Source organism: Peromyscus leucopus, chromosome 13 (assembly GCF_004664715.2).
Source record: "Peromyscus leucopus breed LL Stock chromosome 13, UCI_PerLeu_2.1, whole genome shotgun sequence".
Classification (NCBI taxonomy): Eukaryota; Metazoa; Chordata; class Mammalia; order Rodentia; family Cricetidae; genus Peromyscus; species Peromyscus leucopus.
In genome coordinates this window covers 48,977,419-49,115,698 of record NC_051074.1, presented here as the reverse complement: position 1 = coordinate 49,115,698, position 138,280 = coordinate 48,977,419, and the positions used below count along the sequence as shown (strand labels likewise).

At 44.5% G+C, this 138,280-nt stretch overlaps 3 protein-coding genes, 1 long non-coding RNA gene and 2 other non-coding genes across 7 annotated transcripts; 3 read left to right on the top strand and 3 right to left on the bottom strand.

Moving 5' to 3' along the window:
- Positions 1 to 13,620: 13,620 nt before the first annotated feature.
- LOC119088912 lies at positions 13,621 to 14,681 on the bottom strand. Its single transcript, XR_005092668.1, has 2 exons — positions 14,251 to 14,681; positions 13,621 to 13,822 (listed from the first exon to the last, which is right to left on the bottom strand). It is a non-coding gene; the product is annotated as an uncharacterized LOC119088912 (long non-coding RNA).
- Positions 14,682 to 17,851: 3,170 nt separating this feature from the next.
- Ndufs1 (NADH:ubiquinone oxidoreductase core subunit S1) lies at positions 17,852 to 51,626 on the bottom strand. Of its 2 annotated transcripts, none has more exons than XM_028891305.2 (19): positions 51,510 to 51,626; positions 46,806 to 46,871; positions 46,130 to 46,221; positions 45,427 to 45,534; positions 41,822 to 41,898; positions 39,272 to 39,353; positions 39,052 to 39,182; positions 38,419 to 38,604; positions 35,384 to 35,518; positions 34,106 to 34,220; positions 31,683 to 31,828; positions 30,751 to 30,879; positions 28,566 to 28,695; positions 27,086 to 27,246; positions 24,803 to 24,957; positions 22,479 to 22,654; positions 20,598 to 20,732; positions 20,436 to 20,508; positions 17,852 to 18,178 (listed from the first exon to the last, which is right to left on the bottom strand). In XM_028891305.2, the coding sequence occupies exons 2-19, from the start codon at positions 46,864 to 46,866 to the stop codon at positions 18,087 to 18,089; spliced, it is 2,184 nt and encodes a 727-aa protein (XP_028747138.1). In that variant the 5' UTR covers positions 46,867 to 46,871; positions 51,510 to 51,626; the 3' UTR covers positions 17,852 to 18,086. The 2 variants fall into 2 exon arrangements, with proteins under 2 accessions (XP_028747138.1, XP_037066243.1); XM_037210348.1 differs by lacking the exon at positions 51,510 to 51,626 and adding an exon at positions 47,277 to 47,297.
- Positions 51,627 to 51,856: 230 nt separating this feature from the next.
- Eef1b2 (eukaryotic translation elongation factor 1 beta 2) lies at positions 51,857 to 54,774 on the top strand. The gene is made up of 6 exons (XM_028891307.2): positions 51,857 to 52,267; positions 52,778 to 52,900; positions 53,484 to 53,610; positions 53,886 to 53,952; positions 54,349 to 54,474; positions 54,576 to 54,774. The coding sequence occupies exons 1-6, from the start codon at positions 52,188 to 52,190 to the stop codon at positions 54,728 to 54,730; spliced, it is 678 nt and encodes a 225-aa protein (XP_028747140.1). The 5' UTR covers positions 51,857 to 52,187; the 3' UTR covers positions 54,731 to 54,774.
- LOC114708220 lies at positions 53,722 to 53,800 on the top strand. The gene has a single exon (XR_003736762.1). It is a non-coding gene; the product is annotated as a small nucleolar RNA SNORD51 (small nucleolar RNA).
- Positions 54,099 to 54,228, top strand: LOC114708221. Its single transcript, XR_003736763.1, has one exon. It is a non-coding gene; the product is annotated as a small nucleolar RNA SNORA41 (small nucleolar RNA).
- A 3,257-nt stretch (positions 54,775 to 58,031) lies between the features above and the next one.
- Gpr1 (G protein-coupled receptor 1) lies at positions 58,032 to 96,666 on the bottom strand. The gene is made up of 2 exons (XM_028891306.2): positions 96,335 to 96,666; positions 58,032 to 59,214 (listed from the first exon to the last, which is right to left on the bottom strand). The coding sequence occupies exon 2, from the start codon at positions 59,182 to 59,184 to the stop codon at positions 58,117 to 58,119; it is 1,068 nt and encodes a 355-aa protein (XP_028747139.1). The 5' UTR covers positions 59,185 to 59,214; positions 96,335 to 96,666; the 3' UTR covers positions 58,032 to 58,116.
- Positions 96,667 to 138,280: the final 41,614 nt, after the last annotated feature.

Sequence of the window (138,280 nt, the reverse complement as noted above, 5' to 3'; positions counted from 1 at the left end):
TAGGCCCCCCTGGAGATACAGGGTCATCTCCCCATACAGAATCTTTTATTTATTTATTTGTTTGTTTATTTAAGACAGGTTTTCTCTGTGTAGTTTTGGTGCCTGTCCTGGATCTCGCTCTGTAGACCAGGCTGGCCTTGAACTCACAGAGATCCGCCTGGCTCTGCCTCCCGAGTGCTGGGATTAAAGGCATGCACCACCATGGCCCAACCAGAATCTTGTGCAAGCCTGTTCACAGGTCCAGGGAATCAAGACATGATGCCCTTAGGAGCCACTACTCTGCTTCCCACAAGAACGTATTTGGACTAGTGAGATAATTGACCCCTCCAACATAGAACTGTTTGGTTTTGTTTCAACTGCGGAGCCATCTCTCTTCCCCTCTGGTTTTGTTTTAAGATGGGATCCCTGCTATGTAACCCAGGCTTGCAAATGATTTTGTTGGTATGGTAGCCTGAACCAGGGATTCGCAGATGCTAAGCGAGGATTATACCACTGAGAATCAACTCCATGCCCTTTTGTTTGCTTCTTAAATAGGGTCTCTAGCCTATCTCAGATTCCTTGTGTAGGGATGACCTTGAGTTTCTGATCCAGTTTCCACTTCCCAAGTGCCAGGATCCCAGGCATGTGCCACCACACCCCATTTATGTGGTGCTGGGTGTCAGAACCTGGGCTTCGTGCCTTCACGGCAAACACTCTGCCGAGCAACTCTACCTTGTTTGTTGTGTTTTGTTCTGAGACAAGTTCTCACTCTAGTCCAGGCTAGCCTGGAACTCACGGTGGCCTCAGATTCACAGGAACTCTCCTGCCCCAGGCAACCAAGTCCTGAGATTACAGGCAGTAGCCATGACCATGTCTGGCACTTTGAAGAAATTGTATTCTTACATTAGTCTAAATTTTTAATAAAAGTAAATGTCATTAATTCCCCACTGCCAGGACACTGATTTTAATTTTGTTCTCCAGCAGCAGTGAAAAACTGTCGGTCCATCTGTCTGCTCTTCTCCTTCATATTTGTACCAAGAGGACAGATTTTCCCCCAGCTGTAAAAGCAAGGATTCTAATCCACCCTGCTGTGTTCCTCTGCTGTATAAAGCGAGCAATTTATAAAGCCCAGACACATCCCTGGGTGGGAATTACATCCTCAGAGCCAAATGAACGAGTTCAATGCTCTAAGCCAGGCACGGTCATATGCATGCAGGTGGCTGCAGTGCCCGGGAAGCAAGCACAGGAGGTTGACTTCAGCTGCAGAATTTGAAGTCAGACTAGGCCACATATTAAGAACCTATCTCAAAGGAAAAATGTTTTCAAATACATGTTCTCATCACACTCTTGGCTACAATGCCGTTTTATTTTTATTTTTTATTCACTTCTTCAATAAGTAAAGGTTTACTGAATATCTACTTTGAAAAGCACTGTAGTAAATATTGATGACAAACAGTAACATGTAATCAATCATAATTTAAAATACAGAAAAGCTGCTTCTAGTAGCTTAATCTCAGAAATAAGTCAAGTGTGAGCAGGTCTTTTGGTTTTTTTATTTTGTTTTATTTATTTATTTATTTATTTATTTATTTATTTATTTATTTATTTATGCAGGGTCTCTCTTGGAGCCTTTCCTGGAACTTGCTCTGTAGCCCAGGCTGGCCTCGAACTCACAGAGAGAGATCCGCCTGGCTCTGCCTCCCGAGTGCTGGGATTAAAGGTGTGCGCCACCACCGTCCGGCTCAATGGGCAGTTTTGAAAGTGAAGTTTCCCCCTTATTATTTCAACTGACTAGAAATAAGGTTCTTGATGGAAAGCATTATGTGCAGCCAAGTGTGCTGGTGGACACAGAGGCAAGAGGCCCAGGAGGACTCAAAGCCAGTTTGGAGTACATGAGACCCTGTCTCAGGAGATGTATGGGCAGGTAAAGGGGCTTGTTGTTCAGACCTGGATACCTGAGTTCAATATGCAGAAGCCCACAAATGTAGGAGAGAAAATAAATCTTTTGAAAGAGTTCAAGAGAGATGGGGAGAAGGCTCAGAGGTTAAGAGCACTGGCTGTTCTTCCAGAGGTCCTGAGTTCAATTCCCAGTGACCACATGGTGACTCACAACCATCTGTAATGAGATCTAGTGCCCTTTTCTGTTTTGCAGACATCCATGCAAGCAGAACACTGTATATATAATAAATAAATAAATCTTAAAAAAAAAAGAAAGAGTTCAAGAATAGACTGGACTGTATAGTGGGAACTCCCTTCCCCAACACACACACACACACACACACACACACACACACACACACACACACACAAGTTATTAATGCTTTCTGTTTGAGTACTGAACTGTACATGGTTTGGGCAGTGATGGTGCACACCTTTAAACCCAGCACTCGGGAGTCAGAGGCAGGTGGATCTTGAGTTCGAGGCCAGCCTGGTCTAGAATGAGTGCCAGGACAGCCAGGGCTACAGAGAAACCCTGCTTAAAGGAAAGGGTAAAAGGGAAAGAGACAGAGACAGAGGAAGGCAAAACAAATCATGCTGGGACTGGAGAGGTGGCTCAGCACTTGCTGTTGTTGCAGAGAACCCAGGTTCAATTCCCAGCACCCACATGGCAGCTCACAAAGGTTCCATTACTCCAGTTCTAGGAACCGGCACCCTCATCTGGCCTCTGAGGCACTAGGCGTGAATGCAGTGCACATACCTACATGCAGGCAAAACACTCCGACACATAAAATAAAATAAACCTTTTTTTAAAAAATCCACAGGATTCTCAGTATCCACTTCCATTCTTTGAAACTTGTTTTAAATCATACATCTATAGGTATTTCGCCCGAATGTCCTTGGAGGCTCCGAAAAAGGTGTCAAATCCCCCAGAACGAAGTTACAGACCATTGTGAGCCCCCTGGTACGGGTACTGGCAACTGATGCCGAGTCCTGCCAGAGCAGCAAGTGCTCTTAACTGCTGCGCAGCTTCCATTCCTTTTTAAAGATTAGACTCTTGGGGGTGAGTCTGCGGTTCCGTTCTGTAATCCGAGGTCCTCAGGAAATGAGGCAAGAGGGTGCTAAATGCCAGACGTGGCTCCGTGAGATCCTGTTAGAGGAGAATATTTTCAGAGGGCTGGAGATACAGCGAGGTGGTAGAACACATGCCTAGTCTGGGTAGGGCCCAGAAGTACCCCAAGAGTACCAAAGAAGAAGGAAACTAAAGAGAAATCCAAATTCCTACAGCCATCCCTGGTGCCCTCAGGAGGCTGGGGAAGAAGCATCACAAGTTCAAGGAAAGCCTGGATTCCATAGAGAGGCCATCTCAAAGTCAGCAATTTCATAAATGTGGAACTCCTCCAACTGCTTAATGCTTAACAGGACACTAGCAGCCACACTTGGTGGGGTGTGCTGTCGTGGACTCTTACTTTATGTGAAGGTGTGTTACATTTGTTTCTGCTGCCTTTGTTGACATGGAAAGACTTGTTACTTTTGTTTGTGCTGTATTTGTTTAACGATGTAAAGATGTGTTGCATTTGTTTCACCTTGTCTGCCGAAGGCACCTGATTGGCCTAATGAAAAGCTGAATGGCCAATAGCTGGGCAGCAGAGGGATAGGCGGGGCTGGCGGGCAGAGAGAACAAGTAGGAGGAGGAATCTAGGCTTTGGAGAGAAGAATGAGAGGAGAGAAAGAGGGAGAAAGAGAGGGAGGCCCCCAGGGCCAGCCAGGCTGCCAGGCTGCTGGGTGGAGTAGGACACACAGAAGGAAAGAAAGTTAAGAAGCCCTGAGGCAAGATGTAGATGAAGAGAAACAGGTTAAGTTATAAGAGCCAGCAAGAGACGAGTTAAGCTAGGCCAAGCATTCATAACTAACATTAAGTCTCCATGTCGTGATTGGGGAGCTGGTTGGTGGCCCCAAAGAAAGCCTGCTACAGCACGCCTATAATCCCAGTATTTCAAAGCCTGAGGCAGCAGGATTGCTTGGAGTTCTCTTGGATACACAGGGAGTTTCAGGCCAGCCTGGGATAGTGTCTCAAAAATAAGAAAAGGAGCAATAACTAATAAATGTGTAAGTGTTACTACCAGCACCTCACACATAATAGTAATGGATTACCATGACAATTAACTTTCTTTTAAAGACAGGCTCTCATGTATCCCAGACTGGACTTGAACTTGCTATGAAGCCAAAGATGACCATGAACTTAAAAAAGTTTTATTTATTTTATTTTATTTTATTTATATGAGTGTTTTGCCTGCATGTATGTCTGTCCTAGTTTGGGTTTCTATTGCTGTGAAGAGACACCATGACCATGGCAACTCTTTTTTTGGGGGGTAGGGGAGGGCAGTTTCGAGAAAGGATTTCTCTGTGTAGCTTTGCGCCTTTCCTGGAACTTGCTTTGGAGACCAGGCTGGCCTCGAACTCACAGAGATCCACCTGCCTCTGCCTTCTGAATGCTGGGATTAAAGGTGTGAGCCACCACCACCCGGCAACCATGGCAACTTTTTTTAAAATTAATTAATTTATTTTTCTATTATCAGCTTGGTACAGTATAAATTCTTATCCTAATAGTAAAATGTTTCATTGCGTCTTGCCCAGTAATTGAGTAAAACCAAAACTTACTATAAAACCATAACTTATTATAGGGTCCCCCCCTGCCATATAGCCTTCCTGGTTCTATGGGTTGCAGTCTGATTGTTCTTTGCTTTATATCTAGAATCCACTTATGAGATAATACATACCATGTTTGTCTTTCTGAGTTTGGGTTACCTCACTCAGGATGATATTTTCTAGTTCCATCCATTTGCCTGCAGATTTCATGATGTCATTGTTTTTCTCTGCTGAGTAGTACTCCATTGTATATATGTGCCACATTTTCTTAATCCATTCTTCAGTTGACAGGCATCTAGGTTGTTTCCAGGTTCTGGCTATTACAAATAGTGCTGCTATGAACATAGTTGAGCATGTATCTTTGTGGTATGAATCAGCATTCCTTTGGTATATGCCCAAGAGTAGTATGGCTGGGTCTTGAAGTAGATCGATTCCCAATTTTCTGAGAAACCGCCATACTGATTTCCACAGTGGTTGTACAAGTTTACATTCCCACCAACAGTGGAGGAGTGTTCCCTTTGCTCCACATCCTCTACAACATTGAGTGTTATTAGTGTTTTTGATCATAGCCATTCTGACAGGTGTAAGGTGGTATTGCAGAGTCGTTTTGATTTGCATTTCTTTGATGATTAAGGATGTTGAGCATTTCTTTAAATGTCTTTCAGCCATTTGTGATTCTTACTTTGTGAATTCTCTGTTTATCTCTTTAGCCCATTTTTTTAATTGGATTGTTCAGTATTTTGATGTATAGTTTCTTGAGTTCTTTATATACCTTGGAGATCAGTCCTCTGTCAGATGTGGGGTTGGTGAAAGTCTTTTCCCATTCTCTAGGCTGTCTTTTTGTCTTATTGACCATGTCTTTTGCATGGCAACTCTTATAAAGGAAAACATTTAACTGGGTCTGGCTTACAGTGTTGTGGAATATTAATTGAAGATGTGTCATATTTGTTTATGCTGTGGAATATTTGTTTAATGATACAAAGATGTGTTGCATTTAATCCAAGCACTTGGGAGGCAGAGGCAGAGGCAGAGGCAGGTGGATCTCTGTGGGTTTGAGGCTAGCCTGGTCTACAAAGTGAGTTCCAGGATAGCCAGGGCTGTTATGCAGAGAAACTCTGTTTTGAAAAAACAAAAACAAAAAGCAAAACAAAACAAAAAAAGAAACAAGCCAAGCTAAGGCTGAGCATTTAGAAGTAAGAATAAGCCTCAGTGTGTTTATTGGGAGCTGGGTAGTAGGCCCTCAAAGAGCAAAGAGTAACAAAAACAAACAAACAAACAAACAAAAAACTATATTACAGCTTTAGAGGTTTAGTCCATTATCATCATGGCAGGAAGCATGGCGGCATGCAGGCAGACATGGTGCTGGAGAAGGATCCACGAGTTCTACATGTGAATCTGAAGGCAGCAGGAAGAGAGAGACACACTGGGCCTGGCTTGAGCATCTGAAACCTCAAAGCCCACCCCAGTGATACACTTCCTCCAACAAGGCCGCACCTCCTAAGAGTGTCACTTCATAATGACCACGCATTCAAGTACATGAGCCTATGGGGACCAATCTTATTCAAAGCACCACACTGTCTGTAGACTATGTGCATGCCTAGTGCCCATGGAGGTCAGAAAAGGGCACTGGATTCCTGGGATTGGAGTTACAGATGATTGTGAGCTGCCATAGGGTGCTGGGAATCAGCAACCAGTGCTCTTAACTGCTGGACCATCTCTCTAGCTGGACCATGAATTTTGATCCTCCTGTGGCCACCTCTGAAGAGCTGAAATTACAGGCTGTGGTAGTTTGAATGTAATTGACCCCCATAATCTCATAGGGAGTAGCACTATTAGGAGGTGTGGCTTTGGTGGAGTGGGTGTGGCCATGTTGGAGGAAATGTGTCACTTTGGGGACGGGCTTTGAGGTTTCCTATGCTCAGAATACTACCCAATGTCTCAGTCGACTTCCTGTTCCCTACAAACCAAGTTATAGCTAGCACCACATCTGCCTGCACACTACCATGCTTCCCACCATGATAATGGACTGAATCACTGAACCTGTAAGTAAGGCACCCCAATTAAATGTTTTCTTTATAAGAGTTGCTATGGTCTGGGCTGGAGAGATGGCTCAGAGGTTAAGAGCACTGAGTGCTCTTCCAGAGGTCCTGAGTTCAATTCCCAGCACCCACATGGTGGCTCACAACCATCTGAGATCTGGTGCCCTCTTCTGGCCTGCAGGCATACATGTAGACAGAACATTGTATACATAATAAATAAATTTAAAAAACAAAAACAAAGTGTTACTGTTGTCACAGTGTCTCTTCACAGCAATAGAACCCAACTAAGACACAGGAGCTGTGCTACCATGCCCGGTTGATGCTTATGAGGTGCTACAGATGGAACCCAAGCCTTGTGCATGCTCATTAAACACTCTACCATCCCCTATGACTGTTAGTCAGCTGGGTTAGATGGAGAAGTGCTTAGATTTGTGAAGCACGCTGTGTGAGGACACTTCCAGAGCACTGGCTAAGGTATGTGTGATGGGGGAGCCCTTCCTTGAATGTGGATGACACCACTCAATGTCTGTGGGCCAGAGGAATAAATAAAGGGAAGGAGTGAAGAAGCCCGCCATTTCTCCATCTGTTTCCTGGTGATCCTGAAGGGGCAGCGCCCACATCTTCCCAGATACTATAGACTGCAAACAAAACCAAAACAAAACTTTCCCCTTCAGTTGTTTCTCAGTTGTGGTTACAATAATGAAAAGCGTCTAACATGGTGATAGTAGCTTATCAATGACAGAGCTAGAGTCATACTTGAGAACTGATCCTACAGCTGTCTCTCTTAATAAATGGATGATGGATCTCTCACAGTGCTGCCCGCCACCAGTAAGTAGTGCTAGATGTCGTGGTTGCTTCAAATTCTGTTCACAGCTTAACAATGTCTCCCAACTTCGTCACAGTTGAAAAACTGTCATTTCAACAGACAGAAAATATACAAGGTGGAAATCTCAGAAGTAAACTAAATGCTTTACAGATACAGACTTAGATTTACATCAAAATCCTGCTTATATATGAAGGGTTCTTTTGAGGTCCTAGGTAGGCCCCAAGCTTGCTGTGTGGTCGAGGAAGATATTGGCTTTGATCCCGACTCCACCCCCTGAGAGTCGGGATTATAGCTAAGTGCCAGCATGTCAACTTTTGTGCACTGCTGGGATCTGAGCCCAGGGCTCTCTGTACACGCTAGCCAAGCACTCTACCTTTCTAACCCAGAACAGGTCTCACATTTGCTTTTGCATGTGACAGCCTAAGTGTTTCATTCATGGGAATGTGTTTTCCTACTTAAGACCTCTAGTGTATGTTTTCATTTCTTTCCTTTTTTTTTTCTCCCTTTGAGATGGGGTTTCTCTGTGTAGCCCTGGATATCCTGGAACTTGCTTTGTGGCCTGAGACTCAGGAGATCCTTCTACCCTCAAAGTGCTGAGACTGAAGGTGTGAGCCACCACACCTGGCTCTTTTCATGTTCTTGAAGCAAGTTTCCCAGTCCTACATCATGTAGTTTTTTTTCTTTTCATGGGTTTGTATTTGGTGCACATGTGTGTGTCCACATGTTTGCAGGGGTGTGTGTGTGTGTGTGTGTGTGTATTGGCATGTTTCCAGGTGTGAGGGTGTGCATGTATGTTTAAGCATGCATGTGGAGGCCTGCAGCGGATGTCAAGGCTTTTCACCCCTTCACCTGATTCAGCAGGGTTTCTCTGGGAACCCCAGAGCTGGTGGTCTAGTCTTACTAGTCCGCTTGCCCTGGGGAACCTGTCTCTAACCTTCCAAGGCGGCTATTACAGGTGGCTACCACACCCATCCACACCCAGCATCTGTGGGGACTCTGGGGATCTGAACTCAGGTCCTCATCTTTTTGTGGAAGTCTTTGAATCAATTAGCCATCTCTCCCTGGCCCACACCTACATTTTCAAAGAAACTGTATTAAGTGGTGTGGAGGTAATTGTCTGTAATCTGAGTATGCAGGGGCTGAGGCAGGAGAATTGCTAAGAACTCAAGGCCAGCTTGATAGAGCTGAGTTTTATGACAGAGCTATATAACGTGACCCTTCTTCAAAAATATTACAAGTGAAAAAAAGCAGAAATAAAGAAGGAAAGAGAGAGAGAAAGGAGGGAAGGATGGAGGGGAAAGAGGAGAGAGAGAGAGAGAGAGAGAGAGAGAGAGAGAGAGAGAGAGAGAGAGAGAGACCTAAGCGAGGTGTGGTGTGACATGCCTGTAACCCCAGTACATGCAAGATGGAGGCAATAGAATCAGGAGTTTAAAGTTGTCTTTGACTACATAGCAAATTCAAGGCCGGTCTGGGCTACACGAGACCCTTTCTCAGAAAGACAGGCCAGGAGAGATTTTGCATGTCTTTAATCCCAGCACTCAAGGCAAAGGCAAGCAAGTCTCTTATGAGTTTAAAGCCAGCCTGGTCTACATAGTGAGTTCCAGGCTGATCTACATAGTGAGTTCCAGGCCAGCCTGAGCTACAAAGTGAGACCGTATATCAAACAAACATGCATACATATATAACATAACAAAATAACAACAAAATCCCACCTCATGTGGAAAGGAAAAAATTTTTTTTTCATTTTTCAAGACAAGATTTCTCTATGTAACAGTCCTGGCTGTCCTGGAACTTACTTTATAGACCAGGCTGGCCTCAAACTCAAGAGATTTGCTTGCCTCTGCCTCCCAAGATCAAAGGTGTGCGCCACCGCCACCCGGCTGTTTTTCATTCATACTTGTAGAAGTCTTTGAAATTTGGATATTGTCAGTAAAAATGAATATTATTCAAGATAATTGAAAGTTTTATAAAAAAAAATATGACTGCAAGAAATATGACTTAGGGGGTTGGGGATTTAGCTCAGTGGTAGAGCACTTGCCTAGTAAGCACAAGGCCCTGGGTTTGGTCCTCAGCTCTGGGGAAAAAAAGAAAAAAAAAAAAAAAAAAGAAGAAATATGACTTAGAAGTTAAACAAAAAGCCGGGTGGTGGTGGTGCAGGCCTTTAATCCCAGCACTTGGGAGGCAAAGACAGGCAGATCTCTAGAGGTGAGCCTGATCTACAGAGACCCAGGACAGGTACCAAAACTACAACAGAGAAACTGTCTCGAAGGAAAAAAAATCAAACAAAATATACATAAGCTAAAGATACATTTAGAAACTGTGTGTGTGGTATATGGAGGGTATACTCATCCACGCACACTTAAGGCTTGAGGAGAATGTTGGATGTCTTCTTTCACTCCTGCGTTAGGGCAAAGGACTAACTGTGGGCCTGAGACAATGGTAGGAAAGGGATGTGTGGCATCCTTTTGGCCTGCAGTGTGTACATAAACTACCCTGCACTAGAGACTAACAGAAAAAACTTCACTGTGTATACATGCTGAATCAGAAAGCATGAAGGAAGTGCTCTCAAGGAGAGAGGCATGGCCTCTTCCTGGACAGACGAGCCTATTTAATAAACTTTCTTGCCCTGCGTTTGAATGCCTAAGCAAAATTACTTTATTTCGGGGGTAAGCATTTGGCTTGTTCTATTCAGCACTGGCACCAGGCATGAAGAGTAGAGTTAACATCAGTGTTCACATAAGAGCACACTGGATACTGCCCAGACCATAACACGGGGTAGGCACAGTCTTTACTTAGCAGTAACAGCTGTTGCATTAGAAGCAGTCAAAGCTCCTAGGGATCTCTTTCTACCCCATTGCGGGTTGTACTTCATTTTCTCATAGAACTGCTTCTTTTACACATGTCCTTACAGGGTTAAACCAGAAATGTAACCGGAAGAACCAACTCCAGTCAGAAAGTGTGGTGACATTATGTTCCCCAATATATTGTGCACTCTAATAAACTTATCTGGGGGTCAGAGAACAGAACAGCCACTAGATATAGAGGCCAGAAAATGGTGGCACACATACCTTTAATCTTAGCATTCCAAAGGCAGAGATTCATTCGGATCTCTGTGAGTTCAATGTCATACTGTCAAACAGCCAGGCATGGTGACACATGCCTTTAATCCCAGGAAGTGATGGCAGGAAGCGGAAAGGTATATAAGGCGTGAAAACCAGGAACTAGAGCTGGTTAAGCTTTCAGGCTTTTAGCAGCACAGTTCAGCTGAGAGCCATTCTGGATGAGGACACAGAGGCTTCCAGTCTGAGGAAACAGGATCAGCAGAGGAATTGGCGTGGTGAGGTGGCGGTGGCTTGTTCTGCTTCTCTGATCTTCCAGCGTTCACCCCAACTCAGGTTTGTTTTTATTAATAAGACCTTCTAACAGCTCGTGATACAAGAAAGTTTACGGTGACCTGTTCTTGAGACAGCTTCACTCTACATCCCAGGCTAGTCTTGAACTCATTATGCAGTTCCTGAGAGGCTCCGACTCCTACACTCCAACTTCCTGTCCTAACCTCCTGAGTGTTGCCATTACTGGAGTGTACCCCTATTTACCTGGCACCAAATATATTAGGAATTAGAGGGCTCTAGAGATGGCTCAGGTTCAGTTCTCAACATCCACATGGCGGTTCACAAGCACCTGTCACTCTAGTCCCAAGGGACCTGAGGCCCTCTTCTGGCCTCCTTGGGCACTGCATGCACATGGCACACATACATACACACAGGCAAAACACTCATAGACGTAATAAAATCTAGAATTAAAAAAACTAAGGCCGGCGTTGGTGGTGCACGCCTTTAATCCCAGCACTCGGGAGGCAGAGGCAGGCGGATCTCTGTGAGTTCGAGGCCAGCCTGGTCTACCAAGTGAGTTCCAGGAAAGGCGCAAAGCTACACAGAGAAACCCTGTCTTGAAAAACCAAAAAAAAAAAAAAAAAAAAAAAATTAGTCCATTGAGTGCCATCTCTTTTGGCACTCAATGGACTTTACACAGGATATCAGATATTTCTAAAATCATACTGTTTGTCCTACTATCCCATTTTTCAACAGGAATTATCCCATTTTTACCAAAGAGTAATATATTTTGTAAGCCAAGTATAAATAGAGCACATAATGCAGAAATTTTGGATAGGTGTTTCACCTTTTTTTTTTTTTTTGAGGCAGGGGCTCATGTAGCTCCGATTGACTTTAAACTCTACGTAGCTGAGGATAACCTGCCGGCCTGTTCCTCCTGCCTCCGTCTCTCGAGTGTGATTACAGGTGTGTGCCGTCACTCCTGGCCTTGGTCACTTATATAATACCCGAGGTGGTACCGTGAGTGGACAACCTGAGGGAAGCACATTAGAGGGAAGCCAGCAGACACAGCTGGTGGGCACAGTAACAGGCCTCCCCCATCCTCAGGGAACAAAGGTTTGAAAGGGGATGGACCAAATATAGTAAGTACACAAACGTGGCTGATAATGAAGGGGGGAGATCATAGAGGATGCACACTAGTGACTGAGAAATCAACCCAATTCCCAAGGGAATCATGCTGTCCAGGGATACTTATCCCCGACTGACCATTCCCTCAGGTCTGCACTTGAAAACAAGACACACCCATGAAGAGGTGTGGCTGTGTGGTTCTAGCTAAGCAAACAAGAAATGTCCACTTTCTGCTTTAAGGGCATGGCAGCTTGGGAAACTACAGGAAGAGAGTTACTTTATTATTATTTAGCTTTATCTATGCAATGACACACCTTAGATAAACAGTAACTTTCTCCCAGCATTGAAAGAAAGAAAAGGCTTTAAAAAAAAATCTATTACAAGCTGGGCATGGTGGTGCACACCTTTAACCCCAGCACTGGGTGACAGACAGGCAGATCTATTATTTCAAAGGCCAGCCTGATCTCCATAATGAGTTCCAGAACAGCCAGGGCTATGAGTGGTCTGTTTCAAAAACCCCAATCCAAAACAAAATAAAATCCACTTCTTTGTGTACGTGTGCGCAGGTGGCATGGTCTGCAGGTGGAGGTCAGGACAACTTTCAGGAGTCAGTTCTTTCCTTCCACCACGAGGAGTCCCAGGGTGCAAACTCAGGTCGGTGGCCAATGCCTTCACCTGCTCAGCCACCTCACTAGTTTATTTATTTTTAAAACGATGTCAGCCAAGCTTGGAACTTGCGATGCTTCTGATTCTGAGTGAAAAAATCACTCACATACACGCACATGCACACGCTCAGGCAAACGGGATATGTGTGTATGTGTGCTTTTCTCTTTGGTAAGTAGATTCATTAAAGTAAGCCATACCTGTTCCTTTTATATTTCTTTCTCTTTTTTTTGTTTTTTTCAAGACAGGGTTTCTCTGTGTAACAGCTCTGGCTGTCCTGGAACTCACAGGCTGGCCTCAAACTCACAGAGATCTGCCTGCCTCTGCCTCCAGAGAACTGGGGTTAAAGGCGTGCGCCACCACTGCCCGGCTTCCTTTTATATTTCAACACTATCCCAGAACTTAGGAAGCAAACAGATGCTTCTGCTGGTTAGCAGTGAGGCCAGTTCACCCTACCTCAGAGCACAGGGTAGTTCTAAAGTCTTAGAAAAGCTTCCATAGGCTCAGTGGTCCTGATTTGTCCCCAGGCATCCTGCTTCCTTTCTATTGTTCACAGAGTAATTCTCATCTCAGTATTAAGGTGACATTCCATCTTCTGGCAGGAAGCTTACTTATTTTGCTAAATAATACAGGAGAGGCTAGGGAGAGCTCAGCTGGTTAAGTTCTTGCCTTGCAAGCTGGTGGTGGTTCTCCCTCTCTCTCCGCTTCCTCTCTCTCTCTGTATGTAGTTAAGCCCAATAAAATGGTAATGGAACAGAAGGGACTATAACCACAGTTTGGGGTTTGGAGTTTGATCTTGCATACAAACTACAGTGCTAAAAATTCTCTTCGAGGATTAGTACTACATTTGAAACCCATGCTTACCTGTAGTAGTCCAGGCTACACAACCATCGGCAACCTACCAGAGAATCATCTCCTGAAACGCCTGACTTGAGTCAGGTGTGGTGGTGGTGCAGGCCTGTGATTCCAGCAATCTGGAGGCAACATCAGAAAGATTGGAAGTTTGAGCTCAGCCTGGGCTACGAAGCAAGCCTTTGCTTGAAGAAAATAAAAACAAACACAATTATAGGTTCTAAGCCAAGTTTCTTTGGTCTATTTAAAAGATTAAGGCTGGAGAGATGGCTTGGTGGTTAACAGTACTTGCTGTACAACCGTGGGGCCCTGAATGCCCAGAAGCCTGTGCTGTGGAGGTGGAGTCGGAAGGACTGATGAGGCTTGCTGGATACCGCCTAGATGAAAACCATGGGCTTCTGGTCTGGGGAGAGACCCTGCCTCAAAGGAACAAGGAAGAGTATTACTAGAAGACACCTGATGCCTTCCTCTGGCCTCTTTGAACACTTAGGTGTGTGCACTAGCATAATATGTACATACACCCCGACTCCCAAGCACTGAAATCATAGGGTTGTGAGCTGCTATGTGGGTACTGGTAACCAAACCCAGGTCCTCTGGAAGAGCAGAGGTGCTCTTAATCACCCAGCCACTTCTCCAGGTCCGCACCCCTCTCCCTTCCCACTCCCACATTCACATTAAAAACAAACACACACTAGTGCTTTGCTTGTTAAACTTGCTCCAGTTTTGCACTGATAGCTTGACCAGTGGTGAATGCTCCTGTCTGTAACAGGCTGACGATTTATCATCGAATGCTGGCCTTGACACAAATACACACACACTCAGCGGTCCAACTCTCCCTCAGTACCTAGTGTGGCTTTCTTCTTCTGAGGGCACTGTTCAGTCCGGCTCTCAGAAGCTCCTCAGAAACCAAGCATGGTGGTGCCCCAGCTGTAACCCCAGTCCTCAGGAGACAGAGGAAGGAGACTCGCGAGGTAAGGCTCCCCTTGGCCACACAGTGACTTTGAAGCCAGTCTAGGATACATGAGATCTTGTCACAAAACAAACCAAACAGGAAAAAACACATGCACAACACCCAGTAAATTAGGGTTCAACTGTTAAAAATTCTATCAAAATAAATACAGAATGTCTACGGAATAAGTTAGTTTTCATGGTCTGTGGTGGTAGCATTGTTGACTGGGTTACCTCTGGAGAATTCGTTAAATTTCTCAGAATCTGGGAGAGGAAGGCATTTTATTATTATTATTATTATTATTTTTTCAAGACAGGGTTTCTCTGTGTAGCTTTGCACCTTTCCAGATCTCACTCTGTAGACCAGGCTGGCCTCGAACTCACAGAGATCTGCCTGCCTCTGCCTCCCGAGTGATGGGATTAAAGGCATGCGCCACCACCGCCCGGCTTTGTTTATTTATTTATTTATTTTTAGGAAAATATAAACTGGAGGTTATAGAAAGCATGGTTATCCCTCAGTCTCAGTCTAGGAACTAAATTCCCTGATACACTTAGATGGTGACTTTCAATTTAGGATCAAGGACTCAGCAACAGGCTTTCCCTGCAGTCTCCTGAAGCTGCCAGTAACATCCTGAGTCTGCATTTTCAACGGGGTCCTCAGGTACTGAGTGGGTTGAACGCTGTGTCAGGAACTGGCCAAAGGTTTTATAAACTTTGTGATTTAACTAAGGGGTTGAAGGTGGTAGTTATCATTTTCATCCTCAGCTTACAAATAAAATTCCCACTCATGGACTGGAGAGATGGCTCAGAGGTTAAGAGCACTGGCTGCTCTTCCAGAGGACCTGGGTTCAGTTCCCAGCAACCACATGGTGGCTCACAACCATCTATAATGAGATTTGGTGTCCTATCCCGATGTGCAAGCATACATGCAGGCAGAACATTGTATACATAATTAATAAATAAATATTAAAAAAAAAAAATTCAACTCTTCCAAAGTTAGACGAAATTGGTTTGACCTGGCAAAGAAATGCTTTAATAAGTTAGCAGCAATCAGTGGTGGCAGTCATGTAGTCTGAGCTACACAGGAAGCTGAAGCAGGAGAATTATATGAGTTCAAGTTTATGTTTATATTACCCAATGATACACGGTGGCAAAAGAAGCCATTTGCCACCGCACAAGCCTTTTATCCCAGCACTCGGGAGGCAGAGGCAGGCTGATCTCTGAGTTCAATGCCAACCTGGTCCAAAGAGTGAGTTCCTGGACTATACACAAAGAAACCCTGTCTCAAAAAACTGAAGGGAAAGAAAAAGGGACTCCACCTGTCCTCATGTGTACACTTGAGCAGCTTTGACCTTCCTCAGAGTCCTCTCTATCACGGCCATGCAGTTTTCCTCTGCTGATCCAAGTTTTATTTTACTCTTAGAAGCAAAACTCAGTAAATCTGACTCAGTCTGGGCAGCATAGCAAGACCCTTCACTTAAAGAACCCACGCTTGCTGTGAGTATCTAAGGTATTCTTGGTACCCAGAGAGTGGTCCAAGGATGCTGGATCCACATGGCTGTATCCTTTCCACTGGAGCATCCACTTCACTGGCGGGCACTGTGTGAAACACAAGCCTGGAGTTTGTCCCTTTCGAGACCAGCAGTGGTGAGTGGTAAAGCATATTGGGAGGCACAGGAAATCTGTATTGTATTAACTTAGAATTTATACTTTCAAGGCAACTAGGGAGTTTTAGACAAAGTACTTTTGTGTGTGCTTGGTGAGAACCTAGGTCCACATACGTGCTCTAACACTGAGCTACACCCTTGGCCCCACGTCAAGTACACAACTTCAAGACCTATCACCCAGGTCAAGTATTTCTGGGAAAAGCTGTCAAGTTGACAAACTGTACAGTTATTTTGTTCAGGGCAGTGGAGCTGGGGCCTCGCACACACGAAGCCTAGTGTCAGCACTCAGCCCCATGCAGCTCGGAAAGTATGGATGGCACACTACACTACTCTAGAGCCATACTGTTTCTTAGGCCAGGAAAATTGCATCCTACACTTGGGTTTTTGGTGAAAGGAGAAAGAAATGAGGATTACAAAAGAAAAGAATTTTGAAAAATTAAAACAAAAAACCAGTAGTGAGGCTGTACTGCTACAGGAGAACCCTTGCCCAGCCTGCTAGAGGCCTGGGTTCAATCCTCGTGACTACAGATAAAACCAAATATCAGAGAATTCCTTTACCTACTTTTGAATCACATCTCCTAAGTTAATTATAAGATGCTTACTTTCTTCTTTAATTAATTTTATTTTTTTCTGAGACAGGGTTTCTCTTACAGCCCTGGCTGTACTGGAACTCACTCTGGAGATCAGGCTGGCTGGCCTCGAACTCACAGAGATCCTCCTGTGTCTGCCTCCTGGGCACTGGGATTAAAGGTGTGTGCCACCACCACCCAGCCAATTACTTTTTGTTTTAGTTCATGCATATGGGTATTCTGCCTACATGTGGGTTATGCACCACTTGCATGCCTGGTGCCCTCAGAAGCCAGAAGAGGAAATAGATCCCCTGGAACTACTAAAGTAACAGGCATTTGTGAGTCACTCTGTGGGTGCTGGGACTCAAATCCAGGCCCTCTGGAAGAACGGCTAATGCTCTTAATAGCTGAGCCATCTCTCCAGTCCCATATTTCTATTAATTCATTTTAACAAAAAAATTAAAAAAATTTTTTTTTGAGATTTCTTTTTTCAAGACAGGATTTCCCTGTGTAGCCCTGACTGTTCTGAAACTCACTTTGGAGACCAGGCTGGCCTCGAACTTATGGTGGTATTTTATTTGTACTGAAATGTGATTTTCATTGTATGTTAATAAAGTTGCCTGGGGGTCAGAGCTATTAGAGCCATAGCAAGAGCGTGGTGGTGGTGGTGGTGGTGGTGGTGGTGGTGGTGGTGGTAGCGCACGCCTTTAATCCCAGCACTTGGTAGAAGAGCTAGGTAGATCTATGTGTGTTCAGGGATACAGCCAGTATTGGAGACATACGCCTTTAAGACCTGGAGGGCGGTACTTACAGTCAGTGACGAGGCAGTCACGTGTTTGGGTTTACAACCAATGAGAAGGCAGAACAGAAAGACTATTTAAATACAGACACACAGGAAGTAGGTCTCTTTCGGGAAGCTAGGAGCACTGAAGGAGGTAAGATTTTAGCTCTGAGCTCTGACCTCTCGGCTTTCTCTTTTACATTGGTTCTGTGTTTTTTATTTTAATAAGACGATTGGTTACATCTACACGAACTCACAGAGATCCGCCTGGCTCTGCCTCCCGAGGGCTGGGATAAAGGCGTGCGCCACCACCGCCCGGCTCTCTGTTGTTTTCTCACACTTCGGGGCCTTGGTCTTTAGCCTCACACATGCTTGGCAACCACTCTACCAATGAGCTATGTCCCTAGCCCTGAAAGGCCTCTCATTTCATCCATTTGAAACAAAAACATCTATGAAAATAAACAAAATTCACGTTAAGGATCAGTGTTTTTAACACAAAAGAACAAATGACAGTTTTATTAAACTACTTAATGCGTGCACATAATACATAATTTAAACTGCCAAGACTTTTGGTAAGTGCAATACCATTTTCAAATAAGCATAGTATAATTTTAAATATTACATCATCAGAATCACGTTGGAAAACATAAACTTGTAAGGGATTACACCAATGTCCATGTACTGTCTATACAAGCTTGGGTCCCTGGTGGACGTCTCAGCATATGGATGGTTCCTCGACCGCCTGAGCACCCTCTGTGACAGCTTTGACACACTTGGCCATTGTCTGTGAAGCTCTGCTAATCGAGTCTGAAAGACATTAAGAACATGCAGTTTGTTAATACAACTTCCTTTGTTGTTCTGGAAACAGTGTCTCAGATTTCAGGCCAGACAAGAACTCAATAGTATACCAAGTTAGCCTCAAACTCAGGGTGAGCCTCCTTGCTCAGATTCCCGAGTGCTGAGATTACACTGAAAATTTCATGTTGCACATATTCAACAACAAAAAATGGTGAGGCTGTAATGCAACTGTAAGTAAGCAATACATTTTGCACACAAGCTCTTTACTGGCCGAGATTTTTTAAGCAAGAGTTTTATGTATCTTGGGCTGTTTATGAAGCCAAGGATGACCTCCTTAAAGTATGATCCTCTTGTCTCTACTTCCTGTTTACCACTACAGCTTTCTGGCTAACTGCTTTTAATATCTAGCAATAATTAAATAATCACATAAGAGCTAGGTAATATACCAGTATAAAAAAATAAATGATAGGAAATTCTTAAAAATCTAAGAAAAAAAAGATACAACTGTTTATCAGCTAGATATGGTAGCTTATGCTCATAGTCATCTAGCAACAGGCTGATACAGGAGGATTGCTATGAGTCTAAGGTCAACCTGGGCTACACAGAATTAAAAACAAAACAAAAACACCCAGGGGCTGGAAAAGGCCTGATGAGCTGAGCTTGAACTCTATCGAAATGTAAAAGCTTGACATACAGGCACTCATCAGTAATCCCAAACTCCTATGGCAAGATGGGCACTGGAGACTAAGAAAATCACCTGGTAGCTTGGCCTGAAATACAAAGTATGGCAGAAAAAGCAAGAGAATCTCAGCCTCGACATGATGGAAAGAGGGCACTCACTCTATTTGGAAAGTTGTCCTTTGATCTCCACAAGTATGACATGCCATGTACAGACTTGCACGCACCCACACACACTCACTCACCCTCTCTCTCTCTCTCTCTCTCTCTCTCTCTCTCTCTCTCTCTGGTTTTAATAAATTAAAAGCTGGGTGGAGATGGCACGTCTTTAATCCCAGCACTTGGGAGGCAGAGGCAGGTGGATGATCTCTGTGAGTTCAAGGCCAGCCTGGTCTACAGAGTGAGTTCCAGGAAAGGCGCAAAGCTACACAGAGAAACCCTGTCTTGAAAAACCAAAAAACAAAATAAAACAAAACAAAAACCAAACAAACAAAAATGCTGAATGGCCAACAGCTAGGCAGCAGAGGGACAGGCAGGGCTGGCAGGCAGAGAATAAGTAGGAGGAGGAATCTAGGCTCAAGAGAGGAAAGAGGAGAGAAGAGGATGAGGGAGATGCCCACCAGACAGACATGGAGTAAGACACACAGAATGAAAAAAAGTAAAAAGCCCTGAGGCAAAACACAGATGACGGGAAACAGGTTAAATTAAATTGTAAGAGCTAGTGGGACAAGCCCAAGATAAGATCGAGCATTCGTAACTAAGAATAAGCCTCCATGTCATGATCTGGGAGCTGGTTGGTGGGCCAAGAGAAAGCCTGTTGCAAGCTATATTCCTTAAAAAAATCTCTTTTAACGATTTACCTCAGAAGCCCTGTTGGGCATACTTCATATTTAAATACTCCATCTATAATTTGCAGACAAACCTTGAGTTTTTTTTTAACTTGGTTTTTTAAAAAATAATTTACTTAACTTTATTTTATGTGCATTGGTATGACTGTATCTGGTCCCCTGGACTTGGAGTTACAGACACTTGTGAGCTGCCATGTGGGTGCTGGGAATTGAACCTTGGACCTCTGGAAGAACAACAATCAGTGCTCTTACCCACTGAGCCATCTCTCCAGCCCTGAGAGTTAATTTTTAGTACTTTGAAAAATTCTCCCTGAATGTCATTCAGTAATTTTTCTTATAATATTAAAATTTTATACTTAAAATCTGTTAGACCTTTTGGGTGTTCAAACTTTCTTACACAAAAGCTAGAAGCCTAGGGTACAGTGCCCAGGTTACCATGTACAAATGAGCGGTCGGCCCAGCCCTGCCTCCTAAGTGACATCAGTGTTAGTGGTTGACAATTTCAGATTAGAGGCCAGTGAGCAGCTCAGTGAAGAAAGGCGTTTGCCACCAAGCTTAGTGACTGGAGTTTGATTCCCACAGTTGTCCTCTAAGCCCCACCCTCTTCATGGCGAGTGTGTGCTTTCCCCTACACACAAGATCTTCTATCAACAGCCAACAGTGCCACGCACACACAGCTACAGAGATAAGGAGGTCCTCGGATTCTCTGAGTAGTCGGCAGTCGACTGAGAGCTACTCACCTGTCATATAGAAGTCTTTTATAGTCAGCTGAGGAGGAACAAGTGGGTCAGCAAGAAGTTCCTGGTTCACTAGCTGAAAAAAGAGGAGACCAATAATTGGACTGAAAACCTGTTGTGCCAAATACACACCATCAGGAAAACTGCACACAGGCAAGCTTTTACCTTGGCGAGCTCATTTGCTTGCTGAAAGTAATTAGCTCCTTCAACATCATCATATCGAACAAGATTAGGAGAGACCTCTTCTAGCCGGTTCCTCACTTGATCCAGCGTATCATATGGAAGAGTGAAACCTGCAATCTAAAGAGATCAAATCCATCATGACATACAACTTTAGTACTTAAATATGTCAGAATTGGGGCAGGACAAGATGATTCAAGACACCTGGTGTCAAGCCTGAAGATCTGAGTTGATCCCTAGGACCCACTCAGTGCAGGGAGAGAATAGATTCCCTCAGGATGCCCTTTAAACCCCAAATACATGCTGCAGCACACAACCCAACCCAAGACAATAAATACATGTCACTTAGCTTGGCAAGGTGGTGCAGTGTTGTGGAATATTACTTTAACTAGGCAGAGATTTGTTTATGTTGTATTTGTTTAATGATGTAAAGATGCGTTGCTTTGCCTGCCTCAGGCACCCAATTGGTCTAATAAAAAGCTGAACGGCCAATGGGCAGCAGAGGGGTAGGCAGGGCTGGTGGGCAGAGAGAGTAAGTAAGAGGAGTCTAGGCTCAAGGGAGGAAAGAGGAGAGAAGAGGGAGACGCCAGCCAGGCAGCCAACAAGCCATGGAGTAGGACATACAGAAGGAAAGAAAGGTAAAAACCCTGAGGCAAAACATAGATGAAGAGAAGCAGGTTAAATTAAGTTATAAGAGCTAGTGGGACAAGCCTAAGATAAAGCCAAGCATTCATAACTCAAAATAAGTCTCCGTGTCATGATTTGGGAGCTGGTTGGCGACCCCCCAAAAATCCTGCTACAGCACAGACCTTTAATCCCAGCACTTGAGAGGCAGAGGCAGGTGGATCTCCGAGTTTGAGGCCAGCCTGGTCTACAGATGGAGTTCCCAAGGCTACATAGAGAAACTCTGTCTTGAGGAAAAAAAAGTCAGGGTTGGGGCTTAGTATGTACATCAGACTGGGCTCCATCTCTAGCACCAAAAGAGGGGGCAAAATAATTTATAATTGTAACTGTGGTAAAATATTACTAAATGGAAAAAAATTCTTTTAGTATCTTTGAGCAGTCAAATTTTTTTCTTCTAAAAGCTTTATTTATTTAATTATTGCTTTTTTGTTTAAGTTTTGCCTGTGTACATATCTGTGTACCATGGGCATGCCTGATCTCCAAGGAGACCAGAAAAGTGTATCAAATCTGCAAAAACAAGTTACAGATCATTGTGAGCCATCATGTTGGTGCTGATAATTAAACCCAGGTCCTCTGGAAGAGCAGCCAGTGCTCTTAACTGCTGAACCATCTCTCCAATCCAGACAGATTTTTCGAGGTAGCATCAGGTGTGGAATACAGATGTCAAAAATTCTAGTTCATAAGATGTCACCATATAATAGTTTATCTGCAGAGTGTTGCTCCATAGAGAGAGAGAGTACTTAGCAAGTGTATGGTTCTGAGTAAAGGATTACAGAGATGATGCTAGGCTACATATCAATGCTGGTTTTAATTCTCCCTTCTCTGAAGGCTTTTTTCCCCTACACTACCAGGTTATGCAAACCCTCCCTCATTTTAGAGAAAAACTTTCCATGACTTTGAAAATCACTTTAACAAGCTAGCACGTCCAGCATCCCCTAAGCAGCATCACTAAGCCATGTCTTAATGAATGAACATGTGGCTCAGTGGCAAAGCTCCTGCCTGGTATCTGTTGAGGCCCTGGGTCTATCTCCAGCACTATAAATTATAGACAGGAATTGACTGAACTCAGGACCTCATGCATGCTAAGCAGGCACTCTACCAACAGAGCTACATTTCCAGATACTTACTTAATGAATATTAATGAATAAAAAAGACTTCAAAGAAACGCCTCAAAAATGATACCTCTGAGAGAGCTCTTATGATTTTCCAGTCTTCTCTTGCCAAGCCAGGAGGGGTCACTGCTACTTTGGTTTGTTGGGCTCTACCCTCAGTATTGACATAAGTGGCATTCTTTTCTGTGTAAGCAGCCCCTGGGAGAATAACATCAGCTATGGGAGCACCAACATCACCATGATGTCCTGTGAGGAGAAAAATGGGGAACCACATTTTAGTAAAAACTAGATTAATACATAGATTAATAATACTAAAAAGTAGTGGTACACAGCTGTAACCTCAGTATCTGGGGGCCAAGGCAGGAGAATCTTGAGATCAGCATGAGTGACACAGTAATACCTCAACCCCCACCACCACCACTACCCCAACACACACTGGAGGACAGCATCCTCCTTTTTTTTTTTTTTATTTTTGTATTCTTTTTTTAAAAATTTATTTATTTATTTAATGCAGAATGCCGTTTATTGAAGGAGGGAGGAGGTCTTAAATACAGGTTTACAGCACAATGGGAGAACCCCGGAGGGCAGAAGTTCGCTACCATGTTTTACAATCTTGCATCTAAGCTGTTAACACCCATTATGCAGGATACGCAGACAAGGATCTTCCCTTAAGCATTCAGGAGGGTGGAACCCCAGCAGGGAATTAGCATAGTGAGGATATCAAGGTCAAGGTCAGCAAGCAAGGCAACAGTTACCAAAAATGGGGGTCAGGGCCCTATAGGTCCCCCTTTTACTAAAAAATGAGCTTCTGACTTAGGTTACGTGGGACGTCAGCAGGTCACCTTACCCGTCATGGAGACGCCTGCCTAGGCCACACAGGCGCTCTGTTTTAGGTTGGTGAGCGCCCCCCAGGTATTACCCATCTCTGAATACTCATTATCATACAGGCTCAATTGTGTGTGAGCCAGCATCCTCCTTTTTAAATCTCATTTTTATTTTTGCAATTCTGAACATCAAACCACCCCAATCAAACTATTTACCACTGAACGACACTCTGGTTTTGTTTGTTTGTTTTTGAGACAGGGTTTCTCTGTATAGCCCTGGCTGTTCTGGAACTCACTCTCGAGGCCACGCTGGTCACAAACTCCTGCCTCTGCCTCCTGAGTGCTGGTATTAAAGGCGTGCGCTACCATGAATGACCACTTTCATATGTTTAAAATGAGAATAAGAGTGTAGTTCAAGCTGAGTGATGGCAGCACTCAGGAGGCAGAGGCAGGCAGATCTCCAAGTTCGAGGCCAGCCTGGTCTACAAAGTGAGTTCCAGGACTGCCAGGGCTACACAGAGAAAAACCCTGTCTCAAAAAACCAAACAAATCCAAAAACCTATTAAGACAATACATATTATACTAGCTGGATATGGTTGTGCTTGCCTATAATCTCATCACTTAGGAGGCAGAAGCAGAGGATCACAAAATCAAGGTCATCCTCAGCTCTGTACTGAGATAGAGGCCAATCTGAGCTACATGAGACCTTGTTTCAAAACAACAACAACAAAAAAACCTATAAAAATATTTTGAACTATTAAAGTTCTTTTCTTTAATAATACATAATAGTTATTATTATTATTAGTATTAATATCCTGATAGAGTCCTGTGTTGTCCTGGCTGATCTCAAACTTGCATTGCTCCTGCCTCAGCTTCCTGGAGACCAGAGCTACTACTGTTTAACATTCCTCTTTATGAGTGAGCCCACTTCAGCCATTCTTGTTACTGAGCATTCAGGCTATCACTACTACATGTTATTAAGTCATTTCAGGCAAGAAATCTTTTTTTTAATTGTTAAAAAATTATTTTGTGTATGGGTCTTTTGTCTGCGTGTGTATCTGTGCACCACATACATGCCTGGTGCCCTGAGGTCGGAAGAGGGTGTTGGAGCCCCTGGACTGGAGTTACACTCAGGAGCTGCCATGCTGGTGCCTGAAATGGAATCTAGGCTATCTGAGGAGCAGCCAATGGCCGTGACTGCGGATCCTATCTCCAGCCTACAACTGGCAGGTACAGTGTGTGTTAGCAATGTCAAATACAGTAATACCTATGATGGTTTTTTAAGGACTGCTTCAAACTCTCACCATCTCATCTCATCCTCACTGGGCTGGGACACAGGCATATGCCACCCCTCTATATAACAAACAGATTTTGTTCATTTTGACTTCTAAAATAAGGTTTATTATAAAAAACTTGCAAATAAAAAAAGTCACATACTCAGATTAATCAGACCCAAAGTCTATACATTTCAATAAACTTCTATACAGTTACAACAGTCACTCAAATGGAAACTGTGTATAATATATACCATGTATGGCTGTCTTGTTTCTGGTGCCACGGTGCTACTTGCCTTGGTAAATAATGAAACAATCCTTTGGCAGGTCCTGCCGTGTGATACAGCCGCCATCTGCTCCCAGAAGAAAGAGCAGTTTGGGAGGGTTCTTCCTAATGGCGTCTACCCCAGGTTTATAGCCAAGGTCCAACGCAGCTACCTGGCTTGCAATCCTAAAAAACAGTTATGGAATTTCAAATACATGCAGCAATTTTTTCCCAAAACAGGGGTTCTCTGTGTAACAGTCCTAAGTGGGATCAAAGGTGTGCGCTGCCGCCACCCCACCTCTTCTTTCTTTTCCTGTGGTTTAGGAGACTGAACCTCGAGTCTTGTACTGTCACCGTGAGCTACTCTTCCTTCCCCTGACAGTCTTTTCATGAAACAATATGCCATGGAGGAATTATGGAAATTTGAAGCCAACTGTAAATGGCTGAAGTTGAACACAGTGAGACAGAAAACAGCAGAAATCAAACATTAGAACAAAGCCACAGGACTGTGCAAATCAAAAGGGAGCTTGGTGTGGTGGCATATCACATAATCCCAGCTAAGGCAGGAGGACCCTCAGGAAGATGTTCAGTCTGAGCTGCAGTGAATTCAAGGTTAGTCTGGATTGCATAGCAAGATCCTATCTCAAAGAAAGAAAAAAAAGTAAAAGGGAGAAATTTAAAACCATTGATCAAACAGTAATTCATGTGGGGATGATGCTGGTAATGCCAGCTACACCACGGTCAGAGCTGTGAAGAGAGCTTCAAGCTTGAGGTCAACCTGCTGGGGCACCACAGCCAACTCAGGGCTATCTGGACATACATAAAGAACCTGCCGCTGGACAGTGGTGGTGCCCCCCTCTTAATCCCAGCACTCGGGAGGCAGAGGCAGGCATATCTCTGAGTTCAAGGCCAGCCTGGTCTACAGAGCGAGTTCCAGGATAGCCAGAACTGTTTCACCGAGAAAACCCTGTCTCGAAAAAGCAAAAAAAAAAGAAAAGAAAAGGGTGGGGTGAGTTCGGGCATGGTAGTGCATGCCTTTAATCCCAGCATTTAGGAAGCAGAGGCTGTTGGATCTCTGAGTTCCAGATCAGCCTGATCTACATAGCAAGTTCCAGGCCAGACAGAGCCACACAATGAGACCTTTTCTCAACATCAAAAGAAAAACACACACACACAAACACAGGGTGGGGGTGTGAAGCCATTACTACACAGAATACCAAGACACATAGACTTTATGGAATTGTTTCCGTGAAAAGATCTCCTAAAGAGGCTCTGAAACAGTAGAAGCATGCAAACCGGGTCTAGTCAGTCCAGCACTTCTGCTCTCATAACTGAAGGAGGGAGCTAACAATGGAAACTAGCCCCTTGCAACTGGACAGGTGGGCACTTTACACCACTAAGCCACACCCTAGTCACTCACTGAATTATTTACAAGTTGTTAGAGACTACTATCAGCATACATGTTAAAAAAAGAAAGAGTGCTATATATTATTATAGTAAATAACTATTAACGTCTTTGTTTTATTTTGTTTTTTTCCTTGTCTTATTGATTTTTCTTTTTCTTTTTTTTTCTTTTCTTTTTTTTTTTTTTTTTTTTGAGAGAGAGAAAGAACATGAAGTTGAGTGAGTACCGAAGTGAGGAGGACCTGGTAGGAGTTGGGGGAGAGGGAAAAATGTGATCAAGATATATAGTATGAAATTCTTTTTGGTTTTGGGGTTTTTGTTTTGTTTTTGTTTTTGAGACAGGGTTTCTCTGGGTAACAGCCATGGCTGTCCTGGAACTTGCTTTGTAGACCAGGTTAGCCTGGAACTCACAGAGATCCGCCTGCCTCTGCTTCCCGAGTGCTGGGATTAAAGGCATGCGCCACCACTGCCTGGGAAGTTTTTTTGTTTTGTTGTTTGTTTGTAATACAAGGTCTCATTCATCCCACGCTGGTCTCCACCGTGCAGTGGAAGATGACTTGAAAGGGTGGAGTTACAGGTGTGTATCACATGTCCTCTTATGTGGTACTGGGGAACAAATCCGGACTTCCTGCATGCCAGCTCAAGCTCTACCAACACAGCCTCACACTTTAAATTACTTTTTTGGTCACCACACAAATAAAGTTTCCTTTTATCTACCCTCCCCTTTGCCCTCATCTTTACCTACTCCATAAATTGTTACTGTTACTTACTAACTTGCATTCCTTTTAAACGAAACATGTTACATCTCCTATCTGCAACGGGAATAATGTTTCTGAAGGCTGCTTGTCCACATAAACATCACACACAGACACTCACTGGGATTTTCTAGTATGTACCACAGTGGACAAACCTGTGCAGAATATTCATAACTTTCCAGTCCCCAGAAACACCGCTCGTCACCCGAACCGTTTGTGCAATGCTGGACGCGGCTGCGAGGACTGCTGCTCCGTCACGTCTCTGGAGTGCAGAACTGCCGAGAACCACCATCGGTTTCTTAGCGTCCTTTAGGACCTATCAAAAACAAAAGAGCTGTGACCTTAAAACATTGCAATCTAAGCTAAACAATTTAACCATATTTGCATCTACGTGTTCTTCCAAGTTTGGGAACCTAACATGAAGAATCATTAATTTACTTAACAACATCTGAGTTAATAAAGACATCTTGCCAACGTTACTGTGAAAAAGCTCAATATCATATAGTACAGATTTTACACAGGAAGCCTTGGGATGACCATCCTAGCCAAGTATCCTTTGGCTGGAAAGACTATGGTAGGTCCCTACAACCTGGAGAGTGTCCCTCTAATACCCAAATGATACTAAGACCCAGGTGTGACCCAGGTGTGACAACACCTGCCTGTAATCTCAGCACTTGGGAAGCAGATGTAAAAGGGTCATTAAGTTTGAGGCCAGCCTGATCTACATAATGGATTCCAAGCCAGCCAGGGCTACAAACAAACAAACTAACAGACTGCAAATGTCAAGACACAAAAAGAAATGATGCTCAAGCGTCCCTGAGACCCAGACACAGGGGAAGGCAGGAGAGCAGCAGAGCTCTCCTAAAGCAGCCAGGACTGCTGCCCACGGTGCGGGAGTGAGTCTCCAGAGCACAGGAAACCACAGGCGTGTCGGAGATGGAAAGAAGGGAAACTCAAGAACAAGCAGCTCACACGATAGAAAAAACAACAAAACAGCCAGGCGGTGGGGGAGCACACCTTTAGTCCCAGCACTCGGGAGGCAGAGGCAGGCGGATCTCTGTGAGTTCGAGGCCAGCCTGGTCTACAGAGTGAGTTCCAGGACAGTCAGAACTGTTACACTGAGAAACCCCATCTTAAAAAACAACAAACAAACAAAACACAATAAATTAAAGGAGCTAGAGAGATGGCTCAGGACTTGGAGAGGAGCAAGAACCCAGCACCCACATGGCAGCTCACAACCATCAGTAACTCTGGTTCCAGGGGATTCAGTGCCCTCTTCTGATCTCTCTAGGCACCAGGCTAGCAAGTAGTAGATATACATGTAGGCAGGCAAAATACTCATACATATAAAACAAAAATAAATAAATCTAAGAGAAAGAATAATAATAATTAAAAGGCAGGGCTGGAAAGATGGCTCAGCAGTTAAGAGCAGGGCTGCTCTTCCAGAGGACTTGGGTTCAATTCCCAGCACCCACATGGCAGCTCATACCTGTCTGTAACTCCAGTTTTAGAGGATCTGGAACTCTCACACAGATATACAAGCAGGCAAAACACCAATGCACATAAAAATAAATCAACTTTAAGAAACTAATAATCAAAACCCAGCAACAGTAGATATGTATAACTCAAAAGCACCTGGCTGAATGGATGGCTCCCCGAAGCGATGTCCTGCAGAACTTTAGGAGAGTCTCCTAGATGGTCGTATCTGTAAGTGAGGTCCACCGGACTACCTATGAGAGCCACTTTTAAGTCATTATGAAGCCAGCTGAAACAAAAACAATTTTTGGAGCCAAATAAGCACAGCCCTTGGTCTCAACAATTCTAAGTACTACCTCTATTTACAGTTACAAAATGTCAAAAGCACAAAAGAATCACAGCCTATTTAATCTTAACAGATATAATTTCATGTGTACCTTTCAAAGTAAGAGTGTTATAAAAATGTACAAATAATTCAGAAAACAGATTTGTTGTGCAGAATCCTGGGTACAAGTCTAATGTAAACAATGTAGGTTACATTTCACAGCACTTGTATGGCAGTTAGTTACTTCTCAAACATTCATGAAAACAAACTCATTCATTTGCTCTTTACAGCAGAGTCCTATGGCACGTGGAAACTCTAACGCGTGTGTAAAACAATGCTCATCCACCGGTTACCCTCGGGTAGTAACTCCCTCTTTCACTCTCTCTCTGCCTTTCCCAGATTAGATAATAAACTGTACGTCCGCCCTACTGAACGTGTCTACAACACAAGAGAGACAGACAGACAGTGGGGGAGGGGTTCTCCAAAACCACCAGTCTGCGCTACACAAGGGAAGCAAGGGGGGGGGGTGACATGCCATGACATTAACTGCAAGGTGTGACTCGAGAAGGACGCTGGACCAGAGGGAAACCGCTCTAACACGGAACAAGGCACCCAGTATCCACGGAAAAGCCCTGAGTATAAGTAAGTAAGCCCTACCACCAGAAGACAAAGTGAACACAGAGGGTAGGGCTGGCTAGACGCGCTGCAGGGTAGCACCTGCCAATCAATTCAGTTCTTGGGCCTCACAGGGTGGAAGGAGGGAACTAACTCCCGAAAGCTGTCCTCCGATGATCACATGTGCACCGCACCGTAGCATATCCATGCCCACACACATAAAAACACATAAAGTTCAAACAAACAAACATGCCTGTAACTCATGAGGAGAGGAAGAAGCTGAAGGGTCAGTTCAAGCTCAACCTTAATTTCATTCAAAGTTCAATGTCAGTCTTGACTACATCATGAAACCTTGGTTTTTTGTTTTGTTTTGTTGTTTTTTTAAAACGTTGGGGGGGGGGGGGCTGGAGAGATGGCTCAGAGGTTAAGAGCACTGGCTTCTATTCCAGAGTTCAATTCCCAGCAACCACACGGTGGCTCACAACCACATATATTGAGATCTGGTGCCCTCTTCTGGCATTCAGGAATATATGCAGGCAGAACACTGTATATGTAATTAATAAATAAATTAAAAGATCATTTTATTTAAAAAAAAAGGGGGGGGGGGAGGCTAGAAAGATGGCTCAGTGGTTAAGAGCACTAGCTGTTTTTCCAAAGGTTCAATACCAGATGGTGGCTCACGTCCATCTATAATGGGATCTGGTGCCCTCTTCTATAATGCAGGCATACATGCAAACGAAGTACTTGTACATTTAAAAAAAAAAGGAGCCAGGCAGTGGTGGCACACACCTTTAATCTCAGCATTCTGGAGGCAGAGGCAGGTCAATTTGGTCTACAGAGTGAGTTCCAGAACAGCCAGGGCTACACACACACACACACACACACACACACACACACACACACACACACACAAACAGCCCTGTCTCGAAAAACAAAACAAAAATAAATAAATTAATTAATTAAAATAAAAAGGACCAGGTGTGGTAGCACCTGCCTATAATCCCCGCACTTGAGGTAAAGGCAGGAAGATTAGGAGTTCAAGGTTCACTCTGACGTACAGTGAGCTTGAGGCTAGCTTGGGCCACATGAGACTCTGTCTCTATAAACAGGAAGCCAGGTGGTGTAGTACATGTCTTTAATCCCAGCATTCAAGAGGCAAGCTGATCTCTGTGAGTTCTAGGCCAGCCTGGCCTATACAGTGAGTTCCAGGACAGTCCAACTCAAAAAAGAAAAAAAAAATCCAACAAAATAAATTGGCAGGGTAGAATGAATCTGTCAAGAGTTTTCCTCCAGAATCACTACAACTAACACTTAGGAGGAACTACCTAAAACATAGTGACACACATAAACAAAAACAATCACATATTTTTAAAACTCTTACCACACGAGCATAACATTACTCACCTCTTTCGAATTCTAGCATTAAATAGCGGTGCCTCAAAACGTGGATTTGTGCCAATTAGAAGAACAACATCTGCCTCTTCCACCCCAGCAATCGTAGTATTGAGAAGATAATTGGAACGTAAATCTGTGCTAAAGGATAATATATGACTCAAGTTTAAGAAGGTAAGAAACAATAACAACATAAAACCCTGCAGTAAACTTGATACACGCTAAAATACATACACAAAGTTAATACATGCTAAGAACCCACGGACTACTCTCTTCTCGAAAATCCCAGGGCACTCTCACACAAACATTTTCACAAAGCATGCCTAACTTTTCTTTTATTTACGAGACAAGGTCTCACTTTACAGCCCAAGCTGGCCTTGGATTTGAGCAGTCCTTCTCTCAGCCCTCCAAGTGCTTGAGATCACTACCCGAGCCACCATCCCAGGCAGGTGTGTCTACCTGAAATCGAACTTACATATTTATTAATGGCTATATTCTCCTACAACTTTACTTCTTATTAGCATGTGTTAATTACACACATGGGTGTGGAATCCCATTTTCATCCACGTGAAAAGTGTAATCTGGGCACACTCACCACTCACTCCCCTCTCAAGCTGCTCTCCCACTCCTGCTAATCTCCTCTTCTCAAACAGCCCCTCTCTTCTTCCACGCTGTCTGATTTTGATTTATATGTGAAAGTACATTGGTATGATAGAGAACCACAGTGTGTCAGAAATTGAACGCTGCTGTTACAGATGTGGCTGTTTTCTGTAACTAACTGATGATAGAGTACAAACGCACCCATCTTTAATCCAAGCACCTGGGAGGTAAAGACAGACAGTTCCTCTGTGACACAGAGTGCAAGGCCAGCCTGGGATACACGAGACCCAAAACCAAAATAAAACCAAAAGCAGCAGCCTGGAGCCCAGCGTCTTGCTTCTCACCCAGCTCCTTCCGTGGGGAAGATCTCTTCAGTGCACAAGTTTTCAGAGTCTACTTTATTAAGCAAATCTTTCAGAGCGACTAAGGCTTCAGCATCCACCAAGCCACCTGCAATTGCTGCCACATCCTTGCCTTGAAAGCTCTGCAACTAGAAACAGACAAAAAAAGCATCACTAAGAAACCTAGAGTCATCAAAGACCATAACTGCTCATAAAATAAAAAGTCATTTTCAAGTATCAAAAGAGAACTAAACTTGGGGACGCATCAGCCACCTTTCCTATATAGGTGCAGCTACCACCCCCATCCAAGGCGCTTCTCTTTACAGCGAATGGAAAGAAGAACGGAAACTGGACACAATGCAGCAGCGATCAACAGATCAAGGGGACCCAGCCACAACAGATGCATCTACAGGTCAGGGAACACCATGGAAAGGGCAGAAAGATTCTGTTCGTTTGTTTGTTTTTTAAGACAGGGTTCCTCTGTGTAGCCCCGGCTGTTCTGGAACTTGCTCTGCAGACCAGGGTGGTCTCGAACTCAAGAGGTTGACTTGCCTCTTCCTCCCAAGTGCTGGGATTGAAGCCGCTCGCCACCACGCCCAGTTTATGACTAAAATATATTGTATGAACATTTTTTTCAACAAAAAAGGAAAAAGGCTATCAACTTGAGAGTGGGAGGGGAATGTGAAGGATTCGAAGAAGGGTGACAGGGAGGACCTGGAGGGAGGAAACAGGGAAGTGATGCAATTCCATTTCAATTAAAAACATTTTAAAAAATGAAAAAAGGGGAGCAAATATAAAACATGAATTTAAAAGGACACTGCTGTCAAAAATGTTAGCAAATAATAGAATTTTAACCTTTTCTTTTGCTGGTGGATCAAATTAATTAGCATATGATTGTTGAAATAACTTATAAGTTCTCAATTTAATATATTTTGGGTTTAAATGCAATGAACCATTTAATTTTATTTGTTCCTAATAAATTTATTCCTAACAGTTCTTATCACTGAAGCAGATTATGAGACTTTTTTTTTTTTTTAAAGAAGGTTTATTTATTATGTATACAGTGTTCTGCCTGCATGCCAGAAGAGGACACCAGATCTCATTATAGATGGTTGTGAGCCACTATGTGGTTGCTGGGAATTGAACTCAGGACCTCTAGAAGAATAGCCAGTGCTCTTAACCTCTGAGCCATCTCTCCAGCCCCCAGATTATAAGCTTTATGTACATATTTTTGGACATAGTATTAAAGTCAAACTATACATATTCTAATTTTCCTATATTTTAAGAATTATACATTTTCAGCTGGGCGGTGGTGGCGCACACCTTTAATCCCAGCACTAGAGAGGCAGAGGCAGAAAGATCTCTGTGAGTTCAAGGCCAGCCTGGTTTATAAAGTGGGTTCCACGACAGCCAGGACTGTTACACAGAGAAACCCTGTCTCAAAAAAACAAAACAAAACTAATCACACATTTTCTTTGCCAAATGCATCAGTAAAATATATTGAACAACAAGTAAAGCAGAAAAACACTAATCCACATGTGACTAAAAAGCTTTCCACCGCTCATTCAGTCTAAAAATGAGAAGCAGTAGTGATGTGTGTGGGACCAAGGCGAGTAACCCCAGCTTGGCAGGGCTGTGTATGTTACCTTATGAACAAAGGAGCTTCACTATGAGCTCTGGAGGATGAAAATCATGGAGTTCTAGTTACCTTAATGAAATGCAAGCTATTCTAAAGTTTCTGCCATTCCCTCAAGGCTTTGCTCTTTGTCTATACTGTCTTTCATCAGGTCTATTCTTTTCCCTTTTACTGACTGCTGGGAACTAAACCTAGGGCTTTACACATGCTAAGCACACTCAGTACAAGTGAGCTACCCCTGACCTCCACCTTGGCTCTGGCAAGCTCACATTCCCTCTTAGGCTCTGTTCCAGAATCCCTTTCTTTAGGAAGGGATCTGAAGCGGTAGTTTTGGTGTTTTGGTTAGGCACCCTGCACCTTTTTCGTGTTTCCTCTGATATCCGTCCTAGTAGAACAGTAATTATGCCCCTTTCTCTAGCATAACAAGGTGGAAGGTGGAGAGCATGTGTCAGTGGTCTATGGGTTACAGTCTAGAATGTAGCTAGTATAATGTCTGAGACACAGCTCTCAAAAATGTCAGAGAGACAGATTATAATCTTGGCAAGAAAGGAGAAAAGAATGGGTGTGGTGACGAACGCCTTTAGTCCCAGCACTCAGAAGGCAGAGGCAGAAGGATCTCTTCAGTGTTTAAGGCCAGCCTGATCAGCTGGAGCTACACAATGAAACCCCTGTCTAAAAAAATAAAAAGAAAGAAAGGAAGAAAGATGAAAAAGGAAGATATGTCCTGTCTTCATGACAAAGTTGTTTCTTGGAAACTACACACTATTTATCCTATATTTCAATGTTTTACCATTCCAGCTACACGAGAGAGTGCATCTTCCCAGGAGGTGTAAGTTAAAAGTCCCTTTTCATTTCTGACCATGGGCTCAGTAAGTCTTTGACGTTTCAGTCCATCATAGGCAAATCTAGAGAAAAGAAATCACACAACATATAGAATATTGATAAGGAGCAACTATAATTTTCAAGTTTAAAGCTGTTAAAAAAAATGTTATTTAAATAGAAGATTACCAACCAGGCGGTGGTAGCGCACACATTCAATCCCAGCACTGGGAGGCAGAGGCAGGCGGATCTCTGTGAGTTCAAGGCCAGCCTGGTTTACAGAGTGAGATCCAGGACAGGTACCAAAAACTACACAGAGAAACCCTGAACCAAAAAACAAACAAACAAACAAATAACTAAATAAACAAACAGAAGGTTACCTGAAGTGTCAAACAGAATAATAAACACCCAAGGCAGGTATGGCGGCAATAGATAGATCTACCCTAGCTGAGCACAGTGGTGCATGCCTTTAATCCCAGCACTCAGGAGGCAGAGGCAGAACTCTGTGAGTTCCGGTCAGCCGAGTCAACAGAAAGAGTTCAGGACAGTCAGGCTACACAGAGAGGTGTTGTCTTGGGGGGGGGGGGGCTCTCCCTTAATTCCTTTATTCCCAAGCACTAGAGATGGAAAGCATGGTCTTGACTATAGTAAGCAAGTGTTCTACAGCCAAGCTACACCTACAGCCCTGCGTATGTTTATTTTGAGACAAGGTCTCAGTCTCCCAGGTTGGCCATGAATTTCAGATCCTCCAAGTACCTTAGACCACAAGCTTGTGCCACTATGCCCAGCATTTGTAACTATTAATGTTGATTTTTCCCCCCATTCTCTTTATAAAAATCCAGATTTTTCAGTAGTTTATATCATTTTGCAACATAAAAAATTCCATTAAAATGACAATAAGGGCTGGAGAGATGGCTATGTGGTCAGGAGCACTTGTTCTTGCAAAGAAACTGAGTTCAGTTCCCAGCACCCACATGGTGGCTCACAACCATCCACAACACCGTGGTACACACCCAGCACCCACATGGCGGCTCACACTGTCCACAACACCGTGGTATACACCCAGCACTCACATGGCGGCTCACAACCATCCATAACACTGTGTTACATACCCAGCACCCACATGGCAGCTCACAACCATCCACAACACTGTGGTACACACCCAGCACCCAGACATCCACAGGAGCAAAACGCTCATATATGTAAAGTAAATCTGAAAGAAGACCATCAATTTTTATATCAGCTGTACCTGGTTTTATCGGAGATCCACTCTTCGTTAATATCTTCATGCATTCGTGGCAAAATCCTCATCACCTCTCCAGTCCTTGTGCTAACCACAATGTTACTCCCCACTGCGTCCATGACGTCAATGGACTCGGTCTTTCTGAGAAAAGAAACATACAGTCTGCCGTATGCTGATGCTAAGAGCAACAAGAGCTTCTGTTAGTCATGTCCCTGTCAGCTTTTCCTTTTGGTATTGAGACAGGTCTCATACACTCAGGCTGTCCTCAAACCCTCTGGTAACAAGTGACTCTGAACTGATGGTGCGGCCTCTGCATCCCAAGTGCTGGGATTACAGACATACACCACCTGACCCACCTCCTTTCTAAATCTAAAAATAGTGGAACTCGGAAGAATAGCTATAAATATAAGCACCTCCATATTTTAAATACATTGACAGGCCAACTGGAAGGGAAAACAACTAATTAATTCTGGGCTGCTGGTAGTCAAAGACAACTACAAATCAACCATTCCAGAAAGCAGAAACAGAGCTCGACAAAAATAAATAAACAAACAAATAAATAAAATACCCCCCAATACCATGTCATCACTTACATACCCAAATGTAAGACATAAAAACTACTCTGTGGGGGCTGGAGAGATGGTTTAGTGGTTACGAGCACTTGTTGCTCTTGTAGAAGATCTGAGTTGGTTCCCAGCACCCCCATGGCAGCTCACCACTGCCCAACTCCAATTTCAAAGGATTCGATGCCCTCTTCTGGCTTCTTCAGGCACCTGCATGCACACAGGATTCACACATAACTCAGACCCACACACATACACATCAAATAAAAAATAAACCTAGAAACAGCTGTACTGTGGAGCTGGAAATATGGTCTAGTAGATAAAGTAGGAGCTATGCAAGCATAAAGACCAGAATTCAGATTCCTAGCACCCACAAAAATGCCAGGAGGGCATGGCATCATAGCACTCGGGAGGATAAAGAGTTGAGTGGGCGGACCAGAAAAACTGGCTAGTCAGAGTGGGGACAGCAATTGGTGTGGAGCTTCAGGCTCAGCAAGAAAGGCTGCCTCAGTAAATTGAGTGAAGGGAGTCTGAAGACACCCGATGTTAACATCCGGTCTCCACACGCACATATGCACAAGCACACCTGATCAGCCTAAAACTCCGTAATGGCTGGGTATTGAGTGGCACACAATGTAATCCCTGCACTTGAAAAGCAGGGGCAGGTGGATTTCTGTGAGTTCAAGGCCACCCTGTTCTATATAACCAATTCCAGGAAAGCCAGGGCTACATAGAGAGTCCCTGCCTCAAACAAACAAACAAACAAACAAATCTGTAATGGTCTGGCTTGATGCTGCTCCTGCTCCCTCCTCAGTGAAGGCTAGTACCATGGCATATACTCATGCGTTATTTTTCCAGTACTAGAAAGAAAGAAACTATAATTTTGTAGAGGTTTGTCCTACCTTCCATTTAACTAGCTACCTTCCAATAAACCATTTTTATGGGGCTGGTTCAGGCTCTTTAATCAGTAAGTACAGGCTGCATGAGCGTGAAGGCCTGAGTTCCAAAGTCCAAAACCCACATCAAAATGTGAGCGTGACAGTGACGCCTGTAATCTCAGCACTCCGAGGCAGAAGTGGGAGGGTCACCGGGCTCACTGGCTACCCAAATCGGTGAGTTCCAGGTTCCGTAAGAGATAAACTAGTGAGGAAGTAAAGAGACCACTTGACATCCACATCTGGCATCCACACACACACCCTCCCTCCCGCACACAAACATGTACACACACATATAAAAATTTTTTGGTGGTGTTTTTGTTTGTTTTGTTTTTCCAGACAGGGTTTCTCTGTGTAACAGCACTGGCTGTCCTGGAAATCACTTGGTAGCCCAGGCTGGCCTCAAATTCAGAGATCCACCTGCTTCTGCCTCCTGAGTGCTGGAATTAAAGGCGTGTACCACCATCTCCTGGCAACACAGGTTTTGTTTGTTTGTTTGTTTTTTTACTTAAAACAAAGTGTAGCCAAAAATTCATTAAAATTTAAGAAGAAAATGACAGAGGACATTTTATGAAAAGTAGGGAACTAGAATTTGAAAACAGGGCGAGGAAGGTGTCTCAAAGAGTAAACGCACTTGCTGAGCAAGCCTGACGACCTGAGTCTGATCCCTAGAACCCACACCCAGAGCCAGATGAAGTGGTGCACATTTCTAATCCCAGCACTCCTACAGTGAGACAGCAGGAGAAACAGAAGGACTGGTCAAGAGTCTGTAGGCTGGCGGGCCTCACATATGCAGCATAATGGAAGAAATGAGACCTTCCTTAACAAGGTAAGGGGTAAAATTAAGTTCTGAAGTTGTCCTTCTCTCGTGCACACCGGCATGCACCCACCTGTGCATGAACACGAGCGTAGACACACACACTAAATAAAAATTAACACAAATAAACAGGGCTAGAAATATGGCTCAATCTGCAAAGCCATGGCCTAAGTAAGTACAATGAGCTGCGTTCTATCCTCATAATGCATGTAAAAATGCTGGGTGTGATAGGACATGCTTGGAATCCCAGAGCTGGAGAAGCCAAGACAGAGGATCTCTAGGCAGCCAGTCTAGCCTGATCGGTGAGTTACAGGCCAACAAGAGACCCTGTCTCAAAGAAGGTGGACAATGTTTCTGAGGATGACACCAAACCTGTCTTCTGGCCTGTAAACACACCTGCACACACATTCATGGGCACCTGTACCACATCTGTCACACACACACACACACACACACACACACACACACACACACACACACAAAACAAAATCTTGTAAAAACAAGTCAGTCAAAAATGCAGAGATAAAGGAGCTGGAGAGATGGCTCAGTGGTTAAGAGTACTGACTGCTCTTCCAGAGGAACTAGGTTCAATTCCCAGCACCCACATAGCAGCTCACAGCTGTCTGTAATTCCAGGTCCAGGGGACCTGATACCCATGGCAAAACACCAATCCACATAACATAACAATAAATAAATTTATAAAGAAAAAAATGCAGAGATAAATACCTTGTTTCCCAAGGCCGGGCAGTAAAGGCATAAGGCTTCGAGGTCAGGGCACCTACAGGGCAGATATCAATGACATTCCCAGACAACTCAGACATGAACATTTTCTCAACGTATGTGCCAACTTGCATGTCATTTCCTCTGCCCGTTGTGCCCAAATCATCTACCCCAGCAATCTCACTTGCAAACCTGAAAAATGAAAACTCATTAATGGTGGAGTTCAGCAAACAGTATTTCCTTTCCTGTTCGTGATCACAAAGACAATGACTTTCAAAACATTAAAAAGGTATTAGTATATTTTCGATGATAAGGGTAGTCAGCAAATAAAAATTAATGTTTTTCCATAACCGAAGTGTAACACACAAATGGAAACCTATACAAATCATGTGTATGCAGTTTAGTAAGTTATCACACAATTAATACCAGATTTAAAGTTTTAAATTCAACTGAAATTGGCATTAATTGAAAGCAAATAGCATAGTCTTTTTTACCAGAATATATGAAGGAAAAAAAAGCACCAAAAACAAGTAAACAAAAATCTAACTTTTTCCCACTAAATAATGGCTATCATTTCAAGTGTTGTTATTCAATGAAATTAAGGTAGCACCCAGTGACATTCCTGAAGAGAAACATTACCTGATGCATCGGGTACACTGTATACATCTAGTCATGATGGTCTTTACCAATGGTCCAATGTTCTTGTCCTCCACGGCGCGCTTCCCTTCTAGAAATCGACTCCTGTCGCTTCCAAACATCATGGACTGGTCCTTAAGGAGATGACGAGAGAGTCAATCTACTGCTGCTAATGAGATTAAAATGAGTCAATCAAAAAGATTGACAGAATTATTCTAGATACCTGTAGATCACATTCACCTCCCTGGTCACAGATAGGACAGTCCAGTGGGTGATTCGCTAATAAGAACTCCATCACACCTTCTCTGTATGAAAAATCAAATATATAAAGTGACATAAGCAGCTACCACTAAAAAAATGGTGACCTTGAGAGCTTGTTTGGAGGTTCTAGCAGGGGAGCGCAGCTACTCATATACCCTTGACCGAAGACCGGTCCTCCTCTATTCGGGGAAGGTCGTCCTCTTAGACCGAGCTTGCAGCTTCGGGAGGGACCTATGCGGGCGGTAGTGGTGCACGCCTTTAATCCCAGCACTCGGGAGGCAGAGGCAGGTGGATCTCTGTGAGTTCGAGGCCGGCCTGGTCTACAAAGCGAGTTCCAGGAAAGGCGCAAAGCTACATAGAGAAACCCTGTCTCGAAAAACCAAAAAAGGAAAAAAAAAAAAAAAAAAATGGTGACCTATATGTGGTGATATTTTATTTGTACTGAAATATGATTTCATTTGTATGTTAATAAATAAAGTTGCCTGGGGGTCAGAGCTATAGCAAGTCATAGCAGAAGCTGGGTGTTGGTGGCGCACGCCTTTAATCCCAGCACTTGGGAGGCAGAGCTAAGCAGATCTCTGTGTGTTCAAGGATACAGCCAGCATGGAGACACACGCCTTTAATCTCAATACCAATCATAGAAGACCTGGAGGTCTGTATAGATGGGCAGTGACGAGGAGGTCATGTGGTTGGGTTTACAACCAATGAGAAGGCAGAATAGAAAGTCAGTTAAAAGGACAAACACACAGGAAGTAGGTCTCTTGCGAAGGAGGAGAGCAGCGGCAGTGAAGGGTAAGGTTTTTAGCTCTTAGCTTTTGCTCTGACCTCTTGGGCTTTTAACTTTGCATTTGCTCTGTGTTTCTTATTTAATAAGATGGTTACATCTACACCTATATGCTAGCTCAATAACCTTAAGAGATATTTTTATAATTAGCATACATTTTCTTCATCTTTCGAGACTCACTCTATAGACCAAGATGCCCTCGAACTCACAGAGATCCTCTGCCTCCCAAGTGCTGGGATTAAAGGCGTGCGCCACCACTACCTGACTTAGTTAGCATGCATTTTAACTGACTTCCAGACATGCCATCATACTAGTATTCAGCTAGTATTAAATACAGTGTGAACATGTTCATAAGAATTTCAACTAAAATACTCATCTAAGGATGTTGACTTTCAGGGCTTTGTTTACTCACTTATTTATTTTGAGACAGGGTCTCATGAAGCCCAGCTGGCCTCCAACTCACAATGTAGCCAACCATGTCCTTGCATTCCGATTTTCCTGCCTACACCTTCCAAATGATGGAAACACAGGCATATGCCACCATTGCCAGCATTTTTTCTTTTCTTTTCTATTTTTTTTCAAGACAAGGTTTCTCTGTGTCACAGTCCTAGCTGTCCTTAACCTCACAGAGATCCACCTGCCTCTGCCTCCCAAATGCTGGAATTAAAGGCGTACGCCACCACTGCCTGGCTTGTTTTTTATTTTTCTAAAGACAGAGTCTTGCTATGTAGTCCATGGACCTTCAACCTCCCAATTGCTGAAATTATAGGCATGTGCTGTCATGCCCCTCTTTTTACAGTTATGACTTAGGGCTGGAGAGATGGCTCACTGGTTAAGAGCACAGGCTGCTCTTTCAGAGGACCTGGGTTCAATTCCCAGCACCTATATATCTGTAACTCCAGTTCCAGGGTATCTGGTACCCTCTCAAAGACACATACAAGCAAGATATCAATGCAAATAAAATAAAAATAAATAAATAAGCCGTTTAAAAATTTTTAACCTTTAACAATACACAATTCTCCAACACTGCTGGGGTAGGTGCAGCTTAACTGGCAGAATGATCACCCAGCAAGCCTGAAACCTTGGGTTCAATCTCCACTGCTGCGTTACTCAGGCATGGTGGGCTTATGCCTGTAGTCCTCGTACTAAAGAAGCAGGGACCAGACTCTCAAGGTCATCTTCAGGTCCATGAGTGTGAGACCAGCCTGGGCTACATGAGATCATCTCCAAAATAAAGTCTTTTTAAATTGCTGAAAGGTACTCAGAAAATGTCTACATTAAGATGAAGACAGGGCTGGAATTATAGCAATATGGCAAAGCAGTCGTCTGTATTAGTTTTATAGGTTTAATCCAGTAAGTCCTGGGTGCTACTCATTGCAAGGTGCCTTTCTTTTTTTTTTTTTTTTTTTTTTTTTGGTTTTTCGAGACAGGGTTTCTCTGTGTAGCTTTGCGCCTTTCCTGGAACTCACTTTGGAGACCAGGCTAGCCTCAAACTCAGATATCCGCCTGCCTCTGCCTCCGGAGTGCTGGGATTAAAGGTGTGCGCCACCACCGCCCGGCGCAAGGTGCCTTTTCAAGGCTCACACTATTCCCCACAATCCCGACTACCTGCACTGACCCTGTACTGTGAACTCACCTGTGCTGGCCTCCAAAGGTTGGCACTAAATCCCTCATCTACGGGAGGCATGACTACCTCCTGACAAACCTACAGCAGCAAGAACCAAGTACCTGGCTTTCTTAGACTTCTCCGAGTTTGTCAGGATATTCCAGCCCTTCATCACGGGCATCGCACAAGCAGCAACGACCTACAAGTTCAATGAAGAGATCCATTTGTATTTATAAGCAACGCTACACACAAAATATTAATAAAACATAACCCTGGGACGCACAATGAGCTGCATGACAAACTGAGATCTGCCTCAAGATAAAAAAAAAAAGGCACAGAGTGCTGTGGGATGGTTTGTATGTCAAATTGCTCTGATTGGTCAATAAATAAAACACTGATTGGCCAGTGGCCAGGCAGGAAGTAGGTGGGACAGGGAGAGAGGAGAATTCTGAGAAGCGGAAGGCTGAGGTAGAGAGACAATGCCAGCCGCCGTCATGACAAGCCGCATGTGAAGACACTGGTAAGCCACAAGCCACATGGCAAGGTATAGATTTATGGAAATGGATTAATTTAAGTTATAAGAACAGTTAGCAAGAAGCCTGCCACGGCCATACAGTTTGTAAGCAATGTACGTCTCTGTGTTTACTTGGTTGGGTCTGAGCGGCTATGGGACTGGCGGGTGACAAAGATTTGTTCTGACTATGGGCAAGGCAGGAAAACTCTAGCTACAGATTATTTTTCAAAACAGATTTTCATTTTCAGCTAGGTAGACTGGCACATGCCTGTAACCTCAGCACTCGGGAGGTAGAGGCTGCAAGTCTGAGGCTAGCCTGTCTAGCCAGAGCTTTATTTATAGTGAGACCTTTTCTAAAAGACAAGTAACAATAAAATTTTTTCTGCTTTTTTTTTTTTTTCCGAGACAGGGTTTCTCTTGTGTAGCTTTGTGCCTTTCCTGGAACTCACTTGGTAGCCCAGGCTGGCCTCGAACTCACAGAGATCTGCCGGCCTCTGCCTCCCGAGTGCTGGGATTAAAGGCGTGCGCCACCACCGCCCGGCTCTGCTTTTTTTTTATAACCATAGGATAATCTGATAATCATGTTAATCTTACAAACAAAACACTGCTGTGATTTGTCCCCAAAAGGCCATGTACTGGAAGGCTGTCCCCAATCTACCGTTGAGCAGTGCCAAGCAGGAGGTAAATGGGACAAGTGAGAGTAACACTGGTTTCTCGATGATCAGGTCTTGGAGCAGATTAGTTCCCATGAGAAGTGGGTTATTGACAAAAAAGCGGGGGGCCGCCACCCAGTCTCTTGCTTTTCCTCCTGTCATATTATACAACAATCATTTGTCTACCAAATGTAATCGCTTGATTTTGGGCTCAGACTCAAAAACTATGAGCTAAATAAACCTCTTCACTTCATAAAGTATCCAGTCTTGGGTATTTTGTTATAGCAACTCTAAAGAAACTAATTTTTGAGTCAGGGTTTCTGTACCTGGCTGTTCTAGATATCTCTATGTAGACTAGGCTGGCCTCAGAGACGCCCCCTGCCTCTTCCCTCTGAGTGCTGGGATTAAAGGTGTACACCACTATGCCTGCCCCCCCACCCCCAGACAGGGATTCCCTGTGTAGCTTTGCGCCTTTCCTGGAACTCGCTTTGTAGACCAGGCTGGCCTTGAACTCACAGAGATCCGCCTGCCTCTGCCTCCCAAGTGCTGGGATTAAAGGCGTGCACCACTACCACCCAGCCCTGGCTTTTATTTTTTAAACTTTTTCTAGCCTTTCTTTCTTCTCTCTCTCTCTCTTTCTCTCTTTCTTTCTTTAATTTATTCTTACTTTAAAAATGTTTAAGACCAGGTCTCACTACGTAGTAGTGCTGACCTGGAACTCACTATGTAGACTAGCCTGTCTCCAACTCACAGACATCTGCCTGCCTCTGCCCTGAGTGCTGGCATTAAGGTGTGTACCACCACACTCAACCTGATCACCATTTTTGTGCTTTAAAAACCAGGAACGGCCAGACAAGATGGTTCAGTATGTAAAGGTACTTCCTCAGTCAACCCTGGCACCTACATAGAGGAGAAGAGTGACCTCACGAAGTTATCCTCTGATCTCCACATGTTTCTTAGCACATGCATACACATCATGCACACATACATGACAAATAAGTAAAATTGAAAAAAAAAGCATGGTGGCTAATAATGCCTATATTAGCATTCAGGAGGCTAGTGGGTAAAGGCACTTGCTGCCAAGCTTGACAGACCCGAGTTTCAGCTGTAGGACCAACTTGGTAGAAAAAGAAAACTCACTCCTCTGACCTCCACACATGCATGCACATGTGCACACAAATACATACACTAAACATAATAAAATTTTGTTTAAAGAATTTAACACCAGCCTGTGCTACAGAGTAAATCTGAGGTCAGCCTGGACTAGGTAGAGAGACTTGTCTCACAAAAATGAAACCAAGGGCCAGTGGGATGGCCCAGTGAGTAAAGGTGCTTGTCAAACCCAGGGACCTCAGAGTGCAATCCACAGGACCCATGCAGTGGACAGAAAGGTCCAGACCCTGTAGATTGTCCTCTGAGCTCCACATGTGCATCATGGCACATACCTCAGATCTCATTTCCTACTAAATAAAAGGGCACATATCTTTTAAATTAAAATAAAAACAAAACAGAACAGGAAAAGAGCCCCAAGGGTTTAAGGAGATAGCTTAGTCGGGAGAGTGCTTGCTCTGTAAGCCTGAGAAGCACTCAAACTTAAGTTTCTCCCCTAAAACCAATATTAAAAAAGCTGGGGGGCTGGAGAATTGGCTGAGAGGTTAAGAGCACTGACTGCTCTTCCAGAGGTCCTGAGTTCAATTCCCAGCCACCACATGGTGGCTCACAACCATCTGAATGAGATCTGGTGCCCACTTCTGGCCTGCAGGTATACATGCAGACAGAACACTGTATACATAATAAACAAGTAAATCTTAAAAAAAAAAAAAAAAAAAAAAAAAAAAAGCTGGGCACAGTGGAGCATGCCTATAATCTCAGCACTGGGGAGGCAAGGCAAGTGCATCCCTGGAGCTCGCCCAGCTTAGCCTAACCAGAGGGACTGTCTCTAAAAACCAAGATGGAGAATCATGAGGAATGATACTTGGAGTTCACATGCATGCCACCAGCCTTGTTTTCATTTGTAGGCACTGCTGAGTCACAGCTTTATGTACAAAATGCAATTACATAACCTAAAGTGAACTTCTCTACAATTCTTTGTCAAGTGAAATGGCACAGCATAAACATTTCTATATGCTACACACTCGCCATAATTAAGATACGAATAACTTGAGACCTGGCGGCAGTGGTGGCACACAACTTTAATCCCAGCACTTGGGAGGCAGAGGCAGGCGGATCTCTGTGAGGTCAGGCCAGCCTGGTCTACAGAGTGAGTTCCAAGACAGCCAGGGCTACACAGAGAAACCCTGTCTCAAAAAAAGAAAGAAGAAACCACCTTAAGAAGAAGAGAAGAAAGAAAGAAAGAAAAGAGGAAACCACCTTGAATTCCTAGACTTGTTATATTGCATTTATATTTATGTAACACTTCCATCAATGTACTTCACTTTGAAATGAATCACCTACATAAAAAATATTGAATTTATAGTAGTGCTGATTTTAAAGAAAGTCTGCTGCACGATTTAAGTCTTCTCCCTCGACAGCATGCTACTGAATTTCAGGCATCACGTACCTTCGGAGCCTTCTCAATTTCTACCAGGCACATCCTGCAGTTGCCAGCCACAGACAGCCTTTCATGGTAACAGAACCGAGGGATCTGCATGCCAACCTTCTCACAAGCCTAGAAGACAAAGCCTAGCGTCAGAAGACCTTCACTTCGTTCTGTCCTCACTGAAACAGAAGGCAGGGGGTCCTTTATTACTAACATCCCCACGTACCCCTCTCTGTCTCCAACCACTCTTACGTGCGTTTCTGAAGAGATTTCACTCTGCTTTGATCCCAAACCCATCAGCTCTAAAGCTGTCTCAGGACATAGAACCCTCAAAGTCCCCTCATTTTATATGTAAGAAATTAGATAAAAGTATACAGTCTGTGGTGAAGTTTTTTCCCATTATCTGCTCTGTCCACAAGTTTCTCTGTCAAATTGTCCCAGTGGCTTCATACATGGACTTCCTTTTTTTGTTTGTTTGTTTGTTGAAACAAGGTTTCTCTGTGTAGTCCTGGCTCTCCTGGAACTCACTCTGTAGACCAGGCTGGCCTCTAACTCTTAGAAATTCTCCTCCTGCCTCTCAAGTGCTGGGATTAAAGGCACATGCCACCACTGCCTGATGTCTAATGTTTTGTTTTGTTTTTAAACTAAACAGTGCGAAGTAGTAATTTTTAAACAAAAAACAGAGAACACACAGTAACAAAAATAAATTACATCATATGCATACCTGCAAGACAGTGGTCCCTGGTTCCACCATGACAGACTGCCCATCAACGAAGACTTCAATCAAGTTACTCGCCGCTGTGCCGGTTGTTCGAACTGATCATCAAAACAATAGGTGAAAAACAAATGACCAGAGTTGAACTCATTACAGCAGAGCTGAGGGACTATCACAGATACACATTTTCATTTTTACTAGTCCTGTCTCTAGATGCAAATTTCTTCAAGTACTAAATCGGCACAAAAGACAGGGTTTCTCTGTGTAGTTTTGGAGCCTGTCCTGGATCTCTCTCTGTAGACCAGGCTGGCCTCCAACTCAGAGATCCGCCTGGCTCTGCCTCCCAAGTGTTGGGACTAAAGGTATGTGCCACCACCGCCCGGCCTTAGTTGTCTACTTTAAATAAAGCTGAGACTTTAATATTGCTTTTCAAAAACCAAATGACGACTGTTTTTTTTTTGTTTTGATACAGAATGTAGTTTCTAATATTTTCTATTAAGTGTTTCTTATAAACTAAAGAAGGGAAAATTTTATTTTGAAAATTCTTGTCAACTTGGATCAATTGTTGGTACTCTTATTTAATGTAAATTATGGGCTCAAAATTTTTTGAAGAAATATCTAATAGACCATGGAACTGACAAAGGTAAGTCTGATACTCATGAATATAAAACAAAACAAAACTTACCATATCCTTTAGGAGACTTAGAAAGGCCTATTAAGGCCCTTTTTACAGGTATCCTTAACATGATGGCTAAAAAACAAAACAAAGATGAATTATTGTAGAGGGAAAAGTATCTGACATTGTTTTATGGTTTCATATTCTTATTCTAAAAGAATATTCAGAAGTCCTGATGTTTTCTATCAAGTTGTACATACAACATTCAGTCCCAGAGACATTACCTTGTACAATGTCACATAGCTAAGGTGCAGTCAGTATACAATAATCTTTGGGTCCTTGCACAGCTTATACAACTGAGTTACATCTCCAGCCATAAATCTGGGCTTTGTAATGCAAAGGGCAGTTTTGTCATAACCAGAGGGAAGTGGTAAGGGCCTAGAACACAGCTCAGTTGGGATACAATACACAAGAGTGTCTGCCTAACTTTCAGGAAGTTCTAAATTCTAACCCCAGCACAGCATAAACTGGATTACATGCCTGTAATCCCAGAAGCTGGGGGGTGGGGGAGTGGAGGCAGGAGGATCAGAAGTTCAAGGTCATCTTCTGCTCCATAGCAAGTTTGAAGTCAGGCAGAGATACAGGAAACACTGTCTCAAAGAAAAAGAATAAAGTAAAATAAATTGCAAAAATAACTATCGTTAATAGCCATTTAAAATAAATAAAACACCCTTCTGCCCTCATCTTCTACCAGTATGTTGGGGTTCTTGTTTAAAACATGGTCTTGCTATTTATCTTGGTCAGTCTTGAAGCAATCTTCCTACCTCTGCTTCCAGGGTGCTACCACAACTGGCTTCAGTATGCACTTTTATGATATATGAATTATATGTGATCCTAAGATATTCTGAGGTAGCTCAGAAGTCAAAAGCCTTTGATGCATCTTAAGGACCATCATTCTGTGCTGAGGAGTAAGTTTATCTCACAGACCAGCAATTTCTTGTATTATGCTTCTATCCTGAGTGATCATGAACTCATGGAATCTTCCTACTTGAGTACCAATTCCCAAGAGCTCATAAAAATAAGCTCTAAAACAATGGTCCTCCGTTGGACCTGGTATTACAGGACTGTAATCTCAGTTACTTGGGCCACCACGGCAGCAGGATCACATGTTCCAGGCCTGCCTAGACCTTGAGTGAGTTCAATGTCAGCCTGGATAACCTGGTGAGATGCTGTCTCAGAAACAGAAAGGCGACTGGAGAGACTGAGCTGCTTACAGCATTTGTTGCTCTCACAACCAACCGTAACTGCAGTTAGTCTCCTCTGTTCTCTGCAGGCACCAGCGCACACACAGTGCACACGTATACATGCAGGCAAAACATCATATACAGAAAAGGAAGTAATTTGTTGTTGTTGTTATTAAAATAACAGGGTTTCTCTGTGTAGCCCTGGCTGTCTTGGAACTCGCTCTGTAGACCAGGCTGGCCTTGAAGTCAGAGATCCGCCTGCCTCTGACTCCTGAGGGCTGGGATTAAAGGTGTGCACTACCACTGCCTGTCCTGGAAGCATTTTCTTAATTGAGGTCCCCTCCTCTCTCGGATGACTTTAGCTTGTGTCAAGTTGACATAAAACTATGTAGCACAGTCTCTAAAACCGTAATTTTTCTTTTGGAATTTTTAGAAGTTTTGTGTAGTCTGTTGGTTTGTTTGGTTTTGGTGACAGGATCTCATGTAGCTCAGGCTAGCCTTAAACTCCTGATTCTGCTGCCTTTACTGTCAGACTGCTGGGATTTCAGGGATATGCAAGATGGCTAGTTTTCTGTGTTTGTTTTTACCTTTTAAAGATAGTAAGAAAAAAATATGTGATTAGAACAAATCAATATTAAAGAATTAGTAAAAAAAAAAGTTTCAATAGCAGTAGCAGTACTAATAGAAAATAGTGAAAACCAGAATTTGTTTCTTTTCCTTTTTAATTAAAAAAAAAACTTAAGTGTAAGTGTTCTGCCTGCTTGTGTATCTGCTCACCATGTGCATGCTTGATGCCCAGGGAGGCCAGGAGAGGCTATCAGACTCCCTAGGACTAGAGTTACAAACAGCTGCTGGGCTGTCATCTAATTTTTGAGAATCAAACCTGGGTCCTCTAGAAGAATAGGCAGGGAGGGGTCTTAACCACTGAGCCATCTCTCCAGTCCCCAAAGTATAGCCCACGCTAGTCTTGAACTCATGACCTGCTGGCCTCTACCTCTTCAACAGATCCTATGGCATGTACTACTACAAGCGGCTTTTAGCTACAAAGGGATGAGACTGGCCTGAAACTCAGAGATCCATCCACAGGCCTCTAATCTCAAGTGCTGAGGTTAAAGGCACTACCACTCCAGATAAAATAGAAGCTTAAGCACTAAAGTCTGTAGTTATCACAAATGACCTATAATTAAAAGTTTCAGCCGGGAGGTGGTGGCGCATGCCTTTAAGCCCAGCACTCATGAGGCAGAGCCAGGCAGATCTCTTGTGAGTTCGATGCCAGCCTGGTTTACAGAGCGAGATCCAGGACAGACACCAAAACAACACAGAGAAACCCTGTCTCAAAACAAACAAACAAACAAAAAAGTTTCATTAATTCATAATTGATTTTATTTAATTAATTTCTTAATAACAGTAATCTACAATTTTCAATACTGAATTTGCAGACATCAAGTCTACTAGTAATTTCTGGTAAATCAGTTATTTATCTTTAATAACTAATAATAAATCAGTTATTATTATGCTTCTTTATCTACAGAGCAGATTCACAATACTTTCTAGGGTGTTACTACTAGGTCAATAATTGCCAATAGTTAAAAACAAAGAAAAAATTTTCAATAAAAACAGACTTCACTTTAGTCAGTAATGGCCACTGACCACCAGTTGTAAAGTGCTCTTCGTCTGTGGCCCTTTTCTTTACTACCAGCATACACCATGTGTTTGTTTTACTATTCTGCTTATCACTAAGCTTGGGCTAAGCATGTAGCTTTAGTGGAGGACCACTTTCGTAGTCTGCCCTGGGCTGCATCCCTAGCACAGATAACAAAGAAACAAGCCCCAACACTAAGTTGCAGGTGAATTATCAGTTTTGGTACCTACTAGACTATAAAGTCCTTGACAAGAAATCTATTGCCCTTTTCTGATGAGTAGCACAGTGCCCTTATAAATCCCAGAATGGGAAGTACATACTCCATTAGAAAAAAGTATTGATGAGCATGGTAGCCCAAACCTATAATCCCAACACTGGGAATGAAGCTTGAGAGTCATGCATTTGAGGCCAGCCTGAGCTACATGAAATAAAACCTGCACTAAATAGAGAGTTCGAGGATATACTGGCTTACACAGTATACAGTTTGTTTTGTTGTGGTTTTTTACTTTGGTGGTATTTTATTTTTGAGATAAATCTCATGTACCTCAGACTGACCTCAACCTTGCTATGAAGGCAAGGATCAACTTGGGACTCCTAAACCTCAGGCCTCACTTCCCAAGCAAGAGCGAGGATTAGGAACATGCGCCACCACGTCTAGATTGGTGTATGTTTGCTGCTGTGGTTGGTTTTGTTTTTACAATCATTTATTTACTTTGTGTGTGCTAGCATCCGTGCACGGCAGTGGGGCCTGTCTGTGTATGTGGAAGCCAAAGGACAACTTGGGAGTCAGTTCCCGCCTTCCATCACGGGGTTCTGGGGATCAAACTCAGGCTGTCAGACTTGGCAGCAAGCATCATTACCAACTAAGCTATCCCGCCAGCCCTGATATGTGTTTCAGACATACAGCTATCAAATAGGAACAAAAATAACTCCTCAAGCCTGGGATGTAGCTCAGTTAATAGAGTTCTTAACCCAGCACGCAAAAAGTGCTCTGTTCAATCCTCCTGTCTCAGCCTCCCCATCGCTGGGATTCTAGACCACCACACCTGGCACATCTCTAATATCTTGGCTGTGATAACTGTAAAACAACTTTCTAAAAGTTGCTGATGCTCTGGCTTAGAACACTCCACTTAAGGATGCAAAATTCAGTGAGGAAAAAAAAAAGAAGAAAAGAAAACATTCCCAGGAAAAAAAGAAACCTAACGTTTACAATTCAGTGGGATCTTACAAACACTGACTTCCAAGAACCTGAAGACATTGCAGCTTCCTGATTTGCAGCAGGGCTCCGAGCAGACTTTTTTCTGTATGTGTGCATGTGTATGTCTGTACGGGGGCCATGTGAGTGCAGGTTGCTCACAGTCCAGAAGAAGGTGGCGAATCCCCTGGAGCACAGTGACAGGCAGTTGTGAGTCTCCTGACCTGGACAAGTGAGACCCGAACTCGGATCCTCTCCGCCAAGGTTCTCTCTAACTGCTTAGCTAACCAGCCCCAGCTAACTTTTTTTAAAAAGTTTTTTTTTTGTCAGTTTTCCCAACGTGATCAATGAACTAGACAAAACAAACAGTACTGCGGACAGCTGCAAGACAGCAGCAGCAACCAAACAAGGATGCCTAATGTGATCCTGCAGAGGGAAAGAAGCCCGAGCTCCCAAAGGTCTTCTGATCTCTCTCCCTTCAGCTCCATCAGGCCAGAAACCAAGAAGCCTAAGTCAAGCCTCCCCTGCCGGTACTCCCCGGTCCCCGCGGCGGCGGCGGCGGGGCGGGAGGCGGTACCCAGTCAAGGACAAGCGGAGGATGACTCGTCTGACCTCACGGGCGCAAGCCTCCTGCCAAGAAATAAAACCCTGCGGGAGGCACCTCAGCCTCCCGCACCTAAACCCGCCCTCACCTTCGCTCCGGCGCCCACCAGGCTGCTCCGCGGACTCGTCCGGGTCCTTTCCGACCCCGCCAGACCGGGCCGCTAAGTCAATATGGCGGCCTCGGCGAAGAACGTCAGCGGGACCCGGAGGACGGAAAGCCAGGAGGGACGAAAAACCCAAGGTACGACAATTCTCCACCACCACCACCCCCGCCCCTCCTCTTTGGGGCCCCGTTCGGCAATTTCCGTCAGGCTGAGCGCGAGCCGAGAGGAAGAAGCGGAGGGGGGGGGGGGACGAAGGGCAGCCGCAGTTCCGCCGGAAGTAGACGGGGCCTTGAGGCCGAGCGTTTTCGTTCCACTCCGGCTCTTCGCGGGGCGTCTCCCGGGGTTCCGGAACCCCTGGAGGCAGGCGTTTTAAAATGCCTCTTTTATCAGCTTCTCGCCGAGCGCCCCGGAAGGCCCGCGGACCGCCTGCGGGCCGTGTAACTCGCGAGTCCCGGGCGGACGCGGAGGAAGGAGACCGGGGACGTCCTCTGACCTTTAACCCCTAGCCGGTGCAGCGGAGGGAAACGCCTCCGTCTCTATATAAGGACTTTTCCGGCCGGCCTGGGCCCTTTTTTCTGCCCCCCTCAGCGCCGGCCGCCGCGGTCCTCTGGCGCTCTTTTTTTTCCCTCCGCTGCTACCGGGGTCCGTGCTCCAGCCGACGCCATGGGTTTCGGAGACCTGAAAACCCCCGCCGGCCTCCAGGTGCTCAACGATTACCTGGCGGACAAGAGCTACATCGAGGGGTGAGCCGGGAGGCCGGGGCCACGTGGCCCGGGCGGGCGGGCCGGCTCGGCGGGCGCCTGGGACGATCGGCGGGCGGGCAGCGGGGGGCGCCTGGGACGAGGGGGGAGACGAGCCCGGCTCTCACGGGGCTCGGATGCCGCCGGAGCCGGAGCTCCCGGGAGGGGCGGCAGGCGGGGTAATTGAAGTGTGCGGGGCGTCCGTGGGGGCTGCGATCGAACTTCTTCCGCGTCTTTGGGGAGTTCATACATTTCAACCCCGGGGCTAGGCTGATTGGAGGGTGGTAGCCTGTGAGATCTCTCCTACGTGGCAGAGAGCCTCGGCTAGCACAGATTCGAAACAGATGGTCGGTGCACTTAGTTTAAAGCAACTTGGTAGCCCCATGCTAGCCGCCTCCCCCCCCCCACGTGTTAGTTTGAGGGATGCAGGGGTTGTCACAGACTAGCTGGTGTTGTGTGCCTTGTCTTTTAAAGGTGTGTGCACTTGTTTTTTTTTTTTTTTGTCGCCGGCAGGTATGTGCCGTCCCAAGCCGATGTGGCAGTGTTTGAAGCCGTCTCTGGGCCACCTCCCGCCGACCTGTGCCATGCCCTGCGCTGGTATAATCACATCAAGTCTTACGAGAAAGAGAAAGCCAGGTAAAAAAGAAAAAATGTCTTTGCTACCTGGATTTGCACATGGCAAAGTGGGACCCAGGTTAAAGGTTACTTTAGCTTTGTTGGGCTAGTGTACACTGAATTTCTTGTGACCTTAAAAGGCCGAGAGACTGAAGTCCCCCACTTTCTCATGGAACAGGTAGAACATGGACAACAGCAGTTCAGCTTTACTTCACACCTCCGACCTGGGGGGGCCGTCGCTGGGGTGAGAGGGTGGCTCATTCATTGAGCCCCTGGCCATTCTTCTGAAACTACCAGCAAGGGTGGAGAGTTTGGGGAAGTGGACACCAGTTAACTAAGAATGGAAGTGAGCATACTTAATGAAATCTCGCAGAGACGTTCATTCTGAAAGAGTTAAACCATAGTGAGTACTGCGTGTGATGTCCCCCGTGGTACTAACGTTTGCTGCCTGAAGAGTTGGACACACATAAAATTTTTACCTGGGATTATGCTAAAGAGTAAACAACCAAAACAGGAGGGATTGTTACTGGGAAAGAAGGATTTTGTGCTTTGTCCAGAAAAGGATGTGACACCGACCTAATCGTGATAGACTTTTTTTTTAAAGCCTGCCAGGAGTGAAGAAATCCTTGGGCAAGTACGGCCCTGCCAGTGTGGAAGACACCACAGGAAGCGGAGCTGCGGATGCTAAGGATGATGACGACATTGACCTCTTCGGGTCTGATGATGAGGAGGTATGGCCGGCTGTTTCTGTGAGCATGTTGGTGAGGCGGTGTGGCTTCAAGCCCGAGTGTGGATGCTGTAGTCACTGCCCTTGCTTGGTCATCTGCCTTGGAAAATTAGCACTGGGTACATGATGAATGAAACCAAATCACCATCTTTCGGCTGAGCTCCTGATGGATTTGCTTTTTTCTGATAAACCCGGTCATTTTTGTAATGACCCTGTCACTACATTTATACAGAAGGTAACCAATTCTGTGAATTTTTTTTTTTTTTTTGTCCTGTACAGGAAAGCGAAGAAGCAAAGAGGCTCCGAGAAGAGCGCCTTGCACAGTATGAATCAAAGAAAGCCAAAAGTAGGTAGCTTTACAGCTTACCTTCATCGTTAAATAATGATGAGAGCGGTCTTCTCCAAAGCTCCCCCAAAGTGACTTTGGGTTGTGTATTTTCCAATTTCGTTGACTGGATCAATAGTCTTCATCACCCAGCTTGCCTCATAGACGTCCACAGCTACTGGTCTACAGCTGTTCCTATGGTTGCAGCTGTAGCATTCCTCTGTGGGAAAGAAACTGTGCACCATTAATGCCTCTTTCTTAGCCAAACAGAAAGAGGAATGTGCGTGACACACACAAGGTACATTCTGTGTGTTTTTCGGCAAGAAGATGGTCTGCTTGGAGACACATTGAGATTTGGCCGAGGGCAAGGTGTTCAGTTGAGTGTTTGAGTGTAATGCGTGTCTTAATCTTTTGTAGAGCCTGCGGTTGTTGCCAAGTCTTCCATCTTGTTAGATGTGAAGCCTTGGGACGATGAGACAGACATGGCTAAATTGGAGGAGTGTGTCAGAAGCATCCAAGCAGATGGCTTGGTGTGGGGCTCTTGTAAGTGCAATGAGCATGGTTTGAAGTTGGGGTTTATGTACATTTTCAATTTTTACGACATTGATGGTCTCCTAACAAATTTTTCTCTTGATGTTTTTTAGCCAAATTGGTCCCCGTGGGTTATGGCATCAAAAAACTTCAAATACAGTGTGTAGTTGAAGATGATAAAGTTGGCACAGATATGCTGGAGGAGCAGATCACTGCTTTTGAGGACTACGTGCAGTCCATGGATGTGGCTGCTTTTAACAAAATCTAAAATCATCCTCAAGTCAGTGCACTTGAATAAAAGCTTGAAAATAACCCTTGGCTCTTGATTCTACAATGGTATATGTCTTCATTTTGAGGGAAAGGATTCAGTGGCTGTGTAATTCATACGTAATGAAACTTGGGGGCTGGAAAGGTATCTCAGCAGGCAAGTCACTTGGGCCAAGCTTGATGGCCATCTGAGTTTAACCCATGTGGTGGAAGGAGAGAGTACTGACTCCCAGAAGTTGTCTTTTAACAGCATGTGTGTTTCGTGTATTACATGACCACACACAGCATTAAACAAAAAAAACGGATGTAGTGTTATTAAACGTTTAGCAATTTTAGTATAATTTTGTAGCCATTGGTGATACAATTCTGTGGCTGTCAACATTACATCATACTCATGGATATGGTCTATTGTGACCAGACATCTTCCAGATTAGTTTTTTGAAACTAAATTGAGGGCTGGAGAGATGGCTCAGAGGTTAAGAGCACTAGCTCACAACCATCTGTAATGAGATCTGCTGCCCTCTTCTGGCCTGCAGGTGTACATGCTGGTAGAACACTATACATAATAAAGCTTTTAAAAAGAAAAGAAAAATTGAATCTTGGGCCAGTAAGATGATTCGGCACTAAGGGTGCCCGCTTCTAACATTTACCACCTTGTTTCAGTCCCTAGAGCCTAGGTGAGGATTGCCAACTTTGGGAAATGGTCCTCTGACCTTCACATGGACACCACCCATATACAAACAAAACCGTTTTCTTCATCAGTGATATGTATGTGCACCACATGAGTGCCTGGGGCCTGAGGAGTTCAGAAGAGGGTGTTGGCTCCCCTAGAACTGGAGTTCTCGGTGGATATTAGCTACTGTGTAGGTGTTGATGCCCAGGTACTCCTAATTGTTGAGCAATCTCTGTAACCCTCCACCCCCAAAAAGGTTTAGATGCCACTATACCAGAGGAGGTAAGTAAATTGCCATTTACAGAATTTGAAATATAGAGGTTGAATCTTTTAGAAGTGTAATCTGTGTGGTGGTGGTGCATTTCTGTAATCCCAGAGGCAGGTGGATCTCAGTTTGAGGCCAGCCTGGTCTACAGAGTGAGATCCAGGAAAGCCAGGGCTACACAAAAAAAGTATAGGGGCTGGAGAGATAGCTCAGCTTAAGAGCACTGACTGCTCTTCCAGAGGTCCTGAGTTCAATTCCCAGTAACCGCATGGTGGCTCACAACCATCTGTAACAAGATCTGATGCCCTCTTCTGGCCTGCAGTCATACATGCTGTATATATAATAAATAAATAAATCTTTTAAAAAAAATAAAAGTATAATCTGGTGTTAGCATTATGTCCTAGAGGGCGTTGTGTAGGGAACTGGTACCCAGGCCTCCCACACTTGAGGTTCTTGGGTGGATCCCTAAGTTGGTTAAGTGCTGGCTGGGGCGGGCAGTATGCTAACAGCTACTGCCGTGGATTGCACCACCCTGGATGTACACAGCTGTTGGGACGTCATGTTAAATACCAGATGCAGTTAACTATAGTTTTTTGTTTGGATGTTGTGTCTAAAAGCTTCCCCTATTTTGTAGATGGGGATCCAGAAAACTAAGTAATCCAGGGTTATTTCACTCAACCGGACAGTACTTTTGCTCTTAGTCGAGTGAGGAAAGCTTCACATTGTAAAGATTTGTTTATTAAAATTGGCCCTGAGGAAAACGCACTTAAATAGACAGGCAGCCAGAAATAGTGGGGAATTTTTTTCATGGTTGTTAGGATCGTAAGGACCAGCAGAGGGCAGTGTCAAGACCATGAGAGCCAGCAATGTCAGAACCGTGAAAGCCGGCAGAGGGCAGCACTTGCTATTCTGGGGATCCATAGTGCTTGAGAATTGTGGAGAACACTGACGTAAAGGTACATTTTATTCAGCTTCTACTGGCGTCCACGTAAACAAAAGAACAAAAGATAGCACTATGCCAGCGATGTATGCTCTTTGAAGTGGTCCTGAGTTCCAGCCAGTCTCTCTATCACCCGGGAATGTGTTTCTATTGTTTATAGTAATCTACACACTTGTACACAGCCACAATTTCCCATAACTGTGATGGTCTAAAGAACACAAAATTGTAGCCACGTTTCATCAAGAGGCCTGTCCCTTCCCTCCGTTGGTGAGCTAGCCTAGTCTTGCTTTGACCGATTGTGTGAGGGGAACAGTGCTGTGTGAGGGACAGAACCTTTAATAGGCCTGAGGATGTGGTTCAGTGGGGGAGCACACGCCACTTGCAGCTTTTGGAACTGACAAGTGGCCACCCTGAACAGGGTCTGGACGGGTGTGAGAGGGAGGACGGTTAACTAGTCCCAACTAGTCCAAGCGAGGCCCTTTGCATCATTATCCACCTGAGGCCCCAGACAAAGGAAGCAGAGCCAAATCAACCTATCTTACTTGTATTCCAGAACCTCAGAACTGAACTATATGAACAATAGATTGTTGTTTTAAGCAATTAGATTTTGGGGCAACTTATTAAATAAACAGTTAACAGGAATTGAAGTTTTAAACCAATATGACTAGCAGTTTAATTCATAAATTATTAAAAAGTTGAATATTTGTATATTATGCTGTTAAAATTTATGTATATTTAATTTGTTTATTGGAGCTTGAGGCCAGTCTAGGCTACATAGTGAAACTCTATGCCAAAGTCTTTTGGTAATTTCCCCTTTGGTAACTGCAAAGGTGATCAGGGAACTGGGGAGATGCCAAGCTGGTAAAATGCATTCAAGGAAGACCTGAGTTCAGCACACAATAGAAAAAGCCTGGCATGGTGGCATGCATGCATGCATGCAATCTCAGTGTTGGGGAGATGGAGGAGATAGGGAGATCTCTGGGACTTGCAGGCTCCCCATCTTAGCCTGCTTGGTGAGCTCTAGGCAAGTGAAAGACTCTGTCTCAAAAAAATTAGGTGGGAGGCTCCTGAGGAGCAACAATCTCAAGGTTTGCTTATCACAGTTCATACATGTGTACCTGCACGCACATGAACACGCATGCACGCACAAAATGACCCAAAAGCAAACAAAAGTGAGCCTGATACTTTTTCAAGATGATTAATGTAATGTGGTATGCGTTACAAAAAATGATTTACTTAATCTGATGCACATATATAGACACAGGCAGAGGGAGAAAAGTTTTAGCTTGTCAGTATCACAATCGCCACCAGAGGGCAGCCAGAAAGATGCATCATTTAAATTGGGGGGAAGAAATCCTACATTTTATGCCCACACAAAAGTATAAGGCCAATACACTGAACGAAAACAACAGAAATATGGTCAGTTTAGATCAGAATGAAGCTTCATCTGACAGGATTTGTCACGGGGATCCCGTGAAGACACCATGCTGATTTCCGGGAACACAGGACTCAGTGGGCTGTTTCTGGGGGAGACAAGCTCTTGGTTTCAGCGCTCCTGAGCTGTTCGCTCACTGTGCCAGGACAGCTGACTTCCCACAGAGAATGCTTGAGTACCTCAGCAACAGAGGCCCGGAAGTGAGCTTGGAACTTCTTGCTAATTAGAACGTAAAGGATGGGGTTCAAGCAGCTATTGAGGAATGCCAAGCCAGTAGAGAGAGGGACCCCGCTCTGCAGGATGTGATGGAAAGAGCTGTTGTGGTAGACGCTGAGTTCCCAAATGCTAAACAGGTGATAAGGAGTCCAGCAGACCATGAAGGCAATGACCACAGAGAGGATTGTCCAAAAATGCTTACTGGACATGGGAATGTTTTGCTTCTTTGCCTTGAAGATGAGACACAAGTAGCACAAGCTCATTGTCAGCAGAGGGAAGAGGTAGCCAAAAAGGAACTTGACCCAGGTCAGAACATGGTGTCTTACCAAGGTGAGGGCAGGGTCATGCTCCTGGAAATTGTTATAACAAATAATGTGGTTATTGACCTCCACAGTGTCCCGGAAGTACAGGACAGGCCCTCCAAGCAGAGAAGCCGAAAGCCAGACAAATATAACAACGCCCAGTGAGTTCTTCAGGGTTCGGTGCCGATGAGACAAGACAGGATGGATCAAGCGGAAATAGTGATCCAGGCTGATCACTGTCAAGAAGAAAACACTAGAAAACATGTTCAGCTGGGCAATGAAGGAGTTAGCCTTGCAAAGCCACAGGCCAAAGGGCCAGTGGAAATTCAAGGCCATGTAGGAGACATAGAGAGGCAGGAAGAGCACAAAAACGAAATCTGCAATGGCCAGATTGAGGAACCAGAGAGTAGTGACTGTCTTCTTCCACTTGAATCCCATGAACCAAATGACAATGGCGTTTCCTGGAATTCCCAGAACAAATGCTAGGACATGTAACAGCAGGGAGATCCAGTGAATGATTCCCAGGTGCAGCGTCTCCTCTGAATCAGACTCCTGGGAGTAATATTCTACCGTATAGGAATAGTTCTCAAATTCTTCATATAATGCTTCCTTTGAGATTTCCATGGTGGCCTTGTAGGTGGAGAGTAGGAAAACCTGCAAAAGCAAATTTTAAAGGAAAAAAAAAAGCTTAAAGGAGAATTAAGTTTGGTGAATAAAGAACATAAACCCGAAAGTACTTCATTTTATGACTAAGACGTGGTTTATTTTTTCAGAAGGCTTGTGTTTCTACCAAAGATGGCAATATCCCCAGTTTCACTGATTCTGCTCCCAGAGCTTTAGAGAGCTCATTTGTGATTCAGTAATTGTTAAGTTTAAAATGACCCACTCGACAGGTCAAGTCCTCCGTCCTTAATACTTACAGTGCATTACAAGAATCTTGACATTCAGCAAGCAGTTATTGGGCTCCCAGCATGCATTATTTTACATCCGATGCGAAGGAAACCAGATTGCTACTTACACAGTGCTACGTTCCAGGTTAATAATTGTAGCCCTGACGTGTAAAGCTCTAGCCGGAGAACAACGGCTTTCTGGAACTTTCTGTTCCGTGACACTAATAAGCACTGAAGATTTTGACCAAACATTTTAGGCCCAGAATTTTATTTCTAAGTGGTGTTAGCAATTAAATTAGGGGCCTTGAGCATGCCAAGCAGACACTCTACCAGCAAGTTAAGACCCCAACCCTAAATATGATGCAAGTGCTATCGATCAGTTATATCAATATAGATGGCTTTTTAGCTAGAAGGTATCTTCTGTTGTATTTTGGCTTTGGGTGTTTTGTTTTTGTTTTCTTTTTCTTTTTTTTTTTCTTTGTTCTGCTTTGTGAGATAGGCTAGCACTCTAGCGCTCTGTAGGCCTTGTAGATGGCTTGCATTTCACTGTACAGTCTAGGCTGGCTTAGACCTCACAGCAATGCTCCTGCCTCAGCCTTCCAAATGGTAGGAGATTAGGAATAAGCCACCACCCCAAATGAAAGGTATCATTTGGAGTAAACTTCATTATGGTCATATAATTTTCACATCAATTTCTTATATAATGCAATTAAATTTTTATTTCATTGAAATTCCTTTGCTTTGAATTGGATTTTTTTCCCTATAATTATGACAAAAAAAAAGAAAATTAGCCAGGCAGTGGTGGCGCACGCCTTTAATCCCAGCACTTGAGAGGCAGAGGCAGGCGGCTCTCTGTGAGTTCAAGGCCAGCCTGGTCTACACAGAAAGTTCCGGGACAGCCAGGGCTACATAGAGAAAGACTGTCAAAACAAACAAAAACAAAACATAAAAAGAACAAGCTGAAGTGGGCTGGCAAGAGGGCTCGGCAGGCTAAGGTGCTTGCTGCCAAGCCTGAGGACCTGAGTTTGAACCTCAGGACCCCCTGGTGGAAAGAGAGAATGTCTTCTAAAAGTGGTCCTTTGATCCACCAGTGTTCCGTGGTACATGCTCTCTCACACAAGCACAGGATGGACGGATGATGGGTGGAGGGAGGGAGGGAGAGAGAGAGAGAGAGGGGTAATTTAAAACTTTAAAGGCTGTGATGAAAAAAACTGGGCAAGATGCATCAGTGGGAAGATGGAGAGAGGGCTCATTGGTTAAGAGCCCTGGCTGCTCTTCCAGAAGATCCCAGTTCCTATCTATGGTGGCTCACAACCTTGTCTAACTCCAGCCTCGGGTATCTGCTGCCCTCTTCTGGCCTCTGACGGCATTGCATGCATGTACTCAAGACATACATGCAAGCAAAACAATACACAAAATATATATATTTTTTAAATTTTTTAAAGGATGGATTGGTGAGGATGGAGAGATGACTCAGCAGTTTAGAGCACTGGCTGCTCTTCTGGAGGTCCAGAGTTCAATTCCCAGCACCCACACGGTGGCTCGCCACCACTTACAATGGGGACTGATGCCCTCTTCTGTCACGAGGGCACACATGCAAATAGAGCACTCATATACAGAAATAAATACATTTTTAAAAAAAAAAAAAATGGATCAGTAGGTGAAAGTGTTTGGTGCCAAGCCTGAAGACCTGAGTTCAATCCCTGCAAAGGAGAAAAGAGAACCGATTTCTGAAAGTTGTCCTCTGACTTCCACATACATGCCGTGTTGTATGCCACCCACAATAAACATATAAATAAAAATAGAGGGTTTGGGGCTTTAGCTCAGTGGTAGAATGCTTGCCTAGCAAGTGCAAGGCCTGGGTTCGGTCCTCAGCTCCCAGGTTAAAAAAAAAAAATAGAAACTTTTTTTTTTTTTTTTAATTTTAATTTTTTTTTTTTTTGGTTTTTCGAGACAGGGTTTCTCTGTGTAGCTTTGCGCCTTTTCCTGGAACTCATTTGGTAGTCCAGGCTGGCCTCGAACTCACAGAGATCCGCCTGCCTCTGCCTCCCGAGTGCTGGGATTAAAGGCGTGCGCCACCACTGCCCGGGTGGATTATTTTTAATTAAAAAAAAAATCTTATGTATGGATATTTTGCCTGCATGTGCACCATGTAAGGGGCCTGCAGAGGGCAAAAGGGAGCATTGGATCCCCTGGGACTGGATTTACATACAGCTGTGAGCTTCCATGTGGGGTGCTAGGAATCGAACCCTGGTCCTCTGGAAGGGAAGCCACTGTTCTTAACTGCTGAGCCATCTCTGCAGCCCCATTGCTGAAGGATTTTGAGCAAAGTTTCCTGATTCGTATTACAGAAAAATCTCTGTTTCTACGATGGCAAAAGCTGACTGGTAGAAACAAGGAAGTGAATTAGAGGATTATTATTAACGATCCTGGCTAGAGCCAAAGGCCAACCTGTGATTTCGGTTGTGTGTGTAGATTACAGCATATTAGGTGGAATTATGACCTTGCTATGGTTTGCGTTTGGAAGTTAAGTGTGGCATAAGGCAATCTGATTAAACGTCAAGTGGACGAGGGTTGTGATGGTGAATCATGGTTGCCAACCTGACTGAATCTGGAATCAACTAAAAGCCAGGGGCTGGCCACTACTGGGAGGGACTTTCTTTTTTTCTTTTTTCCAGACAGGGTCTCACTATGTATTTCTAGCTATCCTAGAACTCATTATGTAGACCAGGCTGGCCTCAAACTCATAAGGTGATGGGATTAAAGGTGTGCACCACTCTGCCTGGTTTTTTGTTTTTTTGTTTTTGTTTTGTTTTGTTTTTGAGACAAGGTCTCTTTGTATAGCCTTGGCTGACCTGGAACTTGCTTTGTAGACCCAGATTGTCCTTGAACTCACAGAAATCTGCCTGCCTCTGCCTCCTAAGTGCTGGGATTACAGGTGTGTGCCACCACCTGTCATTTTCTTAATAGATTATATGAAGTGGGAAGGACCCACCTAAATGTGGGTGGCACCTTCCAGTAGCAGGCCAGCCAGAAAGAGATGATATGGCGGAAGAAGGAAAACTTTGCTGTTGCCTGCTTACCTGTTCTCCCTGGCAAGTTCATCTGCCCTGTTACTGCAGGGCACTGCCATCCTTTGCTGATATTAGAACCAACATCCTAGACAGTTCCAAGTCCACTTTCATGTCATATATATTTATTTTATTTTGAGACAAGATCTCACTGTGTAGTCCTGGCTGACTTAGAACTCACTCTATAGACCAGTCTGCCTTGAACTCAAAAAGATCCTCCTGCCTCTGCCTCCTGAGTGCTGGGATTAAAGGCATGTGCTACCTTGCCCAGCATATACATGATTTTTTAAACATTTTTTAAAGATGTATTTATTGCATTTTATGTATGTGGGTGTTTTACCTGCATGTACATGTATGTACCATGTGTGTGCCTGATGCCCCTGGAGGTCAGAAGAGGGTGTTGGATATCCTGAGACCGGGAGTTACAGATGCATGTGGGTGCTGGGAACAGAACCCAGGTTTTCTACAAGAGCCAAAGTGCTCTTAAGCAGTGAGCATCTATCCAGCTCAGCCTCACAAAATTTCTTAAGAATCTTAAAGGGAATAAATAAATAAATAAATAAATAAATAAATAAATAAATAAATAAGCAAATAAATAAACCTTAAAGGGGGATGCGCTAGCTAGTCAGTGGTGGCACACACCTTTAACCCCAGCACTCAGGAGGCAGAGGCAGTTCAAAGTGAGTTCAAAGGTAGCCTGGGCAACTTAGCAAGATTCCATGTCCAGAAACAAAACAAGAAAATTTCTGTTGTATAGTCCATCATACTGTGTTACATTTATCTACTCATTTTTGGTGAGTAAAAGAAAATTTCCCCTTAGTCTAAGTAGAGCTATATTAAGACAAATATAAACCCACATGCATGCATGTATTTTTGAGAGGTGATTGGAGGTACGGCTGAGTCTCAGAGGTGATCTTGGCATTGGAAGGAGTTCCGTTGGGCAGAAACAAGAAAGGATGATGGCTACTAGGTAGATGTTAGGTCTTCAAACTCGAATTTAAAGGAAATGTTGTCATTTATTAAGCAGGCAGAGCGTCGCTCACAGTGATTTTGCTCTGAGATGTAGGTTGTCTCATTTTGGAAGAGCATAATAATGCCAGAATGAGGCTTTTAGACCTGCCTGAAAGTAGGAAATAGCTACTGTTTTAGTCTAAAACCATTTGTGCTGCTGGAGGGTCAGTAAATAATTTTGACTGCAATAAAGGCTAATAAAGATATTTATAATCATAAAACATTTGAGTGGCCACTAAAATAACTGCCAAGCTGCAGTGCAGACATGGTTAGAGCCACCGGAATCTGTTCCAAACGTGTGGAAAATGCTTGGGGCAGAGCCAAGCTGAAGAAACTGTCCTTGACGTCCACGGTCTGGTTTCCTGAGAATGCGAAGGAGCATATTCAGGGATTCAGTTGCTGGGGGGGGGGGGGGGCCCAGGCTATCACATTCCTGGGTTACATTTATTCACGCACTTAAGCATCTGTCCAGTTCTGGAGTCGACAGGAATTTACAGAATTAAGCAAGCTGGCTTCTGATCTACTCAGGATTTAATAGACGGCGAAGCTTGGCACCCCCTTTCTGAGTAAATCAGTTTGACTCTAAGACTTTTGTCAGAAAAAAAAGTATTGGTGACAAATACTCTACAAAGCAGATGACTTTGGGGGAGAGGGACATCTGGTAAGAATGCGTGTCATTAAGCTTTTAAATGTGGCGTATTAGACAAAAGTGTGGCTAACAGAGGGAAACACTGTTTTTAATTGCCACCATCTCGGCGCTCAGGAAGTGGAGGCCGGAGGACCAGGACTTCTGGAGTTTGAGGAGAGCCTGGACTACACGAGACCTTGTGTTAGCTCAACCACCTAGGTGACATAATGAGATTCTGTCTTTTTTTTTTTTTTTAAGGCAATTAAAACCATGGGCCATTGAAAGAACGTGTATTTTGCCTATGATTGGATAACAGGAACAAATGGAAAAAGAAATAAGAAATAATCTATTGCTGGGCTGTGGTGGCTTACTTGGGAGGCAGAGGCAGGCGGATCTCTGTGAGTTCGAGGCCAACCTGGTCCACAAAGCTAGCTCCAGGACAGCCAGGATTGCTACACAGAGAAAAACAAACAAACAACATCAAAAAAAAAAAAAAAAAAAAAAAAGAAAGAAAGAAAAAGAAAAAGAAAAGAAAAGAAAAGAAAAAAGATAAGAAAGAATCTATTAACGAGAGAGAAACTTTGAAGCCACAGATCCATGACCCAGGAGCCATACCTAGTTAATGGAAAACAAACTTGCATTGTTGTTGAGATAATCATGGCTGGCCTCAAACTCCTGAATTCCTGATCCTCCTCCTCTACCCGCTGAGTCTGGAATTACTGGCATGAGCCACCACACTCAGAGAGCAAGACTGTTTTCCACGAATTTCTTCTTAGTTGAAGAACGATTTTTGGGAAAGTGGGCATGTGTATATGTGCAGGATAGTGCTTGTGAGCCTCCATGTGTATGCACGGGGCGGGGTGGGGGATGACTTAGATCATTGCTCAATGTTCTCCACTAATCATCAGACACGGGCTATATACCACACCCCAGAATGTACTCAAGATGTTTGGCACCAGCCGAGCATTCTGCCGCCCTTTGGATGAACAGTCCCTTGGAAGGTATCAAGGCACAGCAAAGCTTTATGAAATACCCTGTTTATTGACCCAAGGGGAGCAAAGGACTTTTTTTTGTTGTTGTTACCAGGGCTTAGGATAGAATCTAGGGCCTCTGGCAGGCAACAGGATCTTACCCTGAAGCTGAAGGTTGTGTACACTATAATCCTGACACTCCAGAGGCAGAGGGGGATCACTGAGAGTTCTGGGCAAGCCTAGATACATAGCAAGTTCCAGGCTTGGTAGGGTTAGTACATTGTTAGATCTTGCCAAAGGAAGAAAGGAAGGGAAAGAGGAAGGGAGGGAAGGAGAGCGGCAAGAGAGAGGAAGATTAAAAAAAAAAGGAATGGAAGATGGAAGTTGGGTATTATATTGGCAACCTGTTAGTCAGTAAGTAGCAGACCAGAAATGACCAGATTGTACCTTCCCAACTATTCCTTTCCTTTAGTAGAGAAGTGTCTTGCTTTCTTTGAGGTCACCATGTTATTTAGTGCTTAATGCCATGCACGTAAGATAAATGAAAATCTCTGCTGCCTCACAAGGAGCGGACTTGTTTTGGTCTGGATGGAAACACAAAACACAAGGGAGTGTCCTGAGGAAGGTCTTTGCACGTCCACGCTCACCGGTTTGGATTTTTATTCCACTGCCAGTTGGGAGAGGCAAATGAAAATGTTTTTAGCGGAGAGTGGCATACCAAATCTTTGTTTTTGTCAAAATCATCTGGTAGCAGTTTGGGAGATGAGTTAGGAAAAAAAAAAATATTTGAATGAAAATAGGGAGACAGTTCCCACACTTGAAATCTGAGAGTGGAAGGGGACCCAGCGAGGGCTAGAATGGAGATGAGGGAGACGCGCTTGTTAATTCAGTGAGTGAGTAGAATGAGAAAGCTTTGGTGAGCTGAGTATACCCTTCACCATCACATCCATACTGAGCTGGCCCTGAAAAATCTATCTTGGACACAAGTGCCAGCTAATCTGAGACACTTAAACGTGTTATTCGGCTTTCAAGGCTGTGAGGTTGGGAGAGAAGAAAAAGAAAGAAAGAAAGACAAAGGTTGTCTTTTACCTTTAAAATAAAACAACAAACGAACAAACAAACAAACAAAAAAAACAACCAAACTAAATCATGTGGCAAGGAAAGGCTCTCTGGCCCCTTGCGCCCAGATCAAGTTCTGCTCATAAAAGGACTTGCAAACTGATCGCGCTGCCTGTCTCCCATGCATGCCTTACTTGGACAACTTGGGAGAGCGAAGGGCAGCGCATATTCAGGAATGTCACCACCTACTTATGGACCAGTTGTTTCATGGCCCCACCCAGAAATTAGTCCCCCCTCCCTGGCACGGTCTTACGGCTCTGTGCAGGGCTGGGTTTGCGAGGGTTTCTCAGGCTTAGCTTCTTTGCAAGCGTTAAAATAATCGGCGCACAGGTGTACGTTGAACACCAGGCAATAGAATAGGCCCCGGGACTGACTACTCACTTTCGAACCCCAGTTCCACTTCTTCCTGCCCGTGTGAGACGTTAGACAACCGCCTGCTCCTTTGAAGCCTGTTTTCTTACCCTTCTTATCCTGAAGCATAAAGTTGCTATGCTGGAGCTAGAGGAGATGGCTGAGTGGGTTACTTACTGCAGTAACCAGAGGACCTGTGTTCCAGTTCCAGCACCCACACCAGGCCGTTGTTCTCAAATGCCTACAACTCCACCTCTAAGGGACCCCAACATGCCCCTGCTGGCCTTTATGGGCAACAGTCACCCTCCCCACACGTGTGTATGTGCAAACACAGAAATAAAGTAACACGGCCTCCGATGAAAGTTGTGTTGATCATGTGACGAAATCCTCAGCAGGTGGTTAGCTCAGCGCCTGACTCAAAGCATGCTCAGTAATTGCAAATACTGGTCCTTACATGATTAGAACAAAGCAGTACGAGATAGAGAAAGGTATGAAGTATGGGGGTTTCTTTTGTTGGTGATTGTTTTTTTAGACAGGGTCTCACTACATAGCTGTGCCTGGCTTAGAACACCTTATGTAGACCAGGCTAGCCTCTTCCTCAAAGAAATCCATCCACCTGCCTCTGCCTTCTCAGTGCTGGAATTAAAGATGTACCACCGCACCCAGCTACAGTGGGAATTTATTTGATCTAAAAATGTTTTACACGTTCCATATTTTTCTCTGCGTTTTACTTTCTTCATGGGGCAGGAAGAAGGCAGAGACACAAGCCGTGGCTGGCCTGGAACTTGCTTTGAGGTCCAGGTGGGTCTTGAACTCACAGCATTTTTTTCTGGTTTCATGGTTTGAAAACATTGACTTGGGCCAAGCAGTGTGTCAACACGCCTTTAATCCCAGCAGTAGAGAGGCAGAGGCAGGTGGATCTCCAGGCTAGCCTGGTCTACATAGTGAGTTCCAGGATAGCCAGGGCTACACAGAGAAGCCCTGTCTCCCCCCCCCCCCAAAAAAAAAATTAAAAAAGAAAGAAAAAAGACAATATTGATTTGGTATGGAGTTCACAGGTGTTACCTTTCTTACATTTGAGTTGGAGATTTCTGTGTCTAGCCTCAAAATGTTAGCCTCAAATTTCACAAAGAATGGTATGGAAATAGACCACTAGATAGTATCTTCTTCCTTTAAAAAAATTTTTTTTTAGATTTATTTGTTTTATGTGTATGAATGGAGTGTACAAGGCCCTGGGTTTGGTCCCAACCCAAAGAAGGTGGTGGTGGAGAAGGAGGAAAAAAGAAAAATAAAACTTAAAAAAAGCATGCTAAACAGAACTAATTTGTCTTGCTTTAGAGTCTTAAACCGTGACTTCAGATCTGCAGAGATCAAGACAGTCTTCTCCCAGGAAGCCGGGGGCACACAATGGGAGTGTGTCTGTGTGTGCTACCATAGACCCGCTTTTTATTTCACCATTACTTGGCATGTTTTGATCATCAGTCACACACTGTCAGTGATATCTATAGCAGTCCAGGGGAAATGCCAGATTTCGGGTGGAAACGGAATTGGCAGCCCCTATATTCGTATTTTAATTGACATCAAGACATTTCCTGTCTTAAGGGAAGATGAGGGAGGCTGTTCTCTTCCAGGAGAAGGAACAATAGTGAGAGAATCTGCGGGATGGATTGAGACTGAAGTCACTTAACAGAACAATACCGTTCATCATGCAGGGTGGTTTAAGAGAACTTGATGAAGCCTGTGCAAAGAAAGCCTGTTTCCGTAGCGATGGTAATTCTGCTCCACACAGCAGCAAACGCCGCCGCCGCCGGGGGAAGAGAAAGGGCAGCAATTTGGACTCTTCCTCTTATTCACACAAGATTACATCTGGACAGATTTGCCTTTTTTTTTCTCCTACTAAATAGTAGGGCGTACAGGATAAAGCACCAGCTGAAGAAACCTGTCTGTCATTCATCATCATCCTGTGGTGGTGTGGAGACGCACCGTCACTCAACGTTTTTAATAAATATTTAATATTCCGTGGTAATGAAAGGAAAGCTAGCCCCTGGGATTCCTTTTTTAAAGACAGGGCTTGGGGGTGGGAATTTAGTTCAGTGGTAGAGCACTTGCACTGGATTTGGTCCTCAGCTGTGGAAAAAACAAAACTGTGGGTTGTGACCCCCCACCTTGGGGGGAGGGGGTTTGAAGGACCCTTTCACGGGGGTTGTACATCAGATCTCCTGCATAGCAGAGATTTACATTACGATTCATAACAGTAGCAAAATTACAACTACCAAGTAGCAACAAAAAATAATTTTATAGTTGGGGATCACCACTGTGGTGATATATTGTGCACCCTAATAAACTTGCCTGAGGATCCGAGGACAGAGCCAGTCACTAGATTAGACATAGAGGTCAGGCAGTGGTTGTTAGAATTCCTAGCCACTCCCCCAGCTACATGACCACGCATGCGTTGTCCAGTAGCCAGGCTCAGTCATCCCAGGGTCTTCCGTCCTAAGTAATCCGTGCACTTTGTGATCATATTATCTATGCATGCATGGTGTAACTATGTAAGCCCATATGTGTGTGTGTGTGTAGGGGGAACCTATAAAAGTAGGTTACACATATTTCCTCTCCTCTCTTCCTGCATGGTCATTCCATAAGCCTATACACACCCCTTCTATTCCCTTCCCTTAATAAACTCTTATAGTGGGTTTCGTGGTGTGGCTTCTATGGCATGGTAAACAGCACCCACTTAATAAATAACAGTGGTGGCCCACACCCTTAATCCTATTACTGACAGGCAGAGATTCTGGATCTCTGTGAGTTCAAGGCCACACTGGAAACAGCCAGGCAGTGGTGGCCCACACCCTTAATTCTATTACTCACAGGCAGAGATTCTGGGTCTCTCTGAGTTCAAGGCCACACTGGAAACAGCCAGGCAGTGGTGGCACACACCTTTAATCCCAGTACTGGGAAGCACACATACCTTTAATCCCAGGAAGTGGTGTCTGGGCAAAGAAAGGTATATAAGGCATGAAGAAACATGAACTCACTCTCTTTAGACTGAGAATTTCGTAGAGGTAAGGACTAGATGGCGGCTCGGCTACTCTGATCTTTCAGCTTTCGCCCTGATATCTGGCTCTGTTTTTTTTTTTTTGTTGTTGTTTATTAAAAGACCATCTAAGGTTCAAACAATACACCACAACATAAAGAACTGTATTAAAGGGTCGAAGCATAGGAAGGTTGAGAATCACGGTGCTATATAGTCTCAGTAATCATTATGTAGCCCAGACTGGTCTAAAACTCCCCACAATCCTCTTGTCTTAGCTTTCCAACGGTTGGCACCATACCCAGCAGGGGCATTCCTGTCATGGCCAATCTGTAGTAAGAGAACTTAGTTGGAATCTCCAGACTTTGGGAAACTGAAGCAGGGCAAAAGGAAGGACTGAGAGTGTGCTGAAACAGTGACACTATTGGAATGGCTGAAGCAGGAGGGAAGATCAAGGAATTTGTTGGTGATTTTCCAAAGCTTGAAGAGGAGGAAACAGATGTTTCTTTTAAATTACTCTGGTCTTGAAATTAGAACAAAATTCTTAGTATAGAGCCGGCAGGATGGCTCAGTGGGTAAAGGTGCTTGCTGCCGATGCTGGCAATCTGAATTTGATCCCTGGTACCCACACGGTAAGAAGGAAAATACTGACCCTTCCAAGTTGCCCTGGGACCTCTACACTCATGCATGAGTGAATAGTTCCCCCAAACACATGCACTAGCTCTGTCTCTCTTTTTCTCTCATACTCACACAAATATTTTTTCAAAAGTTTTTATTTTATTATTATTTTTGATTGTTGGCTTGCTGCTTGTTTTCGAGACAGAGTTTCTCTGTGTAGCCCTGGCTGTCCTAGAACTCATTCTGTAGACCAGGCTGGCTTCGAACTCACAGAGATCCACTTGCTCTGGCTCTCAAAGTGCTAGGATTAAAGGCCTGTGCCACCACTGACGGACTTCAAAAGGGTTTTAAATAATCTTGGAGGATGGTGAGAGATAGCTCAGTAAGTAAAAGGCCTTTGCCATCATATCTGACAACCCGAGTTCAATCCCCAGGACCCACATGGTAGGAGAACTAACTTCTGTAAGTAAGCTACAGCATGAGTGTACACACACACACACACACACACACACACACACATACACACACATACACCCCTACCTGCCTGCATGAATCAATAAACAATACAACTTTTTTTTTTAAATCAGAAAACTAGAAATAATTTGGGTTTTTAGGGGCAAGAAGTCTGTTCACAATTGAAACTGTTAAGAGCCTACTAACCAACAAACCAAAAAGAAGGCACTACATTGGCGGCACTCTCCAAAAGTTAAGACAGGTCCGTGCTACTGAACTGGCCCATTCTACAAGGCACTAATGTATGCACTAGAGGGACTCTGACTATTTCTTTTTTCAAGGCGAGGATCTGTGATAAGAAATATCGATTATGAGCCTTTCCCCTCTGTTTACAGAATAGGAAAGTAAAGACTAAAAATATTAAACCATTTCCAAGAGACACAGAGCTGGTAAGTTGCCATGGCCAAAATTGGCATCCAAATCACTGAGGCTCCAACCTCAGGCTGCCAACTGCGTTATTTCCCTAGCACTTTAAATTCTAAACGTTTATGACTCTGCTCGTGGGCCTTCTTCCCGAGCTAGCCGAGAAGCAAAATGATGGATGAGCTTTGAGAACAGGACATCGGCTCTTCTGATACTGTTTTAGTAAAAGATGAATCACGGAGGCGTTAGTAATTCTATTTTACAGAAGTTTCCATAAACAAGGAATCTTCAAAAAGACCTAGTTTGTGTGATAAATAACGTAAGGGCTGCAGGTCTGTCTATCCTGCAGGAAGAATCTTGTATGGTTGTTTGTTTGCGGAGGGGACCTCCGTACAGCCCAGACTGGCCTCCAACTCTCTCCCCAGTTAAGCCTCCCTAGTGCTGGGATTAGAATACCACATCCAGATCCAGGAAGGCTCTGATTTACAGTACATTCTTTCTCTTGCCGGTTTTTTTTTTTTTTTTTTTTGCCTTTGCATAACAGTATTCTCAACATGCTGAACCCATCAGTTGTCAACTTCTTCTTCCCCCACCTGTCTCAATACACTCACTGCATTTTTTAACAGATTAAAACACTCTTAATGCCAAAATTTGAATAACAATTCCCTGTTTTTCTGAACCAAATTTTGTAGTTTAATGTTATTATGAAGTTTTGGACTTGTCTTTTAAAACAGGGAAAGTTTCTGGAATTTGAAAAGTTTTACCCACTAATGGTAAAATGATGTGCATACTTTTAAGTGTGCCTAATTAGTATTTGCTTTTTATTTTAATGAAATTATGCTGATGGCGTCATTATCTCCTAAAATTGAGTTCTACTTAGTCATTTTGTCAGGAGTAAATTCTTATTTGCTAAAAAACATTAGTACTTGGTTTTTTTGTTTTCCTTTCTTTATTTGTTCAACTTGCTTTCATACTGAATCACTGATAATGAACATGTAAAAAAAAAAAAACAACTCTGAAAAAATGTCTCCAACTAAATTTTTTGTTTTTTGTTTTTATTTTTTGAGACAGGATTGCTCTTGGTAGCCTTCTCTGGCTGTCCTGGAACTCACTCTGTAGACCAGGCTGGTCTTGAACTCAGCGATTTGCCCTCTGCCTCTGCCTCCCAGAGTGCTGGGATTAGAGGCATGAGTAACCACTGTTCTGCAAAAAAAAATTTTTAATTGCAGAAGTATAACTAAGGATAGACCCAAGATACAAAACAACAGATTCATGCGGGTCAAACAAGATCTTGCTAAATAAAAATACCCTCAAACCCTTATCTCAACTATAACAAAAAAATCTGAAATCAGGCCAGCAAGATGGCTCAGTATGTAAAGGGTCATGCCAAGAAGACGGATCCCTGGGACCTCAATGGTGGAAGGAGGCAAGTGACCACAGCAAGTTGTCCTCCGAGCTCCACACAAGTATCATGTCACATAATCAATGGGTGTACACGCTAAAAAGTAATAAGTTAAAAAAAAAAAAAGAAAAAAGGAAACCATTGGTCTTTCTGCTTTGTTGAAGCATAGAAAAATCAAGTCGCCTTTTTTTTTTCCTCCAAAAAATATTTTGTTCAAATATTTCAGGTTGTGAGTGAAGCTGACTTGTGTAACCATTTCACCCGCTGGGATTTCTTCCCAGTTGAAGATATGCAGTACCACCCGAATGAGTCACGTTTCATAAAATGTAACATCTGTGAGAGAGTGTTATAAACATGACAGTGCCCAAAACAGCTGTGGAACTTTGGAAGAAACAGAATCTCCGCTTACAGCCAGTTCTTCATGGTACGGTTTGCAGAAGATGAGCACGCACTTAGGCGTACAGCCCATATACATTTTCTTTCTCTTTTTTTTATCCGAGAAGGGAGGGCCAGTGATAGAGCTCAGTTGGTAGAATGCTCCTCGAGCTTGCACACAGTCCTGGAGGAGGATGCTTTAATTTGCCGGCCAGGATCTCAGAGATGAGCGCGGGACGAGGACTTACCCCTCTCTCATGTCTGGCAGATGTGGGTGTTAGGACCCCAACCTGGCCCACTTAGAAGAATCACTGAGGTTTGAAGGCACTCGGCCTGGCAGAATCCCACCCTGCTCCCTTCTCGGCCATGTCTAAGCTCCTCCAGACCCCTCCCCCAAGGACCTCCAACTTCTGGGCTCCACCCACAGAGTACTCTAACTGACCTAACTGCTGGACCCTGCCCCCCCACCCTACAGAGTAAAAAGCCCCATCTCTGAACTTGAAATCCCACCAATCTCCATCCTGGGAAGCTTTACCCTGAAAAGTTCCATCTCCCTCCCCAAGAAACGCTATAAAAGCCCTGTATCCTGTTCATTGCTTTGCTGTTTTTCACCTGAGCAGAGGCAGGTTTTTTGTTTTTTTTTCCCCTCCCAATAAATCTCGTGGGAGGTATTCCTTGGCTCCCGACTGCCAGGACACCTTCGAGCTGTAATGCTTCCATTTGGTGCAAAACCTAAGGTAGGCTCGCCTAGTGCCTGCTTTCCCCCTCTGGGCCTAAACTGCCCTGGGGCCACATCCCTCATGTCCAGTCCACCTGCAACAGATTCACCTGGCTCACAGATGGCTCAGTAGTAGCCATTAGCTATGTTTGTCCTTTGGTCAGTGTAAACATTTCCCAGAGGCCGGGGAAGTGACCCTTGAGTGTCCAGCACCTCTCTGGTACCCTTGGAGGTGGAGGTACCCCCAGCTAGGGTCTTTAAGGATATGGTTGACCCTTCTTCACCTGACCCCATCGCCCCACGCTTGGAGCTGCGATCCTGCAGTTTCCTTAGGCCCAACCAGGCTATTGCGCCTCTTCCTGCCCGCTTGTCCGGTCTTCCCTTCAGAGCTGCCCATCCTGGAGCAGAGTCGAGCAGAACTGTAACTTTCTTTCCTTTCCCTGGGGAAACCCGGCTCTGCGGTAGCCGAGTTGATACACTTGCATTAGGGAAACTTTTCCCAGAGTGGAGCTGTAACCCGCTGCTGGGAAACAGAGCTGTAACACTTTTGCTGGGAAAGCCTTCCCTTCAGGGCTACCTGTAATCCCGCCGCTCCTCTAGGCCCGCGTGGCTTTTGTGACTCCATTCTCCAGCTCTTTCCTGTGAATGACCCTCCTCCCAGAGCTCGTTTTTTTTTTTTTCTCGCCTTTTTTGTTCTCGCCTTCATGCCTCTCTACAAAAGCCCCGAGTCTTTCTTCTGGTTTAGCCAAGCTAAGCCCTTTGAGTGTTGTGGTGACCCACTGAATGGCCTGGTCCTTATTTGTTCCTCCCTGAATCCTGAGGACGCTCACTACATGCTGCATTGACATTTTGCTTTTCTCTCCTCCGTGGGAATGTGTCTTCCATAGCCTCTCATTCCACCTCTTAGAAAAACCTCCAGTCTCTCCACCGGACACCCAACCTGTAAGGCCCTCAGTTTATTCGCTTTTGCAATGAAATTTGGTTTCAAAAACCCCTTAGAAAATCAATCTAAAGGGCAACCTAATGGCATCTTAGATCCTAATATTATTTGGGACCTTTACAAATATTGTGAGTGATGGGAAAAATGGAAAGGGATTCCCTATTCCCTGTTTCTTTTTTCTCCGCTCCAAGCTCTGTTTGTTTTTTCTGGTCTCTCCCACACACCACAGTGTAAATATCCTGTCTCTTAAGTTACTATAGATGGATCTGGATGTTTGCTGCAAAATCAGAGCCAGGAGTGAGACTTAGCAGGAGGGGGAGAAAACACAGAAGTAGGCCAGTTGCACTGTGCATACACCCTGCACACACACACCCTGCACACACTGCACACACACACCCTGCACACACTGTGCACACACACACACCCTGCACACACTGTGCACACACACACACACCCTGCACACACTGTGCACACACACACACCCTGCACACACTGTGCACACACACCCTGCACACACTGTGCACACACACACCCTGCACACACTGTGCACACACACACCCTGCACACACTCTTCACTGGCTGGCGCATCTCTCAGCTCCCTCCTGCAGCATCCTTTGTCTGTAGCCAAGACTCAAAACTTTCCTGTCTCTCAGCCTTCTTTGTTCTCAGCTTACTGGAGTCAGTTTTACAGGGACTCGGGTGTCTTTTAGGGATGAGTGGCATCAGACTGTTGTTTTATGCTGTCCCACTTGAGTTAAAACCTAGCTCTAGAGTTAGGGTATGGCTCCTCCTTCTCTAGACCCAAGCATGCTTGTTTAAATGTTTCTTCCAAAATCTCTGTCCCATATCAGGCCAGCCACCTGCTGTGTGACAGAGAGAAGAGAGCAAAACAAAATAAAGGGACAGACCATTCCCAGCAGGGACTACTGTACTCATCTCATACTCCTTTGGTTTTGGTTTAACTCTCTAAAACTTTTGCCATGGTATAAATCTTATTTCTATTGTGTAAACTTTCTGTACCCCAAGATTTGCAAACATATTGGGTATGATTAAACTCCTGTCAAATTTGTAGCAAGGGGGTTGATAGTTAAAATCTACACATAGGTAATCTTAATGGAGACATGCAGCTTGCTGCCACCTCAGCCGCTGTCCCCCTACTAGAATGGAGGCAGCCATGTGACTGACAGCCATCTTGGCTAGAGTTGGAAAGGATGGACTTTGCCATGTGACCTCGCTCCCATCTTGATAAAAGTGACCATATGACGTAAGCCAACCAAGGAAAAACAACTCCTCCTAGCTCTGAGGCCCAAACCAGATGATTCTTCCATTATTTTCAATCTCACTAACATTGGCCTCAACCCATAGTCCCTTCTCTTCCTCTCCAGCCAGCCTCCGCAGTTTCTCTTTCTCACTTCTCAGCGACAGGCTGCCCACCCAGTCGGGATGAGGCGGTCCCCAATCAGGACCGTGAATCCAATTACAGTACCCCAGCGGGCATCCTTGCTAGGGATCAGTTTGCAACTTGCCTCCTGGCTGGTCTTCACAAGGCCACCCTTACAGCAGTAAATTATGAAAAAAATCTAAGAGGTCATCCAAGACAAACATGAAAACCCAATTCAATTCCTAGGCCACTTCACAAAGGACCTTGTCAAATATACCAATCTGGATCCCAAGCCCCCAGATGGAAAACAACTCTTCATGACCTCCTTCTTCTCCCAGAGTTTCTCTGATATTAAGGTTAAACTTAAACATCCAGAGAGAGGACCCCTATTGTCAGGGTAAGGTAACAGCTTGACCAGCCTCATGAAACCCCACCAAATATATCACCCAGGCTCTGGCCTCTGACTTGTTCTGTCTCTTCCTAAACCCAAGCTCATACAACACATAGCCAGTCTTTTCTTTGCAGTCCACCCCTGCATATTAGCCAGGCTGACACCTTCACCTTATTAAACGTTTTGTCCAACTAGGGATATAAGGTCTCACTCTCTAAGTTCCAGCTGTCCACTCCTCAGGTTACTTATCTGGGATTAGCTATCATTCCAACTCACAAGGCCATTACCCTAGATAGAAAACACTTCATTCAGTCACTCAAAGTCCCCACCAGCAAGGATGAAATCCTATCCTTCCTAGGGATGGCCAGCTTCTTACACTCTTGGATTCCTTCCTTCTTGCGTCTCACCCGCCCCCATATGAGACGGCCCTTGGCCCCTCACATGAATCTTTTCCACACATTACTAAGCCCTTTCATAAGCTTCAACAGGCCCTCCTCCAGGCCCTGGCTCTCCATCTTCTGGACTTAGTTTATCCCTTCTCTCTCCAGGTTACAGAAAAGGAGGGATATGCCCTTGGGGTCCTGAATCACCTGCTGGAACTTTCCTGTGTACCCGTTGCATACTTATCAAATAGTAGAGCATACTGTCCAAGGATGGGCACCTTGACAATGTGCTCTGGCTGCAGCTGAAGGTTCTCATGCACGAATAGAAAGAGTTAACCTTCAGGCCACCCAGCACTGTCTTCTCTTTTCACTGCCTGTCTCATTCCCTAACCTACAAGCATCTCCAACACTACCCCCTTCTAAAATGTTCTCTCTCTTCAGGTAGCATTGGTAGAGGATGCTACACTTACCTTTCAAGCCATGCCCATATCTCAACATTTCAAATTGACTCAAGCTGCTGATCTGACCCTCATAAGGTCCCCCCTGCTATATAGCCTCCATGGTTCTGTGGGTTGTAGTCTGATTTTTCTTTATTTTATCCACTTATGAGAGTGAGTACATACCATGACTGTCTTTCTGGGTTTGGGTTACCTCACTCAGGATGATTTTTTTCTAGTTCCATCCATTTGCCTGCAAATTTCATGCTGTCATTGTTTTTCTCTGCTGAGTAGTACTCCATTTTCTTAATTCATTCTTCAGTTGATGGGCATCTAGATTGTTTCCAGGTTCTGGCTATTACAAATAGTGCTGCTATGAACATAGTTGAGCATGTATCTTTGTGGTGTGAATCAGCATTCCTTGGGTATATGCCCAAGAGTGGTGTGGCTGGGTCTTGAGGTAGATCGATTCCTAATTTTCTGAGAAACCGCCATACTGATTTCCACAGTGGTTGTACAAGTTTGCGTTCCCACCAACAGTGGAGGAGTGTTCCCTTTGCTCCACATCCTCTCCAACATTGAGTGTTATTAGTGTTTTTGATCATAGCCATTCTGACAGGTGTAAGGTGGTATCTCAGAGTTGTTTTGATTTGCATTTCTCTGATAACTAAGGATGTTGAACATTTCTTTAAATGTCTTTCAACCATTTGTGATTCTTCTTTTGTGAATTCTCTGTTTAGCTCTTTAGCCCATTTTTAAATTAGATTGTTCAGTATATTGATGTCTAGTTTCTTGAGCTCTATATATTTTGGAGATCAATCCTCTGTCAGATGTGGGGTTGGTGAAGGCCTTTTCCCATTTTGTAGGCTGTCTTTTTGTCTTATTGACTGTGTCTTTTGCCCTACAAAAGCTTCTTAGTTTCAAGAGGTCCCCCCCCCTTTTTTTTAAATTAATTAATTAATTTTTTTTTTTTGAGACAGGGTTTCTCTGTATCCTGTTCAGTGGTATGCTGTTTCTCATTCCCTATGTGAGGTTTGTTGATCGATATGACTGGATGGTATTACCTTAGACTTGTAACATCAGAGCTTAACGCTGACACCACCCTCGGCCGCAAAGGCGCCACGTTGCCGCAGCCAACTTCGTGAGCACCCTCGGGCCATGTCTCTGCTGTCTCTCCTGCCGCCTACAAAATGAACACTTGGAATTCAGAGCCTGTGGGTCGCACAGCAGGGGGAGCGCTGATACTAAGAATCTAACCACTAAGGAAGACCAATAATTTGGTTTGACCAGCCCGAAAACCCTCAGTACTTCTGGCCTCCGAAAATGGCCACCGGGTCCGGAAATTGGAAGCGCTAGCGTTCAGACAGCATCTTTGACCATGGCTTAAAGCTGTGCGCCGTGTGGTCTTCCGGATAAGCCGGTAATCCTGTAAGTAAACTTTTTTTTCTGATCACTCTGCTAGTTAGTTAGCGCACTCTAATGTCGGACACACCACGCGGTCGCAAAGGTAACCATTCGGCTCGCCCGGGTAACAACCGTTCCCAATCTGCTCGCGTCGTCCGCTTTAGGGGTCTGAGCCCGAAACTGTCTTCGCGTACGGGAACTCAGAATACACATGACCGCCAGGTTTGGTGCCAGAAGCTACATACAGCTATTTTTTTTTTTTTTTGGTTTTTCGAGACAGGGTTTCTCTGTGTAGCTTTGCACCTTTCCTGGAACTCACTCTGTAGACCAGGCTAGCCTCGAACTCACAGAGATCCGCCTGGCTCTGCCTCCCGAGTACTGGGATTAAAGGCGTGCGCCACCACCGCCCGGCTTACATACAGCTGTTTATTTATCACTTTTCCTTTTTATTTTTACTCTCTCTTTTTTTTTTAAATCATTATCTTCATTTTTTTAAAAAGATTTTATTTATTTATTATGTATACAGAAGAGGGCTCCAGATCGCATTGCAGATGGTTGTGAGCCACCATGTGGTTGCTGGGAATTGAACTCACGACCTCTGGAAGAACAGGCAGTGCTCTTAACCTCTGAGCCATCTCTCCAGCCCCTACTCTCCTCTTATTTACTAAATTCCCTTCAAGTGTCTTCTGTCTCTGCCGCTTGGTTTTTTGTTTCATTATTTATGTGTATGTGGTTTTTTGTTTTGTTTTAAGTTATGTGGCACAAAACGCAATACACATTCGTGTTTAGTGCTTTCTGCAGGTATCCAGTCTCCTGAAACTGTGAGACTTGTGTGAGCTGACTTGTAGGTGCTCTGAATCGGACCCAGGTCCCTTGGAAACAGCTGAGCCATCTCTCCAGACCCAGCTCTCGGTTTCTTGCCAAAAGGTCTCACTGTGTCTACCACGGTCTCACCCCTTCGGCCTCCATCTCTCTCTCTTTTTTTTTTTCCCCGAGACAGAGTTTCTCTTTGTAGCTTTGCGCCTTTCCTGGAACTCGCTTTGTAGACCAGGCTGGCCTTGAACTCGCAGAGATCCGCCTGCCTCTGCCTCCTGAGTGCTGGGATTAAAGGTGTGTGCCACCACCGCCCGGCCGGCCTCCATCTCTTTAATACCACCCTGAAAGCCCCCTATCTTGGCCTCTATCACTTAAATCCTGGGGTCACGAATATGTTGCCGCCATACTTAGAATATATCGTATATATAGTTTATAATAATTCTTACAACTTAGATATGACTACAGAAAGGGGAACATGTTTTTAAATTTATAGCTAATTTAATGATAAATAGCTCAGATCAGAGAGCTTATTTGAGGAAATTATGTGTTATCTTTAATGTATGTTTATACCGAGAGAACATTATCTGAAAGAAACCATTGTAAAGAGCAAGATAATAGGGTCCCTGCTATTTCAGCATGGTTACATTGTGCTCATTCTTTTTTATTTATTTATTTTTTAAAAAACTAGGACATTCTGATCCTCTGATAGATAATGTTCCCTGTTTGTTTTGTGTCAGATCACTCAATAGAGCCCTCATTTCTTGTGATGAATTTCAGTACAACAGATCTGATTTCTTTGTGTGGCCCCGCTGATGAGATGTAAACCTCCTGGCTTGAGAACTGAAAATTACCTGCCTCAGAGAGAGAAATGATGTCCAGGTACTCTCTTAAGTCTGATGAATATATTATATACTGATTGTGTGAGGAAAAAAAATGTAAAAGGGAAAATAGGGCCATTCTGAAGGAAATTACTCCCATTTGAGCAAATTTTACTGTTAATAGGTAGAATTTTTTTTTTTTAAATTAAGCTTTTTTCAAAGTGTGAAGCAAATGAATATTCTTGTATATATTCTAACAAAAGCTTGAAATGTCCTATCTACATGGTCATTTTCTTCTGTCCTGTTTTGAAATGTATTAATTTATGAGAAAAATCTAAAAAAAATACTATTTTTATTGTATTTTACTTTGTTGTTGTTGTTCAAATCCAGACTGGCCTGGAACTCATTCTTTAACCAAGACTAGCTTTAAAGTCCCAATCTTCTATCGTCTACCTTCCAAGTACTGGTTTTACAGGTACGCACCTCCATCTTTGGCTGAAAACGACCTTTACATAGCAAAAAACAAACAAACAAACAAAAAAAAACACAACAACAACAAAAAAAAAAACTGAACAAGTGTTCCCTGAAATTCACTCTCCTCTCGTTAGCTCCGCAAAACCAAGGCAGAGCAGGAAGAAAGGCATATTTGTGAGTAAAAGATACTATTAGAGCAGCGGTGGTTCCCAACCTTACTGATGCTGTGACGGTTCCACACACTTTCTCGTGCTGTGCCGACCCCAGCCCTGGAGATGGTTAGAGCAGTGTGTCTCGGTCCCTAAGACCCTCAGAAAAATGTGTTTTCCAGTGGTCAAGAGGTAGTGACCTGCCAGGTGAAAACCGTCGTACTGGAGCATCGTGTCCCTCCCAACAAGGGACGAAGAACTTAGATCTATGGTCTCAATTTTTTTTTTTTTAGTTTAAATTGTGTGTGTGTTTGCATGTGTGCCTTTGCACATATAAAGCAGTCAGGGGACAACGTGGCAACTTTAGGTGGGTTCCATGGATCATAGGAAGGACCATTTCACTAGCCCCAAGATCTACATAAGGCTTTTTCATGATCTAACATTGTCCCCAAATCTTGGTTAGTTGAAAACAAAGGACTACACACGGGCATTTGTGTGTGAGAGTGGTGGTAATAAAGAAGTATCACTCCAGAGAGGAATTCTTCCCATTTTCAGTACAACTAATGAAAGCCATTATGGGGCCAGACTGGTTAAAGGGGCCTGTAATCCTAACTGAGTCAGGAAGATCGCAAGTTCAAGGCCAGCTTGAGCTTCAGACTGAGTTCAAGGCTAGCAGTTGTCTTACAAAGATAAGTCCCTAGATTCAACCCTCAGGCCTGGAAACAAACACAAAACCTTACGGAACACAACGACAATCAGAAATGCTGAAATACAATTAGATAAAAATAAATAATTTCTATAAACACAGCATCTATAAAATTATGACACAATCTATTTGCCTAAGCTTTCCTTTCTGGAACATGCTGGTGGTGCTGAAATCAAGGAGCAAACCACCAGCTCTTCTAAAGAGCCAGTTGTGTTTTTACATGGTACTTGTCTGCAGAGACTCTTCCTGATTTGCACCACCCAGACCTCAGTTTACACCAGGGCAGCTCTGTACTCTCCACTCAGAGACTGGGGTACTCACACACTGAATGCCCATTTGATGAGTGTCTGTCTCTCTCACACTGTACTTCTGCTTCCCTTTATTCTCCCTGAGCGTAGCACAGTGCCTGCCTGACCTAGGACAGCTCAATGATCCCTACTGAACCATCAAAACACTACTGGGTGGGTTTTGAGAAAAGGCATTCATGCCATGGGCATCTTGGCATAGCTGAGAAGATGAGAACAGGTTGAGGAGGGAACTGGGGTGTGTCGTTCTCAGCAAATCCATTTGTTTCTGCATCCAGTTCCTCCTTTTAAAGGGGTTAAAAGGATGTTGGGTACCTGGCAAAGCTAGCCTCCCTCCTGAGAAGTTTTCATCTGTTCAACCACTCCATTCGACTTTTGATTGGCAACAGCTCCCATTTACAGGGAAAGAGGTAACACCGCCCCCCCACACACACACACAAACACACATGCACACAAACTAACATCAAGAGTTATCAGCTTCCCTGAAAACCAGTATGGTTATCCAAACCAGTTTCCCTAACCCCATGCCAAAGGAGGCAGCTTGCAAGCACCAAGCAAGCCTAATTCCATCCCTAACTACACGTAAGGAAGTACCAACCTTGCCTAATTGCCACAGCAGCATTTAACACATCGGGGAATACCTAGTGTTTCCTAAGTACTTGTTAAGTATGATACAGCGCTAAGCAACTTCGCTGCACTTTCACAGTTAATTCTCACAACAATCATAGGAGAGCTATTATTTCAGCAGGCTAAGGGAGGGTGGGCAGTTGGCAAACTTAGTATGTCCAGACTGAACTTCTGAGTGTGTTGGACTTCAGGACCTGCCTTCTTCACCCTACCCACATAGCCTCGGTGCCATCATCATCTACTAGGTGTTTATCTCCATTAGTGGATTGTGAGAGCCTCACAGGAAAGGACCGCCTTTACCAATCCTTGTCTGTCTAGCCACGGTACTGTACAAGAGGTTGATAGGTGCTCGGACAATATTGAATGAGTGCAGAGATAAGCAGTTTCTCGTCTTTCAAAACTATGTCATGAACTATGTGTGGTGGTGGTCTACATATTCAGGGTCTGAGGCAGGTGAATGACAAGTTTAGGTGAGCCTAGTCAACATAGGAAGATCCAGCCTCAAATTAAAGAAACAATAACAATAAAACAAAACAAAAACCTCTCGAATTCTCTTGTGTTTAGGATTTTTTTTGTTTGTTTGTTTTTTGGTTTTTCAAGACAGGGTTTCTCTGTGTAGCTTTGTGCCTTTCCTGGAACTCACTTGGTAGCCCAGGCTGGGCTCGAACTCACAGAGAGCCACTTGGTTCTGCCTCCCAAGTGCTGGGATTAAAGGCATGCACCACCACTTCTGCCTTGTGGAATGGTTAGAGCATGTATGTTTGGAGTGGCCATTTTTTGTTAAATATGGCTTTTTACTAGATCTGGTTATATATTTTTAAAGGAGGAATTATATATAACATAAGGAGGGTTATATATAATATAAGTTATATATAACCATATATAACTTATTAAACTGCGTGAATGGTTGACTATGGACAATTAATTACTGCTTTATTTTTACATAAAAAGAATAAAAAATTAGCACTTCAAGGATTAACCCTGGATGTCATTTAAGTCCATATGAAATCTGTCTTTATCTGTCTTTTTTTTTTTTTTTGGTGTGTGTGCGGGAGTTTCACTGTGTAGCCTTGGCTGTCTTGGAACTCACTCTGTAGACCAGGCTGGCCTCGAACTCAGATCCTCCTGCCTCTGCCTCCCAAGTGCTGAGATTAAAGGTGTGCGCCACCACCGCCTGGCTTGTCATTCTTCTTGTATTTATTTATTTATGTGTATGTGTGTGGGGACACGTGCCATGGCACACACATAGAGGTCAAAGGACAACTTGCAGCAGTCAGTTCTTTCTCTCCATCGTGTGAGATTTAGGGATCAAACTCGGGTCATCGGTGGTAGGCCCACATGCCCTTCTCTGGAGTCATCTTGAAGGCTGAGCACTGTTTGTTTCCGTGTGGTCCCTGGGTGAGCACCTTGGCCTCTCCTTCAGGTCTCATGTGTTAGATAGACTTAACGACATGAATTGTTTCACCTGCTCCTTGGATACCTACAGTTGTCTCTGCCGGTGACAGAAAGCCTTCAGATTGTGGAGCTCCAGGAAGCTTCCGCAGGCCTGCAATCCTTTTCAAAGCAAAGTCCCCTTGGAAGTGCCTAGTCCTGCTTAAGCTGACCTGGATTTATCAATTCCTGAAATATAGTTGCTGGCAGCGGCACCTAGTCAACAGGTTTTGAGGGTTTGAGTGAGATCCTTTATCAAGGGTTGTGTAGGAATTGGATTTCTTTGGGGGTAGTGTTCTGCAGGGTTATTAAGAGTAACATTGTGGGGCCGGAGAGGTGGCTCAGCAGTTAAAAACCTGTCCTGTTCTTGCAGAGGACCTGAATGTGGTTCCCAGCACCCATGCTGGGCAGCGGACATCACAGTTGCCTGTCACTCCAGCTCACGGGGCTCTGATGCTCTTTTCTGGCTCCCAATAGCACCACATGCTGGTGCACACTCTCCCCCAATGCACCTAATTAAAAACAAAAATAAGTCTTTAAAAAAAAGCAAGCATTGTGGCTAGGCGCTGGTGGCACAAGCCTTTAATCCCAGCACTTGGGAGGCAGAGGCAGGAGGATCTCAGTGAGTTTGAGGCCAGCCTGGTCCACAGGGTGAGTTCCAGGACAGCCAGGACTGTTACACAGAGAAACTCTTTATCAAAAAAAAACAAAACAAACAAACAAATAAATAAATAAAATAGCACTGCGACCAGGTGTAGGGCACATGCCTATAATGCCAGATAAATAAATGAACAAAAATTAAAGAAAAAAAAAAAAAAAACAGCAAGAAGGAAAGGAGGGAAGTAGCACAGTGAGAATCTAAGTCCTATGTATGTGTATATTTGTGAACCTGATTTGTTGTACCTGACTAACTCTGGATTGGCTGTTATGTGCCCACATCGGCCTGTGTGCTAGCCCAATCAATTTATCATATCTTAGAAGAATGTTCAAAAAAAAAAAAAAAAACAATAAGTAAAACATATCCCTCTCTTTCCAAGGAGTTGGTCTCTGACTCCTGTGGATATTAAAGTCTGGATGCCCACGTCTGTCTCTTAAAGCCAGTGGTGCCCACAGGCCCTCAGTCCACCCGGTCCTGCCACCCGCAGGCCGAGAGGAAGGGCAGTTTAGCTGGTGAGTGAGGGTTTCAGCTCAAAGCGCTCCCACCAAACAGGGCAGGGAAGCAAAGCAGTCTGCAGAAGTCTGCGGGAAAGGCTGACTTGTGAGGCCGAGAGGAGGGGAGAAGCGGGAGAGGGGAACAAAGACACAGACTCGGGGTGCCCCCTGAGCAGGGGAGGGTTATGTGCAGCCAATGGAGAAACTAAAAACGAGGAGCGGCTTCTCATGAGGCAGGAGAAAAGGACACAGCATCTGTTGGATACCAGATGCCCCAAGGTCCTCACCCAAGGTCCCCATCTCCCTTCCGATGGAACTAAAAAGCTATTTTATCCATGGTTGTGTAAGGGTACAACTACTTTGGAAATATGTTTGACATGGAGGGAATCTTGCCTCATATCATTTTTGAAATGTAAAAGCTTTTGTTTTATTCATCTATCTATCTATCTATCTATCTATCTATCTATCTATCTATCATCTATGTGTGTGCATGCGTGTGTGTGTGTGTGTGTGTGTGTGTGTGTGTGTGTGTGTGTGTGTGTGTGTTTTGGGCAATGTTTGAGACAGGCTCTCACCCTGTAGCCCTGGCTGGCCTGGAGCCATGTAGACCAGGCTATCCTCCAAATCACAGAGCTATGCCTGCCTCTGCCTCTTGAGTGCTGGGATTAAAAGTGTGCACCACCATGCTTTACTAAAAGCTTTTATTGTAAAGGCAAAATAATTTCTTGGTTTTACCTTTTGCTTTTTAGGGGTTTTTATTTTTTTTTAAAAATTATGTTTTACCTACCTACCTATTTATTTATTATTTATTGTGGGGGGAGGGGCTGGGGGGGTCGTATGGTGCATGCTGTGGTTCTTCCCTTCCGTCATTTGGAACCTGAGGAATCAAACAGAGGTTGCCAGACTTGATGGGAGCCACCTTTATCGACTGAGTCACCGTGATTTTATTTTATCCTTTTGTGCAACCAGAGAATACCAAATGACAGGGGGCTTTGACTGTGTATGTGTGTGTGTGTGGTGGGGGGGGGTTCTCTACCATTCCCTGTGCAGGGTGAGCAGAGCTGGTGGTGGATTTTCTATCCCATACAGCAAAGCTGTACGGACTGTTCTCCTGCCTCAGCATCCACTCTCAGTCTCAGCTGGACCTCTACACAGTTGCCAGTTATCACAGCCCCTCAAGGTTGACAGGTACAGTCCTGCCTTACACAACCTCCTCCTGGTGCCACCTCCCCAGGGCACAGATGGAGACAATCTACTTGATTTACCCAACTGACCCCCAAGTCCCTTAGAGAGAGTTCAGACACCCCACTCTGGCCACGGATGTCACAGAGCCTCCGTGGAACTCAGGCTGCCTGCTCTAAGCCCCCAACTAGGACTCCCCACGGGAATCCTGCCAGGGTAGCACCCCAGCATCCCCGACCCTGTCCTCCTCCTCTCCTTCTGGCTCCCCCGCGCTGTCTGATCCTCTGCTCTGGGCAGCTTCTCCTTCCCACGGGCTCTGGAGGCCCCCTGTTCTCTGGGATTTTAATTATCGCAGTGATTGTGTTGGCCCCTGGGCTTTGTTCTCCCGCCGCTGCTGCTGCCTTCTTTTCACCTGACCCTCACTTGGACCTCGCTCTCTTCTTTCTCCTTAGAAATCAACTGGACAAAAGACAAACATAACAAATGTAGGTGGTCAGCTTGAGAGTTTTGGCCTTAGCTTGTGGGGGAGGAAGCCATATGCATTTAGTAGAAACTGTACCTTGTATTTTAAATTCTGCTGTTTTTCTAAGCCAGCAATATGACACAAACACTTCAGATCCCGGGCAGCACAAGCCGCAGCTCTTAGTCAGCCATGCAATCAGGAGGGAAAAAAAAGCGGTACTCTGCGCACACAGCGTTGCTAAGCAACCGTGTTCGGTAAGTGAGGTGTATTCAATTTGTTTTCAATTAAGATATTTTCAGTTTACAATGTGTTTATTGAGGTGTAATCCCATCATAAATCAAGGATTATCTGCATAAACAAGTTCCTCCCGTGAAGGACACACAGTCACAGGTTGGACACTTTACCATTTAGGCCAAGCTACAGCAGTGTCCAGAGAAAAGCACACTGAAACATCCATGACCACCTCCCTAGGAGGCCTGCCAGGGCAGAGCTGGGGCCTCTCCCTGAATAACCGAATCAGGGGAAGAGATGCAGCAAGCAGGATGTGCCCGTGAGGGAGCGGCCCTCCCCCACCCTTGACCTCCGCGGTGCCCCACAGTGGGGGAGGCAGCTCTTAGGCTGAAGTTCTGTCACTGCCTTTCTATGCTTCCCAGTGCCTCAGCTGCGTGTTGCCTGCCCTGTCCACCCCCAAGTGTCACTCTTGCCATTATCAAAGTAAATCCTCCCAAAGGATGCACAAGAACCTTCCACTGGACCCCAGAGGGGCCCTAGACTTACAAAAGAAAGAGACAGAGGCTTTACAGCTCACGCCAGAAAAGCCAGCGGACCTACATTTGATTTCCAAGTTTTAATCCTGTCCCCAGTGAAGCTGAGGGCTGAGGGTTTGCAGGAAATGCTTTCTCACAGAGGGGCACAAGGAAACGTCGTCCTCTGTGACCGCAGAGCAGGCAGGCACGTTGGGACTAGTTGAGGTCTTGCTAGGTGCCCAGGCTAGTCTCAGACTCTTGCCACCCCTCTGTCCTCTGCCTCCTGAGTGTCTGGAGTATAGGTTTGATCTACTCTGCTCATCAAACGAATACTCATTTCCCCCACTTTCTTTTCAACAGCAGAGATTAAACCCAGGCCTCATGTATACTACTAGTCAGGCTACCTACCGCTTACCCTAAGACTATCCCCTTAACCAGCATGAGAATAACCCCACAACAGAAAACCAAGCAATCAACCACAGAAAGAGGGCTGAAGCTGCCTTAGCTTCTGCAGCTCTTTGCATCCCTGACGCTAATGAGGGCTCTCTACAGAGAGAGGCAGCTGGCTGAGATCGATCGGAGACAATAGGAACTCAAAATGGAGGCTGTTGTAGACAACAGAATTTTTTTGCTATCACTATAAGTATAGCAGGTAACTATTCAAAGAGAGGGCAAGAAATGTCAACCACCTAGAAAGACAAGCCATTCTAAAGATCTTATTCAGAGACCAAAATAAAATAAAACAAAAGGGTGGGACTGAGATGTCACAGCCTGCAGAAGATCCTAGTAGGCACACAGTTCTGGGTTTGAACAGAGCAAAGCAAGGTGTGTGTGAGTGTGTGTGTGTGTCTGGAGGGTGTATTAGCTCTTTTGCCTTTCCCCATTTCTTGCTGGTAGCTACAGACCGAATCTAAGAACTGTGGCTTCAAGTGGATTTAAAATCTAAATCTAAATTAAAGCTTATAAAGTGTATGTGTGTGGGTGTGTGGGGGTGTGTGTCAGGTGACTTCAAAATCAAATTGGAAAGAATTTATATTTACAAAAGAATGACATTCTTAAATGGCAATTTGTAGTCATAGCCCTGCAATTAAAATGTTTTGAACATTTAAAATCGTACTTCCATACTGTTTTTTAGGAGGGTTGCTTCCTTGCTCTTGGCTCCTGCTGTCACAATTGTGCTCTGTCACATCTTAGGTTGTGGGCGTCCAATTTTCCTAATAGGCTTATGGTAATGTACTGTGAACAAACGAAAATCTAGCATGTCATGTTGATGGCATTAAATTGTAAGTCAACAGCTTATTGACATTTGAAGGTACTAATGCTTGATATCTTCCTAAAAAATATCTCTCTTCAACTTTTACTTTGGAAAGTTACTGTTGTTTCAAGAAGAATCACAACTACATGGTTTACCTTTTCAGGGCACAAACCTTTAATCCCCACACTCATTACTACACAGTGAGACCTCCTTCAAAATAAGTTAATAAATAAATGAAAAAATTTTAAAGATTAAGTTAATTGAATAAAAATGTTCAATTCAGTTATGTTAAGGATTGTGGCTGGGTGGGGGTGGTACAGGTAAATCCCTGAGTTCGAGGCCAGCCTGGTCTACAGACCAGGTTCTGGGACAGCCAGGGCTACACAGAAAAACCCTGTCTCGAAAAAACAAAAGACAAAAAAAAAAAAACAAAAACAAAAAAAAAACACACACACACACACACACCCAAAACAAAGCCACAAATGTGAAGAATTGTGGCCTTTGGTCAGGTGTGGTGGTGCAGACTTTTAATCCCAACACTGAAGAGGTAAAGGTAGGCTGATCTTTGTTTGAAGCCGGCCTGGAATTTGAAAACAGCCAGGACTACTTAAAGAGACCCTCTTAATCCCAGCACTCAGGAGGCAGAGGCAGACAGATCTCAGTGAGTTCGAGGCCAGCCTGGGCTACAGAGTGAGTTCCAGGAAAGGCGCAAAGCTACACAGAGAAACCCTGTCTCGAAAAAAAAACAACAACAACAAAACAAAACAAACAAACAAAAAATAACATCAACAGAAAAATAATTAATGGGATTGACAAATAGGTATTTGTCATGAGAACCCAAGGGCTTGTAACCATCACCCATAACCATCACGAAATCAAGTACAGAGGGTGTTCTAAGTGAAAAAAACCTCAGTACAGGCAAGGCACCGTCTGACTCGTCCCTTGGGAAGGACAGAAAGAGCAAAGATTTGTTTGCCCGGCTTCGCGCGTGCGCACATGCGCGTGCATGCTTCGCGAGATGCCTGGTGGAAATCTTTCCAGCAGTCTTCGGCCCTGTTCTTCAGGGATCAAACACTGGTCAGGCTTGGCACTCATTGACACTAAGGTAGTTTTAACTACAGTTTTTAAAGTCTTGGTGGAAGAACGGGGGCATAAAAAGAGATGGTGTCTAGTCCTAATTTCGTTTAACTTGGATTCTACCTTGCTTGGTCTCTCTAGACCCGGAAATGCAACGGAGGCCTTCGGATCGCTCCCTACTGCACCCCAAGCGAGCGAGGCTCAGCCTCCTGTGTCCAGGAAGCGATGTCATGACGCAGCCGCGGCCTGCCTCTGGTAACGGTGGAGAGCCGGGGTGGCTGGGGTCGGACTGCCATGTTAATCCAGCTGTTCACCATTTAGTATGCGCCCTGGATTTGGCCACTGCCGAGGTGCGATCGCCGAGAGGCTTGCCTTGCTGGGGCGAAACGTGACCTTGGCACGCGCCGCTCGAGTGCCGCGTGCTGTGCCGCGCGTGCAGGACCGTACACGGGCCGCGTGTGGTGTGGCAGGGCGTCAGCGGTACATAATGGTATCACAGTACCTAGCATTCCAAGAGAAGACCTGGGCAAGCAGGATCAGACGGGACAAACTGTTCTCTAGACTCCCGAGCTGTGTTCTTAGGGAACCAAAGGACCAAAAGAGAACACGAAAGAGCTAAATATTTGGGGAGGAGGAAGGGCTAAATCCAGGTAATGGATCTGAGTCATGAAAGGGGATGTAAAGCCAATTTATTTCTAGTTCTAACTCTATCATGGGATGTTTTGGCTGTAGTGGTCTATAAGTACATAAAATATATTTCATTATAAAAATGTAAAGTAGGGGGCTGGAGAGATGGCTCAGAGGTTAAGAGCACTGGCTGCTCTTTCAGAGGTCCTGAGTTCAATTCCCAGCAACCACATGATGGCTCACAACCATCTGTAACAAGATCTGGTGCCCTCTTCTGGCCTGCAGAGATACGTGCTGTATACTTATATAAATAAATCTTTTAAAAATAAAGTATCAAGTAAGCCCTTAGATGGGCAGTGGTGGACACATTGCCTTTAAACCCAGCACTCAGGAGGTAGAGGTAGATAGATCTCTTAGTTCAAGGCCATCCTGGTCTACAAAAGCAAGTTCTAGCGAGTCTGGTCTACACAGAGAAACACTGAAAAACTAGTAAATAAATAAACAAATAGATAAATGTGTAAAATCTATGAGAAGGCTCACAGCTTCTGTTCTGAACCCCTGTTTTCACTGTGTCAGAACATCACTGAGTCATATAGAGTCATTTAGAGCGAGGATATTTTGTTTTGTTTTTTTTAAGACAGAGTTTCTCTGTGTAGCTTTGGAGGTTGTCCTGAAATTCACTCTGTAGACCAGGCTGGCCTCACACACAGAGATCCCCCTGCCTCTGCCTCCCAGTGCTGGAATTAAAGGCCTGCACCACTACTGTTAGGCTGGTGTGAGATGTTTTTATTTATCTAAAAAGGTTTTTGGTTTGTTTGTTTGTTTGTTTTTAAACTGAACTGTTTATCTTCAGAAGGGATGAGCAGTAGGTAAGTGTGACAGATACATCATCACATCAATGCAGGAAAGTTTTTTCCTCCCTTTAATCTTAAAAAACAAAACAAAACAACTTGTTTTCAGTTCAGAGTTCCACTTCTACTTTCTCCACAGCGAACTTTTCACAACAGTGCGTGGCATTCTGGGTTTACCACTACTTAAAAATCCACAATTGAGCTGTCCTTAACTACAAGAAAGCTGAGAAAATTCTCCCCAAACACTTATCAAGACCGGAACTCTGAGGAGTGTCCCTCACCAGCCAGCTGGTGTGAAAGCTGCCTTGTGAATAAATTTTCTGCAGGCTGGTTGCATTTCTGTTAGTCTGAGGAAAGCAAACACCGAGAGAGCTTATCTGTTAATGTTCTATGAGGGGTCCGGAGGCTGTGGTGTCTGAATGTAACCTCCAACTCCAGACTGAAATGGACGAGGTTTTTCCAGCTTCTGCTGCCCATTCTTTTTAGCTGCCTCATACCTCTTTGGCTTTTGAAATGACACTATGCAAAGGATACTGGGTTTTGAGTGTGGTTTTTTTTTTCTTTCTTTTTTTTTAAGATTTATTTTTATTTTTATTAGCATTGCCATTTGTCTGCATGTATATCTATGCACCACATGCATACAGTGCCCTGCAGATGCTAGAAGAGGGGACGGGATTCCCTAGAACCTTGTTCCGGGTAGTTGTGAGCCCCCATGTGGATGCTGGGAATCAAACCCTGGTCCTCTGGAAGAACATCCAGTGGGTGCTCTTAACCACCTTCCATTTTTCCAGCCCCAAGTGAGTTTTTTTTTTTTTTCTTCTAAAAGAAAGATCCGCCAGGCAGTGGTAGTGCACGCCTTTAATCCCAGCACTTGGGAGGCAGAGCCAGGCGGATCTCTGTGAGTTCGAGGCCAGCCTGGGCACCAAGTGAGTTCCAGGAAAGGCGCAAAGCTACACAGGGAAACCCTGTCTCAAAAAACAAAACAAAAAAACAAAAAGAAAGAAAGAAAGAAAGAAAGAAAGAAAGATCCATGAGAGGGTACAGAGAGACAACTGGTGTGTGTGTGTGTGTGTGTGTGTGTGTGTGTGTGTGTGTGTGTGTCTGGAGGGCATCTCTGGGAGGAGCTAGAAACCTAGTACAATGGGGATAAAGACCTCCTTCCCATGAGAAAGTAAGCGGTGACGGTGAACCCAGGGGTGGCTTTGGTCCTAACCCCAGCTGGCTTTGGTAGCATTGCCCGGGCTTCCCTTGGTGGTTTAATTGGGAGTCACTGTTGCTGACTGCCCTGCCGCTGACAGGAAGCAAGGTGATGTGACGCTCCCTCTCCTTTATTATCTGGGGATGTGGTATTGCTTAAGAAAAGCCAAGTTTTACAGCGGCAGCCATGGAATGGAAGCCAGAAAATGTGAGAGGAGAGTTGGTCAATGCACCAAGAACCTACAGGTGGATGAGGAGAGATTTTTTTTTTTTAAATTTACATTGACTTCTTGGTGTGTGTGGAGGGCAGAGGACAGTTGGCAGGAGTCAGTTCTCTCCTTCTGCCATGTGGGTCCTGGGGACCGAACTCAGGCTCTCAGATGCCTTTACCCATCAAGCACTCTCACCAGACTGAGGATTTTTTTTTTTTAAACTGGGTGTCAGTTTGTCCTGCTAGCGAAGAGAGGAAATCCTACTGGTGTAGTTTAAACTTTCTTTGACAGGTGGAGGGAGAGAGCTTCATGCACTCCAAGGAAATTAAAAAGTTGATTTTGTGCCCCCTTGCCACACCCCCTGTCTGTGGTCCTGGTCGGATGTATGTTTGTGTGAGGCGGGCCTCAGTTCGGTGGTGTGGAGATTGAAAGTAAGCAAGCTTGGATGCTGTTGGCTTCCCTGTGAAGAACTGCCTTGACTTTTGTATGCTCCATGAGCCTGACTGTATGATATTTGAAACTGACTATCATTAGGTGATAAAAAAAAATCAACTTTAAAGATGGTCACAGAGAGCCTGGCGGTGGTGACGCACGCCTTTCATCCCAGCACTCAGGAGACAAGAGGCAGGTGAATCTCTGTGAGTTCGAGGCCAGCCTGGTTTACAGATCGAGTTCCAGGACAGCCAGGGCTACATAGAGAAACTGTGTCTTGAAAAACCAAAACAGGGTCACAGCAGGGCATGGCAGTCAGGCAGAGACAGGTGGACATATATGGGTTCAAGGCCAGCTTGGTCCACATGCCAAGTTCCAGGCCAGCCACGGCTACATAGTGAGACCCTATCTCCAAACAAAACAAAACAAACAAACAAAAAGACAGAATCACATGATTTTGTATTTGTTGTTTAAAACCAACCGTAGAAAAGCCACAAGATGTCAGTTTCAGGAGAGGAGGTAGGTGGTGAGTAAAGGTACTTGGTAGACTCTCTCCCTTTGCCCTAGATCCTGGAGTCCTCTAGGGCCTGAAAGACGTGCGTTTTCAACTTGCCCTCAGGGAGTCCCCTGATGGTACAGCGATAAGCATGCACAAGGATCCTGGCATATTTCTCTTCAGTCTTAAAGCATTCATGTGCTTTCTGAGGGGGATAATTGTTAGTGCTCTAGGCTACTCGGTGTGTCTTCCCGTGTCTGTGTTCTGTAATCACACAAAAGCTCAATTTCATCCATAAAAGGCACTCTTGAGGAGAATTTCCAGAAGTTTCGGTTACTTAACATAGCTGTGTTTTGTGATAGAGCAGGAAGCATTCGTAGCAAAGACTGGAAAAATGCAGCCAGAGAAAAGACACTGGTTAAGGATTGTGCTAGGTGTCCAGCATAATTTAAACACGGCATACTCTGAAACCTGGGGATGTACATCTTTTTTTTTTTTTTTTTTTTGGTTTTGGTTTTTCAAGACAGGGTTTCTCTGTGTAGCTTTGCGCCTTTCCTGGGACTCACTTGGTAGCCCAGGCTGGCCTCGAACTCACAGAGATCTGCCTGCCTCTGCCTCCCGAGTGCTGGGTTTAAAGGCTTGCGCCACCACCTCCCGGCTGGGGATGTACATCTTATCTTTGTATATTAGCTACCACCTGAAACAAAAGTGTTGAGATACGCTTGTTTAGCTTTTAAATTAGTCCAAGATGCAGTGATTTAAATTGCCGTGGATTAAAAAAAAAATAACAGAACAAACCAAAGCAAATCTATCTTTGGTACGCGCCATAGTTTCCTGTGTGTTTGGAGAGAGCCTCTCGTGTTGTGTTGCAGTACACTACCTGGGCTGGCCTTGTCTTGTTGGCCTCTCAAGGAGATGGGACTGTAAGTGTGTGCCGGCATGTTGTGCTTTGAAGACCTCTCTTCCCCCTTGATGGTCTAAGAAGGCATGGCTTGCAGTTGATGATGGGTTCTGTAAAACTATCTGCCTCTGGACCTGCTTAAAGGTACTAGAGACCTTTCACCCTTGAGTAGTGATCATACAGAGGACATCCTCCGGACTGTCTTGGGACCCTGGCTGGAGTGGAGATCTGTTAAGAGAACCTCTTTGGGCCCATTGAGACTAAGGACACTTGCCTCCAAGCTGAGGACCTGAGTTTGAGCCCCTGACCCACGGGGTGGAAGGGCGGAACTGACTCGGCGAAGCTGTCCTCTAGCCTCCACATGTACACCTCCATAGACACACACACACACACACACACACACACACACACACACACACACACACACACCTCGTGAAAGAGAGCTGCTTTGGACAGAGCTAGGGCTTCCGGTTTGTTCCCAAACACCCTGACTCCAGAGCACTCTTTAAAAGACTTCCGATCGGGATCTGTATCTCCTTACTAGAAGAGATGTTTGGAGAACTGATAGAGTAGGAGGAAAAGGGGCGGTGGTAACTTCTACCAGACAGTTTGACTTCTTTCCCAACCTGTTTAGAGCGTTAGTAAAGGAACTTCTTGAGGGAGTTTGTGTGCTCCTGAATTCCTTTAGGGACAGCTTGGCCCAGGGACATCATAGCACTTCTCTCTCATTATTTTGGTCACGAGGCCCTCCCACATCATAAAAATAACTTTTTTTCCATTGATGCTTGAAAGTTTACTTTTATATAATTAGAATATATTATACTTTTTAAAATATGTATTTGTAGTAATCGAATTCAGTGATCTGAAGTGACTATAACCCCTCCGTCCCCTCATTGGGGTTAGCAACTTGGTTTCCCACCCTTTTTATATGATCAAGGATGTAATTACTCTTTCCTTTTCTTGCCTGGTGTTAAAATGGCAAACTTGTTCTGAACACCTAAGTATTCTGATAATAGTTTCAGGAATAGACCTTTGGTAGAATGTCAGTGGTGGTCATGTTAATTTTTGTTAATGCTTAAACCTATTCTTGCTGTTGTTGCTCGAGGAAAAAAAAAAAAAGAAAAAAGAAAAACAGTCCAGAACATAAGCACTGGAAAGAGATACATAAAGGGACAATTCCTCACAAAGAGGTTGATAGTGAATGAGGGACACACATTTAAATTAAACACCTGTTATCTAGGGTGCTAACTACCTCCTAAGGACCCTTCTTGGGCCTGCTGCTTTTCGGCAGGCAGGGACAGGATGAGGTCTGGTGTCTTTATCTGATGGCACAGGGAGTCTGGAAGCCTGCAGAGCTTTCCACGGTTGGAGATGGATTCACAGGCACAGAGGCAGTGGCCCTAGGGGGTTCCGTCCAGAAGTCTGGCAGCCCTGCCTCACTGGGGCATTTTTATTCCGCTTAAACCAAGAATTCTTACGGGCCACCTAGGACAAAGCCATGTCTAAAGTCTTGCTTTTAATTTTGATGATTCCCTAGAGGAGCTGAGCCTGGAGGATGGGGGCAGAGGAGGAGGCTAGAAGACAGCTACATCTTTTTCTCTAAGATACACAAGGCTTTAATTCCCGGCGGAAATGTGGGGAGCAGCTTCTTCTATTCTGCCTCTAATTTGAATAAGCCTTCACAATAAGCCAAATGCCAATTCAAATGAGATCTAGATAAAAGGATTTAAATTGATTTTCTTACCTACTGTCTGTCTGACTCACTTGCCTAGGAGTGGTTGGGAGGGAGGGAGGGTGAAGCTGGGGTTCGGGCGGGCGGGCGCGCGCGGGGGTGGAGGGGGTGCGCAAACAAACACTTACCTTGAAAGGTGTGGGTGCTGGAGTGGTGGGGAGGCTGGGAGGCTGGAAGCGGGTAGCCCTCTCTTCTGGGCTCCGGGCTCAGGATCCTTCAGGTTTAATGATTTGGCTGGGAGAACTGATTGCAGCTGTCCCGAGCAGAGGAAGTATTTCCTCCCTTTGTAAGCAAGGGAGGCAAACCTTCTGACTTAACTACCCTGGGAAAGAAAATGTGGTCTGCCTGTGGCTAAATAAATCTGTTGTACTCCAGTTAGGTGACCGTATCCTTGGCCTTGATTCAAAAGGTCAGTCCCCTCCCAACTACCTACTTGAATGATGCTACTTTTCTCATTAAACTCTCGTAATTATAAATATGATGTCAGCGTATTTGGATTTTTCCAAAACAGCACATTTTAGGAGAGGAAAAGGACGCGAATGAAGCACATTTTCTCAGGCTCTGCTTTAACTGCCTTAGCTGGCTTAACATTTCTCATTGGGAAAATTGGCAGCCTGGGGACACACCACAGCTGTGGGTGCATTTTGTTTACACTGTACGGTTTTTACAATTGGAATTTACTTCCAACATTAAAAAATCAAGACAGCTTAAATAGCCACTTAGATTATTGATTCCTCATGAAGTGAATTAGCTTGTCTGGGTACACTGGGACAGCGTCCCTGTGAAGATGCAATAAGAGGTGGCTAGATTGTGGCTGCTCTCACTTTAGGCAAAGACATGGCCTCAGGGTCCCCATGCTTCACTCCTATCACTGCTGTCTCCACCCTACATCCTTCCAGAAATCTCTTCCTGTTGAATTTCTTCAGCGTTACAGAATTGAGCAGAGCTTAACGCAAACAAGTCTGCTATTTTAGCTTTTGAGGCAAGGTGATGGGGAGTTGGAGGCCCACCTTGGCGTATAAAACATTAGAAAAGCATATCCCCTTGTTACCCTAGTAAAACTTGAACGCATCGAAAAGGATGATGAAATTAACAAATCAGCTCTAAGGAGCTTAACTATAGAACAATCAAAGAGGTAAATAGGCAGCAAGTCCACCCAGATACAAGGGATTCACTGTACTCCAAGCAGTGACTAGACCCACGCCAGCCCTTCTGCTCTCCATCACATGTCAACAGTTCTTTTATTGTTTAAATTCTACACAATTGATGTGATTACTAGGAGCTTTAATTATATTTATTTATTTATTTTGAGGCAGGGTTTTGCCGGCAGAGCCTGTCTAGCTCAGGCTGGCTTTGAGTCTGCAGTGATCCTCCTCCTTCAGCCCCCCCTAAGTGCTCCCAAGTGTGCGCCGCTCTTCCCAGCCACCATGGATTTCATCTGATACATTCTGCGAATGTGTGTGTTGTGTGTGCCTGTGTGTTTGCGTGTTTGCGCGTAGGGGTGAGTGTGTGAGTGCATGTGGAGGCCCAGGGCTGATGCCAGATGTTTCCTTGTTTGCTTTCCGCTTTACATTCAGAGGCGATGTCCTCAGCTCCATCCAGAGTTTGCCTTTTTTCCAGAAATTAGCATTCTCTGCCTCTGGTACATGGAGAGCACAGATGGGCCCTACCATACCTGGCTTTTATGTGGATAAAAAACTCCTTACACAGCAAATGCTTGGTCAACTGAGCTATCTTCTCGCTTCCATTTATTTATTAATGTTGGTTTTTGCTTTTTTTTTTTTTTTTTTTTTTTTTTGAGACAGGATCTCTCTCTGTAGTAACCTTGACTGGCCTGGAGTTCACACTGTAGTCCAGGCTGAGCTTGAACTCACAGAGATTTGCTGACTGACCTCTGTCTACCAACTACTGGGCTGGAAGGCGTGCACCACCATGTCCGGCCTCCATTTTATTTTAAAATCAGGTCTCTCCCTGAAGCTGGGGCTCACAGATTCAGCTGGCTTCAGGGATTATTTCTGTCTTTCCTGTGCTGGTGTGGAAATGTGAGGTGTCTTCGAGTTTGATGGAGGAGGCCTTTCTCTCACCTCGGGTGGGCTTTAGCTCAGGAGTCAGAGTGGTTTATTATAGGTTCATGGGGGAAGATTAAGAGGAGGCAGAGCTCACTGTAGCAGGAGCAGGTCCCTGGGAATGGGAAACCATCCTGCTTTCTAAAGGATTTAAGGCAGTAAGGGGTGAGTGAGGTGTCGGGAAGGGATGGGCTGTTCTGTCCAGCTGGCCCACCCCTATATGTCAAGTGCCTCCTCAGTCTCCCTCACAGGCTCAACACAGAGCCTCATGTAGAGAACAAAGGGACCAGAACTCCCCTTCGGCCTCTTGGCCTTCTGGAAAGACTTTTTCAGAATTGGAATTTTGGGTCCCTGTACTGCCTGACCGGTTTTAATCTGTTCCCCTTGTCACTGGGATTATAGATACTTGCTGCTGTTTCTGGCTGTTTACTGGGTGACGGGGTTCCAAACTGAGGTCCTTGTTTGTACCTGGGCAGTAAGTGTTTCCTGACTAAGCCGTCTCTCTAGCCCTGGTTTTTATTTATTTATTTATTTTTAAACTTATAATAGTAAGAAGGGCCAGGGGTGCAGGGTCTACTAATTTTTCTTTGGTAATTGTAAATTTTGATCCATAGATGAACATTTTATTTTTTCTAAATTTTTGGGGGTGGGGGTTTGTTTGTTTGTTTCGACTCAGGGTTTCTCAGTGTAACAGCCTTGGTTGTCCTGGAACTCGCTTTGTAGACCAGGCTGACCTCGAACTCACAGAGATTCACCTGCCTCTGCCTCCAGAGTGCTTTCTCTCAATTTCTAAGTGTGAAAATTAAAGCCTGAATCAAGACGTTAATATGACCAGCAGCAGGCTCGGGGGTTAAGGTGTCTGCTGCCAAACCAGATTCCAGTCCCCTGCGACCCACGAAGGAGAGCACCAGCCCCTGAGAATTGTCCTCTATCTCCGTACCCGTGCTGTGGCACACTCATACACAATACATAAATAAATGTAATTTTTAAAATTAAAAAAAAAAAACCAACCCTAGTGGCCAAGTGCCAGCACTAAATTAAAACAAAACAAAATAATGCAGTAATAATAGCAATTCTATGATTCAGTAGTTGCCTAAATTGTACCTTCTGCAGATATTTCAGTTCTCTTAAAATCCAGTTATTGATTTCCAGGAAATTATTTGCATAAAATATTACTGTGATTCTGTAACCAAGGGATCTGTGGGCAAATCATTAATTGGAAAGTAGGGTGAATGAATTCAATGATAGAGGAGGCTACCTATCATGGTCAAGGGTATGGATTCAACCAGCAGTATTAAGAAAGGGAAAAAATTGATACATATAAACTTTTTTTTTTTTTGAAACAAGATTTCTCTGTGTAGCCCCAGCTGTCCTGGAACTTGCTTTGCAGACCAGGCTGGCCTGGAACTCAGAGATTCTCCTGCCTCTACCTCCTGAGTGTTGGGATTAAAGGTGTGAGCCACCATTGCCGTGCATCATATAAGCATTGTGAAGAGCAGGAGGATCAAAAGGTTGAGGCCAGCCAGTGCTGCATTGTGAGACACTGTCTCATAAAAATAAATTAACCAGGCATGATAGCACATACATGTCTTTAATTCCAACTGAGTTCGAGGCCAGCCTGGTCTACAGAGCAAATTCCAAGACAGCCAGGGCTACTCAGAGAAACACTGTCTTGAAAAAACACCCCCCCCCAAAAAAAAAGAGTGGTTCATTCAGCACCCAGGAGGCAGAGGCAATCAGAACTCTCTGAGTTCAAGGCTAGCCTAGCTCCAGGACAGCCAGAACTGCATAGAGGCTCTGCCTCACCCTGCCTGAAAAACAACAAAAGCTCTTATCCTGGAGGGCAAAAGGGAACAGCATAAAATACCTTTACAAAGGGAAATTTTCTGCCCTGTGTTTGTTTATATATAATAATAATTTCTGCACAGGTAGCATTTGAGTGGTATATTCTGATATCCTTTATGATCTCAGCAAGATATGCTCAGGTCTGTTGGCCTTATTTTATTGTGCTGGAGCTCTCTGTAATGATTTTGATTAAATGTGTTCTCTCGATGGGTGGTGATGGTGTATGCCTTTAATCTCAGCACTTAGGAAGTAGAAGCAGGTCGGTCTCCGTGAGTTTGAGGCCAGCATGGTCTACAGAGTGAGTTTCAGGACAGCCAGGGATACACAGAGAAACCCTGTTACATATACACACACACACACAGGTCTTTCTCTACCACACCAGCCAGCTCCTAAATAACCACACGGAGGCTTATTATTAATTATGAAAGCTCAGCCTTAGCATAGGCTTGTCCCACTAGCTCTTATAACTTAAATTAACCCATTTTTTATTAAACTATGTTTGGCCTCATGGCTTCTTACCTTATCTTTGTACTGCCCATCCTGCTTCTTCTCCTCTGCGCCTAGATCCTCCTCTTCCTTTCTCCCCAGACACCTGCCTATACCTCCTGCCTAGCTATTGGACATTTAGCTGTTTGTTAAACCAATCAGAAGGTGCCTTAGCAAAGACACGTTTTCACAGTATACAGAAAGATTATTTCACTATTATGTGTGTGTGTGTGTGTTCTCTCTCTCAGTCTCTCTCTCTCAACATTGTGGAAGGCTGGGAATCTGTATGAATTATAGGATGCTTCCCCGGCACAAATGTGGTCCCAGGTTTGATCCTTGCGCTCCAAAATCTAACAGAACATGGTGCTAAACAAAACAGCTCCAAACGTTTTCTTTCTTTTTGTGGGGATGGGGTCCAACTTTGTAGTTCAGGCTAGACTGGAACTTGCTTTGCAGCTGAACTCAGGCCCCCTCCCCTACCTCCAGAGTGCTGGAGCTGCGTGTGCCAGCCCTCTTGCCCAGCTGTCTTCAGGCCTTTTTAATGTATAGTTCAGCAATTCAGTAGTCAGGTTGTTGGGAAATAGCTGTATGGAACTCTTTCACCTCGCAGACCTGAAAACAGTAAGAAGAGCTTTTGTGATTTAAAAAAAAAAAAAAAAAAAACCTTTATTCTATTTATTAGTGGGTAGGGGGAGCAGGGGAGGTAGAGGGAGACACAGCGGTGTGTTGAGGTCACAGGACAACTTGCAAGAGTTGAGAGTTGGTTCCCCCCTTCCCTGTAGGTTCCGGGGATCAAATCCCTATCATCAGTTCTGTGCAGTGAGAGCCAGCTTTCTTCAGTAGGCCAGGATGGCTTCTCAAAATGAGCATTTCCTGCCCTGATTTCCTGACTCAGTTTTAAACGTTGTATGCTAAGGCCAGAGAGATGGCATAGTGGTTAAGAGCATGTCCTGCTCTTGCAGAGGCCCAGAGTCCAAGTCCCAGCACCACCGACACCGAGCAGCACACAACCACCTGTAACCCCAGCTTCAGGACCATTTGTCACCTCTGCTGTCTGTGGACACCTGCACTCTTATGGATATTCCCCCCCCCCCACTCACATACACATAATTTAAAAAATCTACAGAAAAGTTGCACGCTTATCATAAAATACTTAGATTAAAAAAAAACCCATAAAATAAAATCATCCTTAACTCTAACTCCGTCTTAGAGAACTCAGTCCTGCCATTCTTGTATATTGTTATTTTTAAAAAATGCCTGTGTGAGATTAAGGTGACCGTGGAGTACATCTACCGATTGCACTTACACCAGGAACATTTTTCAGTGTCATTACATATTATTCAAAAATATGCTTTTCAATGGGAGTTGTGTTTTAGCGGAAAAAAAAAAAGAATAGGCTTTTTAATGACTACATAATACTATGCTCTACCGATGCTGTTCAAGGCGTTTTTAAAAGTGGCAACTTCATTGCCACCCTATAACACAGAAGTTCCATGCTGTCAAACCACTTTCTCAGCAATTACTGGTCCATCTTCTACAGAAATAAAGCACTATCAAGCTGGATCGTGAAAGATAAGCACATTTTAAGAAATATTACAGTAAAATACAAAATCCTAGCACGGGCTACAATTTAGGCAAAATGGAAACAGAATCTGGTATCATCTGTCAACAAACAACTTTAGAAAGCTTTTCCATGAAATGAAATAATGGTAGGATGTGTTATCCAGTGTATCTGCAGTACTGTAATTACAGTAACAAGACATTGAGTACAATAAGACTATATTTTTTTAAAACGTGATTTGGTGTTACCCTGCCATTGAGCTATTTAATGCTCTCCATTTAAGTTTTATGAGATCCAGAGAGCACAGTGAGAAGAAATTTGGTTGACTTATACAGTGCATGGAAATGGAGAGACAAAAACTTCCTTTGAATTCTCTAGAGGTTAGCAGCAGAATTTCAAGTTGATAGCTTCAGCTGGAGGCCGAGAGCCCTCAATGATGCAGGCAAATTTATAGCATTTAGAGGGTAATAAAAAAAGCAGACTCGATGTTTGATTTCCTTTCCTGCCATTCTATCTATCAGAAAGTTGCAGTAATACTCATCAGGAAATACTAATCAGAGCCACAATGAGCTATTACCTTGCTTCAGCATGAATTACCCAGTAGAGTTACTAAGTAGGAGGAGTGCTGTAGTGTACACGTTCTCAACACACACACACAAACACACACACACACACACACCACGAACACACACCTTCCAAAAAGACAGATGCTATTAGAACATGAAGAAAAGGGAGGAACTTCGTACATACCATTGGTGGGAATGTAAAGTTAGTACAGTCATTGAAAACTATGTGGAGGTTCTTTTAAAGATTAAAAATGGAATTGCCATACAATCCAACAATCCCACACTGGCTACACATCCAAGGAGAAAAAGACATTTGCCAAAGAGACATGTACATGTTTCTGTTGGAGCAGCATTCCCTAGACAAGCAATGAAAACAACTGATGTGTCCACCCACTGATAAATAGATAAAGGAACTGTGCTACGTGCACATAGTTGATCCCCTTCAGCCATACGGGAAGATGAAATCTCGTCTTTTGTGGCAGTACCGATGGAGCCAGAGGTGGATATGTTAAGTGAGATAAGCCAGACACAGACGTTCAAGCACTGAGTCATCTCAGGTGTGTGTGGAGTCTCAAAAAGTGCCTTGTAGAAACTGAGCATACAGTGGTGGCTACAGGAGTTTGGGAGAGCTTCAGGCAGGGAGGCATGGGGAAAGACGAGTCAGTTGGCGCCGAGTTACAGTTAGGTAGGAATAAATAGGTTCTGGCAGGCTATTGTCAAAGAACACGACTATACAAAATGTTGATAGGTATATAACTTGGAAAAGGCCAGAAGAAAGGATTTGGAATGTTTTTGCCATAAGGAAATGATAAATGTTGGAGGATATAGACATGTTTATAACTCAGTTTAAACATTACCCAGTGTATATATGTATCGAAATGGCATACAGTATCTTATAAATATGTGCATTTTTGTATCTTAGTTTAAAAGCTTTTAAAAAGAGAAGATTGCTAGTGATTATTCATATAGATAGGATTTGGAAGAGGGTAAAGTTAATTGCTTGTGGGCTTTTAGAGTTTCTCCTCCCAAATAATAAGTAAACACAATTCAAAATTTTAAGTTTTAAAAGTTAGAGGTTGAATTATAAACCACTATTGGACATTTACCTGGCGGGGGGGTGGGTGGGGGTACCCTAATTATGGCATGGTGCATGTAAAGATGACAGACGCAAAGAGTAGCGTACACTTGGCCAGAAATGACAAAAATTGCTCCCTGGGAGAGAAGGCAGAGTCAGATTTCTTGTCATGCTGCTCTGTGATAAAGGGCACAGCCCTGGAGAAGGCGCCAGCCACATTCCAGGCGAGGCCTCTCCTCTGCAGAATAGACGCTCGACTTTCCCCTTTGTGATAGTGATCAGAGCCCCAGAGGGAAGCCTCGTGGAGGGCCTGCAAAACTGGGCTTTCAGTGACCCAGGTTCTAATCTAGGCTTCCTCTCTGTGCACCGGTGGAGTGCCTTGAAGTATATTTCTTTTTTTTTTTTTTTTTTTTTTTGGTTTTTCGAGACAGGGTTTCTCTGTGTAGCTTTGCGCCTTTCCTGGAACTCACTTGGTAGCCCAGGCTGGCCTCGAACTCCCAGAGATCCGCCTGCCTCTGCCTCCCGAGTGCTGGGATTAAAGGCGTGCGCCACCACCGCCCGGCCCGATTCTGCTTCTTGTTGTTGTTGTTGTTGTTGCAGGGCGCATGTACCCCAGACCTGAGCTCTCTGTGGAACTGAGGATTACCTTGCACTCCTGTCGCAAGGATGACAGGCACGAATCTTCTGCCTAATTTTAAGCCTTGTTTCATTTGTTTGTTTGTTTGTTTTGTCTCAGAATGGTGCTGTGAGATTTTCTCCGTGCCTATAAAGCATGCCGAGAGTAAGGGCCCGTCAGTGTCCATGCCGCAGTTACTGCTTTCCCATGTCACCTCCTCTGCACCTCGTTATTCCTCCTATTGATGAGGAGCTGTCACACCTATTCATCTGGTGCCAGGGACTACATTTTCTGCTACAGAAATCTATTTCACCTCCTTACCATTAAGCCTCACGATTTTATTTAGTGCTGAAATGTACCTAGAGAAGACACCGCATTTCATAGCTTCCGTGGAAGCTCAAAATGGCCACAAAGGTGTAAGTAGAAAACATTAGCCAGGGTTTCCAGAAAAGTTGGCTCAGCTTTGGGGATATGCCTTTAAAAGATGGATAAGCAGCCAGGCAGTGGTGGCGCACGCCTTTAATCCCAGCCCTCAGGAGGTAGAGGCAGGAGGGTCTCTGTGAGTTCGAGGCCAGCCTGGGCTATAGAGTGAATTCCAGGACAGGCTCCAAAGCTACAGAAAAACCCTGTCTCGAAAAACCAAAAAAAAAAAAAAAAAAAAAAAAAAAAAAAAAAGATGGAAAGCTGTATGAGAAGGACAAGTGAGTTTGGTGATAAGTGGTTTTAAAATATACAGAATCCTAAGTACCCAACCTTGAAATTCTTTGTGGTTGAGACAAGGTCTCTCACTATATAGCATAGGCTGACCTTGAACTCAAGGCTGCCCTGCTCAACCTCCCATGTGCTGAGATTTATAGGCATATATCATCATGCCTAAGCTCAGCCCTGAAATTCTTGAGGCAGCAGAGTGCAGCGCCAGCAACTTCCCTGCTGGGAACTCCTTGTCTGTTGAGAGATATAGCTCTCATGTGCTTAGGTCACTCTTATTTTGAGTTTGTTGCTCTGTGTTGTCCAACCAAAGGGAAACTTGATACACTGCACTTCTTTAAGTTCCTTGAAAATAGCTAACACTTCATCATTCAGGATGTCATGGCAACAGAGTCATTGGGTGAAGTAACTTGGGCTTGTTTTTGAAAGAACGAAAAACCAAAAAGTCTACCTTATAGAGTCGTTGTAAGGATGGAGTGAAAAGAAAGCACATAAGTTGGTTTGCCTAACCTAGGCCCTGGCCCAGCACGATGACTTAGTTCATAGCCTCTGATATTACAGGACAATTCCAAAGGGAAGCCAGGTAGAGAAAAGATTGTTTGTTCTTGGGCTAGGAAGCAGGGACAATCACTTTTATAGTCATCAAAATGAGCTTGTTTGATGAATCTGTTACTCAGGAGGATGTCAGCTGGAGAGTGATGGAGAAGCCCAGGCCTAAAGGAAAGCCAGTGGATGTCACAAAGCTAGAAGCTCACGAGTGGCCTTCTACTTAAGTAGAGTGACAGGTAATAATTTGCAATCTCTTGATTCTATTTCTGGAACTGAAGGCAATCATATACTTGTGCTCTGTACCCAAGCTCGGAACTACTTTCTGCCCCATCCAGTGCTCACTGAGGCATGATGTCCAATCAGTAAAGTGCACCCATGCCTGCTGTTCAGAGCTTGGTTCCCCATCTCCTGGGAGGTGTTGGGGACGGGGGGGGCCCCCCCGAGGGGAGGAGTGCATCATAAGAGTAGGCATGAACTCGGTAGCTCTGTGTGAAGGGTTTTGAATGGTGAAAACATCTGCAAGGACTATCCCTTTAACCAGGAAATGATGGATAACTGAAGTTTTTAGATGGACACAGGACCACTATGAACCTGGGGTCACCCAGCAACTAAAGCTAGACTGTTTTATCATTGTATTATTTTTAGTTAAGTCCTTAAAGAACATTACAAGGGAAGGGATGGTTCTCCAGCAGTGTGTACTTGTCTCATTTTAAGTTAGTTCTCTTTTGACTGAGGAGCTGAGCCTCTGAACATCTGGCACAGCCCGAGAGTGCTGCTGCTGTTACTGTATCTTGATGTATAGCCTCAGCGATCTCATTGATGTGGAAAACACACGCAGCAGAGCGATCACTTCTTTCCCCAAGTCTGCCCTGCTTATCCAATCCTTGCTCCAATTTAACTGGAATGACAGCCAGTACTGGGTATATCATGTCCTTGTCGTGTGTTATTGGTGACTATATTCTAAAAGTATAATTTCTGTGTGTGTGTGATAGTAAAAGAAAAACCATGGTAATTGGATTCTGTTCTGTAAGAGACGCATCGACACCAGGAGGTTCTGATGCACTATCCAGTGGAGTCTTTGCAGATGACAAAGGAATAAAGAACATCTCTACGCACTGATGTATAGGATTCACCGAGATATATTTTAGAAAAAAAGAGGATTCAGAACTGTGTTATGTTCGTTTCTTAATCAGAAGGAACATATAGGCTGGGAATCTAGCTTTCTTTCTTTTTCTTTCTTTTCTCTCTTTCTTTCTTTCTTTTTTTTTTTTTTTTGGTATTTTGAGACAGGGTTTCTCTGTGTAGTTTTGGTGCCTGTCCTGGATCTCACTCTGTAGACCAGGCTGCCCTCAAACTCAACAGAGATCTGCCTGGCTCTGCCTCCCGAGTGCTGGGATTAAAGACATATACCACCACCACTGCCTGGCGCATCTAGCTTTCTTATTTGATGCTTTCCCAACATGCCAGAAACCCTGGAAAAAAAACCCATTGAGGCTCCTCTGTGTGAGGGAGTTTAGACACTTGAAAACAAACAAACAAACAAACAACAAAAAAACCCTATGTATACTTGTCACACAATGCCAATAATTGGGAGGTTAAGGCAGGAGGATTTTCTTAAATTCAAAGCCAGACTAGATTATAGAATAAGGCCTTGTCTCATCTCAAAGCAAAACAACAACAACAACAAAAAAAAAAAAAAACAAACAAAAAAAAAAAAAAAACAAAAAAAACACCCACCAAAACCAACCAAACAACAACAAAAATAATTGTGGTGGCATACCTCTTTAATACCAGAACTCTGGAGACAGAAACAGGCGAGTTCCATGAGTTTAAGGCCAGTATTGGCTACAAAGTGAGTTCCATGTCAGCCAGAAATACACAGTGAAATACTGTCTCAAAACAAAGATGATTCTCTCTGTGTGTGTGCATACTTACATAAGAATGAATTAAGAGGGGTGGCTTAATTGGTAAAGTACTCAGTTTGACCCCCAGAACCCAGTATTTGGGGGGAAAAAAGCTGGATGTGGTGGTGTGCACTTACGATCTCAGAGAAAGAAGGTGGAGACAGGACCCCCTGGGGGCTTACTGGCCACCAATCTGACCGGACTGGTGAGCTCCAGGTTAATGAGAGACCTTGTCTCAAAGGATGTGGTTAATATTTCTGAGGATGACACCCAAGGTTATCTTCTGACCTCTATACACACAGGCATGCATGTGCAGGCAACATACACATACTGAGCAGGGCATTCGGACAGCTGCTTGTGGGAGGGGTTCAAGGCCATCTTCAGCTATATAGGGAGTCGAAGGATATCCCGGGAGATATGTGGCCCTGTCCCAAAAAATTCTGTCCATAGATAACAAAAGGATACAGGCTAGAAAAGAAAAAGAGAGGTGAGAGGCAGACTTTTCTATATGTACCTTAGGATATAACTTTTGTTGTTGTTTCCGTAGTTGTTTTATATTACTAAACGAACAGAATTGAATCAAATGAAAGAGCAACCTTTAAAAACCGAAAACAAATTGAAGCTGATGAGCCTAACAATATACCATGTTGGTAGCCTTCCCACACAGAGAAAAAACAATTACTTTCAGAGACTTTAAAATACAGTATTTTGCCTACATATCCCACGGGACAAAAGAACTGTGAAGAAATTTAGAACTGCAGCCAGTAGTTACTGTTAGCAGGACTATCAGCATTCTTGTTTGGAAACTTATTATAACTCTATTGAAAACTAAAATGAAATCTAAGTTCACATCAGTATGAATGTGAATGAAGATATTACATTCCATGTAAGAGCAAAAAGATAATGTATAAAAATCAAGGAAGTTAAGCCAACACATTGTAATCTTAAATTTAAATTGGAAAAACAAAATGAACTCAGAATTACTTTTCTCTCTTAAAAATGTATCTTCCAGTTTAGCTGTGCGAGGCACTGGGAAGCAGCGAGATCCAGTAGTGGTGAGCATCCGTAATGCCCAGACCCCCGGGCTTGCCTGCAATGGAGGCTTGTGACTGTATCCCTGCTTTTAGGAAGCCGATGCAGGAGGATTGCTGGGAGTTCCAGCTCAGCCTGATTGTGTACTGAGTTCCTGGCCAGCCAGGACTAGATATTATGTGACTCTGTCTCAAAAACAAACACACAACAAATAAAAATAAAAAAAAACCCAAAACACAGCAACAACCAAAGTAAGAAGGGAAAAGGGGGAAATGAGAGAAACCATCCTGTGTCCTGAAGAGCCACTCTCTAGTCTTGGAAGAGGCATTCTGGTCAGGAGTCAAGACAAATAATGACTGCCCTTATAAGTATATTAAAAACCTATGAGTTCATGGGCGTAGTTAAAGACAAACTCATTGTCACCATTTAGAAGCTATTAGGGCATCGTTATTCATTTACTCTGATTACCCTGAAAATAAGGAAAGAATTAAGTAATTTTTTTTTCTTGGAGTTTATGTACACCCTGTGTTACAAGATGGCCAAATAATTGCTTTACATAAAACATCTGCCTAATAAGATGATAAAGTTAGTGAGTGTGTGCAACCCTGAGGACGTAATGGAGCCAGGTGGGCAGTGTGTCTTGTGGATGTTGGTCATCTACATTAAAGGTTTAGGGGGAATTCATAGTCAGGTTGTTACCCACTCACCAATCTTAGTGTTATGTTCTGTGCTTCTGGGTGTCACAGACTCAGAAGTGGACAGCATCAATTTCGAAGCATTTTTCCCTAAATAAGTTGAAGCAAGTCTGATCATGTGTCTAACATTTTCCATGGGATGCAGGGGATGGAGGAGAGAGCGATTAGCCGCGTCTAAAATGTGGAACCTTCCACAGGAATAATGATTCTCTTAACACATCTGTGGTATGAGCAGGAGACTATTACAAAACAAAAGAGCTGGGTGTGGTGGTGCATGCCTTCAATCCCAGCACCTTGGAGGCAGAGGCAGGAGGGTGTACAGAGTTCCAGGAGAGCCAAGATTGTTACACAGAGAAACCTATCTCGTAAAACAAAACAAAACAAAACAAAAAAAAAAAAAAAAAAAAAAGAAGAAGATTCTTTTCTCATACAATATATCCTGATTATAGTTTTCCCTCCCTCTGCTCCTCCATGTTTCTCCTCTCTTTCCCTCCTTTCCAGATCCACTCCCTTCCTGTCTCTCATTAGAAAAGAGCAGGCTTCTAAGAAATAACAACCAAAGATGACAAAATATAATAAGATGAAGCAAAAACTTTCATATAGAAGATGAACAAGGCAACCCAAAAGGAAGGAAACACACACACACACACACACACACACACACACACACACACACACACACACGAGCAGGCACAAGAGTCAGAGACCCACTCATTCTCACAATCAGGAGTCCCATGAAAATACCAAGCTGATAGCTATAATGTATGCTCAGAGGACCTGGTGCAGACCCATGTGGGCCCTGTGCTTGCCGCTTCAGTCTCTGTGAGCTCATATGTGCCTCGCTCAGCCCGAGGGGATGGAGGACACCAGGAGAACAGTAAGAACTTGGAAAGGCTGGAGGAGAGTCCTCACAGTAACTGAGGGCACTCCCGGCAAGATGGCTCAGGGAATAAAGGGGCTACCAAGCCTGACAACCTGAGTTCAGTCCCCGGAACCCACATCACAGAAGGAGAGAACCAACTCCCACAAACTGTCCTCTGCCCTCTATACCTGTGGCACACACGCAGCCATACGCAAACCCGTATACCCCCCCAAATAGTTAAATAAATAAATAAATAATTAGAAGTAAGTGGAAGGGTTGAGAAAACTTAGCTTGCTGGCCTTTTTTTTTTTTTTTTTTTTTTTTTTTTCCTTTCCTTTCCTTTTTAATGAAAAGTGATCCTATAGAGAGGGGAAAGAGATACCTCTACTCCACCCGCCTTTAAAAAAGAAAATTCAGAATTCATTCAAATGCACCATAGTCTTTCCTGGAAAGACAGGCAGCATTTCTGAGACTATCTGCCTCCTCCTTCCGGGCCCTGGAATGAGTAAAATCAACTGGAGCGTCTATTCAGGGTATGGTGGCTATACCGTGCGTGAGGGTGAATTATGGCTGCTTTTGGCCATCGCCATGTAGGGATAGTTTGTTACCGCAGCGGAGTTTAGCCTGTGTGATTTAGGAATCACTTTAATACAGGAAGAAAAGAGTGGATTCTTAAAGTAGCTGTCATTCAGCAGGATATTAGTGGCAGCACCTTTTCCTCCGGGCCCAGAGGGAAGCTCATGGCCTGGAGTGACGCCCCCTGTGTCCCACACGTTTGTGAGTCAGGAGCCAGGACGCGTTCTCCATTTTGGTTTCTGGGATTTTCACTCACGTTGTCACGGGAACGAAAGTTAAAAGCAGATCCCTTTTGGCATCATCGTGATACCCACCTCTTCCCTTCCGGTCACAGTGATTTATCCCTCAGGTAGGAAGCCTGGTCAACAAGCCCTAAAATCAAAACAGGAAAGGAGCCGTGGTGCCAGTGAGTGCAGGATGAGGCATGTGGAACTTTTAAACACTCAGGATGCAATGGAGGAGAGGGACTGGCTGGCGACTTTGACCCAAAGTCATGCCTGGGAGCTCCAGTCGCCAGCTTGATAAAATTTAAGAACTCCTTCCCCATCTTCAGGCAGGATCTGGAACTTTTTTTCTCTGTCTGAAACTTGGGAGTGTTGGGCCCCTCAGCTTCCCTTAGCCGCTCTCCCTGCTGTCTCTGAGGAGCCCTACTGTGCAGGAATGTAATTAATTTGTCCAGTGCCTAAACTGGCTAATGCTTCCTAGAACCAGCTTGTCTTATAGTTGCATTCCTGCGGATGGAAAAACAAAGCTTTCTGGACCCTGCGCCGCCGCCGCTGCCGCCGCCGCCGCCGCCGCCGCAGAGGTTGTGGTCTATCTCACTGAGGCAGAAATTGGCTGCCCACCCTTCTAGCAGGTTCTAGTAAAGATCCTTGCCCAATGGTCTCAGCTTGGTCCAACCTGGGATTCGAGATTGCTTGAATATGATCTGGAAGGCTGGTGTGTGCAGGGGGCTGGACTTTTCCAATAGGAGCCTGTGGGAAAGAAAACATCTTTTTTTTTTTTTCTCCCGAACTTCACTATTTTTATTATTTTATATACATATATTTTAGACAGGGTCTCATATCACCTAGGCTGGCCTCAAGCTCACTGTGTGGCCAAGGATGGTCCTGAATTTCTGATCTTCCTATATCTACTTTCTGCACCGGCAGAGATTATAGGAGTATACCTCTATGCCTGGTTTATTCCGTGCAGGGAATTAAGTGTAGGAGTGAATGCAGGGCATTCTACCAATTGAGCTACATCCCCAGTCATTTTATCTGTCTGTCTGTCTGTCCACCTGTCCGTCCGTCTGTCCATCCATCCATCCATCCATCCATATCTATCTATCGGTTTTTCGAGACAGGGTTTCTCTGTGTAGCCCTGGCTGTCCTGGAACTCACTCTGTAGCCCAGGCTGGCCTCAAACTCACAGAGATCTGTCTGCCTCTGCCTCCTGAGTATTGGGACTAACAGCATGCACCACCACTGCCTAGCTCTATTATTTTAGCTTTAAAAATATGTTGGCTATAGCCGGGCGGTGGTGGCGCACGCCTTTAATCCCAGCACTCGGGAGGCAGAGGCAGGCGAATCTCTGTGAGTTCGAGGCCAGCCTGGGCTACCAAGTGAGTTCCAGGAAAGGTGCAAAGCTACACAGAGAAACCCTGTCTCGAAAAACCAAAAAAAAAAAAAAAAATGTTGGCTATTCACTTTTAAAACTGACATGCAGAACAATAAGCTTCCTTTTGTTATTTTATCTTCTGTGTATGGGTGTTTTGTTTGCCTGTAAATAGGGGCGACATATGCTTGCCTAGTGTTCACAGGGGTCAGAAGAAACCATCAGCTGCCCAGGAACTGGAGTTAGCAATGGCGGTGAGCCATCTTGTAGGACCTGGGAACTGAATCCAGGTCTTTGCAAAAGCAGCAAATCCTTAGCTGGTGAGCCGTCGCTCCAGCCTCCTCCTTTTGACATTTTCATAATGTTTAGTTTGAGTCTGTTTCTTTGCCTTTCCCGTCTACCTGTCCTTCTCCTTGTTCCTTTCTGCCCCCATATTTTCCTTTCTACTTTCATATCACCTTTATGCTATCATCCTCCCTCCCCCGCTCAATTAAAGCCTTTCCCCCTCTCCTGGGGCCCTTTCTAGCTTTCTGACCTTTACCCACACTCACTCCCACATAAATACACATATATAATAATTAGAAGCTAAGATTCTCATATGAGAAAAGATGTGTGGCATTTATCTTTCTGAGCCAGTGTTACCTCACTTAATTAACATTTTCCAACTCCATACATTTTCCTGTATATTTCATAGTTTCATTTTTCTTTATGGCTGAATAAAATTGCCTTGTGTATATGTACCACGCTTTTATTATCTACTTGTCTGTTGATGGATGTCTGGGCTGATTCCTTACTGTTGTAAACGGAGCAGCAATCTATACAGATGCACACGTATCTGTGTGGTGGGAAGGAACCATTTTAAAGCGATTCCTAAGAGTTGTCTCTCACAGGCTGCAGGCCGCGAGATTCCTAAGAGTTGTCGCTGCTCACAGGCTGAAGGCCGTGAGATGGCAATTATCTGAGGAGAGTGGGCGAGGTGCAGGGGACACAATGATGGTGTGTCTTATTCAGCTCGCTCTTTCTGCCGCACGGGGGAGGAGGAGGAGGAGGAGGAGGAGGAGGGCTGCCTGCGGTAAACAAGTCAAAATGGAGTTGCTCCATCCTTCCCCTCTGTGAGATAATCATGGATGCTGCGTCCCTGTCATGTCACCCCTTGACTCCCTCTCCTCCTCAGCTCCCAGCGCCTCGGTTTCTCAGTGACTGGGATCTGGGACGCAGGCACCTTCTCTAGCATGATTTTGCTGCCATCTTCCAAAGATGCGAGGAGCTGATGTGTGGCAGATTTGAACGAATATTTAGAGCCTGGAAGTGGTCTCCTACAACCAGTATTGCTTAACCTCCCCCCCAAGAGTCTTTCTGTCTGCCTCACACAAAAAAACAGACTCCCACTCTTAGGTCACCTGCCACCCGGGTGACTAGTGACCAGGGACAGTGACCATCCTTGCCCCCGGCCTAGTGCTTTCATAGGGGCCTTAATGTCCTGGCGGGCGCCGTTTATCAAGCTGTGATCACAGATAGGCAGCTAAACATCCTAGCTTCCCGGTCTCCCAGTGGGATATTCCGTAGCAGGTTCTAGCCGCTTGTCAGATGGTCCCCAGCAGGACCAAGCCACCCTCCCTCCCAGCAGTAATCCCCCTCACCAGCACGTCGTCAACGTCGTTTATGAACTTCTCTCCCTCTCTCTTACTTCACCCACCCCCTGCTTTGGTTTCCTGGCAACGCCTTTGCCTCTCATACTACCTGCCTGCACGCACTGTTCCCCAGGGGCTGCTTTTCAAACACACCTAAACCACGACACCTAATCTCTGCTTCTCCTGTGTGGCAGCTAATTTCAACAGTCCGTGCCTTCACAGTGCAGCAGGGCTTTTTCCCCACACCGTTGAGGTCTCATTAATATCTATGGAAAACAATGGGCTGTTTACTCTGCCGCACCGTTTAGAAAAACAAAGAAGCGGTGTTGAAATTCTGTGTCGAAATTCTGTGTCTTCTTTTCCCTGTCCCCTCACCAATGCCTTTTTGCCGGTGGCAGCGGTGAAGAAATTCCCTGCCTTTTGATGTGAATTGTACCCCTGTGGTGCTGAGGAGCTCCTGGAATGCAGAGGTGACTGGACTGTCCTTGTTTTTCAGTCTGTCTGTCTCCAGAGGCATATTTCCCCCTTGGATGTGCGGGCTGGACAAAGTGACTTACAGAGAAAAAAAACAGAAACCCACCCCGCGCTGCCTTCCGAGGCTCTGGCACTAGGTATAACTGCTGTTAAGCAAAAAGAAACGTGCTTCACGGATATGGTGGAGGCTCTGAGCAGAGATAATCAACAGCATTTGAGAAGAACTGAGGGAGGTTGTATTCCCCACACCAGGAATGAGAATGAAACCCAGGCCACCCTTTTAGGTGACATCTGCCTTGACGATCATTAGCCTCTAGGCATCGCCCTACTGATAGGCATTTTGCTATATCTGTAATTACTACCCACATTCACTACTGTATGGCAGGAAGGGGGATTCCCCCCTAAAAACAAAAGCATGCGGGCAGACCCTGTGTGAGGCTGAGGGTTCTGTTACCCAAAAGGGGACCGGCACAGTGAAAATGTATTTCTTGACACCTTGAAGGCTGAGGACTGAGGAAGAAGTGACTTTGAGAGGAAAGCCCATTAGGGTAGGGTAATCATGGACTCAGTTCTTTGGAAACACAAAACTTGATAGATGCTTTATGATCATTCGACCCCAGAGCCTTAAGATTCAGTGACACGAAGAAGAAGAATGCTTATTAAGTATGTCCCCTGACTCCCTGGGACTGAACTGGGGGTCTTGGACACACAAGTGCAGTACCACTGATCTCCACCCGTGTTTTCCTGAGTGTGCTCTTAACTTGATCACATCAGTTCCCTACAACAGCATGTGAGGTTTTTCTTTTCTATTTGATTGACTTTCAGATACAGAGCTTTACTTTATGGTCTAGCTTAGACTATTCCACGCTCACTATGGACCCCAGGCTGGCCTGGAATTCACTGCCCTCCTGCCTCAGTCTCCCAAGTGTGGGGTTTATAGGTGTGCACCACTGAGCCTGGGTAGGGTGTGAACTTTTTCGGGGAAAAAAAAAGATTTGTAGTCTTATCAGATTCTCAGTGGGGTCTGTGACTTCCACCTAAGGATGAAAATCCATCATGTATTTGAAGAAGTGCGACACTACCTCCATAGGCAGCCCGCAGGTCTGAGTGACCAGGCTGGCATATATAGTTTACCAGGTTTGTATTCACTTGGGCTGGGTTCAAATTCTAGGCCGACTGATAAGAAGCCTCGGGGACCCTGATCTAGGAGGACTCCATCTCGTTAGCCTATTTCTCCCCCTAGAAGTGTGGCTCTTAGCTCACCTGTTGCTGGCAGGACTAGAAAGACGGCTTGTGGCCTTGGCATTCCGTCTTTAGCTTCACAGTGACCTCTCCATCTAGGGAGAATGAGTTGACTGAAGCCGGCTTGCGGAGAGAAGCTGTGGCCACTTGGGGACCGGAGGGACAGATACTAGGCTGAGTGCCCAAAAGTGAACCCGAGAGCTCTGCTGTAGGATCAGGGACCCCGAGGAAGCTGCGGCACGGTCTATTTTCAGGAGGCCATTTGCTGACTTGGGAAGCTGCCACAGCAGTTGTTAGCTTTGGTCACCCCACCGCCGCCGCCGCTTCTGTCAGGGAGCCATCGGGAGTAGAAGCTGGCCTCCTCTGCCGTCAGCTCCCAAACCATCCACAGCTGTCGCAGCCAAAGAACAAGTGCCCGAGAGCTGCTGGTGCCTCTATATAGAACTCCTGTAACTCTCGTCGTCCTCTTTCTTATTTATTTATTTATTTATTTATTTATTTATTTATTCACTTACTTACTTATTTATTTATTGAATAGGGTTTCACACTGTAGTCCAGACTGGCCTTGAACTCGTGGTGGTCCTCCTGTTTGGCTCCTGCATGTTGGGGTTACAGGTGTGAGCCACCATGCCTGGTTTCTGTCCCCCCCCCCCATGTTTTTATTCGTTTGTTTTTCGAGACAGGGTTTCTCTGTGTTGTTTTGGTGCCTGTCTTGGATCTCGCTCTGTAGCCCAGGCTGGCCTTGAACTCACAGAGATCCGCCTGGCTCTGCCTCCCAAGTGCTGGGATTAAAGGCGTGTGCCACCACCCCTGGCAATTCTGTGCCCGTTTTTTAAAGCTGAAACACGGAAGAAGGGAATGAGAAGGGAAAGCAGGGCTTCTACCTTGTCATCTGCTCTGAGGAACCATCATGTTCCGAGTGTAAGGGAGCTGTAACCTGTAAGGTTCTAAACTTGTCCTCTTTCTTCCTCTCTAAGAGGGTAGACCAAGAAGAGATTGGGATGGCTAGTGTTTGTCTGCTGTAGGTCTTAGAGGAACTTTTGTCAAAACATCATTGCTAACTTTTACTGTTTTCAGATTACAAAAGTAACATATGACGTCAAGAGTGAGAGGTGGCAAGTCCCAACACCCAGAAGACAGAGACAGGAGGATTACTGCATGTCCAAAAGTTGAAGGCCAGCCTGGACTACAGAGTGAATACTAGGCTAGCCAGGGCTATATAAACCTCTCGTACTCTTTTTTTTCCTTCTCTTTCTTTCTTTCTTTCTTCCTTTCTTCCTTTCTTTCTTTCTTTCTTTTTTTTTTTTTTAGCAATCCCTACCTTCACAAAAATACCACAAAAAAGAAATGTGTAGATTAAAATTGAAGGCAGTGAAAGCCAGCCGTTTTCTGGGTGCATGTATGTGCTCAACCCTTAGATTGGCCAGGTGTGTGTGTGTGTGTGTGTGTGTGTGTGTGTGTGTCTGTCTGTCTGTCTGTCTGTCTGTCTTAGGGTTTTCATTGCTGTGAAGAAACACCATAAGAGACACCAAGACCACAGCAACTCTTATAAGGGAAATATTTAATTGGGGTTGGCTTGCAGTTTCAGAGGTTCAGTCCATTATCATCATGGTGGGACATGGCGGAGTGCAGGCAGGCTGGAGGTGCTGGAGAAGGAGCGGAGAGTCCTACATCTTGCAGGCAACAGGAAGTCGACTGTCACACTCGGTGGTATCCTGAGCATAGGAAACCTCAAAGCCCGCCCTTACAGTGACATGCTTCCTCCAACAAAGCCACACCTCCTAATAGTGCCACTCCCTACGAGCTAATGAGGGCCAATTACATTCATACTACCACAATGTGTATAGTATGTGAAAACCAGAACATGTCATAGAAACTGTATGTAATCTGTAGAGTCTAAAATAGTTACTTGGATTTTTACAGAAGTTTCTTATCCATGTTAGATATTTGTTATTTCATTCCAAACAAAACAATGTATTGATGTTATTGATGTTTCACTGTTTTGAAACAAAGTCTCACTATGAAGCCTTTCATGGCCTTGAACTCAAAGGTTCACCTGCCTCTGCCTCCCGAGTCCTAGGACTAAAGTGTGATCCACCACCCCTAGAAGTCACCAGGCTGTTTTTAGTTTTTTGTCCCGTTCTCCCCCCCCTCCCCCGACAGGGTTTCTCTGTGTAGTTTTGGTGACTGTTCTGGATCTTGCTCTGTAGACCAGGCTGACCTCAAACTCACAGAGATCCACCTGCCTCTGCCTCCCCAGTGCTGGGACTAAAGGCATGCGCCACCACCGCCCGGCAAGAGGTTTTCAGGTTCACTGATTTTTTTTTTTTCAAGACAGGAGGGTTTCTCTGTGTAACAGAGTCCTGGCTGGTCTGGATCTCACTCTGTAGACCAGGCTGGCCTTGAACTCACAGAGATCCACCTGCCTCTGCCTCCCCAGTGCTGGGATTAAAGGCGTGCATCACCACCGCCACCACCACCGCCCGGTTCAAGGCTCACTGATTTCTAAGACAGTAATTCCACTGTGGTTAGTGAATGAAATCTAAGTACTGTCCTTTTAAGCCCTGGAGCTCTCAACAGCATGTTTTGGAGAGGCTGTTAGGGATTCACAATACAGTGTCAGTAGAAGGCGTCTCTAGCCTCAGTCCCCAAATAAGAAGGTGTGATGTACTTATTAGCTGCACCAAGTGGGCGGCTCCAAACAATCGAGGACACCACCGCGAATCCCGAGTTGAAACTCCGGACACGAGGCAGGTTAGTTTTTAGGTTACAACCAAAGTTTACATTTCTCACAGTGCTGTTCTCAGCAACACTCCCGTTATCTTTTGCCTACAAGATCTACATTGAAAGATTACTGATTTTTTTAAAATGAACATGGGCGTTTTTACCACTGTGTATGTCTATGAACCACATGCAGGCAATGGGAGCTAGAGTTATAGGCAGTTATGGGGGGGGGGGCGCGGACAAAAAACTAAAAACAGCCTGGTGACTTCTAGGGGTGGTGGATCACACTTTAGTCCTAGGACTTGGGAGGCAGAGGAGCCACCCGATAGGGATGCTGGAAACCAAACTTGCGTCCTCTGGATTTAAGTTAAATGTGGATTTTGTAGGGGTGAGGAGATGGATCAGAGGTTAAGAACACAGGTTGATCTTCTAAAGGACCTAAGTTCCATTGCCAGCATCCACATGGTGGTTCACAACTGTCTGTAACCCCAGTCCCAGGAGATCGCATGCCCTCTTCTAACCTCTACAGCAGGACAGCAGCAAGATTTTCTAATAAGTTCTCCAAGCTTGCGCTTTCAGTATGTCTCTTCTGCAGATCATTCCATAATTTTCACTATTATTTTTTATTTTATGTGTATGTGTGTGTTTACCCACTTTGTGTGCATGCCCAAGCCTGCGGAGCCAGAAGAAGGCATTGGATCTGGTTGTGAGCTCCCAGGTGGGTGCTGGAAACACAATCTGGGTCCTCTTAACACTCTTAACTACTGAGCCATCAATCCAGCCCCTGCATTTCAGAGTTTTCAGAGTTTAAAGATATACTTTCTTCTTTTCTTCTTCTTCTTCTTCTTCTTCTTCTTCTTCTTCTTCTTCTTCTTCTTCTTCTTCTTCTTCTTCTTCTTCCTTCTCCTTCTCCTTCTCCTTCTCCTTCTCCTTCTCCTTCTCCTTCTCCTTCTCCTTCTCCTTCTCCTTCTCCTTCCTTCTCCTTCTCCTTCTCCTTCTCCTTCTCCTTCTCCTTCTCCTTCTCCTTCTCCTTCTCCTTCTCCTTCTCCTTCTCCTTCTCCTTCTCCTTCTCCTTCCTTCTCCTTCCTTCTTCTCCTTCTCCTTCTCCTTCTCCTTCTCCTTCTTCTTCTTGTTCTTCTTCTTGTTGTTCTTGTTGTTCTTCTTCTTCTTGTTCTTCTTGTTCTTGTCCTCCTCCTCCTCCTCCTTCTTCATTAAGTATATGTGTGTGAATGCATTTACAGGTGCCTGTGGTGGCTAGTGGTCAGAGGCATTGGGTCTCCTGGGAGTTAGAGTTATAGGCAGTTATGAGCCTCTTGATGGGGGTGCTGGCAACCAAACTTGGGTCCTCTGGATATAAGTTCTTTTGACCACTGAGCTATCTGGTTTGCTAAGCATTTCAGAATTTAACCCCGCCACAGATACAGCGGGACCCAAAGCTAAGCTAACGTAACCAAGCTAAAGACCCTTTGCTCCGTGTACGAACTTTCTTCTTGGGCTCACAAGTGGGTTAGGTTAGGTTAATACTCCGAAAACAGAAAAAGGAAATTCCTAGGTGACTGAATTCCAAGCAGGATAAAACAGCTAATTTATTTCATGAAGTTTAGCTCACCACAGACACAGCAAGTAGACACCAGGCAAAAAACCATGCTGCTCTCATGTGCACTTGAAATGCCTTCCAGAACTGCACTCCTGTCGCATGCATGCTTCAATGCAAAAACAAAAAACCACTAATGATCGAGCCAATCAATCATCTGCTATAATAACTAAATGAGTTGAGTATAGCCCCTCCATTACAAATAATTTACATAATCAGACCAAATTAAAAGATACCAGTTGCCCTTCCTCTCTTAACTGATTAGAAATACCTCCCATGATTGTTGTGAGAATTAACTGTGAAAGTGCAGTGAAGTTGCTTAGCGCTGTATCATACTTAACAAGTACTTAGGAAACACTAGCTATTCCCCGATGTGTTAAATGCTGCTGTGGCAATTAGGCAAGGTTGGTACTTCCTTCCTTACGTGTAGTTAGGGATGGAATTAGGCTTGCTTGGTGCTTGCAAGCTGCCTCCTTTGGCATGGGGTTAGGGAAACTGGTTTGGATAACCATACTGGTTTGCAGGGAAGCTGATAACTCTTGATGTTAGTTTGTGTGCATGTGTGTTTGTGTGTGTGTGTGTGTGGGGGGGGTTACCTCTTTCCCTGTAAATGGGAGCTGTTGCCAATCAAAAGTCGAATGGAGTGGTTGAACAGATGAAAACTCAGGAGGGAGGCTAGCTTTGCCAGGTACCCAACATCCTTTTAACCCCTTTAAAAGGAGGAACTGAATGCAGAAACAAATGGATTTGCTGAGAACAACACACCCCAGTTCCCTCCTCAACCTGTTCTCATCTTCTCAGCTATGCCAAGATGTCCATGGCATGAATGCCTTTTCTCAAAACCTACCCAATAGTGTTTTGATGGTTCAGTAGGGATCATTGAGCCGTCCTAGGTCAGGCAGGCACTGTGCTAGGCTCAGGGAGAATAAAGGGAAGCAGAAGTACAGTGTGAGAGAGACAGACACTCATCAAATGGGCATTCAGTGTGTGAGCACCCCAGTCTCTGAGTGGAGAGTGCAGAGCTGCTCTGGTGTAGACTGAGGCCTGGGTGGTGCAAATCAGGAAGAACCTATAGACCAGGCTGGCCTTGAACTCACAGAGATCCACCTGCTTCTGCTTCTGGAGTGCTGGGATTAAAGGCATATGTCACTGCCACCCAGCAATTTTAAATACAATTAATAAAACAAACTCCAGCCAGTGGTGGTGGTGCATGTCCTTAATCCCAGCACTTGGGAGGTAGAGGCAGGTGGATCTCTTCGGCCAGCCTGGTCTACAAAGAGTGCTCCAGGACAAAGAAACCTTGTCTTGAAAAACAGAAAAAAACAAAAACAAAAACAAAAAAAAAATTTGCCTTTGAAGTGATTTTTCATTATTAGCGCCCCCCCCCCCACATACCAGATGCCTGATTAATTATAATTCCTTATATTCACTAACAAAGAAGTTTGGTCAGTTTTAGAATACATTAAAAACAACCCAGGTCTAAATTTTTTGTTTACTTTACTAAGCTCACTTTCAAAGTATCATTTCACCTATTGATACGGGGTTAGTTCTCTTGCCTTTTGCTTTGGGGAATTTATCTATCAAAGAGTCAATTTTGCATGAATTTAAAACTGCTTGTCTTGAAGGGAAAAAAATGTAATATATCAAATGCTTTATACAACTTTCAGATTTCTTCACAATTGTATTTTCCAACATCCAGGAAGAAAAAAATAATTGTAGAGAATATGTACCATTTTAACTTTTTATTAGAAATCCTAGAATGTTCACCTGGAGACTGAGGATGGAGTTTACTGATAGCGTGATTGGATAGTACATGCAGAGAGGTTCAGTCCTCAACACACCCGTAATCCCAGTCCTTAGAAGGCAGTGGCCGGGGAGCTGAAATTCAGGATCATCCTCATTTGTGTGGTGACTGGAAGGCCAGTTTGAGATACAGAGACTCTGTCATCCAACCACACCCTTCTTCTTTTTCAATAAAATTATATAATACATATTTTTTTAAACTTAAAAGCTTTATTTTAAAAAGGACTGGAGACTATTCCTTTGGGTATCCTAAGTGAAATCTGCTCACACTGATTGTGTGCTTGTTAGCAATTTCTTACAAAATGACCATTTCTTGCTTTTCAAATTTTTTTTCAAGCAATCAGTACATAATATATTCATCAAACCTCAGAGATTGCCTACACAGAATCTCTCTCTTGTAGCAGCAGATAATTGATCAGTTCTGAAAGGCAGCTGGTTTACAAAGGGTGGATGAAAAGCTCTGCTATGTTGTACTGATATCAAGTGAACCCCCATATGCAATCACATGGTGCAAAACAGATTCCTTTGTCAGGACATTATCCTACTTCGGCGAGAAAGAAGCATCATAGTGTAGCTTTCCTGTAACATTGAGACACCCTTACCTTGCTCACTGTACTGTTATTTCAGATGATGTACATTTTCTTTTAGGATTGAAAGTCAGTACAAAATGCTATCAATAATAACCACAATGGGTTGTGGGTGTTGCCTGGTGGATTTTATAGCTAACACATGAAACTCCCTGGGCTCAGTACCTACAAAACCAACTCAAACCACAAATTGGTCAGGGATGTGGCTCAATGGTATAGCTCTGGTATACACCTGAGTACAGCAGAAAGACAAAAAGCCATGTGGACAAATTAGCCACAACTAATTTGATCAGAGCCATTGATCATTAAATTAGCTGGAATTGGACATTTTAACAAGTCATGTGCTAGTCAACTGAATTATTCCATAATACACACTAATGAAAGAACTGGTTATGGCCATAAGAATAATGTCAAACCTTCTCTGGTCTTGCTGTCATCCAGGGCCTGCACTAGGCACTTGTGTACTTTTTACAACAAATACAGAATGCTATATTCATATGCTTTATCTCCAGTTCACGAAGTGTGCAGAATACCAATAACCACTGTATTTGATTTGATATCTATACTGGTTTTATAGGGGGAAAGGGTGTAGTTATATCTCCAAATAAGAAAACAAAATACAAGAACACTGCAAATAGAAGAAATTAGGAATTTGGAGGGAAGTGGAAATAGATTAAAAACTAGAGTGATAGATTGATCGCTTTGTCAGACCCTGCCAGTAGGCTAGTCTCTGCTGTTTAGAGAAAGCCCATGTCTGAGGGGACAGTTTCTGTAAAAGGGTTTAATTCAAGAGCCGGGCAGGCAGGGGAGGGGGAGCCTCGGGACTAAACCCGCCTCCTGGAGATAGGGTCTAACCGGTGGTCTGAGGTGTGGGGAGAGGCGATTGGAGGGAAGGAGAACTGAAGTAATCGGCGGTCTGTGCCTGCGGTGGTCTGTGTGTGCGTAGTCAAACTTCAGGGCTCTCCATAGGTCGCCTGTTCAGAAAATGGCTGCATTAGCATGACCTGGGGGTGGGGTTTGGGGCCTCTGACGTCAAAAGGACAGGACGCTCATGCCCATTAGACATTTTCTGCTGCTCCTGGGTAAGGGGAGGGGGCTGTGCGGTTTTAACCGGTTTGAGCCAGGCAAGGCTTCTTCCTCAAAATTCCAAAAAAAAAAAAAAAAAAAAAAAAAAAAAGCTTAAAACAATCGTTGCCAAGGTGACCAAGCATCAGAGGCCCTTTTCCCCCTCTTTCTCTCTGTAAGGCTAGCAGGGGTCCATTCAGGTTTTCGCTGCTGAATTTCAAAAGAAAGGACGTGCTCTTTGATTTTTAAATTTCAATTTGGAAAAGAGAATGGCTCTAGCCTCTACAGGAGAAAACATTGCTAATTTCATTATAGGGATTTAGTTACTATAGGAAAAGCCACTTTTCTCTTTATATTCAGAATATTGTTTCACTCCTGACACCAGAATAGAGATTTTTTTTTTTCTATAACCAAGAGTTTTCCAGTTCTCTTTAGACATTGGTTGTAGTACAAAAATTAACTGAATTCTTGCTCTGCCGACCTGGGAAGTACAGATCTCTACAGATTCTGGGCTTCATCCCCCAAGACTGCAACATTCCCAACCCCCCTCCTCAGACGCCAGCCACAGTGGTTACCTGTGCATGTGACCGGGTTATAAATCAGAGGTTTCCATGACTACTCCTCAGGTTCTATGGTTTACTAAAATAGCTTGGAGTAATCAGAAAACAGTTTACTTACAAGATTATAGGTTTATTACAGAGGATGCAAGTTAGAAACAGGAGGCTGAAGGAACAGCTCCTTGAGAAGGAGCAGCTCCGTGGAAGGAGCGCCCAGCTACTTTCCACCTGTTTCCCAGCCCCCAAGTCCTGGGGTCTGTGTCAATGCACCACCACTAAACTCTTGCCATCAGTAATTAAGCCCCCCTCCAGCCCCTCACGCTCCCCTGCCGTGGGGGATCGGTGTCTAGAGATTGTGAACAGGATTCGTCCTTAGTGCAGTGTTTTCTTCTATCCAGAGATCGAAGGCAAGGTTGAGCCTCGAGGCTCGGTTCGGGGAGAGGCGGTGGGTTTGGCAGCGGGAAGCCGGGTGCTGGGCGCGAATGCTGTAGGTGGCCGCAGCAGCCGCACCGGGCGCCGTGGGGTGGGCGGCGTGGCCGGAGTGGGGGGCGGGGGGGGGAGCGGGCCCGCTGGCAACCTGATCGGGGTCGGACCCGGTGTCCCGAGCCGAGTGGGACCACGCTCGGGGTGCAGATCAGCTGCTTTCGTTAGCCTGCCGAGTCGGACGCCCGAACCGGGAGGCGTGGAGTCAGGGGCCGTGTGCCCAGCAGCCTCAGACCCGTCGGATTTCATCAAAGCAGGGCCCTCGGGTCTCACCACACAGCAACACGCACTTTCAGAGCGATTATGTACTGGAAATGGGTTGTAAAAGCAGGATCCCCATTCTCCAGGTGCTGCTAATGGAAGAACCAAACAACTCATTAGCCAATTTGACATGTCTTTTTAATACTGGTTCGCCTGTTCTGTTGTAGGGAGATAATTCAGGTCTGTAATGGCTGTCTAAGCATATTATCGGCAAGGAAAACCTGAGGGAGAGATTGTGTATCATCGTGAAGTTCAGTGCTGGTGTTGCTCACTAAGCGAATTATGATAGGAGAGAAAACGAGAAATTCTAAACACTGTCTTCAATCCCATTTTTGAGGTTAGTATGTTAGAGGAGATCTACTTTTTCTCTAGTTCTGGGGTATTCTACCCTGAAGCATAGGTTCTACCACTAAACTACATTCCCAATCGCCATGGAATTCGATTTGCTGAGGAATAATTGAATAGCTTTTCTGATTTTCTCCTCAAAACATTTTTTTGTTTTTGTTATGTGGCGCTGGGAACAGAACGCAGGGCTTTCGGCAGGTTTGGAGGAGCTTCTCCTCAGTTACACGGCCTAATGAAACTTCTGATATTTTGTTTTATTTTGTTTCAGTTTTAAATGCAAACAAAGCCAAAATGTCTCCAGCTCAATGTACCCATGACACCTACCAGTGAAACTGTCTTTCAGTGATTTCAAGGATGAATTTAGAATTGTCATCTCTGCTTTGCACAGGAAATCTTAGTTTCTAAACTCAGGATGGTAAATACAACATGGTTCTTGAGAAGCAGACTTTGGGACTTTGAATGGTTTGTCTGTCTTACATGACTCCTGAGGAAAATCTGTGGTGAACGAATGCAGGAAAAAAAAGAGTATTTAAAAAGACGCTGTATCAAAAAAAAAAAAAAAAAAAAGACGCTGTATCAAGTAATTTGTTACTAAATTTTTGCCAAGTCCCTTGACAGTAAATGTGGCAACAAGAAAGGGAAGGGACGTCACCTTACAGGTGTAGGAAATTTTCTGGTAGCTTCTTGAACTTTGGATGAGGACCTGTATTTGCTTTTGGCTTATCTAAGGGATGGGGGCTGACGGGCAGTGCTTAAATGTGCCTGCTTCCACTGTTCTCTAAATCACGGTGCTTGATGACCTTTAAAAAGATAATTTTATTTCTCTCAACTCTAGATCTCTGCAGGGCAAGATGATTACATGTCAATATGAAAGAAAGATGGTACAGAGCGCGGATGATGGCTTGTGGGTGAAGACCTGAGGATCTGTGTTCAGATTTCTAGTTCCTGTAAAAGCAGGACATGGGGAAGCAATGCTGGGAGGCAGGAGGGACAAGAGGATTCCTGAAGCTTGCTGGCCACTCAGTCTAGCCAAATCAGTGAGATTCTGGGGGTGGGAGAGGAGAGACAGAGAGACAGAGAGAAACCCTGTCTTAAAGAGAAAGGGGGGGTTGATATCTGAAATTGATCTCTGGTCTCTATATAAGTCTGCGTGCGTGTACACACACACACACAGAGAGAGACAGACAGACAGACACTAGAAAAGAAAGCTATTAAATAAAACTGTCTTCTGTATGGAAATGCATTTTCACATCTGTGTGTCTTACTGTACCTGTTAAATCGAGTCTGGAGGACATGATTAGAAGTGTGCTGATTGGGACCAGACACGAATGATCCTTTGCTGCTCTGGACTTAGGAATTGCTCCTAGGCAGCAGCCACTGGTTGAGAGAGCAGTAATGTGTGAGCTAGCTTGTGCCGACATCTTTAGCTTGTGGGTTTGTTTATTATTATTATTATTATTGTTTTTGTTTTGGTCTTGCTTTTCTGGATATTCCTGTTATATATTATTATTATTTTTGTCTGAACTTCACACTGGGAGCTGGGAAAGCTGAGTCCTTCAGAACTCATTGTAGAGTAGCTTGTAATGCGTGAAGTGTTTGTTTTGGAGAAACTAGTTCTGATGTTTCAGAACCAGACTGAAGGTGCTCTCAAACTGAAGAAAAGGACGGGCAGATCCAGAGGTTGTACAAAATGCAATTTCCTGGGCACTTAGAAACAAAAGCAAGAGCTTCTCTTTGTAAACTTTAGACATTTTTAACAACCATTCATTATGGTAAACTTAGTCATATATACCTTTAAATTTTAGCTTTTATGAACCTTTAAAAACATACTTTAACCTTTAGTTTTCTTTATATGTCTAATTTATAATCTTTAAAGAAAAGGCTTTTCGTCAGAGGTGTTTCATGCGCCTTCGCCTTCGGCACTAAGGCAGTAGCTCACAGCAGGAGGAAGGAGTTTATAAGTTAAACAAGACAAAGGTTAGCTGAGACTAACCGGAACCCGGAATGTACACAGTCTTTTTCAAAAACCATTGCCATATCCAGCACCATCCAAACACTTTGGAAGTCAGGTGTGGTGGTACATATCTGCAGGACTAAAACTAGGGAGGCTGAGACAAGAAGATTGCTAATTCGAGACCAGTGTGGACCACACGGCAAGACCTTGCCTACCTTAAAAAACAAAACAGGGCCACAACAAAACAAAAACGAAAAAAGGCCGGCAGGATGGCTCAGTGGGTAAAGATGCTTACCAGCATCCTGCTTGAGCCCCAGAACCCACTCGGTGGGAAGACCGCAGTTGTTAGGATTTCTACAAGCTTGCTGCGGTATGCAGAAGTGCGCCCCTGGGTGTGCTTGCACAAAAACTCAGGGGCGTGTGCGCCATCAAGAGCACGTGTGCGCTGTGCACACGCTCAATAAGTGAATAAATAAATGTAGCCGGATGAAATACCTTTAATCCCAGCACTTGGGAGGCAGAGGCAAGTGGATCTCTGTGATTTTGAGGACAGCCTGGACTACCTAGTAGGTTCTCAATCAGACCAGTTAGTTACATAGAGATTTTTTGTCTCTGAAAATACATACATACATACATAAAAATAGATAAGTAAATGTTAACGAACAAAATCAAACCAAAAAAAAAAAAAAAGAAAAAAGAAAGAAAAAAAAGAAAAAAACCATCAACTTCCGAGTAGTCCAGGTATGAGTGGTGAGCTGTGTATTCTTGCTCAGCTCTCTTCCCAACTCTGACCAATGCATAGGACTATGGATGATACGGATGATGCAATGATGCCAATGATACGGATGATATGTGCTAGGGCAGTTAAGACCAAGATGGCTAAAGTCACAATAAGCTGGATCCCTACAGAGAGGCTCCTGGTGCGGGCACGGTGCCCACTGCCGCTCACAGCAGACTTGTCCCTAAGACCGCAGCACCACCATGCGTGGTGCTGCGCGAACTGTTCCAACGGGAGAAAACTGGGAACACTGTTACTGCTCTGCGCCGCTGTGCCCCTAAATGGTCTGCAGAATTACATAGTTGAGATCCCCCAGGAGGTGATTCTGCCGTCTGATTTCATTCACTAGTTTGTTGTATCCATTCAGAGAACGGGAGAAAACCATTTGCTTATTGGATTAGGAGTTTATTATGACACACAGAACTAAAGGATGCGCAGGGCGGGCTGTGGGGAAGGGGACCACAGTTCCCACGCTCCCTCCGCAGATGCATGCGGTTGGCATCTAGTGTGAGCTAGGGTTATCTGTTAACCTTTATACCCTAGTGACCTGTTTGGGCTGGGTACTGGGTTATACTGCTGTGCTGACTGCCAGTCTAAGTGAAGCCTGGGCTCTGGGGTAGTCCCCTCCCCTCAAACCCTTTGGGGTTTTGGTTTTCCATAGACTTCCAGCTGTTGTGTTGAACCTCTTTGGAGAGTGATATGACCCCGTTTGTTTGGGCCATATCTCAGTCGGCTTGTCTCGGAGCTCTCCAGATGTTCCACGCCCCGGCGTTCTCAACCTGAACTCTTTTGGGGCTACTGCGCACTCCAGTTTTGTCTCGAAATGCCTGTAGCCCTGAAGTGAACACCCTGTTGTACACTGTACTTCTTCTAGTGACAGTTTTTAATATCTCAGTGTCAGGACTCTACCCAGTTCAAGAGGAACTCGGCTAGCTCTCTTGTTCCGAAGTTTGGTGTTCGCCATGCCAACGAGAGAACACGCGGGCACAGTGGCCATCCTCCGGGGACGTGCCCCCACTAGCGGTGCGCTCACTAGTGGTGAACAGTGCTGCTCTTCACCGGACCAGGTAGTAAGTGAGCCCAGAACAGCAGGCAGACCATGGTGTTGGTCAGGTCCAAGCTTCCCCGTTGCCTGTGCCAACCGTTCAGATCACGGTCCCCCAGACTCAGCTGGGGGAAGGTAAAATATTAAAGCAGCTACCAGGGAGAAAGACCATCTTCAGACACAATTTTCAAGGACCGAGGAAGCTCAGTGCTATACGACCACACAGAGCTACCAGAGTGAGATGAGCAGGTGCTTGCAGGGGCAGTCTAGAACTTTCATTATGCCTTTCCTGGACTCAAAAGGCGAAACATAATAAGCAGAACAAATTTAGGGTTGCCCTCTGGCCTTTTCCTCCTCAGGATTTTAAAGCAGGGTCGTGCAAACCACAACACCACGCCTGCTTCTTTCAAGCTATCCAGTTCACAGTGCACATTCACACTGTGTGGCAGATGCGGAGAACTATCGTTTCTTGTAAATTTGAACCTCCGAGACCCATACACGCTGGCACTACCTTCCTTCCCATCCCCTAGTCCTTGGAAACCTCTTTCCCACTATGACTGACACTTCCGATCCTTCCATCCTCAGGAGTCTTGTTCGGCCAGCCGTGTCTGTCCCTTTGTGAGGCTCTTTGTTTGCACGGTGGCCGCATTTCTGTGGTGGCTGCCTAGCTTACAGCCGGCATGCTCCACTCTCCCTTCATGTCCTCACGTTCCTATTTTCTTGCACAATTGAGATTTTTTTTTTTGGTTGTGTTAAGGATCCATACACATACAAATACACACACACACACACACACACACACACACACACACACACACCCTTTGTGGGGAGCTTGCTGCAGCTTGTTGTTGTTTTCCCTTTTTGTTTTGTTTTGTTTCGTTTCGTTTTGTTTTGCTACATCTTCGTCTCACAACAGCTCATGATTTTCTCGAACCCTCTCTTCTATTGCTTTAGCCTTGGCTGCTCCGTGTGAAACCATGCTGGGCTTCAGTTTGTCCACAGTTCTTTACACACTGCATTAAAGGTCTCTCTCTCTCTCTCTCTCTCTCTCTCTCTCTCTCTCTCTCTCTCTCTCTCTCTCTCTCGGAGGTGCATGCACTCTGGCGTGATTCTCTTTTCCACCTTTACATGAGTTCTGGGAATCAAGTTTAGATCAAATTTAGACTGTCGGGCTTCTATTAGGTGCTGTTATCTACTCAGCCATTTTACCTAAGCCCTGCACTGAAAATTTAGCAGCTTATAGTCATTCTTTTTTATTTTAATTTTATTTTTGTGTACGAATGCTTTTCCTGTATGTATGTATGTATATAAGTATGTCACCACCTCCCTTCCTGGTGCCCATGGACATTAGAAGAGGGTGTCGGATTCTCTGGAATTGGAGTTAAGGATGATTTTGAGCCACCATGTGAGTACTGGGAACCAAACCTGGGTCCTCTCCAAGAGCAGCCAGTATGCTTAATCCCATTGCCATCTCTCCAGTCCCCGTATTCTTTTCTAAATGAATATTCCAGCAACATTTTAGTCTAAAAGTTGGAGGCAAAATTAGGATCTTCAAATGTCAATAAGCTTTTAATTCGCCATCCAGTATTACTGTCGCATACCGACAACATGCTTAGATTTCCGGTCCGTAGCACGTTAACACAGCTTGTTAGGAAAACTGGACACCCACAGCCAAAGATGTGCTGGAGGAACACATGCAGTTAAGAGGGGAGACTGTGAGCGCGGGCGGTTTCCCCAGAAAACAACTCACCAAAGTAAGATGAGGGTACAGTTAATTTAAAATGTTCAATCTATTCCAATTGCAGGATTTTGATTCCAAATTGACATTTAGTATGGTTTTGTTTTATAAATATATGTTTTTACACATTTGGTTTTGAGGTCGCCTGACAATATCTTTTTCGTTTCTGTTTTGTTTTACTTTATTTTAGACTTTTATTCATCAGAAGCCTCCATCTTAGGTATTGTCTTCTTCAGTCAGGAGGAGGGAATAAGGAATGCGGACAGACCTGGAGTCCGAATCCAGGCTCTGTTTTTGAATAGCCCCCAGCTACAAGACAATTAGGCTGCTTTCCTCCCCTTTGTAGGTGTGGTGCTGGAGATCAGTAACAGGCTTTGTGAATAATTAGCCAGTGGTTACCACTAAACTCATCCCAGCACACTTTTTGTTTTGTTTGAGATATGGTTTCTCTGTGTAGCCCTGGCTGTCCTGGAACCACTTTTTTTTTTCCCCTCAAGAAAAATCTCTGGAATGGCTTCTTTCTAGGCAGCTAAATTATAGTCCCCCTCACATTGGACATTTGCCAAGCTCCTGATACTATCAAGCAGTCCCCCGCTGTGAGCTCCAGTCCCCAGTTTCACCTTCTGACTGTCCTTGTTCCCAACCAGCTGCTTCCTGTTCTAAGGTCTCTTCATTAGGGTCAGAAGGACAAAGAGAAGGAAGGCCCCAAATAGATACCGCAATCTTCATACTTATTGTCCCGTGGTGATGCCATTGGTTTCCGGTTGTCAGCTCATTCCCCACAGAGAGCATTGGCTAGGGATGGCCCCCGCAGTAAAGCTCCCCTCGGTGGGTACGGGGAACTTGCTCCATGTTCTCTCGCTCTGGGAACGCCATGGGAATTAATTTCCTGTATACCTCAGCCCTTGACCTGGCCATCAGCTCCCACCTGGGCTGGCTCTCTCCGGGGAAGAGGGGAGGCCCTTGCCACTGGTCCTTTCTCTCTGCAGTCTGTCTGTCCCCATCAGACCGGGAGATGCCGTTTACCTCCCTTGGGAGGATTTATGATGGTACACTTCTGGGTAGATGGGGAGTTATGCTGTGCCGCACATGGGACAGTTACAGACGCGCAGCGACAGAGCTGTGTGTCTCCCAGTGCGGTTTCTGGGAATGGGTGTAAAAGAACTCCCCGGAGGCCAAGGGTGGGTGCTTTGACCCCAGTGTTCACAAGCACACACTCATCTTACTGCGGCACTGTCTTTTCCTCTAATTTCGTTGTGGCAAGAAGAGAGACTTAGCTTTGGGGCTGACAAGATTCCAGGGAGCTGATCATGGATGTTCCAGTGTACCTTTCTCTGGACGCTGCTGTGGCTTGGCCTAATAATGGTTAAGTGTCAGGCTGGTGATCAGGTGTTCTTCACAGGGGGAACTTACTTTTGTAGATGAGCCTTGATTTATAATGAGGTGACACCTTGATAAACACATTGTAAGATGAACACATCTTAAATTGAAAACAGATTGAATACGCCTAAGCTACTGCACATTGTTGCTTAGCAACACACTGCGCAGCAGAGTACCATTTTTTTTCCCCTCTTGGTGATTACGTGGCTGACTGAGAGCTGTGACTTGATGCTCTGCCCGATGTCTGAAGTGTTTGTTATATCGCTAATCCAGGAAAAGATGAAAATTTAAAATATGAAGCAGTTTGTGATGAATACATATTGCTTTTTCTTCCAACCTAAAACCCCAATTCTGAAGCTTATCACCTGCATCTGTGTGTGTGTCTGTATTACCAGACAGTCCGTGGTCCTTGTCTGGTTTTTATTCAGTTTATTTCTAGGGAGATACTGTCTAGGAGAGCCCTAGTAGTGAGAGAGCGAGGTCCAAGTGAGGGTCAGGTGAAAAGGAGGCAGCGGCAGCGGCGGGAGAACAAAGCCCAGGGGCCAACACAATCACTGCGATAATTAAAATCCCAGAGAACAGGGGGCCTCCAGAGCCCGTGGGAAGGAGAAGCTGCCCAGAGCAGAGGATCAGACAGTGCGGGGGAGCCAGAAGGAGAGGAGGAGGACAGGGTCGGGGATGCTGGGGTGCCACCCCGGCAGGATTCCGTGGGGAGTCCTAGTTGGGGGCTTAGAGCAGGCAGCCTGAGTTCCACGGAGGCTCTGTGACATCCGTGGCCAGAGTGGGGTGTCTGAACTCTCTCTAAGGGACTTGGGGGTCAGTTGGGTAAATCAAGTAGATTGTCTCCAGCTGTGCCCTGGGGAGGTGGCACCAGGAGGAGGTTGTGTAAGGCAGGACTGTACCTGTCAACCTTGAGGGGCTGTGATAACTGGCAACTGTGTAGAGGTCCAGCTGAGACTGAGAGTGGATGCTGAGGCAGGGGAACAGTCCATACAGCTTTGCTGTACGGGATAGAAAATCCACCACCAGCTCTGCTCACCCAGCACAGGGAATGAATGGTAAGCAGATACAAGACACTGCCTTCCATCAGTTAACACCGTTACTTTCTGTTTTTTTTTTTTTTCTGATTGTTCAAAAACAGCAAATGATTTCGTTTTAAAGGAAAAAAGAAACAATAAAAAAAACCCCACAGTCTTGAAAAATAGAGTGAATTAAGACCTTTTCCACCTACAAAATACTTTCAAAGCATTTATTCAACAGTTGGTAGAAATATCCGTTTAGAGGCCAGGGAGATACAGGTCAGCGGTAGAATTCTTAGCTGGCATATGCAGAAGCGCCAGGGTCCAGTTCTCAGCACTGAAGAAAAGACCGTCGAGATTTCACAGGAGTGAGGGAGCTCTGTGGGAAGACAGGATGCACGGCATCACTTGGCCTTTGCCTCCGCAGCTTCCCAGATATTGGCGTTTCATGTTTTAAAACTGTGTTTTCTTAGACAGGGTCTCACTGTATCACTGTGGCTGCCTCTGCCTCCTGAGGGCTGGAACTACAAGCCTGCTTCATTGCTGCTTGGCTGACAGCTTTTTTTATTCCTTTCTTCTGCAGGTAGATCTTGTTCTTGGTTGATTTAGCTTAGTTATTTTCCCTCTGTTCCTCGTCATTTCTTTCCTTGCATTTTTTTTGTTTATGAGATTTGCCCCTTTCCGTTAATTAATTAATGAATGTATTTATTGTGTGTGTGTATTTGGAGTACCTATTTGGAATCCAAGGACAGCCCGCAGATGTCGGTTCTCTCCTGCGACGGCTTCCAAGGGTTGGCAGCAAGTGCCTTCACCTTCTGAGTCTGCTTTGTCCTTTGGCGACCACACGTTTCAGCGTCACGCAGACTGTCCTAGGGTAGAGTTGGCTGCCCTTAGCTGCTCTGTCACCTAAACTCAATTTACTCCTGGGCACCTGGAGTTAGGGATCTTGCAAACTGGGTGCTTGTACGCTCTGGAGCACCGAGAGACTGCTCATGGGTTTTCTCCTGCTGCTCGAATTTGAGCCCACAGTGTGTGTGTGTGTGTGTGTGCCCCGCAGATGTCTTACTAGGGAGTCGCCCTGGCAGTTTTTGCTTTTTCATTTTGTATTTGTTCGTTGTACAAAATTATGGATTTTGTTGTGACATTTTTATAGAAGCATATAATGGTACTTTGGTCATATTTACACCTCCTATTTCTTCCTCCCCTCCTTTCTCTTTTTCCAAATACTACTCCTTCTTTCCTGTCTTTTAGAAAGAAATATAGACTCTGTGTGTGAGCAAAAACAATCTTTGTCCTTCTGAATCTGCTGCATTTTTCTTAACATGACAATCTCTGATTCCGAGCATTTTCCTGTAGATGGCATGATTTGTTTCTTTGTGTGTGAGTAATGAGGGCTCTATCATGTTTTTATATTCCATTTTCTTTACCCGCACCGTAACTTGGCTATTGTGTATGATACTTTGATAAATGGGGGTGCGTGTGTGCCTTTATTGTACGATTTGGATTCTCTGGGTATATTCCCAGGAGGGTATACTTAGCTCTTCTCTTTAAAAAAATTTTTTTTAAAAATACATTTGTTTTTTTATTGTGTGCGCATATGGACACGCACAGAAACACACAGGTACATGCACACAGGAGTGCAGGAGTGTGGAGATTGTGAAGGGGAGGGGGAGTTCCATTCTCTCCGTCCACTATGGGTTATGGGGATGGAATTCAGATCATCAGGTGTGGCAGTAATAATAGAGATTTTTTTGTTTGACTTTTTTTTGTTTTTTTGTTTTTGTTTTTGTTTTGTTTGTTTGTTTTTTGTTTTTTTTGAGACACGGTTTCCCTGTGCAGCTGTGGATGTTTTGGAACTCTCTCTGTAGAACAATCTGGCCTTTAACTCAGAATCCACCTGCCTCGGCCTCCTGAGTGCTGGGCTTAAAGGAGTGTGCCATCACTTCCCTGCAAAAGTTAAGAGTTTACGGGCAAAGAGGAACTCAGGAAATCCAGATAAAAAGCCATTGGGAAACAAAAGCTGCCTGAGGGGAATCAAGGCACAACCCATTAGGGTAAAATGAATTTCGATTCCTGAGAAGGTCTCTTTTTAACCCTGAAAGGGAGGTTATATGGAGCTTTCCGTGGCCTCTGAAATGTCCGGGGGTTTGGAGAGTGGGAAATAAAGGACCAGACACTGAAAGCCTGGAAGGGAATGAGGGAGGCTCAACAGTCTTCCCAGATCTAGTGGGCTTCAGTCTGCAGGATTATTCCCTTTAGAGCTTAGTATTGCTTGTGTGTGTGTGTGTGTGGGGGGGGGGTTGGACTTTCGCTCGATGAGGAGAAGTGGGAGGTTATTAGAAGAGCGGATTCAGAGTTCTTGAAAGCCAAAGACTCAGGGTCTTGTGCCAATTTTCTTTATAGCACCGGCAATGATTTGGTGACGTGCTCCATTTTGCAGCTTGCTGTGTTTTTTTTTTTTTCTAATCATTTTAATTGCTGTGCCGTAACGCCTACCTTTTGTATTTATTTCTTTTTCTTAAAGTACTACCAACATGGTACGGGGTAACGCCTGACATTCTGACATTTTGTTAGTTAATGTTCATGCGCACCCGAGCTTGCTTGGCTGCAGGAGCTTGCTGGTTTTTGAGACCATTCACAGTGGCTGAGAGAGAACACACACACACTCACAGGCTCATGCTCTGGTTTGAGATTTCCAGTGGTTGCCGTCAGAGCTGAAGCTGTTTGAGAAATCAGTTCTGAGCTTTCCAGCTTTTCATTAGCTGATGATGGTAGGTGATTTTCGAAGGACTGTCTTTTCTGCCCATAATTTTGACTACATATTCAGTCACTTGCGTTGGACTAGTTTTTATTATTTATTTATTTATTTATTTATTTATTTATTTATTTATTTATTTATTTATTTTATTTCTCTAGTCTACCACAGGAGCCAGGAAGAGTTCTTGATCCCTGAAGGTCCTCAAAAATGGTGATACACCATTTTTGATCCAAGTGTTTGATCCAAGTGAAGATTTCAAGGTCCCTTCAGTAGCTGGATACATTTGCTATGGGCCAAAGAATTACGGAAAGCTTGTCCACGGAACAACTTCATTAAATCGTTTGGTAAATTTTCATTTGCTCTCGGGAGTTTTGGAACCCTTGGTGGTGGTCTGAAAATCCTAGCAGCGCAAAGGTTTACGTGGGAGCGGGGCGCAGCCGTTGTGTACGGATGTTTAGTGGAGAAGGATGTTTGATGGACTATGGAGTTGCTGCAGGATTTACGGGGAGGAAAATGGTTTTTGAAACCAGAGCTCTAAAGCGTTAATAGTTTAAACGATAACTGAAGTATTTAGCCACTTTTCCCACTTCCTCATACCAGATGAGACAAGCGGGTCGTCTTGTACAAGAGGTTTTGCTTGCTGCTGTCTCTCCATAGGTGGATTATGGAAGATAACTCAGGAGCCCCAGAGGGTCATTGTAACTCAATGTTTTGCGGTGAGAAAGAAACGAATGGCGTTAAGATAGCGTGGTGAAGGTTACGGAAGCAAAGATTTGACCCAAAAGACTTTGAATTGACGTGAATTCCCATGAGAGCAACTAGTTCTCACAGAGAAGTCAGAAATTCCTTGTAGGGAATCAGGAAAAACCATCTCAGGGTTAGGAACGAACCCCACTCAGCACATGGAGCCCCAAGGAAGGACTTTAGTCAAAGTTTGGTATCCACAGTGACTGGACACCAAACAGCCTAAGGGCGATCCTCTTCCTCACAGTGGCTGCTGGTAGGACAGCGTTTTCTGATGCAGATCTGTGTTGAAGCAGTTTAAAGTGCTTGGGACCTGGCCTGTGAAATGACTCAGTAATAACAGCATTTGTGGCCAAGCTTAGCAACCCGAGTTTGATCCCCAGAATTCACGGCGGAAGGAGAGAGTGGACTCTCTCTGACCCCTGTAGTGAGCTTTAACATGAGTGAGTATATACACGCGCGCGCGCGCGCGCGCGCGCGCACACACATACACACACACACACACACACACATGCACGCACGCACTCAAACACATACACAAATTTAAAAAAAAGTGTTGGAAACTGATTTTGTTCAATACCTATTGATAGGAGAGGAAAGAGGTGAGTTCTGTTACGATTTGGTCATGCTAAAGGGAATGCAGAGAGAGTGACTTGGGAGAGGATGTCAGGAGTGTGAAAGGAGGGCCCTAAGGGGCTCCAGGACCCTTGGGAGTGGGGGTGTCTACAGCAGCCACCATAATCGTCTGATAGTCCCTTGCCCCTGCTCCTTGGTTTTCAGCGTTTTCTTCATAATAATCTTCTTCTTCCTTTGCTCTCATAAAACCCAAACAAACAAACAAACAAACAAACAAAACAAAACAAATCGATAAATTCTAAACCAACCAACCAACCTGAACGAAAAACCTGGGAAACGTAAATTTGCAACAGCCTTCAACGGCTTTATGGCATCCACGTTTGACTCTTCATAATGACAGTTTAAATGTTTTCTAGCAAGAAAAGGCGCACATGATTTTCATGTCAAATAAATTAGCTTGTAAGCTCGGAACTTGTTTTCTTTTCGGGTGCACAGATTTTGGAGGAGTATATGAAATAAATATCCTTTATGGGCTTTCTCAGGAGCACTCGCAACCAGGTTATTTCTATATGTGTGTTGGAAGTTCTCTGCCCGAGTGTCCAAGGCAGAACTGGAGGGCTGTGGGATTATTATAAGAAACCTGGACCCATTAGAAACCCAGTGACTTAATTCCGGTGTGGTGGTGCCTGTGCTCACATTGTGTTTGTTACTTCAAATACCTCGATCGGATCGGATTCGCCTAGCAAGGAATTGTGCGATTTCTTGATTATGTTTTTCACAGTGGGTCTGTTTTTGTTTGTCAGAGAAAAGATAAACACCTGCTTGAGACACTTGAAAACCAGATTTACAGATGCCCAGTTTGGTGTGGAAGATTTTGTCAAGTTGCTGTAATTAATGTTTATTTGTGTTTTTTTCCCCTGTGTGTTCGTGCGTGTGTGCATGTGTATGGTACAGTGTTTGTGTGAAAGTCATAGGACAGCCTGTGGGACTTAGTTCTCTCCTGCCGTGTGGATTTCAGCGATTTAACTCAGTAAGGAAGCTTATTTACTGAGCCCAGTATTTGTTTTGTTTGTTTGTTTGTTTGTTTTATTTGTTCTGTTTTTAGTACTGGGAATTGAGACCAGTTTCTGTACAAGCTAGGCAAGACGGCTGAACTATATAGACTTTCTATTTGATATG

Coding starts and splice junctions, on each gene's coding strand:
- Ndufs1 (XM_028891305.2), bottom strand. CDS start 46,866: ATGTTAAGGATACCTGTAAAAAGGGCCTTAATAGGCCTTTCTAAGTCT. Junction 31,829..34,105: donor TCTCTCGTGTAGCTGGAATG/GTAAAACATTGA, acceptor GTCTGTTTCTAG/TTGCAGAGCTTTCAAGGCAA. Junction 18,179..20,435: donor AAAAGACTTCTATATGACAG/GTGAGTAGCTCT, acceptor AATGTCTTTCAG/ACTCGATTAGCAGAGCTTCA.
- Eef1b2 (XM_028891307.2), top strand. CDS start 52,188: ATGGGTTTCGGAGACCTGAAAACCCCCGCCGGCCTCCAGGTGCTCAAC. Junction 52,268..52,777: donor GACAAGAGCTACATCGAGGG/GTGAGCCGGGAG, acceptor TGTCGCCGGCAG/GTATGTGCCGTCCCAAGCCG. Junction 54,475..54,575: donor TGGCTTGGTGTGGGGCTCTT/GTAAGTGCAATG, acceptor GATGTTTTTTAG/CCAAATTGGTCCCCGTGGGT.
- Gpr1 (XM_028891306.2), bottom strand. CDS start 59,184: ATGGAAATCTCAAAGGAAGCATTATATGAAGAATTTGAGAACTATTCC.